The sequence below is a fragment of the Bidens hawaiensis genome, unplaced genomic scaffold (assembly GCF_021521415.1).
Source record: "Bidens hawaiensis isolate Kalapana, Puna unplaced genomic scaffold, B.hawaiensis_p1.1 tig00002922_1, whole genome shotgun sequence".
Lineage (NCBI taxonomy): Eukaryota > Viridiplantae > Streptophyta > Magnoliopsida > Asterales > Asteraceae > Bidens > Bidens hawaiensis.
Genome location: NW_027491156.1, coordinates 327,501 through 432,837, shown reverse-complemented (window position 1 = coordinate 432,837; position 105,337 = coordinate 327,501). Strand labels below are relative to the sequence as shown.

General features: G+C 34.2%; 10 protein-coding genes across 10 annotated transcripts; 5 read left to right on the top strand and 5 right to left on the bottom strand.

Annotated features, from left to right (window-relative positions):
* Positions 1–6,603: 6,603 nt before the first annotated feature.
* LOC143621591 (uncharacterized) lies at positions 6,604–7,362 on the bottom strand. The gene has a single exon (XM_077092958.1). The coding sequence runs from the start codon at positions 7,360–7,362 to the stop codon at positions 6,604–6,606; it is 759 nt and encodes a 252-aa protein (XP_076949073.1).
* Positions 7,363–8,749: 1,387 nt separating this feature from the next.
* Positions 8,750–11,023, bottom strand: LOC143621621 (serine carboxypeptidase 1-like). The gene is made up of 8 exons (XM_077092982.1): positions 10,670–11,023; positions 10,476–10,583; positions 10,108–10,382; positions 9,771–10,010; positions 9,574–9,692; positions 9,383–9,478; positions 9,050–9,155; positions 8,750–8,958 (listed from the first exon to the last, which is right to left on the bottom strand). The coding sequence occupies exons 1-8, from the start codon at positions 11,019–11,021 to the stop codon at positions 8,815–8,817; spliced, it is 1,440 nt and encodes a 479-aa protein (XP_076949097.1). The 5' UTR covers positions 11,022–11,023; the 3' UTR covers positions 8,750–8,814.
* A 1,903-nt stretch (positions 11,024–12,926) lies between these two features.
* LOC143621620 (serine carboxypeptidase 1-like) lies at positions 12,927–16,226 on the bottom strand. The gene is made up of 8 exons (XM_077092980.1): positions 15,663–16,226; positions 15,477–15,584; positions 14,870–15,141; positions 14,385–14,624; positions 14,009–14,127; positions 13,797–13,892; positions 13,193–13,298; positions 12,927–13,101 (listed from the first exon to the last, which is right to left on the bottom strand). The coding sequence occupies exons 1-8, from the start codon at positions 16,021–16,023 to the stop codon at positions 12,958–12,960; spliced, it is 1,446 nt and encodes a 481-aa protein (XP_076949095.1). The 5' UTR covers positions 16,024–16,226; the 3' UTR covers positions 12,927–12,957.
* An 11,744-nt stretch (positions 16,227–27,970) lies between these two features.
* Positions 27,971–33,433, bottom strand: LOC143621590 (serine carboxypeptidase 1-like). Its single transcript, XM_077092957.1, has 10 exons — positions 33,401–33,433; positions 32,652–32,807; positions 30,456–30,780; positions 30,269–30,376; positions 29,606–29,877; positions 29,123–29,362; positions 28,907–29,025; positions 28,715–28,810; positions 28,197–28,302; positions 27,971–28,114 (listed from the first exon to the last, which is right to left on the bottom strand). The coding sequence occupies exons 1-10, from the start codon at positions 33,431–33,433 to the stop codon at positions 27,971–27,973; spliced, it is 1,599 nt and encodes a 532-aa protein (XP_076949072.1).
* A 2,582-nt stretch (positions 33,434–36,015) lies between these two features.
* LOC143621589 (uncharacterized) lies at positions 36,016–37,572 on the top strand. Its single transcript, XM_077092956.1, has 3 exons — positions 36,016–36,378; positions 36,446–36,695; positions 36,785–37,572. Exons 1-3 carry the CDS (start codon positions 36,034–36,036, stop codon positions 37,570–37,572), a joined length of 1,383 nt encoding a protein of 460 aa, XP_076949071.1. The 5' UTR covers positions 36,016–36,033.
* Positions 37,573–44,631: 7,059 nt separating this feature from the next.
* LOC143621634 (presequence protease 1, chloroplastic/mitochondrial-like) lies at positions 44,632–54,852 on the top strand. Its single transcript, XM_077092995.1, has 18 exons — positions 44,632–44,923; positions 45,686–45,869; positions 48,920–49,094; positions 49,184–49,316; positions 49,763–49,833; positions 50,598–50,681; positions 50,785–50,875; positions 50,962–51,482; positions 51,571–51,735; positions 51,807–52,025; positions 52,107–52,234; positions 52,664–52,853; positions 52,945–53,028; positions 53,105–53,202; positions 53,305–53,569; positions 53,645–53,988; positions 54,460–54,531; positions 54,628–54,852. The coding sequence occupies exons 1-18, from the start codon at positions 44,632–44,634 to the stop codon at positions 54,767–54,769; spliced, it is 3,258 nt and encodes a 1,085-aa protein (XP_076949110.1). The 3' UTR covers positions 54,770–54,852.
* Positions 54,853–65,578: 10,726 nt separating this feature from the next.
* LOC143621588 (cyclin-dependent kinase inhibitor 7-like) lies at positions 65,579–66,477 on the top strand. The gene is made up of 4 exons (XM_077092955.1): positions 65,579–65,833; positions 65,923–65,975; positions 66,154–66,327; positions 66,408–66,477. The coding sequence occupies exons 1-4, from the start codon at positions 65,579–65,581 to the stop codon at positions 66,475–66,477; spliced, it is 552 nt and encodes a 183-aa protein (XP_076949070.1).
* A 7,523-nt stretch (positions 66,478–74,000) lies between these two features.
* LOC143621619 (uncharacterized) lies at positions 74,001–75,901 on the top strand. The gene is made up of 4 exons (XM_077092979.1): positions 74,001–74,155; positions 75,339–75,456; positions 75,548–75,743; positions 75,873–75,901. The coding sequence occupies exons 1-4, from the start codon at positions 74,004–74,006 to the stop codon at positions 75,899–75,901; spliced, it is 495 nt and encodes a 164-aa protein (XP_076949094.1). The 5' UTR covers positions 74,001–74,003.
* Positions 75,902–80,980: 5,079 nt separating this feature from the next.
* On the top strand, positions 80,981–83,775 carry LOC143621618 (B3 domain-containing protein At5g42700-like). Its single transcript, XM_077092978.1, has 5 exons — positions 80,981–81,032; positions 81,115–81,274; positions 82,876–83,182; positions 83,260–83,376; positions 83,570–83,775. The coding sequence occupies exons 1-5, from the start codon at positions 81,004–81,006 to the stop codon at positions 83,698–83,700; spliced, it is 744 nt and encodes a 247-aa protein (XP_076949093.1). The 5' UTR covers positions 80,981–81,003; the 3' UTR covers positions 83,701–83,775.
* Positions 83,776–91,714: 7,939 nt separating this feature from the next.
* LOC143621587 (uncharacterized) lies at positions 91,715–96,954 on the bottom strand. The gene is made up of 6 exons (XM_077092953.1): positions 95,487–96,954; positions 94,065–94,946; positions 92,842–93,665; positions 92,069–92,492; positions 91,890–91,966; positions 91,715–91,840 (listed from the first exon to the last, which is right to left on the bottom strand). The coding sequence occupies exons 1-6, from the start codon at positions 96,952–96,954 to the stop codon at positions 91,715–91,717; spliced, it is 3,801 nt and encodes a 1,266-aa protein (XP_076949068.1).
* Between the last annotated feature and the right edge of the window lie 8,383 nt (positions 96,955–105,337).

The following is a 105,337-nucleotide window of genomic DNA, read 5'->3' as shown; positions in this document are numbered from 1 at the left end:
GAAGCTTATGAATTGCCTTGACAGTGTGACTAATGCCATTCTAGAAGGCAATAAAGTACTTGATAAAATTTGTCATCGCGAGTATACAGGTGATGAAATTTATAAAGAATTGGAGCAGATGGGTTTAGAACCCGATGATATACCTAAGGCTTTGATTTATTTGGCGACCAATCAAGCAAAAGCAAGGGCATTGTTTACTTGTCCTCATCATATACGGATGGATATACTGAAAGCTATGATGGGTGCAGGTAATTAAGTGAGTTCAGAAGGCGGTGAATGGGTTAATCTTATGCATTTTCTAGTTGCAGTTTTTTCTTTTTGGTAAGTTCGAACAAATATGACATTTTCAATCAATCGAGTGTATTGATTTGATGTTTTGATATGATCCGGGTATACCATCTGTGGTTGGTATATTCAACGATTTCAGGTAATCGTAATCTTAATCTTGTTTGTTTATTTAATTTTGAATCATGTTTGCAAGATGGAGTCATCTAAGTCGCAATGTAATGTTTCAAACCACAAATCTATGCGGGCAATTGTTTGATTCAGAAAAGTGAATATAAGATGATAAAGTCATAAAACATAAAATTAAGCTCCAATCAACTCAGATGCAAATATGCAATGCAATTATTTTTTGAATACTAGATTACTGTTATATATCCTTAATTTACTATCTGTGGCATTATACTTAGCAGTATGTTGACTACAATATCTCAATATTCCTATATATTTTGTTTTAATAAAACTATTGACAGAAAGCAAGTGTGGTTATCAAAAGGACCTATCAACTTTTCTAATGCAGTGTCGTTAGGTGCTCCAACAAGCAGTGAAGGGACAGATGATGGCTCTACATTTGGATGTTACTGATAAAACTAGTCATTTTAAAATAGTACTAATGTGAAAAGAACTTAATAAGCATGACATTCTCATTCTCATATGTTTAAACAACCTAGACAAATGCATAGTTATTGTATGCAGTGCTGAGGGAATCGTTAAAATTTTTTCTGCCAAAGACGAAAAAAAATTGGGCCTTAATAAAATATTTTTTTATTGGGTTTAAACAATTAAACTTTTAATGGGTTCATTGGATTATGATATGGGTTGTGTAAAATTTTTTTATATATATAAAAATGAACTTAAAGGAATTGTGTAATTGGGTTTTAACATAAAAATACATATTTTTTCAAAAATATATATGTATAATTTCTTTTAAGTTTGGGCCTACCGGGTGATCATGCCAGGAACCGTCTCCCCTTTTCAAAGCCGGCACTGAAATGGTCTCTTTTTCCATCCAAAAAAATTATGTCATTATGCTCTTATAGACATAATAATGAAGAGATTTGTAAAATGGATTCATTTCTTTGATTCACATAGTTATTAAAATTTTGCAGTCACATTTAGATTAACAGTCTTAATCTTGTCAAAGAGACCCATAAGAGAAACTTATATTGTGTGCGTGCATTTACATCAGGATCATGCAGCAACTGACATTGATTGACATCCATGATCAAAAGGTAAGGTAGGGGCCTGGTTTAGACTTTAGAATAGAAGTCCAATTGTTTGACTTATTTGGCCAAATAAATCGGCCAGACAATATAATATCCCCTGGACCCCTTCCGTCAAACAATCCTTTGTACGTTTTATCCCACTTGTTGAGTATAAGATACTACTAATTTTATAAATTTAATTATGTAACAAAAAATAGTTTTAATTGCCTTACAAAGAATGTATTTGCTTTTCCTGAAACTCAAAAGGTCAAAAGTAACCAAAATTTTGTAACACGGGGGAAAATAAATAGGGGTAAAGAGGTAAAAGCAAGCACAATAATGCTAATGCACATATTTCGTGTGGGTCTGTCTTCTTTAACGATTGATGGGCACCTTCGCATTTTTCTAATTGTATATTCTCCTAGGAAAAAAAGAAAGGTATAGAAACGAATGGCTCGTAGTTAAGTTTCGTGTGGAGGGCTTGAGTTGTATGATTAGGACCATGTACCAAAGGTTTCTTTTAGCAAATGTAGGCAATTGATTGTATTTAATTAAGTGGTAAGGGTTAAAAGGTGGAAAAGTAGTTACATGGTATGTTTTTAAAATTTAAGAAGTAAACAATTCTCTATAGTTTATTAATCGAATGTATCTTTAATTACTTGCTATCATACCATGTTTAATCAAAAGACTTAATTCTGGTGTCGTGACTCGTGATTGACTAAGTTCTTTCATATCCAAGACTAGAGATAAAAAGTTACGGTGCTCTTTCCCCTCGTTCGTATATATCCCACTTGGAGCCCCGTTGAAAGAGAGAAGAGAGAGCCTTGCATGTCCTGCATTGTGGACGACATTCAAAGAGTGGTGCGAGGGGGAAGTTGCGGATAGGAGAGAGAAGGGGTAGTGGTGCTGTGGTGGTCCGGACAAGTCCGACCATTGTGAGCGCCTATTAAACCAATGAAAAATTTTTATTTCAAACACTACCAGAAGTATTTTATTACAACTTGGTACCGGTAAAAATGTAAATATCAAAATTGGGTAAATGTTAGTTGAAGCAAGTACTTGGTGAAAGTTTTCGTCCTTGTGGGTTTCTTGTGTCCATTTAATATCTTCCTGAATCTTAAGGACATAAATCTTGTTACACAAAGGTAAAACATTTTTCGATGAGCAGACCTAACGTTGGTAGGTTGTAATTATATGTATCAAAAGTCACAAAAGTTTTTGCCATTAAAAAATATGCAAAAAGCTATGGACATGGAGAATGGTTTTGTAGCACTTTCTCTTTAGTATCGACTATAATAATTAGTGGCCCCGTCTAAAACAATGTTTTCCTCTCTTTTTTTTTACTTGTTTTTCAACATATCCTTTTAAAAAAATCTTTAAAATATCTCTTTTATAGAGAGAGATTCCCAAAAATTAAGAGTTACGGAAATATCCCTTCCAGAGACGTAGGAGGGACGTGTTTTAAGGCAAGACGATGCGTTTGCATGACCAATAAGCAGGCGTCACATGTTATCAATAACTCAAGGGACAACTTATTTGTTCAACAAAATTCATCGGGACGACCTGTTTGTTCACAAAACTCGTCTATAGGACTTGTTTACAAACTCGTTTGGACAACATGTTTGTTCACCAAACTCGTCTGGGATGACCTGTTTGATTGGAGAGCAAACACGTCGGGCGAGTAGGAAAAACGGCGGCGATGACGTGTTTGAAGAGGACATTTTTGGAACTCTTGGTTTGTAAGGAAACAAACGAAATCTCTAGACATTTTAAGATTTTTTTTCTTTTTGATCTAAGTGATATCAATAGCACTTTGTACGTAATATGCACAAAACAATTTACTTCTAGTAAAGGTTTGCTGACCAAAAGCTAATTTGGCATCCCGAAGTGCAAGATTAGCATGAATGGAACTAGAGTGGGTTTCAGAGGTTATATGATCCTAAAGGTGTCAAGTGTGTCAACTTACTCAACCTCGGCGATTATCATATGCTTATTTGTGTTAATTGTTATACAACCAACCATATCCAGCACACACCTAAAATCATATAACTCGGACACCCACATATCTTAACAAGTTAATTGGGTTTGTGAGTTGTAAAAAATACGCTACACAAGTTAGTGGATCCACGTATCACCTTAAACAAGTTGACGAGTTAACATATTTAATTAAACGAAATAAAGATTCACACCTCAATATAACCCGTTTAATTCAAGGGTTAAGTTTTCTAATAATAATATAGTTTAATTATCAAGTTGAGTAGTTGAAAATTTGTTATTCCACAAACTTTGAACAAGTTGACTTGCCAAATTTGGATGATTGCCGTTAGGGACGTGTTAAAATTAATGTCATCATTTAATGACCAACCACCGTCGGTGATGAGACCGAAAGTGTATAGTCAGATGTGAGTTGACTCGTTGACGTACGTTGACGGGTTAGGAGTTAGGACCCCGGCCTCCAAACCAATCACACCATGGAAACAAGTAATTAAAAATAGCTAATAGAAAATAGGGTTGATAATTGTGCCGAATATACCGAGAAAAAAATAAATGAAAACACAAATTGAATACGTACAGATTATAGCGTAACAGTACCGGTACCAACGCTGTTCAGTCGGTATCAGTTTGGTACATTACCGGTGCATGATGAAAATTGTTATCCTTGCATCAGTGACGAATGTAGACCAAAATCTCAAAATTAACGTTTAAACTTTTTTTCCCCCGTATTTCATGCAATATCAATGGATTTTTTTACCATATTTAATAAAATAACCGCATATTTTTGTCGTATTTCATACAATAACTGAAATTTTTTCTTACCGTATTTCATACAATAATTTTTTTTAGCTTGGTGTTGGACCAATATCATTGTTTTGTCGGAATTTTCGTTTAGAAAGATAGCTAATAAGATTTTGCCGTTTCATCTCCTAAGTTTCCTAATTTTAGTAAACCCATAATCAATTTCAATTTACACATAAACCCTAAATCTCTAATCAATTCCAATTTAGATATAAACCACAAATTTCCTAATCAATTCCAATTTTCAGTTTACATTATTCATATCCAATAAACCATAATCAATTATTCAAATATTCAATTGCTCATAAACAATTCCAAATTGACAATTTATATAAACAAAATAACAATTACAGTTTTAGATAAGAGTAGAAGATCACCTAAATTGAACAAGTAGAAGTCGAACTGTAGAAGAGGAACCGAGGGAGCATCGGACGTCGGCTACTCGGCTGTAGGGTGGAGGTCCAATGACCAAAGGAGGGCAACAAAAGTTCGGGAAGCGTAGGGTGGAAGCAGCGGCTGAATGAAACTTTGTTTGTTGAATGTTGATGTCCGATCTAAACCAAGCGTCCAAGAATCATGAAACAACAAATAATTTTTGGTTTGAGCATTAATTTGATTGGACTTTAATTGATTTTAGCTTTTAATTTGGATGGACTTTATACGAATATGGGTAACATCATATTTTTTCAGAGGTAACGAAATACGACCAAAAGATTAAGAAAACTGTACTGCCGATGAAAAATTAAGGGGTAGCATTTACAAGCTAGGTCCGCCCTGCCTTGCATGGAAATACTAATCACTCACCATCATCTTTCTTGCATGGAAATACTAATCACTCACCATCATCTTTCGCTCAACATTTTTAAAATTATTTTAAACATAAATGCTATTATTGTTTTTAAAGCAATCATCCAGCATAATCTGATAGTTGAGATGCGTAATTGTATTTCACTGAAATTACATATCCAAACACATGCGGAAGTCATTTATGATACTCAAAACTAATTTATTTTTAATTTAGCTCCGTGTTTAAAAGGTTATATCATAATGTTATATCAACACTGACGTTTACATTGCTATTTGTATGTAGTATCAATAAGCAAACATGTTTATTTGATCAGACGAAAATAACACTTTAATATGTAAATGATAAAAGTAGAGAAGAAATTCATGAATACTTTATTTGTATTTGAAATATTTAACTAATCAACATTAGCGTAATGTACTCAATATATATTCTTTACGACTTTTATCATATATATATATATATATATATAAAGCCAAATACATAGAACATGGCAGCTGGTTTTGTAGCAATTCAACGTTCATATTTGACCAGTATAAACTGTATAATATCATGGTCCCTATCAACGATGTGGAATAAACATTGACCATCCAATGAAAAAAACACTAACAAAACAGCGTGGGTCGCTGTTCAACGTTTACACACAACATGTGGTTTTCATATAGAATGTTCGCACACGCATAACTTGTTCCGGCCTCCAAAGAAAATCCGGGTTTATAAGTCCTCTTAGCCAGCCAAACCATTTAAATCGGAACAAATCAACTGGTTCAACTTAATAGAAATTCGTACGGTTCAATTTTGTCTGTTTATCACTATGTCTAGCGGGTTAAAACTTTGTGTTAGATGTCAAGCTAGCACTAGCAGAACTTAAATCATTTGATTCTTTTATTTTTAAAATATGTAGCAATGAATGTGTGTTATATTCGTTAACCACACTCACTATTTTCAACATTTTAATACTAACTAATGATTTAGAAAATAAAAATTAAGCTCGCTAAGCCTAGCCAGTTTAGTCCGAGCTTTACCCAAACATTGCTAAATGTTTGAGCTGGGATTATCATTTACTTATTTACATTAAGGAGGGGACGGGAAGCGTTGTTTGTCAATCTAGTGCTGAATTGAGCGATAACCTTAAGAGGCTCATGGGGCCAATAAAAGGTGTAACCAAATACACTCTACATCTAACCAATTTAGAAGTAGCCTTTTAATATAATCATTGCTTACCAAACAGCCACTATTTACAAAAATATCAAGTTTGTTTAGCGATCCAAAATTTATCGAAATAAATTAGAAAAAAAAAGGATTTCCTAAAATAAAAAAAAATAAAAACCCCAAGAAGCATTATGTGTTTTCTGCAAGATTAAGGTTATTATTTTACAAATCTTTAATCAATGCACATTATAGAAACATAATTACCATGATTAAAAAATAAAAACACAGGATCTAATTATACCACTCCGTATGTATGTGATAACAAACCTGACGATGAATTTGACGCATGAATCTTCACCAGATTCATCGTTTCATAACAGAATTAATCCCTCGAGATATCTCATGAACACTCCCAGCATTTTGATTAAACCTTAAACAACCCATTAACCCAGATTTGTATGCCGGACCACCACCGTCGCTGCTTCTAAAGCTAAACGACTGGTTCTTCTTCCTCGTTGTCGCACTACCCTCACTCGCGCTCCGAAACAATAACAAGTTCTTCAAGTTCCACTTATTATACCACGTCAAGTTAGAAGCTTCATCTTTACCGTTTTTCCGGGTATTTAAAACATCAGAGATTCTAAACGGAGATAATGATCGAGAAACCTTGTGTCGGGTGTTGTTTGTAGCTCGGTCTCGTCCCTGCGTGTGTTGTGACATTTGTGGTTGCTCACAAGAGGTTTGTTTTAATGCCTCTGAGAAAGGATCAAAATCCTTGTGTTTATTCCGGGGAGATAAGCGTAATTTTGGTGATTTCGGTGATTTGGGTGAATGTGAATCGTTTGACACATGCAAACGTGGTGGTGGTTTTAAGGGTTTTATTTTTCCGCAGTCGAAGAGCTCGTCGGCTGCAGAGATAGAGTGGCGTTCGAGGTAGCCGAATGCGAAATCTGAGTCGTTTTCGTATTCGTGTTCGTTTTGTTTGGGGATTCCGGGTTTTTCTTCCCAGGTGAAGGGGATGGTGGACTGGGGACTTGACGGGGCGGTGGCGTATGGTGTGGTCGAGGTGCTGTCGAAGTTGAAGCCAGCGGCGGGTGATGGTGAGATCACTTGTACTTCCATGAGAGGAGAAGTGATCAATGAGTATTTAGTGAAATGTTTCACAAGTAAATATGTAGAATTGTAGAAAGAATTAAGAAGTAAGAAATGGACACCAAGTTATGACTACAAGTCTACAACTAAGGTGTGAAAAGATATACTTTTTTTTTGCTTTTTGAATAATGATTATTATGATGAAGAATATGGAAATACCTAAACCACCAGCTACGTTATATAGGATTTTGATATGTTTAAAATGTTGAATGGATTGAAAGATTCTAAAATGTTTGAAATATTCTAAGACCGCCACGTCATCAAGATGGAACGGTTTTAGAGTTTATAGTTGCATAGTTTTGTTGGTCATGCGATTGTGATTCTTTGAGAAAAATTGTTACCGATACGTGTCTTGTTGAGTTGTAGATCCGACATTCTTTAAGTTGAGGTGATTGGTTGAATAACTAACTTGGTATGTGTTTGGTGACAAATATTTTGGTCGATTCATAAAATGATTTATTGACTGATGTATTTTTAAATGAATTTTATTAAGGTTTTATCAATGTTTTTTAATAAAAGTCAAGAAAAAAATATTAGTCATTGATACTTGACATTAGTTTTTTTCATATAGTACAAAAATTGTATGGTATATGAATTTTTTTAGGACTTAAATGCGCTGATACATTGACAAAATTATATATTGTATGAATATACAATTTTTTCATATAATATATAATTTTGTCAATGTATCAGCGCGTAATTTTTTCATATAATATATTTTCGTGTTATAAGTATATTTTGAAATGATATTGAAACTGATTATCCCTTTATTTATTTTTTCTATCATGAATGACGTACAATTGAACTTAATATAATTGTCAAAATTTCTTTAGATAGCTTAAAAGCTTTGATAGATAGCTTAAAAGCTCTGATTCAAATGTTATACTTTTCTATTGTCCAATAAAAATATTATAACATATAAATTATCAAGAGATAAATACCACAAACACGATTTATGCAAAATTTTAATAAAGAATTTAATTTTTTTATGACGTATGAACTTTGAAGTTGTATCATTGGATTCAATTAGGTGTCATTAGGACTCTTTGAAGCAAGATCCACAAGACATGGTTACAACAATTACTTTTGAAATGGCCTTTACACCTTTACTCATGAATGCACTCATTCTCCTTTGTGATTATGGCCGGTGCTCATGCTTTCACTCACTTTTTTACTTATATTATTATTATTTTTTTTATTTTATAGATGTAACGTTATTAGATCTTATTAAATTTACAAGCAAATATTTTTGTTTAATAAAATAATAACATGCATTTGGGAATGCTAACAGGGTAAATCAAAAGCAAGATCCACAATATATTGGAATTCTGTTCATATTCGCGAATTAAGTTTAACAACACATCGAGAGTAAATCAAAATCACACTCGCATTCCTTTTTTGAGCACGAAACTAGAAGCAAAATTACAGAGATACTGGAGGCTTTCCATCCAAAAAAGATGAGAAAACTGCTAGAGCACGTTCAGGCTGATAGCTTGGTACAAAGTGTCCAGCTCCTCTAACGGTCAGAAATGTTAAGTTTTCATATTCAACCACATACCCACCGACCTAATGATGGACAAAATAGTAAAATATAAGCAAATAAACAAATTAAGCACGATGCCTATGCTAGATGAAGTTGTAATTATTAATTTCTGACCTCGCCATTTAAGTACCATGGGTACCATGGTGTCTTAGTCTTTGTATTCAATTTCTTTATTGCATATTGGGTTGTTGTCACGGCCACTCTACTATCGATATCTCCACTACATTTTATAGGATGGTCATATATATTAAAACACATATAAAAGAATAATAACATATTTATTTTTTTGTTTTCCAGTCAAACAAATATTTCATTTAACTGAAATTTGTCACATGTTTGGCATGACAACTAATCAGTGAATTAATTATCTTGTCGTTTTTACATGTAATATAATATAAACATATGTAATAAAATATTTAATATGAAAATCATATGATGGTTGCTTACCTGTAAATCCAAAAACGAATGCCACTCTCCATCAATCGTTGGATGGTCGGTAACATAGTAAATGGTTGATCAGCCCACTTTTTAAATATGCCGTCACTACGTAAAGAAAAAAAACTAGTAAGAACCTTTTTCGATCTATAAACACTTTTCAAAACGTCGTATTAACTCGAAATTCGACAAAATGTTCTTACTTGCAATCTTCCCAATGCCCTGGGAGGCCGGTGAGATTCGCATGGAGCGCCTTTTGGACTCGAGGGATGTTCAAGTAACTTTCAATATAGTCTTGCGTGCATGGATCAAAACCTGTCGTCTACAAAAATTTTAGTCCAAATACGTTCCCAAAGAGTTTTATTAAAATAACAAAGACTATAACATAAAGTTAAGTTACCTTTGTAGATGTTCCATTCAAACACAAGGGAGCATAAATCTCGAAAGGAAAGACATTCCAGACGAGGTAATCCTCTTCGTGAATATAAGCTTTACATATATCTGATAAAACCGAATTCCATGAAAAATCACAATTCTTAATGATCCCGTCATGGATTTCATCAGAAACCATTGAACGAAACCACAAAAAATCATGTTTTCCCTTTTGTTGAGTTTCATAATCAATAAGAGCGTTTCCAATCTTACAAAAAACACCAAGTTTACAACCATAAGTTTATAAAAATATGTTACAAACGTTGGTTTTTAAAAAATATTTATGTTATATTTAACATGCTTACCATAATCCCTTTGAGGTTGATAACGGTGTTATTATCATTCCCGTTGCTTCGAAGGATTAATTGCGCGAGTTGAGGTATGTAATGGCCAGCGTAATTTTCTCCAGTGATGTAAAAATCTCTAGTTTTGTATTCAGGAAACCTCTCTAACCAGTTGATTAAAAATATGTATGAATCTTTTGTTGTTCGCATGTCACCGGGGGCTTTATAGTCGGAGGATTTGTTGGAGTATGAAAATCCAACGCCAGCAGGAGATTCCAAGAATAGCATATTAGCCTCTGCAATTGTTTTCCGTTACAAATTATTGTTTACCTTATTTTAAAAAAACAAATATAGAATCAAATTTTGAATAATAAGGGATAATAGATTACCTTTAATCCAAGAATTTATGTTAATCGATAGAGTTTTGCGGTCTTTATTAACTCGAAATGGGCCAACTTCCATCATTGTTCCACCACCGATTGAAGAACATCCGGGTCCTATAATAAATTTAGTAGTTATGAGAAAGAAAATTATATGAAATTAAAAGATACATAAAAAAAATTAAGATTTGGCTTTTTCGTACCTCCATTAAGCCATAGCACAAGGGGTTTTTCAGAAGATTCGTGTTTTGACTCTGAAAAATAGTAAAACAGAGCTCTGCCATTATGTGAATCAACTGTTACATAACCTGAATATTGGTTAAGTTTGAAATTTTTTGGTTGTCCTGGTAACCTTGAAATCTTGTCATTCTTCTTCAACCCATGTTGTGAGCTTACATGAACAACAAAGTCTGAAGTGGATAAATTTGGACTGTCGTACGTCTGTTTAAGATGTTGTAACTCTTGGAATTTCGAAAGGAGGTCAAATTGATTTCTAACACATTGAACCAAGATCAAAAGAGCAAATTGAATTGAAAACACTAAAGTGGTCTTCATAGTTGATGTTAGATTGTTTATACTTGAGTGAGAACACTTGTATTTGATGTTAATGTTAATTTAAATGTGCTAAAATTCATGTTATAGAAGATTCTTGATGCTATCTAATGACGAAACACATGACTAAGTTTGACCGGAGTGTATCATGTGACTACTAAGATTTTAAGTGATTGTGACAATTCAAATAAATAGAAAAATTTTAACTTTATGCATAATTAATATCTTTTTTATTAAATTGCTTTGGAAGAAAAGGTAAAATATTTTTTGCAATGTAGCTCAAATGTATATCCATGGGTTCTAGAGGTCACAATGAGTTGGCAGGCTGTTGTTGACGCGCTGAAATTGATTTTTATTATAATCCATATATTAAAGCATCAAAACTAGCATGACCCTAACAACCCGTCTATCTAAAGAGGTTTATGTGCTGTAGATGAGACGAAATCGAGTGAAAAACTAGTTCATGTCATAATATAGTGTAGTTCAAACATTATATTTTACTAAACAGTAAATAGTAAATACACTAAATATAGTGTCTAGCTTAAATAATAACTGAATTTCTATAAACTATTATATATTAACCAGTAAATGCACTATAATATTATATTTAGTGTATTCTTCTTTTTTGGGCTTTTCCATATATTGGGCTATTGCATATTAAATCACACTTGATCTTCTTGTGCCAGACTGGGCTTAGTCCATAAAATCAGACTTTCTCTTTCTTGGGAATTGGGATATAATAGTTTTATTTTGAGATGTAAAAAAATTGGTTCGGAAGTGGTTAGCCGGAAACTGAACCAAACTGCCGGTTCTTATAGCGGTTTAGGTATTTTTCAATAAAATCGGTTAAAACCGGTTTAAAACCGACCCAAACCTGTCTGGATCAGTTTGGCTACTTCTATCCTTATAGCAGTTTCTAAACCGAACAGGTTTGACCCAAACCGGTTTGAAATATGCAAAAACCAAACCGGTTCAGTTTGTAAAAAACCGATTTTGTACACCTCTAGTTTTATAATGCTCCTCACTCGCCATAATAAACATTAGTTTGAAATTCGAGATGAGTTTTACATAAATTAACTTTCGATCAAAAACCATGAAGCATCAATTTGAAATTAAGTTAAAAATTAACGGAGTTAAGTTGTTTTTTTAATAAGGGTCTGATAAAAACAAATAGTGTGAAAGATATGACTGGTGACATCAATTTTCAAAGATGATATATTTCCTATAAAATTATGTTATTCCCCGGGATCTCATCTATGTAATTTATATTCTATTTCACTAAAGCATCACATTCACTTATGGTAGTAAAGACAGATTACTTACGGCGTTGGTAATTAAATTTATTTTAAAAAAACATAGCTATTTATGGTGTACATAGATACGTATATATGCTCAAAGAAGCGATAAATATTTACAATTTTATATAACAAGCTTTGAAGTTATATAATAGAAAAAGAAGATGAATACATAATTATAAACTAAAGTTGATTTTCACCCTTTTTTTTTGTTTTGGCAACAGAATATGTACAAAATAAACGTAGCTACGTGCTATAAAGGTATAGAAGATTCGCATAGATATATGCCCTGAAAGCCTTTTTTAGATGTTATATTTTTCTGAATTCTAATGAATTATGTATTGAAAGATGCACTACGAACGTCTTTTTTACAAAGAATAATAAGGGTGATTTATGGTATACATGATTTTTTACTTGCATTGTTAGATTCAATTAGGTGTTAGTGTGTTACACATAGAATTGTCAATTGTGTCTTTAGTACTCTAAAGACTTAACTAAAGTTAAGCATTTTGGTTTAGAAAAATAAAAGGCAAACCCGCTAATGTATTGCATTTTTCTAACGAAACTATGTTTTACTTGTCAAAAGACTGCCCATCAGAAGAGCGTTTGAAACTCTTTTTATGAGCATGAAGCAAGAACCACAATTACATAGAAGCGGGAGGCTTTCCATCCAAAAATGATTTAAAAAGTGCGTAACCACGAGCAGGTTGATAGCTTGGTATGAAGTGCCCAGCTCCTCTGACGGTTAGAAACGTTATGCTTTCATATTCAACCACATATCCTGCGACCTACTCATATGTAAAAGTTATATAGCATGAGCATTTAACGATTAGAACACTATACAAGATTGTTAAAAATTGTAAAATATTAGTATCTAACCTCGCCATTCAAGGACCATGGGTACCATGGTGTCTTGATTTTTGCTTTAAGTTTCTGTAATGCGTATTTGGTTGTAGTCACCGGTACGCTACTATCAGTATCCCCGCTGTATTTTATACGATAGTCATATTAAAGGAGAATACCATAAAACATAATAACATATTTCTAATTTTCTACTAATAAAAATAAAACTGATATATATATATTATAATCTGAAATATGTAGACACCCCCTAATTCTAGGCTTGGCGAGTGGCCTTCAGCCCACCTCAAACGACCCATTAGGGCTAAGCCTGTACTAATTCTATGATATTTACGTAACACTCATACGCGTTTATCTCGTGTGTATACACAATGACTTAACCGTTGTCATTGGCCCCATGGACCTTCTAGCATGATGTCGCAACCTTTATTCCAGCCCAGAAACATAACAATTACACTTTCTCTTAAGTCCTAGCCACCTCATTGGGTTTTCATTAGCAACAAAATGTGTCACATGCGACATGTGTTTTGGATACTTATTTTCATGTCATGGTGTCGATATAACATTATATAAATAAAAATATACATATACCAATACGAAAATCTTTGTATATGATGTATACCTATGAATCCAAAAGCGGATGCCACTCCCCATGAGTCGTTGGATGCTTGGTAAAACAGAAAACGGCTGATCGGTCCAGTTATTATATAGTTGGTCACTGTGAGCACAAAAACAATAGTAAGAACCCATATATTTTAATCTATAGTTATTTCCTTAAAAAAAAAAAAAACAGAAAACTTTATGTGTACTTAGGATTTGAGAAATCGTTCTTACTTGCAGTCTTTCCAAATTCCCGGAAGGCCAGTGAAACCTGCATGGAGCGATTTTCGTACTTGAGGGAGATTCAAGTAACTTTCGATATACTTGTCGGTGCACGGATCAAACTCGGCTGTCTGCTTAGTTAAGATCAAATAGACACGTAAAGATTTAGCTGCTTAAGTTTATACCCCCGTGTATTTTACGGATTTTGTTTAAACTTGGCCTTTCACGGATTTTAAAAACGACGTGTTTTGATTCAAACTTGGCCGATTTCAACGGGTTTTCCCCAAACTTGTTTGGAATTATAGTAATAATAATAATAATAATAATAGTAGTAGTAGTAGTAAAAACAACAACAACAATAAAAGAACATAACTTGAGTTAAGGTTACCTTAGCAGCTGTTCCATTTAAACATAAGGGAGCATAGATATCGTAAGGATAGAGCTGCCCGATCATTTTATACTCTTCATCAGCATAAGCCTGGCATGCTTTGGTTGTGGTTCCGTTCCATGAAAAGTCGCAGTTTTTAACGATTCCATCATGGATTTCATCGGAAATCATTGAACGATACCACCAGAAATCATGGGTTCCTTTTTCTTGAATTTCATCATCAACATACGCATTTCCAATCTAGTAACCATGTAAGAAGTTATAAAAATAAGATTTTTTTTCTAATAGTAAACAAGTTTCCTGAACGTCTTAGTGTTAACTTTCTCTTAAATGTAACACTAGTTAAAGTTGTGTTATGACCACATAAGTTATAAACAAAATTTCTCTATGTTATAACCATAAAGTTATAAAACCAACTTTCCTAAATATTTTACTAAATAACTTTTCCTTTTAAGTTAATACTGATTAAAGTTGATCACACTTACCGCAATTCCTTTCAAGTTGATGACGGTATGTTTACTGTTTTTGTTTTGTTGAAGGATTAACTCGGCGAGTTGAGGTATGTAATGGCCTGCGTAGCTTTCTCCGGTGATGTAAAAATCTCTAGTTTTGTATTCAGGAAACCTCTCCAACCAGTTGATTAAAAATGTATATGAATCCTTTGTAGTTTGTATATCTCCGGTTTTGTAGTCGGAGGATGTGTTGGAGTATGAAAATCCAACGCCAGCAGGAGATTCCAAGAATAAAATATTAGCCGCTGCATTAGTTTTAGTCATGGTCACTTTGTAAGGTTTACAGTAATAATTATTTTTGCAATAATATATGCACACATTAATTGTGAATTTAATTTTTGTTTAGCTTGTCGTCTACATTCAGGCAATTTGTTCTTTTGTAGATGAGAAGTCAAATATTGAATATTTGTATAATGAAAATGATTAAAAGAAAGAATGTTGGTTTTTTTTAAAGCAATGTGTTAATGGTTTATACAACACAAAAGAGTACATTAAAACCTAAAAGAAGCCCAACTATACCTTTCTTATAAAAATGCAAAATATACAATCAAATTTTGGTAAGTAACAAGAAGTAGTTTACCTTTATTCCAAGAATAATTGTTTACTGATAGAGTTTTACCATCTTTATTAACTCGATACGGACCAAGTTCCATCATTGCCCCGCCTCCAAGTGAAGAACATCCGGGTCCTAAGATAAATTTAATAGTTAATATAAAATAAAAAGATACAATCGAAACTCCATAAATTAATTTGGAGAATTCCGTACCTCCATTAAGCCATAACACAAGAGGTTTTTTAGAAGCTTGGGTTGTTGACTCCACAAAATAATAAAATAGTGCTTTACCATGATTTGGGTCAATTGTTACATAACCTGAATACTGATTAAATATGGGTAGTCTTGGTTGTCCGGGTAATCTTGAAATTTTATCAGCAGCCTTCAACCCATCTTGTGAGTCTACGCGAACAATAAAATCATCATCTGTCAAGTTGGGACTGTCATACGTCTTATGTTTAAGACGTTGAACCTTTAAAAATTTTGACAGGGTGTCAATTTGATTCCCACCGCAATGAGCCAAAACCAAGAGACAAAGTTGAATTAAAAACACTAAAGCGATCTTCATAGTCATGTTCGATTTTCTTATACTTGACTGTGAGCACTTGTGATGAAACTTCAACAATCTATAACCTGAATTTATAGAATTTTAAATAAAACAATAAATAAGTAAAATAAAAATGATTGTATCATATTATAGATGGAATTCAGTTAAATGGTAATATTATTCCTTTGTGTACAGATGGATTAGATGGAATTCAGTTAAATGGTAATATTTTTCCTCTGTACAGATGGATTTCAATTAAATGCTGAAATTAATTATAGAAAATACAAGTAAATTAAAATAACATGACTATAAATTATATAGTATTTTTTTCAAAAAAAAAGTATAGTTGGAAATAAATCATTTACTAAATAAGTTTGGTTGAAAAGTTATTTATTAAAATGGGTAAATAACTTTATTAATCAAACATAATTACTAGTCATTATTATTAACTTTGTTTTTGTATTTTCATGTGATGCCTTTTCACTAAATATATTTTTTTATTTTCGAATTATAATAACTTTTTATAGAATTCAACGACCGTATTAAGAGAAATCAGTTCGGCTATAAAGCAAAAAAGGTTATTTTGTGGTGTCTTGTTGACCATTTGCAAAAATGATATCACAATACAGAAGGTTACCTAGATTTGGCAGAAATAGCCCAAATTTTATAGAGATGTAAGCTTTTTAGATGTGAGGTATTGGGTTCAATATTAAGGGGAAAGTTGATCTAATTAGTAGTTTGTAGAGATAGGTATAACATTTACCGTTCAAGAACATATAATTTGGCGTGGACGGTGCGGCTCAATATGAATAAGGTAGGCTGGTAGGTGTCTAAAATATTACTCTTCACGGGATATAAGTATGAAGAATATAAGAATTGATCAACCACATTTTGTCTACTACAATTAGACGTATAAATACAAGAACGAAAAGCTAACTCTAAGGAATACAAGCTAATTTTAAGGAATATATTTAATTACAAATATATGTAAGACTATAATGTGGGAGACAATCACTCAAATGATTTTGACTGATTAGTGTGATGGACTTGATTTTCTTTCTTTGATCATCTTATATTATACCGTTTTCCTTAATAATAAGCGGGTTAAACACTAAGTATAGAACATTTAAGCTTTAATTTTTAAAGTTACACCAATGAAATTACAGTACGACCCATCACTTCTTCATAGGATCAATTTCGTGTTTAGAAGATACATTGCACCATCATTTTTCAGAAATATTACGTAAAATAATAAACTTAATTAATTAATTGCTGATTATTAACTATTACCGTTTGGGTCTTTGCTTGAGTAAAGAAAGCTTTCTACGAAGCCGGATAAAATATAGAATTCTACAATAGAACAATGAACATTAACTTTATTTACCAAAAATACGATTTAATTAATTAACATAAAAGATTTTTATGGACCTATGTATTTAATTTTAGGGATAAGTAAATTCGATAGATTTACCAAAAATATGATTTAATTAATTAACATAAAAGATGTTTATGGAACTATGTATTTAATTTTAGGGATACGTAAATTCTATAGATTGGTACTATCATCGGTGCATAATCGTATCAAGTTGAGTTTTCGGTATCGCTATTTCTCGAATTTTGCATAAAATAACGGTACCGAACCGAACATTACGGTACCGATACCAAAATTTGCGATTTTGATACCGGTACCATAAGATCTCATCCCTATTAAATTTAGTCCCGTAAATAAAGAAATAGCTTATAACTAATAGTTTTCCATATTCTATAATCATTCACCGATTATCAATTAACTTCATTTACCAACAATATGATTAAATAGATAAATTTATACTTTATTTATCTTTGAAAATGATTTTTAACACACTGAAGAGTCTTACGATTTGGACCATAGCCCCCACTTAGTGATTGATTTATAAAAACAGGTTCCTCTTCTCAAATAAAACATCCATACATAAGAAGTATTAATTTCAGGTTAAGGTTAATTTCAAAATATTAAAGAAGTTCGATTTGTACCTGGCTTCTGTGAAGGTGGCCGGGTAACCCGAATGAAACACCAGCAACAGTAAAGTGTTATAAAATGAGCCTAATAACTAATGAATATGAAAAAAATACATGTGTGCAAATGAGATACAAGAAGGAATTTATAGGAGTAGCAAAGGTAATTATTCCATAACTCCAACAACCATTTAGATAATATGATAATCTCTACGTCAAATATATCTCTAATGAAGTTTATCTATACAATTGTTGATAATCAAATTAATATATTAAATAACACTAATCAAATAAACCAAAAATGGAATGTAATATTATGGCACGACAACTTCCCGAATAATAATATATACCACCAAAATATATAATTAACTGTTAAAACACACTTCATTTTCATGCTATAATAAATAAATAATGGATTCGATCAAAAATGAGGTAACTCACGACCTCAATCTTTTCTCACGTTTTTACAAAAACGGCCACATCCAAAGACCCATCGGCACCCCATTGTCCCTCAGTCCAACGATCCTAAAACTGGGCTAAACCTGGAGCCAATATTGAACACAACATTTGGGTTCGGGCTGGTTTGGAAGAGTTTGGGATGGGTTTGAAGATTGTGGGTATGGCGTTGGTTCACCCGTATTTTGAGTTTGATGAGGTTGAGTAAATTATGGATGTATATTTGTCCGGGTTTGGGTCAGGTTGATCACACATAGGTTAGATACATGGTTGTCTCTGAGGATGCGGGGCCCCGCAAAGGCCCTGTGCAAAGAAAAAAATTGGGCCCTTTTTTTTTAAACGACCAACTAAGTAACTCCAGGTACTCCGTACGCGGCCTCCATTGGCTAAAGGTAGCCCGAGCCGGCTACGAGTCCGGACGGACGGAGCCCCTAGCGGTCCACCAATTGAGGGATTCCTCGGATAAAACCCAACCCCCACTCCCGCTAAGCCGCACGACAGCGATGAGCCGGTAAAACCGAGTGAGATCAGGACTTGAACCCTGACAAGCCAGTGTATCCCTCATATCTCCCATATAAATTGGGCCCTTTACATTTAAGTTTTTAAAAAGAAACAAAAAAAAATGCTAGGATTAGTCTATTTGGACAAAAAGACTAATACTTTTTGCTTTTTGAGTTGCACGAAATTGGAGTTTTATAAATTTAGTTATGGGTTTTTGCTTTAAAAACTATGTATTATATATATATACTAGATTTTATCCTTCGTATTACGGGGGTTGTTTTACATTATTCTTTTTTAATATATATATATATAAATATCTAATAAATTTGCGGGTTTCACCATACGCATTTTAGTTTATACAAGGTAACACGTTCTTCAATGTTGTCACACCCCGACCAAAGGCGGCGGAACATGCCGAGGTGTAACGATTGTCCATAAGCACGTGACACTAATTAAAGTGATAGTATTTAATAAACTCATTTCATTTCACAACATCGAAAATGTCACATAACAATTATCCATAAAATAATCATAAACAAGATATCACAAAATATGGCAAATTTGATATTGTTCATTTTTACTATATATCCTAAGGTCTTTGATGTCGTTTTCTTCACAATCATAAATCAACCAAGATGCAAACCTGCAACATTTCATAAAATAAAGTTTGTTAAAACAAAGGTTGGTGAGCAATTCATAAGTTTAATCATATTAGTATATAATAAAGATAGCCATAAAACTTGCATACGAAACGATAAATAAAAGTGATAATTTGGATAAATATATATCGCTAAACACATTAGCGACACCTAGCTATAAGAGGATGCCAAATAGTCTAGGATTTTATAGTTATCGTTAATTGCATTACGTTAACGACACCTTGCTATAAGGGGATGCCAAATAGTCTAGGATTTTATAGTTCCACCAACTAAAAGCGATAAAAACATAGGCATATAAGCATAGAACACCAAATCGAGCAATTATTTAGGTAAAGTATACAACTACGTTTGTGGTTTAAGATTCAAATATAAAGCATTTTGTTGAATAAGTATGAAATGTCACCCCCAAAATAAAAGATGGAAAATGGGGTATGAAGTACTCACATTCAAGTAGTAAACTGGAAAGATGATAATTTGGAGATTTGTCAGAACGACGAGTTTAACGCACAATGCCTAAAAAGAAAAGAAGTCTTGAATTTAGAAAGGTTGTCTAGAAGGTTTTTAAACAAAATAAATGTTGAGAAATGTAAATAATTAAAGTTCAAGGTTTTAAAATGTAACTATTTAAGAATTTATAACAATAACCCTTTAAAAATGTAAGTTTGCTCGAAACCGGGTTAAAGTATCTAACCTTAATATTTACTCAACCTATGTTAAGTAATAAGGTGGGTAAAATGCAAGAATGCAAATCCCTTTGGAATAAAGATACTAAAACGGTTTTTTTTATCGAGTGTTCGGGTTGTCGGTTCGGGTCTTGATAACTGGTCAAACCCAAAGTCAACTTTCCAAAATATTGAATGTTATGAGATAACTCAATAAAATTTAATAAGACTTAACCAAGTATGTAGTTCAATTGTTTTAGAACTAACAACGCACGTTAAGCGAGTGTTCGGTTTTGTCGGTCCAAACTTTGTTATGAGATCAAGTTGGATCCAACATTTCCAAGTACTTAAGAAAATATTTAAAAATCAATTTGTAACTATTTTTAAAGAAATATACAAGTCTTGATGGCTAAAAAGACACACTTGTGTGTCTTAAGCGAGTAAGAATCGGTTTGGTTCGGTTTCCATCTCACAACAAGTTTATAGATGGTTTCCACATGTCCAAACACTAAAGAACTTGTATAATAATGTACAAATAAAAAGTACTTTAAGTTTTACAACCAAAAGTTAACAATAAAGTTTTTAAACAAAAGTTCGGTTTTCGGTTCGGATCGTGTTTCGGGTTAAGACCGAGGTAAGATTCTACAAACCCATAACCATAGAATTTGTAAAAATGATTTTAGAAACTTAGATCTAACAATAAGTATGTTTAAACAATTATTTAACAAAACTAGTAACAAAGTTTGGTTTACGGTTTAGAGCTATTTACGGTTAAACGGAAGCATAGACTCTTAAAAACCCATAACCATGGAACTTGTAAACATGACCAACAAACTAAAATAAGCAAGATTAATATGTATGAACAAGTTATATAGATGTATATATATCAAGGACACGAAGTCCTCCATGAAGCCTTGTCTTATGAGGTTCGAAACCTCACCGACCAGAATTGGAGAAGTAACTACCAAAGGTAAACAAGGGGTGTATATTATATATATGTTGCACAACCATAAACAAGTATTAATAAGGCTACATAAACTAATTAAGACGAAAGACTAAAAACCTTCAAGAACACTTAAGAAGATAACCTTAAATCTTTTATGTTTGAGAGAGTTTTTTTTTTTTTTTTTTGGAGTTGTAGCAAGAGAAAATGAAGATGAAAGGTGATGTATATATAGGGTAATTTTGGTGGTCAAATATGGGTGTGAGACACAAGAGTTTTCATGCAAAATGGATCAAAACAAAAACACAAAACAACAAAAAAAATAAATAAATAATAAATAAAAATAAATAAATAAATAAAAATGGAGATTTGTTTGTTGATAAACTGTAAATATAGGGTAATCCTGTGTAGGTGGTATTTTGAAGTGTGTATGTATAATTTATATAAATATTTTGAAATTAAAAATAAAATAAAAAAATAGAGATTTGTTTGTTGATAAACTGTAAATAAGATGTAAATAGGTTTATGTGTAGGATATGCTGTATAACGTGTAAGATGTTTTGCTTAATGTGTAGGATATGTTTTATGATGTGTAGGATATTAGTTTACATACACAAAATTAGTTTTGTCTACACTATATTAGATATGTCAACGCTACATTAATTATGACTACACAATATTAAAAGTGTGCATATACTACATTAGATATTTCTATACTACACTACACTAATTATAACTACACAACATTTTAAAGTGCGCTTACAACACATTACGTAGCTACATCTACATTACTTAGAAAATAATAATAATAATAATAATAATAATAATAATAATAACAACAACATTAATTAGTCATTTACAGAATAAAATGATTTTAGATCAAATAGATTATAATGGTTCAATTTTATATGAAACAAAAAATAATAATAATAGTTTGTAACTTACCATTTGCTAGTAACTTATCATTAATTATTAAACCATTAATGAGTATGAGTTACAAAATAAAATACTTTATGTTTCACTAATATATCCTTGCATATAAATAATCAAAACATAAAACAGAAATTATGTGATTGGTTAGAATCTCTTCTCGCGTTTTCTCGCAATAAGAAACACTTCTGAAATGAACAATGTGATTGGTCATTAACGAAAGTGGCATTTTTGCAATTAATAAGAATTTATTATAAGGATTATTTTAATTAAAAAGGGTAATGTGGTAACTTGTTTAACACAATTAAAATAAAAGAATAGTATAACTCCAATGTTCCTTGTTAAAAGCCTCAACCGTTAATTTTCATTAAATTGATAATTAATTGAATTCAATTCATTTGTGATTTATTTAATTTTCTTTTACTTTATCTATTATTATGATAGTCTTTTTTCTTGTTTTTTTAGTGTTCTTTTTTCCAGACTAGCTTGCATATTGCATATATGTATAGTGTTTGTGATATAAAAATTTGTGTAGGATCCATATATATAATGTGTATATGATAGATACACGTACAATGTTTATGATATAAAAATTTATGTAGGATCCATATATTATTGTTTAATGTAATAAAAATAAAGTTTATTTTGTAGTATGTAGTTTCATATATGTACTGTGTAGGTGGTATTTTAATTGTGTATGTCTAATTTTTATCTTTATAGGTTCATTTATGTACTATGTGCTGTGTAAGTTCGTATATGTACTGTGTAGGTTTGTATATATACTGTGTATATGGTATTTCAAATTGTGTATGTACAAATTTTTATTATATGTATGTTCATTTATATACAGTGTATGTTTATATATGTACTGTGTATGTGTAATTTTTTGTATCGTATGTAGGTTCATTTATGTACTGCATACGTTCGTATATATACTTTGTCGGTGGTATTTCTAATTGTGTGTGTGTGCATTTATATTCAGGTGTAGGTTCATTTATGTACTATGTAGGTTCATTTAATTACTCTGTGTAATTATCAGCGCTATGAATTTTGAAACTATTATATGGACAAATATATGAAATTCAAATTAGGAGAATAAAAAAATAATATGGATTAATCGACAACATTGAATTTGACTAAAAAATCAAGAATTCAACATTGGTTGATTTAACTATATATTAAAAAATATAAAAAAATTGTAACTTCTCCATAAATTATGACCTACCAAATATGAAAAAACACATGATCTTTTACTATAACACCCTTGCCATTAAATAAATGATAAAGTAAAAGAAAAAAAATATGATTGGTCGAATTCATTTATCGCACTTCTCGCAATAAGAAACACTTCTGAAATGAACCTAATCCTATATATATATATATATAGGATTAGGTTCATTTCAGAAATGATTTTTATAGCGAGAAATGATCTCAACCATTAGATTATTAATCAGTGGTTGAAACATTATTGCATTTATTGTAATTAATAAAATTTGAAAGATATTAAAATAAATATGAAAAGGTTAGTTTAGGTAAAATAAAATAATTAATTATTTAATTTATCTCATCTATCCCTAAATAAAAGCTCAAAGCATAGATATCCAAAAGTTATAATTTGTAAGTTATAATTTATTTATTTCATTATATGTTAGTGTAAGATCTAATTTTGTTTTTTTTTCACCAATAAACAACTTTTAATTTATAAGATTTAAGTAAAATAGTATCTTCATCATTGATTACTCTTTTGAAAAAAAAAAATAAATTGAATATTTGTTAGACGGAAAAGAAATATGTACGAAGAAATTGAAAATGTGTAGGAAAAAAAATAAGTTGTGTATGAGAAAATTAAAGATGTGTAGGCATAAATTAAATATGCGTAGGAAAAAATTGAAGATGTAGGAATAAATTAAATATGCGTAGGAAAAAATTGAAGATGTGTAGGACGAAAAAAAAGTGTACGACGAATGTAGATGTGTAGGAAAAAATATATTGTGTATGAGAAAATTAAATGTGTGTAGAAAAAAATTAAGATGTGTATGAGAAAATTAATGTTGTGTAGGAAGAAATTGAATATGCGTAGAAAACAATTGAAGATAATGTAGTTGTTTAGAAAAAAAATATGGAATAAAATGTGTGTAGGAAAAAAAATTAAGATGTGTATGAGAAAATTAATGATCTATAGGAAGAAATTGAATATGCGTAGGAAACAATTGAAGATGTGTAGGACGAAAAGCATAGGTGCGAATAAATTGAAAATGGGTAGGAAAAAAAATTAAGACATGTATGAAAAAATTAAATATATGTATGAAAATTTTGAAGAGGTGTAGGAAAAAATTATAGTTGTGTAGGGTGAACTCAAGAGATAGGGTAAAAAAGATAAATTTATTGTATTATAGATTTATTGATTTTTTAAATCTTTAGTTATTGTGATTAGATTAATATATTAGTTAGAAATGTAACTCATGTGGTTTAATTATATATATTAATTAGATAGAGAATACATTTATATTACTTTAATACCCTTTTCATATTTTTAATGATGGAAGATTGAAAATTAGATGAGTGGCCTAGAATGACTTCCCGCACTTCTCACTGTAACTTGACTTCTCACAAGATCCATCCCCTATATATATATATAGGGGAAGTATAAAATGAAAACCCACTTGAGTTGTGAAAACCCTATGTAACATCGTTTTTTTTGTTACACACGTAATATGTGTTATTACAATTAATACAAAATATCGAAAAATCAAAAAAACATTTTTTTGCTATTTTTTAATATTTTTTTACTAATTTGTATATATGTTTTCAGGAGAGAGAAAATGTTATGTATATGTTTACATTTTTTATTAACTTTAATTGTGGAGCATAAGATTTAAACTTTAATTAAAAACATGTTGTTGAGAATGAGTTTCTAGAGTTTTCACAACTCAAGTGGGTTTTTATTTTAACCTAACCCTATATATATATATATATATATGTGGGATGGATCATGCGAGAAGTGATATTATAACGAGAAGTGCGAGAAGTCAATCTCAACCATTGATTATCTTTGATTTGTTCAATGCATTAATTACTCTAATTACTCCTAAAATATTTTCCACATTAAATCTTATAGAAGGTTACAAATTTGAATTTTCTATTACCTACATATAAAATGTATATGTAGGTGAATTATATAAAATTGATCACCTATACAAGTAACATAATAATCTAAACATAGCCCATATTCAATCATGCAAATTGTTAGTTATTTTTATTTTTATAAAAATGTAACTCGTATTTATTAACATAACTTATTTTCTCCTACACTAATTTTGTTTCTTTTATTTTTCACCAACACATAGCTAATATTTACCTACATATATATCGTATTCACCTACACAGCTTGCTAGTTTATTTTATTTTCACCTACATATAAATAATATTCATCTACACATAACTCGTATTTGCCTACACATAAAAGATAGATTATAAAATAATTAAAATTATAAAAAAAATATTACATTGCAAATATTTTACAAGTTTAGGTTAACACTATTAATTGTATGTGATATCATGAACAAGGTTTATTTGTGTAGGTTAATATTCTGATATGTGTAGGTAAATACAAATTGGTAGGCTATAACTTGAAGCAAATTTGTATACGTAGGTTATTATTGTGATTTGTGTAGGTTAACATGAACTAGTTATGTGCATGTATATATAAATATTGTGATCTGTGTAGATGATAACATGAATTAGTTTTTGTATGTGTAAGTTAATATTATGATTTGTGTAGGTATTTGTTTTTATGATGGTTAATATATTTATATTTTTTATAGTATGTGTATGATGGTTTTGTTTTATGAATTGTTTAAAGATTAAATCAAATTAAAAAGTAAAAATAAATGTATAATCATTTGTAACTTAAGATTAATTAGTATTAATTACCAAAAGAAACTCCTAAACTTTTTACTAATATACTTCTACAATTAAATAATTCAAAATTCAAAAGAAAACTTATGATTGGCCAGAATCTCTTCACGCACTTCTCACACTAAAAACACTTTTGAAATGAACCCAATCATATATATATATAAAAGATAAAAGATCTTAATACAAACAAAGAAATTGTCCCAAGCAATAAAAAGAAAAGAAAATAATGTTGTAGTCCATAAAATATGCAATACAAGTTCTGAAAAAAATGGAAAAATGTGTGGAGTTACCAGGTATTGAACCTAAGTTCAACATTATATAAACAATGGAGCATAGCATGTGAGCCACAAGACATATTTAATAAGTTTTTGTTTGTATCTAATTTATGTATTGCCAAGCCCGAATTCTTTTATTTTGGGCTCCAAAAGTTTTGAGGCCCTGTGCTGTTGTACGAGTTGCACAACCTTTGGTCCGGCCCCGATTAGATACATCAAGCATGGTGTAGCCAATCCATTTGAGCAGAGACTTGTTCTACTATAGCTTCTAGGGCTTTGCCCATGTTTGCAGCTAAGAGACACACTGCATGAATAAAACTCGGAACTAAAATGAAAACGACAAAATAAAACCTGAATGCACAATAATAAATACTTAATCAAACAACATTAATAGTAAATTTTCAAAGAAGGAAAACAAAACATTGTTAAAAAAAGAAAAAAAAAAGGTCATGACCCAAACAACAAAGAGAAATTAGCATCTCACAAGCCTTAAAAAAATTTAGCTTTTGTAAGTTAAAGAGAAAGAAATTTATTTCTCAAAAAGCAATTAGCATTTCATAGACATATGAAATTTAGAATCTTAAAAAATGTGTCTTTAGTATACCTATATATACATGGTCCGGACCATAAATTGTGCCGCTACGTAATTGTTACTTGTGTTCATTTTAATATATTGAAATCTTTTCCTTTGATAACACTTTGGCTTGAGCCAAATCACCTTCATAGCAAAAGTTACCATACTTTCGAAACTCAAATAAATATCGACAAAACCCGACCTGGTTTTGGATGGTGATCCAATCCCCAAATGGAGCAGCTCCTCCTATTCATGAATACATTGACATTATAAACTACAACAATTCTGCAAATTATGACCGTTTAATTATTCACAACAAACTTCAGAAGTCATTTTAGATAGCTAAATCACTTCTGGTTGTTTACGCAGGCTCATTAGAAGAATTAAAACAATTTTTTCAAGTAATGGTGGAAGCTGACCCGTTTGTTTCTCAACACAAATTCTATGCTGGAGATGTAGATCGGGTCAAGTCTTTGATCCAGTCTGACGTGGAAACGAATAAGAAGCATTCGAAGAACGTCGCGGGTTGAGTGAAGGTGGAAGACTTGAAATGTATCTTGGTATTCACCAAACTTTTTTTTGTTTACAGTTTATTTTGCTCTGCCACATATCCGGGCAAACATTTAAACCTGGCATGTCAAGGATGCTATAAAGGACTCGCAACGCGTGGGGACTAACTAGTTATAAATTTAAGTTGATTTTCACTTTTTTGGTCACAGAAGTTGTACAAATAAACGTAGCCACGCAGTGTAAAGGTTACGATTCACATAGATACCCTCAAAGTTTTTATTTAAATGCTATATTTTTTTATATTCTAATAAGTCATGTATCGAGAGATGCACTGCGATCGTTTTTTTACAAAGAATATTAAGGTTTTTTTTATGGTATACATGATTTTTTATTCGCATAGTTAGATTCCATTGGGTGTTTTACATAGAATTGTGTCATTAGTACTTTAACTAAAGTTAGGCATCGTGTCACGGAACTATTTTTCAACTTGTCAAATGTTCATCAAAAGCACGCTTGAGATTCTTTCTATAAGTACGAAACAAAAACTATAACTAGATAGAAACAGGAGGCTTTCCATTCAAAAATGATGAAAAAAGTGCGAGAGCACGAGCTGGTTGATAGCTTGGTATGAAGTGCCCGGCTCCTCTGATGGTTACAAACGTTAAGCCTTCATATTCAACCACATATCCCCCAACCTAATCCCAGGAAAAATAATAAAGCATGACGATTCAAATACTATACAAAATTGTTTAAATTTGTAAAATATTAGTTTCTAACCTCGCCATACAAGTACCATGGGTACCATGGTTTCTTGATTGTTGCATTAAGTTTCTTTAATGCGTATTTAGTTGTTGTCACCGGCACGCTACTATCAATATCCCCACTGCATTTTATTTTATAGGATTATCTTATTAAAAGTGAAATACAAAAAATAACGTCGGATTCCTAATTTTCTATCAACCACATACTAATTCTATCTATATACTCAACTTACATACTTTTGTGATATTTACATAATACTCATAGGCCTTTATCTCACGTGTATATACCAGTTAGTGTCACTGGGGCGTTAGCCCATGGACCTTCTAGCATTATGCACAACCTTTATTCCAGGCTAGAAAAAAAGTCCTAACCACCTCATTGGGTTTTCTTAGCAATAAAATGTCACGTATTTGAAATGACATACGTGACACGTCTTTTGGATACTTATTTTCATGTCATGAAGTCGATATAATATCATCATATAAATTAAGATATACATATACCAATATTAAAATCTTTGTATGCGCATATACCTATAAATCCAAAGGCGGATGCCGCTCCCCATGAGTCGTTGGATGCTTGGTAACATAGAAAACGGCTGATCGGTCCAGTCATCATACAGCTGGTCACTATGAACACAAAAACAATGGTACGGATCCGTTTTGTTTAATAATTTTTTTTTAAAAGCCCTCATATGTACTCAAGATTTGAGAAACCATTCTTACTTGCAATCTTCCCAGGTCCCAGGAATGCCAGTGAAATATGCGTGAAGCGACTTACGGACTTGAGGGAGGTTCAAGTAACTTTCGATATACTTGCCGCTGCATGGATCAAACTCGTTTGTCTGCTTAAGATCAAATATACAAGCAAAGATTAAACTACATAAGTTTGTTTCCATGTATTTTATGAAATTTATAACCCAAACCATAAGTTAAGGTTACCTTAGTAGATGTTCCATTTGCACATAAGGGAGCATAAATATCGTAAGGATATAGGTGCTCGATCATTTTATGCTCTTCATCAATATAAGCTTGACACGCACCAGACTTGGTTCCGTTCAAGGAAAAGTCACAATTTTTAATGATTCCATCATGGATTCCATCAGAAATCATCGAACGGTACCACCAGAAATCATGGGTTCCCGTTTCTTGAGTTTCATCGTCAATATACGCATTTCCAATCTAGAAACACGTTAGGTTTTTGACCATATAAGTTACAAATGAAATAGAAAATTTTATATTATAGTAAACATGTTTCTTAAATGTCTTACTAGTTAAAACTTTTATATGAAGTTAATATTAATAAAAGTTATGACCATACAAGTAATAAAAAATAGGAAATTTTATTTGATAGCAACCAAGTTTCTTAAACGTCTTATTGTTTAAAGTTGATACCAATTAAAGTTGTGTCATGATCATGCTTACCGCGGTTCCTTTCAAGTTGATGATGGTATGATTTTTGTTTTTGTTTTGTTGAAGGATTAACTCGGCGAGTTGAGGTATGTAATGGCCAGCGTAACTTTCTCCGGTGATGTAAAAATTTCTAGTTTTGTATTCAGGAAACCTCTCCAACCAGTTGATTAAAAATGTATACGAATCCTTTGCAGTTTGTGTATCTCCAGTTTTGTAGTCGAAGGATGTGTTGGAGTATGAAAATCCAACGCCAGCAGGAGATTCCAAGAATAGAATATTAGCCACTGCATTAATTTGATTTTTGCAACAGTATAAGAACATTAATTGCGAATTTATTTATAATTTTAATTTGCCTTCCACAGTAGTATTTATAAACAAAGACCGGAGCGAGCAACCCCCCCCCCCCCCCCTCCTCCTGATGAGAGACCATCAACAGCACAACTACATTAAAAGGAAATTAACCCAATTGAACCAATATAATTAATTGCGCTTTGATCTAATTTTTTTTAGATGATAAGTCAAATATTACAACATTTATTTATATAATTAAAATAATAAAAAAAAATGTAAGCCTTTTAAAGTTAATGCTTTATACAACACAAAAGAGTACAGTATTACTTCCTCAACAAAAAGCAAATGTATACAATCGAATTTTGGTAACAAGAAGTACTTTACCTTTAGTCCAAGAATAATTGTTTTCCAATAGAGTTTTACCATCTTTATTAACTCGATACGGACCAAGTTCCATCATTGCTCCGCCTCCGAGCGAAGAACATCCTGGTCCTAAGATAAATTTAATAGTTAATACATAATGAAAGGATATAATCAAAACTCCATAAATTAAGTCTGGAGAATTCCATACCTCCATTCAGCCATAACACAAGAGGTTTTGTAGAAGCTTCGATTCTTGTCTCTACAAAATAATAGAATAGTGCTCTACCATGATTTGAGTCAACTGTTACATAACCTGAATACTGATTAAATATGGGTGTTCTTGGTTGTCCAGGCAATTTTGAAATTTTATCAGCCGCCTTCAACCCATCTTGTGATTGTACGCGAACAACAAAATCATCAGCTATCAAGTTTGTATTGTCATACGTCTTATGTTTAAGACGTTGAACCTCTCGAAATTTTGAGAGGGGATCAATTTGGTTCGTAACACATTGAGCCAATACCAAGAGACAAAGCTAAACCAAACACACTAAAGCGATCTTCATAGTCACGTTGGATTTTTTTCGACTTGTCAGAAAGCACTTATAATTGGTTGTGAATTGTGATGAAACTTCAACAATATGTAACCTGAATTTATAGAATTTCATATAATACAATGCATAATACAATATAAATGATAGTGTTATATTACATTTGGATTTCAATTAAATGGTAATATTATTCCTTTAAGAAAATGACGCTGAATTTAGTTGTAGAAAATTCATGAAAATTGAAATATCATATAAACTATAGTATTTTTTTTAAGAAAAAGTTAACTATACAAAGAGAAAAAAACATGAGAAGTGCGAGATGAATTACCTCAAAAAAATCCTCTAAAAAATCAAGAAAAATTATTAAAAAATCAAAACGACGAGAACAAAATACAAAACTAAAATATTTCCCACTTCATTCTCGCTAAAAAAAAACAAAAACAAAAAAAAAAAGACACAATGAGGAGAAAAAAAATAAAAACACAGTAATAAATAAAAAAAATATCATATATCGCAAAATACAACAAAATGCAAAATAAAATATAACACAATTTAAAGTAATACGACACAATTATCAAGAAAAAAATCACAATTAATGACAAAAATAAACAAAAAAAATAATTATAAATAAACACATAATAATATTTTTTCTCAACATTTTTTTAAGAATGGAGAAGACGGGAGGAACACTTTTGTTTTTTGTTTTTTTACTTTTTTCATATTTATTTTAAATTTTAAGTTACGATTTTTTATATTTTTTGTGAGGGTTTTTTTTTATAGGCACAAATCTTTCTCATTTTTGTTCCATTTTTTAAAATAACTTGACTTTTTTTTCTTTTCAAAATGGTATAGTTGAAAATTTATTTACTAAGGGTCAATACATTTATTATTTGCTGTATTAGTCTAACATAATTACTAGTCATTAATACTAGGGGAAAACAGAAAAAATAACCTTAAGGGGGTCTCTCACATGTTTGTTGTTCAATGTGTGTGTATATATATATATATATAAAATATCCAATACAATAATATTTTAACGTAAATTAGGTACGCGACTTAATTCGTCGCTGATTTCAAAAAATACGTTGTGGCAAAATCGTAAATTATTTCAATTCAACTTCTACCTAATCAACCGTATGCAATCACACTGGTGGCAGAATTTTAACGAACGCGATCGTGAATCAATTTGTCTTTCTAAATCGTCGATAAAAATCGGACCTGTATTCCAAAATTGCGTACCCAAATCAAAAACAAAATCTAATTGAAATAAAGTGAACATATTAGTTTGTTCGTGAATCTGTTTCGCTTTTTACATCGGTTTGTGAAATCAGTAATAAGCTTTTTTGATTTTGGTGTCAACTAGAGCATGGTATCAATTGAGTGTAATAACCAGAAGCTCTGTAATTAGAAATTAATGTTTGTTAGTTAATGCTCATAATTCAAAGCATAATTGTTTCTTTTCTTTTGGAATCAAAAATTGATTTCGACAGTTGGATTCAAGCCAACAGGAAAGACCATGGGCACATGTGCAAAGAACTCAATTAAATTTAAATCAAAACTCTAGTTTTTTAATTGAACGTATTAGTTAGAGAGTATTAATTGAGGGTAATTAAACGTATTATTTGAGCGTATTACTTGAACATATTAGTAAAAGAGTATTAATTGAGGGCAATTGAACATATTACTTGAACGTTAATACGTTCAACATAATACTTGAACGTTAATACGTTCAAGTAATATTATGAGCGTATTACTTGAACGTAATAAGAATGGTAAACTAGATTTCAAATTTTCAATACAATAACATCAGCCATATCAATTCTGTTGGTATGCTATATATACTCTGCTAGAGTCACCAGCGGAGCCACTGCCGCTTCCGATTCAAACTCCTCCGGCTGTTGTTTAGCCTCCGCTAGCAACTGCTCCGCAAACTTCTCCACCAACAGATCTTCGCCTGCAGGTTTCCGTAATTCCTCCGACGACTTAGTAACGTCAAGTATATCACCCACCACCTGACCAACGACCCAATACACCTCGCGAATTTCCTCAATTTCTCCACTTGGATCTCACTCCCACCGCCGAACGTATTACTTGAATGTAATAATTTAAGTTGCCGAACATTTAATTGATTTGTTACACTCAGAATATTTTTGCCGATTGTAATTTTAAGTTACCCAAATCGATCATATCTAGCCAATTTTCAGGTTCTAATTACGGTTAATTTGATATGCAATTCGTATCACGCTCGATGAGTTAGTTGAATCGATAACTAGATCGTGATAAGAGATTTGCGTTACTTACATTTTATGTCACCACGTGAAATTGAAATCAACGCCTAGAAGTGTCGCGTACGTAATGAACGATAATGTATTAGTGTACATTAACCGCCCCCGTTATATATATACTAGTCTATATATGCCCGTGTGACACACAGATTGAGAAATACAAACATCGAAGAAACTGTATTTGTAACTACTTTTGGATCATAAATATTGAAGAAATATACCTTTGGACTTTCCGAACACATGAAATTTCAGTCATGACTTTATCTACATATTATGAACTTAGCAAAAATTGCATCCGGTAACCTTTAGTTTACGAATACCGAAATGTCCATTTGACTTCTAAAAGATGACATTTTGTTCATTTGAAATGTGTTTTCCCAAACTATCCGCAACTAAACCAATTAATTTTCCGGATTCACTAAATAGTCATTTTGTAATGCTTTTATGGACTCGTGCAGAAATGATATCCTAATTCAAAAAACTAAATGCTGCCTACTTGGTATAATTTGGCGTCGACATTTCTGTCACACAAGCGTTAAACACAACGTATAAAACATTTAAGCTTTATTTTTTAAAGTTAACTGCTAATGAAATTACAATATGCATGACCATCAATTCTTCTCATTTGTTGGAGGATCGATTTCGTATTTAGGAAATACGTAATTTGAGCGTAATTAATTAATTAATTAATTGTTAATGCAATAGTTTTCATGGGTTGTGTTATTTATAGAGAGGGATAAAAATGAGAAAGATGAGAAGACTTTGTGGTCTAAAAAAAGTCTCAAAATAAATAAAAAAAAAAATCATAACTCAAAATATAAATAAAAAACAAAAAAATAAAAAAAAAAACTAATATCCCCCCCCCCGGCCTTTCTCGTTCAAAAAGAAAAAAAAAACATAATATTGAGGAAAAAATATCAGTGTGTATTTTTATTTAGAGTTAATGGTCATTTTCGTCCCTGTGGTTTGCGACTTTCGCCACTTCAGTCCAAAGTTTGATTTTTTGTCAATTTAGTCCTAGTAGTTTTCATTTTTAGCCTGTTATATCCTCCCGTCTAACGGCATCCAAGTATGCCGTTAGTTCTTTATCACCTGAGGGCTAGAAGTGTCTTTTTAGATATTACCTCAGGGACTGAATAGTCTTTTTAGATATTACAATTAATTATTATATTAACTGAATACACAAGAACTTAGATACGATATTCACATACAACCAGTGATAAAGTGAAGAACTAGGGAAGAAGAACCAGCGATTAAGTGAAGAACAACATGGAAATGTGGGATACCAGAGCTTCTGGTGATGATTTCGATCCAGACGTTGAATACGGTATGTATTAACCCCTTAACCCTAACCCTAACTATTATCTATTAATCAAAGAAACCCTTGAATTCCAAACCCTAACCCCTAACCCCTAACTATTATCTATTAATCGGTTTCAGGGAATTTTCCAGACCATTTTACTATTAAATTCCACCATGGGGGAGAGTTCGAGAAATCTCCAGAAACTACATACAAGGGGGGGTTTGGTTACTTTTGTTGATAGAGTGAATGCTGATCTGTTTTCAGTGATTATTGTGAATGATATGGTACAACAATTAGGCTACAGCGAAGAGGAAGTTCTTACTGACCAGAAATTCTATTTTAGAATTCCCGGAGGGGACTTAGATTCAGGTTTAAGACCCTTGTCCAATGATGTTGATGCTCTTAGCCTCATAGGATATATTAGTGTGCATAGGGTAATTGAGGTGTATGTGGAACATTCACACATTATATCAAAGGTAAAAGAGGCTTCAATGTTAAGTTGTTTTAATGTGGAAATAGATGATGAATTAGAATCTGATGAACCTACAGATGATGATGTAGTTGAATTAAATGACATAGATTTACATAATGTTAGGGTGCCTGAATCTGATGAAGATGTAGAGGGGTTTGATAGTGATAGTGAGGCAGAAGGTTCTGATTATGATTCAGACTTCATATTTAATGAAAACAGTATGGATGACCCAAATCAGGATATGGAATTATTTAGAACAGCCGTGGATGATATATCTGATGAAGGTGAAGATGTTGAAGATAAAGGAGATGAGTTAGATGATTTAGATCTACATGATATTGATAGTCTTAGTGATCCTGATAATGATACTATGTTGCAAAGAGCTATTAGGATGAACAAGAAAAAAAAGAGAAAATCACACTCAAAAGAAACTGATGAAGAATATTGTCATTTTTACTTGGGTCAAACTTTTGGTGGTAAAGACGAGATAAAGCAAATGGTGAAGACTCATGCAATTCATTCAAGGAGACAACTTCATGTTGTGAAGAATGACAATATTAGGTATCGTGTAGTGTGTTTTGGGAGAAACTTAAATATGGGTAGTTGTGAAAATAATGATAACCATACAAATGAGGTGGAAGAGAATCTCATGCCAAGAAGGAAAAGAAAATGTAAAAAAAATTGTGGGGCTCAAGAGGGTAGTTCCAGCCATAAATCCAAACCTAAAAGGAATAAGATTCCTCCTCCCACTTGCCCATGGGTCCTACATGTGTCTTTTGATGGGGCTGAAAGAATATGGTGTGTGACAACATTAGATACTGAGCATCAATGTTTACAAACTAGAACTGTAAGCTTATGCACGGTTGGGTGGTTGGCAAAGGAACTGGAGGAAGATCTTGAAGATGACCCAAATGAAAGTATGAGGAAATTGCAAAAAAATATTCAAAGGAGGTTGCAAGTTCAAGTCACCCCTAACCAGATTTACAAGGCTAAAAGAGTTGCTAAAAAGAATGTTGTGCATGATTTTAGTGGTCAGTATGCTATTCTTAGAGAATATTGTCAAGAGGTGGTTAGATGCAATCTAGGTATGTATTTTTAAGTATCTTAAACTGTTTACTTATGTATTTTAGTGTAGTTTTGCTAAAATATTTACTTATGTATCTTAAAACTGTTTACTTATGCTAGGTACAACTATCAAGATTGATGTTGAAAGTGAATGTAATCCTAGCAGCCCAACTAGACAGTTTAAGAGGATTTATGTATGTTTAGCTCCATTGAGGGAAGGCTTTAAATTATGTGGGAGAGAATTATTGGGGCTAGATGGTTGTTTCATGAAGGGGATATACCCAGGCCAAATCTTAACTGCTGTTGGAGTTGATAGCAACAATGGTATTTATCCTGTTGCATATGCAATAGTTGAATCAGAAAATACCAATTCATGGACATGGTTTTTGGAGATTTTAGCTAATGATCTGGATTTGACATCTAACTCTAATTTCACTTTTATGAGTGACAGGCAGAAGGTAATTATTTAACACTTGATTATGTTTTATATCATATTACTTACAAATATTTTTGTTTTAAAATTAGGGCTTAATACCTGCAATACAAAAAGTTTTCCCAAATGTTGAACATAGATATTGTGCAAGACATATTGAAGAAAATATGAAACAAAAGTGGAAGGGTCAAGCTGCAAAGAATCTGTACTGGAAGTGTGTATATGCAACAACTCCTCAGACATTTAATAAAGCAATGAAACAGGTGTTTACAGAAAATAAGGAGTTATATGATTGGTTGAAGGAAATTCCACCAAGGCATTGGTCACTATCACATTTTACTGGTATTTTTATGTTATTAATTACATTCTTGTTCATTACATTATTGTTAATTACATCCTTGTCAGTTGAATTACTTATGCTTATACTATAGGTAGGGCACTAAGTGATTTGCAATTAAACAACATGTGTGAGGTGTTCAATAGGCAGTTGACACCTGGAAGGGACCTCCCTATCATTAGTTGCCTAGAGTTCATTAGGGAATACCTAATGAAAAGAATTGTGAAAGTGCATATGAAGATAGCAAAATGTAAAGGTCCATTAACACCCAATGTTACAGTTTCATTTAAAAAAATCAAGAAGGATGCCACTAAGTGTAATGTCATTTGGAATGGGGCTACAAAGTATCAAGTTAGTGGTCCAAATCAAGAGCAATATGTTGTGACAGTTGACCAAAGGTCTTGCACATGTAGAATGTGGGACTTGACTGGGATTCCATGCAAGCATGCAGTGGCATGTATTTTTGATATGGGTGAACATGGATTGGATGATGGTGTGCCAGAGAAATGGGTTGACAAAGTGTATTGGTTGGAGACATGGAAGAATGTTTATGCACACACCATAGATCCAATCAATGGCCAAGAAGAATGGGCACCATCCCCTTGGCCCACTAAATTGACTGCTCCTAAGCACCATGTGCAGATTGGTAGACCAAAAAAGAATAGAAAGAAATCTGCTGTGGAAATTGAATTACTGAGTCAAAAGGTTGGTAAAGCCAAGAAATTGCCAAGGAAGGGTCGTACAGTTACATGTGATATTTGCAAGCAACCAGGACACAACAAGAGATCTTGCAAGAAGAGGAAAACAGGAGATATAAGAGAAGCAGGAGGTTTAGGAACACAAGTTGATGCAACTGATGCAGCAGGTTGTTCAGGGGTTTAAACTGCTTTTGGTATTGTAATATTAGGATGTTAAACTGCTTTTGGTATTGTAATATTTTGGTACTATGTTTAATTATGTTAAAACTTGTAATCTTTTGGTATTAGGATGTTTTTGGTACTTTTTACTTTATGTTAAAAACTGTAATCTTTTGTATTGGTTAGTTGACCTTACAAATGTCAACTGGAATGGCTAATGGTATATTGTTTGAATTGCATAGTTGATTGTAGTTAAAGGGCATTTTGGTAATTTGTATTGGTTTTTATTTGTTTGTCTGTTTTTTTCCTGTTTGTTTGATCTGAACAAGCAGGCTGATAAAAGGCATTTTAGTAATCTGCATAATTTTGGTACTTTGCATACAAAAACATACAATCTGCATAATTTTGGTAATTTGCAAATAATCTGTTAATCTTACAAAAGTCATTTGACCTTAACATACAAAAGCAATATAAACTGTTAATCCATTAATCTTTAATTTCATGAGTTTTTGTATTTGGTATAATATGTTAATCTTTATCATCTTTAATTTCATATGTTTTTGAATTATGTTAATTTTGACTTTTACAAAAGTCAACTACAGTGGTACCATTGACCTGTCAAACATTTTACACAAAACCAACCAATTAGCTTGTCAAACATTTTACAAAACACTTAATCAAACATTGAGTTGTTTAATCTAACCATATGTTCAAACAAAGACCATACATTTTCATATCATAAAATTAGTACTACAAAAGACAATACAGTGGTACGATAACCATACAACAAAGAGATCTTAGCAAGACAACTTCAACATTAAGTGGAAACATACATAAAGGAAAAAAACAACCAAAACAAAAGTCAATGCAAACTTCATTCTTTTGGTCTTCAATTCCATTTTAGTACATGTTTGACATATTGGAGGATTCATCCAAACAACAAAGCCACAACTCCTTGGCTGCAATTAACAAAAATTAGGGGAAAAAAACCTAATTTCAAATGTTTGTTCAATACAATTGTATAACTTACCTGTTTGCTGCAACAATAGAACCGTCTTCCTGGGTTACTCTCCGTATATGAGGTACGAATCACAGTAGGCCAACCACATGAGCAGAAAACCATGATTGATGATCTAGAGTTTTGATGGAACAATTTGGTTGATAATCTAGGGCTTCGTTCTGCTTTTGGTCTTATAAGGAAAAGAAAACTGATTTAAATTAAACATAATCTAAAACTAAAAAGAAAAAGACAATAATACCCTTAAACTAACGGCATACTTGGATGCCGTTAGACGAGAGGATATAACAGGCTAAAAATGAAAACTACTAGGACTAAATTGACAAAAAATCAAACTTTGGACTGAAATGGCGAAAGTCGCAAACCACAGGGACGAAAATGGCCATTAACTCTTTTATTTATCATTGTAATTTTTTATATATCTTCGTCATTGATTGTGTTTGTTTTCCTTGAAATTGTGTATTTTTTCTTTGATATTGTGTTATATTTTACGATCTACTATGTCTTCTTTTATTATCATTTATCACCGTGTTTTTATGTTTATTTTCGTCATTGTGAACAAAATATCTTTCATTCCTCCCTTTAATATATTCTTTTTTTTAGTTCAAAAGCAATATCTTTTATTATTTTTCTTGAATATTTTTTAGGGGTTTTTTACCACAATTCTTTCTCACACTTTTTTATTTTTGTCTCTATTTGTATTTTAATATTTTTATATTATTACAACAGTAGCCAAATAAACCAAAATTCTAATAATAATATATACCACCAAAATATAAAATTACTTTATGAAAAAGTTAGTTATAAAACCCCAACTGATCCCCAGTCGTCCAGTCTTCGACTAATGTAATATATTTAGTTTCTTTATAAATGTAATGATTTATGAAATTTGAAATATACCGTTGCGGCACATGACTTACTTTTATCTACATTTCTATCCGTTGCAATGTGCGGGTTTCGTCCTCTATTAAGTTTTATCCTTAAACTTTATATGTAGTTTGGATCTCTAAATATTATATTACATTTCAAATGCACTTAATTATTTGGATCAATTTTATGAAAAAACTTTAAAAAAAATCTACTTGTTGAACTGGTATATCAGCAATGACTATTCATTTATGTATTTTATTTGTGTTTTTACATATTTTATTTATATTTTATATTTTTTTATGATAATAACAATAATAATAACTATATTGAAGCAATACATGTTAAGAAATACTAGTTATAAATGTACCATTATTGACATTTTCTTTTAATAAGAATTATATTAATCCAATATAAGCTTACCATTATTGACATTTTCTTTTAATAAGAATTATATTAATCCAATATAAGCTAAGGAGTAAAAGCATCTATCTATTGATAAATAGTTTTCAAATCACCTATTTTAAAAAATACTTTTTTCACCTACTTCATTTTGATAAAAAAAAACTCATAAATAAATAATGGATTCCACCAAACATATCAAATTTCTTTCTCACGTGTTACAAAAACGGCCACATCTAGAAACCAGTCGGCAACCCCGTTGTCCCTCCGTCCGACGATCCTAAAACCCGGTTAAACTCGGAGCCAATATTGAACATAATATTGCGGTTCGGACTAGTTTGGAAGAGGCCGGGTTGGGTTTGAAGATTTTGGGCATGGTGGTGTTTCACCTGCATTTTGTGTTTGACGAGGTGAGTAAATTATGGATGTATATTTGTCAGGGTTTGGGTCGGGTTGTTGACCCGATGTTTAACCCGACAGTGGAAGCAGGTTTTTTTTGGAAAAGATAACGTGTGGGAATGTGCAGATGGGGAGGATAAGTATAGAGGGAAGGGATGGAGGTACTACGATATACTGAAGAGGAGTGCGTGGAGGGGTGACGCGGATGCTACTGACTTACTGTTTACATATATTTTAAACGGTTTTAGTGTGATTGTTTGTCGGGGACTAAGAAAGCTTATCACACGCATACAACCCACACTACCCGAGTTCGAATCTTAAAACAACGGTGTTGTCACCTATTAGTGGCATACACTTGTCGGAATTGAACCGGGACTCCCGGAAGGTTCCCACAAAATTCTTGCCACATGCGTGTTTGAACCATGGTACATCCCTATTGTCTCACGTTTAACCCAACTAGTGAGGAAGTGTACAAGCTAATTACTTTGTTAGCTTCATTTTCAATCAGAATGTGTAAATATTTTACAAATATGTGAAGTTGTAACCCAACTAGTGAGGAAGTGTACAAGCTAATTACTTTATTAGCTTCATTTTCAATCAGAATGTGTAAATATTTTACAAATATGTGAAGTTGTATTATGTGTCTGAACTAATTTGTGTTTCCCGCATGTTGTAAATTCGTATTTAAAAAAAGTAATGATGAAAAAAATTAAGCAAGCATACAGTTAAGTAAATATTGCTAAAGTTAAAAGTTGATCTTCAGTTATAATCAATTAGATAAAAAAATAAATGAAAAAATAATGGTTAAAAAAATAACTTTATTAAACTTCAAGAGCCTTATGTATGATAATTATATTAAAATTTAGGGATAAAACATAAATTGGTTAATATAGAACAAATTATAAAACTTTAGAGGTTATATAATAACCCTATTAAACGTAATTGAGGTATAGGGGATGCAAGTACCAAAAAAATTAAAAGACAAAAAACCAAAAACAGTAAAATAAAAATTATAAGCCAATAAAGAATGAGAAGTGTTCACCCCTAGTAAATTTGTATAAAGTTATAATTGTTACTACAAAATAGTTTCTGAGTATGAGTGCTGTTCGAGATTATAATATAAAAGTTAAGCCGAGCTCATACTCAAGATAAACTAAACTTTAAAGTGTGAGATTTCACCCGTACATGATAGGATTGTTGGGAATTTATGAGCCATTTAAAAAAATATTTGGCAACGGAAGCAAAACTCATAACGTTTTAAAACATGTTGAAACTTCCCACCATGAATCCAAATGCAAGATGATGAAACCAAAAATAAAATCAACCATAGTAAGTTTAGAACTACAACTTTTGTAGAGAAGTGGTTGTCTAAACACTTAGAAAGGGTGGATAAAGAGATTAAAATAGAAGTTCCTATAAAGTGTATCCACACCAAGCAACAGAGCTCCAAGGAATACGCTAGCCAACTAACCCGTAATATTTGTCAAGACATAGTTTGCAAACTTCAAGAACTCGTTCTTTATTTGCCTTTAGATTCTTGTATATTTGTAATGAAACAACACTTAAAATATACTAGACTTTTAGTAGTGTATAGGCTTATTCAAGGTCTTCGTTTTCTTTGTTGAAGTCCACGGAATTATGGACATATTTTTGACAATATAGCCGCCACAATAAACAAAGAAAAGGTTAGTGAAAAAGTCTTGAAAAAACCAATATACGAAGACCACCAAGTATGGGATATATTTTGTGTATTGTCTAAAACAATCATAACCATGTAATATGGAAGTATGGCGTGTATAAAGTGGTCAAAATATCACCTTTTTTTTCTGCTCAAAATCTCGACCGAATGCAACAATAATAAGACCATCATCAATAGGTGTTTTGGATGCCTACATGGCACTTGGCCTCACAAAAACATCCTCTTTCTCCTCCTAGCTCTCTCCTCTCTCATCCATTTCACTTACAAACACACTCTTCATCCATTCTTCACTAAAGTGAGGTACACAATCAACATCTTCTATTATGGATGCTCTAAGATGAGGTATGGCCTTGGTGATTTAATAAATCATCCTATACAATATACGCATGCGACATGTCTAGTTAGGTGAAACCTTTCTAGTTTCATTTAAACCAAATTAGCTACCTACAGAGTTGTCATCTTATATCAATTATATATGCAAATATATGCATGACCAACTTTGTATTAAACAAATTTAGTTAGTTAGAATAAATGATCCACGTCTGCGTAAATTCTAGCAAAAGTTTACACACACACACGATCTGACTAGATACAAAGAAAATTTATCTTGACTTGATTATAAGGTTTAAACATTTTAAACGTGTCCTTGATAATTGCTTAGTGTGTGATCCTTTAGAATCACATACCATCAGCAATGTCATTATATGTTTTTGCCTTATGCACATCTCCAACGATGATGAATGGTAAATTCGTCAAATTAAAAACGTAAAATTCCCATAACAAAGACACATAGGCTAGATACATCAAAGAATGGTTTTGACCCATTGTGTACACGCGCTGCATAACACATAATAGGTTAGATACATCAAAGCATGATGTAACCAATCCATCTAAGTAGAGAAAATTTTTTGTTAGTAAGAAAATGCGCTTAACCAAAAGAGTCTCTGTCACTTGTTCATTTCTAGAACATGAGAACAAATTAGAATTTTGTTTTTCATTTATCACCCATTATAAAATTATGAATAAAGTACTAAAATTGTCCATGATGTTTTATCAATTATACGATTTTTGTCTAAAAAAATTATTTTTTTGCAACTGTACCATCGAAGTTTCCCACTTATTACCAATTACATCCAAATCACTGATTTTTAGCGTTAACTCAAGGCTATATTGGTCTTTTTAACTATTTATTTTATTAAATTTTTAACTCAATAATCCAATTTGTTTTAATCAAATAAAAATAGAATACTTAAAAAAAAACCCAATTCATCCTTAACAATCGTCTTCTTTCACCACCAAATCCATCTCTATCTACTATTTACAATGCTTATCTTTCTCTCTGAAATATTAAACTTCTTACCTCAATCATATCGTCGGAAGATAAACATATGACGGTTACTCCAGATTAAGTCGTTCGCTGCCGCTCGTCGGACTTCAAAACCACTGTTGCCACCTCTCGTCGGACTTCGAACCACTGTTGCTGCCGATGAATCTTTCACGCCACAATTTTCCATTCGATTAACTCGTTCCCGATTTTCTGGCAACACAATCCGGCATCCTGAACGGTTTCGGCGACTTCCAAACCGGTCGAAAACCTCAAATTGATTAAACCTGTTGGTATGGAGGGTAGCACACAAAAGTATTTTGGCCACTTGTACATGTAGTTATAAATTTTGTACATTAGGTAAAAAGACCAAATTGTCCTTTGTGTTAACGGAAAAAATGGATGGAGTTAAAGATTTGAACGGTATTGGCAAAGATTGGTAAACCTCAATGACTCAATTGCAAAAAAGAACTTTTTGGACAAAATTTGTAAAATTGACCAAACCACAAGGACGATTTTAACAATTTACTCCAAATTATACGGTGAAGAGAGGCCCATAAAGCTACAATTTAATAAACATTGACCATAAAAGTTTTAATGAAATTTTTATCTTATTCTTTAAGTAATTTAAAAGACCATTATTTCAACAGTTTAACTAATCTAACACATTCATATATTTTTGAGTGATTACACTATCATTCTTTGTCTTAAGAATTAAGATTATGGTACAAGAGAATATTAAAAGTAAGAGCGATTTTGTTGGGATCCAAAATAGGTTAGGTTAAATTTGACATTGACTTTATTAACCAAATCCAAACTGCTTTTAACTCAAGCAAGTCTGATAAAAATATGATTTATACGCCTTTAACTCAAGCAAGTCTGATAAAAATACGATTTATATGCCTTTAACTCCACCCTAGTTTTGATTAAAAGCATCTACAGTTGAAGTTTATACCCCTCGTTAGGTGAAAGCGGACGACTGATCATGCGAACCTCAAGTCCGTTGGGCTGCTTGGCCTGGCAATCAACTTGACGAGCGCGTGGCCCCCACTCTCTCTCTATGCCTCACACACATGCGTGTTTTAAGTGAAACTTAAAATCTGATATAACGACTGATGTGTCGAAATGTAGAGGTTTGGTGTTGAAGATACTAAGAACAAACATGAGACACAAAAACTAAATATTCTTCTGAAAACCACAACCAAACGCAACTCAAATGCAAACATAGACCGATATTTTAGTTTCTTATATCAAACGGACCTCACCAAAACCATAAAAAAATAAACAAACAAACAAACAAACAGAAAAAAAGAAACCACACAAGAAATCCTTCCAGAAAACGTTTTCTCCAAGCCACCGCTCAACACAACACCATATGAGCTACACCAACCCTGTCGCTGCAACCTCACCTCCATTACCAATGGACCGAGCCGTCCTTCGTTCTCTATCTTCACGCGCAGCCTCTATTCGAACCTTCTCGCGTTCTTCTCATCGTCTCGCCTCCACTCGCCACCACCGCCTTATCCCCAATCTCCACCGTCGTTCTCCTCTCCGCCACCATTTTGGCCGTACATCCACCGTTCTACCGTCTCTTCTCAACTTTAGTACTCGGTTTTCAGCTTTGACCACCAGAGCTATTGCTACCTCATCCACTCAATTTTCTCCAGGTATGTTGTTTAGGCTTTTGTTCTGTTTGCGTAGAGCTAGGGTTCTGTTAACAGTTTTTTGATTGAAAATTGATGTGGAGTTTAGTACAAGCTTATTTATTGATTAATTTTGGTGGATTAGATTGTTCTAGCTGCTTGTTGTCATGTTTATTTCGGCTTTTGTTACGTTCACTAAGAGCTAGGGGTTTTTTTAGCTGATTTATGGTTGAAAATTGATGTATATTATGATGTTTGAATTTGGAAATGAATTTTTAGGAGTGATTATTAGCTTATAATTATTGATTAGTTTGGTGGATTAGGTTGTTCTAGTTTTCATGTTTATTTCGCCTTTTGTTCCGTTCACGCCACGAAGAGCTAGGGCTTTTGTTCAACAGGTTTGTGATTGAAAATTGATGTATAGGTTGTTACAAATTAGGTGTAGTTTGTGTTGTTGGAATTTGGAAATGAAGTTTTAGGGTTGGATATGAGCTTATTTGTTGACTAGCTTGCTGGATTTGGTTCTAGCTGCTTGTTTTCATGTTTATTGCGGATTTTGTTCCATTCATGAAGAGCTAGGGTTATTTAACAGTTTTGTGATTGAAAATTGATGTATAGGTTGTTACAAATTAGGTGTAGTTTGTGATGTTTGAATTTGGAAATGAAGTTTTTGGAGTGGACATGAGCTTATTTGTTGACTAGCTTGCTGGATTAGATTGTTCTAGCTGCTTGTTTTCACTGTTAGGGGTGAGTATTAGAAATTTAGGGTTTATTGCTTGGTTGCAGATGCTACCGGTTCTCATGAAGAGGTTGCTGAGAAGCTTGGATTTGAAAAGGTTTCGGAGCAGTTTATTGCTGAGTGTAAGTCGACGGCTATTTTGTATAAGCATAAGAAGACAGGTTGTGAAGTAATGTCTGTGTTGAATGACGATGAGAACAAGGTCTTTGGTGTAGTTTTCAGAACTCCTCCGTAAGTTCGTTTTTCAGAATCTGGAAATTGTTGTCTGATTGTTCATGTGTTTATGCAATATGCGTTGTTAATACAAGCAGCTGAATAGTTCATAAAGCATAATCTATTAGATCATTACTTCATTAGTGTGTTATTTGTTCTATCTTTAGATATTTGTTCATATACGGAGCTGTATTAGATTTAAGAGTTGCAACATAAAGCACTTCTTGTTGGGTTATGAAGGCCTTTGGGCCGGTTTTATTAGAAGGCCCGGTTTTGGCTCCTAATTATGTTTAACCCTAATCTTGTTTATTATATATATCCCATCATGTAATTGTAATCTTGGTTCTGAGCTAATAAGAAAACCTAGTTGCAGCCCGTGGACGTAGGTCCCCTCGCGGGGACCGAACCACGTTAAATTCTTGTGTCGTTTATATTTTCGTTTATGTGTGTTTATCGTTGTGCATGTGTGTGCTGTTTCGCTTCCGCGCGCCGCTTTGTTCCTAACAAGTGGTATCAGAGCTTTGGCTCGTTGTTTACACACGGTTTTGCACGGGTATCGATCGGAAAAAAAAAAGGTAGAAGAGGCTGGTTTGAGAAGGGCTGCTACAGTGCCGCCGCTACAGTGCCGCGGTGAACAGTATCCGGCATGAACAGTGTTTCCGGCCGTGAACAGTGATTCCGGCGGTGAACAGTATTGTCAGAGATCTTCGTTTTTCTGGTTAACAGGGCTGTTCGGGGCTGTTTTTCAGGGCTGTTTGGGACGGTTTTCCGGGTGATTTTGCAATTAGAATTCCTGTTTTGGACTTCTTGGAGTTGCAGGTTTCACTCGGGCGTTGCAGGTGAAGCACCGGGTCGGGTGTTTCGGGTTTTAGGGTTTTTCTTTGGAGGTTGCTCGGCTTCAGGGAACCGGGTTTTGTGAAGACCATTTAGGTTCGGGTTCAGATTTGTTTGCAAGAGATTAGTCTGAGGTAACTTTATATAGTTTATTTACAGTTAGTTGATTTATCGGTTATTGCAAGAGCAAATCGGTTTATTTGGCAGTGTTCTGTTGAACAATCGTCAAGTTTAGGCCCGTGCCCTTGTTGTGTCTGTTCACTGTTTTCGATTTGTTCTCGTTTGTTATTGTTATAACTGAAGACGAGGTGGTTATGATCGGAATGTTTGACGGTTTGGATTTTGGTTGATTGGTTTGTCATGTGAACTTGGATATAGTACTGGTGATGGATAAACTTGGAGAAAATGGAACCAGCGGGTGTGCTGGTGACGGCATAAGTGAAAAAAAAAAAATGAGGTTAGTGGCAAGTCATGTTAACTATTGCTCGTTTGGATGATCTTTCGGTTAGGGTTTGAGTTAACTGATCGTGTGTACGGTCATAGAACCCTTGGTACCGCTTGATTTCATGAAAGTTCTACTGTTGTTATAGCTGTTTGCCTGTTAGCTGGTTCGGAACTGTGATTATTACTTCTTGTTCGTTTGGAATTGTGAAGTTATATCTTGTTTGGTGGTGATCAGTGGTACACCATTTGAGAGGTTCATAATCTCGTGTTGGGTAAAGTTATTTGCCGGGATAGTACGAGTGGGGTTCATCTCATGGAGTGTTGGTGTGGCATGGGTTGGGATAACAGGAACAGTGGGAGCTGGGCATAGTCGACTTGGTAGGTTGCGTAGAGGTGAGACATTTTAAGAGTCGATGTCGAAAGGTTTGGAATTCTGCTTTTGAGAATGTATCTGGGGTTGATGCATTGAGACTCAGTGAAGGCGGTGAAGACTCTTGGGTTCAAGATTCTAGTTTGCTTTATTTCTTGTTACTCACTTCAATGAAGCATTTGTTGAATCTTTTAGTTAAAGACTTTTGGAAGATACGGTCTCTGTATCGTCGGAAGAAGTGAACCAACTTCCGAGTTATAAGGTCTTGGCTCGCTGAATCGGGTAGAGCTAAGGGGTTTCAGTTTGCAGACATGAAGCCTGGAGCCACAGTGATGTTAGCTTGAGCGTATTCGGAGGTCTGAACATGTTCGGGGTTTTGGTAACAGTGGGAGCACGCGGTGTGTTCTAGGTTTGTTTCCAAAGGGACGTTGAGTTCGGAAGACTGGGAAATCCGAATGTGAAAATCTCTCCTGGTATAGTCTGCTGATTTTTGGAGAGTGATTATCCTCTGGAAGTCTTTGGAGCCGGTAGTGTGAGTAAGTGAGGGCCGGTTAAGATTGAGGATGAGCCATTGGCGGGTTTTGTCATGGCTGGGTCTGTGATGACCGGATTGGAGCTCTCGGGAGCTTCAATGGGCCTTTCAGGTAACTGATGGGAAGGGGCGCTGCAACTGGTGTGGATTGGTAGAAATCTTAGTTTGTTCCTAGAGAACTGGAGGCTTGGAGAACTTCTTTTGTTGAAGTTTTAGCTTGTTCTTGGAACTGGAGGCTTGGTTGATTTCTATTACTGAAGATTACTAGAGTTACTGGATGAATGAGATTGTTATATTTACTTGGATGGCAGGCTGGAATTTATCGCAAGGCCTTCAAGTGGGAGATTGTTGGGTTATGAAGGCCTTTGGGCCGGTTTTATTAGAAGGCCCGGTTTTGGCTCCTAATTATGTTTAACCCTAATCTTGTTTATTATATATATCCCATCATGTAATTGTAATCTTGGTTCTGAACTAATAAGAAAACCTAGTTGCAGCCCGTGGACGTAGGTCCCCTCGCGGGGACCGAACCACGTTAAATTCTTGTGTCGTTTATATTTTCGTTTATGTGTGTTTATCGTTGTGCATGTGTGTGCTGTTTCGCTTCCGCGCGCCGCTTTGTTCCTAACACTTCTGCCATATATTCTGTCCCTTCAAAAGTTAAAAGAGTACAATATGCATTATTTTAGTAAAAAAAGAAGGTAAATATGCTGTTTCGTTTCCATGTATGATTCATAAACTTGAGGACATTACACCATCAATAATGGAATATAATTTGGCAAACCATACTTCGATTATGCAACTTTGGAACATTTATATTAATACGTAGACGGGGCTAAATTGTTTATTGCATTACTATGTTATACTAATTGCCACTTCACCTAACTGCAGGAAAGATTCAACCGGAATTCCTCACATATTGGAACACAGTGTCCTATGTGGTTCAAGAAAGTACCCTTTGAAAGAACCATTTGTTGAGCTACTGAAGGGGAGTTTGCATACTTTTCTGAATGCATTCACATATCCTGATAGGACATGCTATCCTGTTGCATCTACAAATACTAAGGTTAAAATAATGTAGCAATTTATTGGAAATAGGCATAATTTAATGTTCTACTAGATCTAGTTTCATAATTTATTTTTTATTTTGTTTAGGATTTCTATAACTTGGTTGATGTATATCTGGATGCTGTGTTCTTTCCCAAATGTGTGGACGACATTCAGACTTTCCAACAAGAGGGTTGGCATTATGAGCTGAACAACCCTTCAGAAGAAATAACTTATAAAGGTCAATATGATTTTTTCCTTTTCTATGTTAACAATTCTTGTAACGTATCGAGGTTTGTAGAGCTATGTTCTTAGTACTATTTTATATGCTACTATCTTTAGCATATTGATATTGATGCAGAATTCTCTATTTATTAGAATTATGATTTCTAGTATCTTTTATTATTTGTTTAAAATTCAAGTTTCCTAATATTTATCTTTCTTGTTTAGTAAGATAGTTGTTTAGTATAAACAGGGTTAAATGTTATTTAGTTTTTTAAGTTTTTGATTAAGTTTTATATTAAAAGAACATTGTTCTTGAACCATTGGTTCGATTTTATCGTCTTTGTTAATCATGAGTCTCTCGAGCCATTGATCGCTTCCGAAACTGCATCAGATATGGTATCCTAAGAATTTGAAAATGGCATCCATATCTGTGGTCTTAATCTTTTATAATGCTACTTTCAGGTGTTGTGTTCAATGAGATGAAAGGTGTTTACTCCCAGCCCGATAACATATTAGGCCGTGCATCTCAGCAGGTAAATCTGATATTTATTGGAACACGTTTTCTCGGTTATAGGCCTGAGTTATAACTCATGAAAACATAATATACGACACACCTTATAACCTTTTTTGTATCAAACCCGCACCAGGTCCGTTTCTTGCAAGCCGCCTCATGTATCTCCAATTCTGTTCTGTTTTTTGCATTTATATGTTCTGTAACGGTCAAAAAATTGAAATAAAGCTGGGCTTTCTATGGAAGACAGTTTTTCACTCCAGATAAATACATATTCAGAAATGCTAGAGTTTTAATTGAAGCACACAAAATTTTGTGTAAATTATATAATTTCTAATTTGCAGTTTGTAGTGGTTAACCGATTATACTTGCAAAGAAGTTTGTACTTGTGAACACTTCTTCATGTCACTAGCCAGGTTAATTGTTCAGGGATGAAATATATATATGCCACCCAGGTATTTAATAGATTACATCTATGAGTCACGGGAACATTCTGTGTGCAAAATAAAGTAGAACTGATGCATAAGTATATAGAGTTTCCTCTATTAATTTCGTGCAAAGCTCAGGAGCTTTGATAAAATCAGGTTATTTTTTCTCTGTAAAACTTTGTGCTACTTAAAGTTTGTGACTAATTCATGGTTTGTGCTTCTTGAATACGCTGTTGCCAAAACTTTATTATACATGCTATTGCCAAATCAAACCTTTACCTTTATTATGCATTTAGTATTTTACTAAAACATTTACATCTCAAACATTACGGCTGATGTCGCTTTATAATTTATGCAGGCTGTTTTTCCAGACAATGCTTATGGTGTTGACAGTGGAGGCGATCCCCAAGTTATACCTAAACTCACATTTGAAGAGTTCAAGGTGTATATTCATTCTGGGTGCTTTTGTGAACTATAGCTGACAGTTATCCGTCCATTACTATCATTTTGAGTACTTAATTTTCGCTAAAATATAAAATACACAGGATTTCCATCGCAAGTATTACCATCCAAGCAATGCCAGGATCTGGTTTTATGGAGACGATGATGCAAATGAGCGCCTGCGTATCTTAAGTGGTATGTTTTCAATTATTTTATGTGAAAACAACAGTATGAATCCTTATCTTGGTTTACCAATAAGCAATAACCTTGTCTTTAAACAGAATATCTGGATATGTTTGATGCAAGTCCAGCTCGCAATGAGTCAAAAATCGAAACACAAAAACTGTTTTCAAAGCCAGTTAGAGTTGTTGAGAAATATCCAGCTGCTGAAGGTGGTGATTTGAAGAAAAACCACATGGTATGCCTTAACTGGTTGCTTTCTGAGGAGCCTTTGGATTCAGAAACCGAACTTGCACTCGGATTTCTTAATCATTTATTGTTGGGAACCCCTGCGTCTCCACTAAGGAAAATTCTGCTTGAAAGTGGTTTGGGAGATACCATTGTTGGTGGTGGAATTGAAGACGAACTTCTTCAACCTCAGTTTAGCATTGGATTAAAGGGTGTTTCTGAAGAAAATATTCAAAAAATTGAAACTTTGATCATGAACACGCTTGAAAATCTTGTAAATGAGGGTTTTAACATGGAGGCTGTGGAAGCGTCCATGAACACAATTGAGTTTGCTCTTAGAGAAAATAACACTGGATCATTCCCTCGTGGGCTTGCCTTGATGCTTCGTGCTGTTGTAAGTTGGGCTTTACCAGGGGTACTTTCTGTTGTTTGTAGAACTCGAATCTTTATCTTTAATTTTGATATTTTTTTTTGGTTTACAGGGGAAGTGGATTTATGATATGGATCCATTTGAACCACTGAAATACCAAGAACCTTTAGCGGCATTGAAAGCTAGAATTGAAAAGGAAGGATCAAAAGCAGTATTCGCTCCTTTGATAGAGAAATATATATTAAAGAATCCTCACCGTGTAACGATTGAAATGCAGGTACTGTTTTTATTATTTTATGATCTTTCTTTATTAAAGTATTGATTGATTTGTATGTACTGTTCCAACAGCCTGATCCAGAGAAAGCTTCTCAAGATGAGGCAGTAGAGAGAGAAAACTTGGAGAAACTTAAAAAAAGTTTGACTGAGGAAGATCTTGCTGAGTTGGCTCGTTTGACACATGAGCTAAAACTGAAGCAAGAAACTCCTGACCCTCCAGAAGCTCTTAAAACTGTTCCAAGCCTCTCGTTGCAGGACATTTCCAAAAAACCTACTCAAATACCTATTGAGGTAACTTTATGTTGTGATTCATTTGCCCAAGATGGCAACAAACTTGAAAATATTTTAACCAACTGTTTTTGACAATTTTAGGTTGGAGATATCAATGGAGTAAAAGTCTTGCAGCATGATCTGTTTACAAATGATGTTCTTTACACTGAAGTAGTATTTGATATGAGTTCACTGAAGCAAGAACTTCTTCCTCTGGTTCCGCTCTTTTGGTAAGATGTTACAACATAAGGGTTTATAACTCAAATTTGCTCTCACCTTTTTTAACACTATTAGCTGTTAGACTGTCTTGGGTACAGGCTACAGCCTAATATTTTTACAGCAACTTACAAGTTATGGTCTGGATCTGTCATTTCCACTATAAGAATACCCTCTGGGAAATTTGCATGTTTTTATTTTCTCCACCCAAAACACAATGAGGATGATTTCAGACAAAGAAAGTAGTTACTTTGAAATTTATATGATAGCTATGCACAAACATAATAGGCAGCAGCCAGTGAGCCAAATAAGGAAGAAAAAGTTAACTTAGATGGTTATATAGTGAAAAAAAACACATGCATCTTTATTTCTTCTGTCTTTTTGAAGTTCCTATTCATGTTACATGTATACTCATGTTAGTATGCTACTATATTGGTCAACAGTCAATCGTTGCTGGAGATGGGTACAAAGGACCTAGACTTTGTGCAGCTAAATCAGTTAATTGGAAGGAAGACAGGTGGAATATCCTTATTCCCTTTCACTTCATCGAAGCGAGGATCAGATGCTCCTATCAGTCATATTATTGTTCGAGGCAAAGCCATGTCATCACGCACGGAAGATCTATTTAACCTGGTATGTGCATCCTATATTTTACAGTGTGTTCTTTATTTGTTTATAGAGGTTCTCTCAGATAAGCTTATAAGTTATAACTCTACTATTTTAGGTCAACTGCATTCTCCAAGATGTCCAGTTTGCAGATCAAAAGCGCTTCAAGCAATTTGTATCCCAAAGCAAAGCTAGAATGGAGGTATTAATTGAGGTTTTGACATTTCAATTATCACGACGGCTATTTCAAGTGGTCTAATATTTCAAAATTTTTGTAGAACCGATTAAGGGGCAGTGGTCATGGTGTTGCAGCTGCAAGAATGGATGCAAAGCTAAACAGTGCAGGGTGGATCAGTGAACAAATGGGTGGTATCAGGTTGGATTTTAATATTATACAAGTTTATTCACACCTCTTTATTTATCTAATTTTCTTAGTTAAATCAATCACCCATGGGATTAACATTTAATATACTTGCAGTTACTTGGAATTTTTAAAAAACCTTGAAGAGAGAGTTGAAAACGACTGGGATGGAATTTCCGCGTCCCTTGAGGAGATCCGCAGAACCCTTCTCTCAAAGAAAGGCTGCCTTGTGAATCTCACCTCGGATGGGAAAAACCTTAAAGACTCAGAAAAAGTTGTTGGGAAGTTTCTAGATCTACTTCCAAGTACCTCACTAGTCACACCTGCTTCTTGGAATGCACGACTTCCATCAACAAACGAAGCAATCGTGATTCCTACTCAGGTTAACTTATACTTCTATACATTCTAAAGCAATCTCCTGTTTCATTATTATATCAATTTGTTATTATGATTACAGGTTAATTATGTTGGAAAAGCTGCAAACCTGTATGACATTGGCTATGAACTAAAGGGGAGTGCATATGTTATATCCAAACACACAAGTAACACTTGGTTGTGGGACCGTGTGCGAGTTAGTGGCGGGGCTTATGGAGGCTTTTGTGATTTTGACACGCATTCTGGAGTATTTTCATTTTTATCTTATCGGGATCCCAACTTGCTTAAGACACTCGATATTTATGATGGAACCGGTGATTTCTTACGCCAAATGGAAATGGATAACGACACTCTTACAAAAGCAATCATTGGGACAATTGGTGATGTCGATTCATACCAATTACCTGATGCTAAAGGATATAGCAGGTTAGTAACTATCATTTTTTTTGAAGTTAAATACGGTCTTAATCTTCTTTTAGTCCGTTAGTTTCATTTTCGTATACATTAAAGTCCACCTCATTCACCCCATCCAGCTTTCCTGTTAGACTTCTTTTAGAAAGACTAAATATCCTTGGATTATTTGTAATATTACAATAAAAGTTAACAGAAAGTTTTTCCAAAGAAATTATTATTTTGACTAAGCAACACAAATAATCGAAGGGTATTTTGCTCTTTTAATAAAAAGTTTAACAGGAAACCTGGATAAGGTTAGTGGGCTGCACTTTTAACTGATATGAAAATGAAACTACTGGACTAAAAGAGTAAAATTTAAGTATTTAACTAACAGACTAAAAGAGTTATTTGGGTCAAACCACAAAGACGAAAATTGTATTTAACTCAATTTATTTTTTAAATTTGGTCACCTTAATAATAATCTATATAAAATTGTTTTTGCAGTTTACTACGATACTTGCTGAATATTACCGAAGACGAGAGACAAGTAAGACGCGAGGAGATTCTATCAACAAGGTACACTTCATAATTACTTTTTAAAAACTTTATATAGACTTAGTTGCATATTGTGATATTATATGCCAGAATATAACACTCTTTTGTTTTTGATAGCTTAAATGACTTCAAGGAATTTGCAAATGCAATTGATGCAATCAAAGATAAAGGTGTTGTGGTAGCTGTTGCATCTCCGGATGACGTGGAGGCTGCGAACAAGGAACGAGCCAACTTCTTTGAAGTCAAGAAAGTCCTCTAAACGTAAGCAAACCGCATGCATCGTTTTCTGGTAGGAACTATATTTTTAATTAGATTAAACACAAGCATGTCAAATTTGCATACTTTAATTTTGATTTTGACTTCCGTTAAAAGAAAGGAAAAAATGAAAATTGATATATTTTTAGAAGGAACATGACAATATGACATGCACTTTAGTTGTGGGTAGCCTTAAGTAGGTAGTGTGGGGATGGTGATAATGAAGAAACATGAGGCAAAGGTATTATACCTTGTTTTCAGATTCCTTAATTGGGTCAACACAAGCAGTCCCCATGTTTGCAATTGGCTAATCTCAACTGCATCTGTACTTTCTGGTCCATCCTTTATCTTATTATTATACCTTCTTTCTTTCCAATGCTAGTTTATAAGTTACCTATGTATCTTATTACAGAACTGAATACCCACAAGTACATTTACACTTTAAGCTTGCTACATCACTTTCCAATCTGCATCTTGTGATTGTACTGTACAAGTACATAAAGCTTGTAGTGACAAATTTTAAAATTCATTTTAATCTGACACTTCTCAGCAACTAAAGTACTAGGATGCCCTTCATTTCTAGTAGGCAAAATGTACAAATGATTAGGTAAACGTGTAGCCTAATCATGAAATATTCATAGAACCAGTTTGTGGGGTGGTTATTTTTTCAAAAAGTTAGGCCAAAATAATTATTTATGTAGAAACAAACTTCAAAATGGCCATATTACATGATTTCGTGTCTTCGGGTTGGTGACAAAGTCTTTTAAACACCTAAATGTTTAGGGTCGAGTTCCAGAATGTAAAAAGAAATTTGCCTTTACAAAACACATGCATCCTCTTCTTTTTTGGTTTTTTTTGTATGGGCACCTTAGTTGACCTATGGAGTACTTTTTAATATAAGTTATTACATTAAATAAAATTAGTTTTTAACTAAATGAATGTGTAGTCATTTATTTGGCCCTTTACTATAAAAGATGGGTTGTTTGTTCTTTAAGAGCAGTTATAAGTAGTTAAGGAGGCATTAATTGGTTGTGTAACTGTATATGATTGGAGAGCTGAACACAGAACACCCACCATGTATTGCCTACATCACTATTAAATGCATCTTGTAGTTGTACCATACAAGTGAACAGGTTTGTAGGGGTGCCCTTGATTTTAGGGGTAGTTTTTGTGAAGCTAAAACAAAAGGTGGGTAGTTTGGTGTTTAAAAAGGGTTATAATGAAGCTTAAAGTCGTCATCATCATGAATCCCATAGTTAGTTGTGAGGAATCCTATGCACTTATCCCATGTAGCCCCATTACTTTATTTCCATAAATATATGTGGTAATCATGCACATCCACATGCAAGATTCCCTCCAACAAACTTCCCTATCTTCTTTCTTTATTCATGGATTGATAGATAATAAACCCATTGGGGTGTGGGGGGCGCGAGAGGGGGCGCCAGCCAATAATATTGTGACGTGTGGCAGAGAGAGAAACTTGATAAGATGGGTATTGGTTGTGGTGCTCGCGCCCCGGGACATGGTGTGGAGGGTCGTGAGAGGGGGCGCGAGCGGTTTTTTTTTTATTTTTTTATAAATGTATTAAAAAAACGTATTATTAAAAAAACTCATAAATTATTTAAAAAAACACACATTAATTAAAAAAACACATTAATATCTAAAAAAAAATTTAAAGTACTAAAAAAAAACATTATTCTTATTCTTCGGCTTAGTCTTCTTCGATCAACCTTTTCCGGATACGTTCCTTTTGTTTTTCCATCAGCATTTGGTCGACCGGATTTAGGTTACTGAAGTCTCTTGTAAGGAATTCCAAATCTCTCATTCTTTTTTTTTTCCTTTTTGTCATTAGAGACCACCTCCATGGTTTTGTTGAATTTATTGAGGGATTCAACAAGATCGTTGATGTTTACGGCTTCCCCCTCAGCCGGTTTTTTGCCCCTGGCGTCCCTTCCCAATGGCCGCCTCCTCGGCGGTGAAGACGTTTCCTCCCCCGCAACGTTTAGGTCGAATCCAACCCGGCAATCCGACCCGGCGGAAGTGCTGTACGCTCCAGACGAACTAGTTTTAGTCCGTTTCGACCCTACTTCCGCATCAACGTCCGGCGCCACCAGCTCAACCCACTTAGAACACCTTCTCAACCGCTCCCACACCTTTACATCGTCCCACGTCTTCACCGTCCCATACCTCCGCAGGCACTCCTGCCTCCACTCTTCGACAGTGAAATTATAAACCGCCAAATCGTCACTGCCACTTGGTCTCATACGACCGGCGTTCCTGTTGAACAGATTAGTAAACAAGCCGACAAATTTTCTGATTTCGGTCCACCGACCCGAAATCATATCGGCGTTCCGCTCTGTACTCCCAACGAGCGAATAGAACGTCTCCCTAACCTTTGTCCAAAAGACCTTGCTCTTTTGGTAGTCCGCTGCATAATGCATAAATAAATTTGTAAGTTATTTAACTTGTTTATTTAACTTTTTTATTAAAAATCATTTTTAAAAACGTTAAAACAATTACCGCAACGCCGATCCTCAGAAATGACTATCCAAGCCCGACACAGGGCTTCCTTCTCATCCGATGACCACGGAGTGGTTTTCCGTTTCGTCCTTCCAGTCGAGGCCGAACCCGACCCGTCCGTTGCAACTTGTTTTTTCCGGTGGACGCGTCTTCTTTGTCCCGCAACTTCACCTTCTGCTTCTTGTGTCTCCGGAACTACAAAGTTAGGAGACGGTTGTATGTTGGATGGTTGAAAGCCGGATGGTTGTTGCGACCCCGAATAAAACATCGCTTGGTCCGGTGCCGACCATAAATCGTCGTAACTGTAATCTGAATCTAGGTTTGGGTACCAATTTCCAGCCATGTTTTAAAAAAAAAGGTTTGGAAGATGGGGTGATTTTGGGTTTTGGGTATGGTATGTGATATTGGTATGTGATATTGGTGTTGGTTTGGGTTTGATATAGGTTAATAGAGAGAAAAGATTGTATGTTAATATTGTTGTGGGTTTGTGTTGGATATAGGTTAATATATAGAGAAAAATTGTATGGAAAAAATTTTTTTTTTTTATATAAAAAACGAGCCCAAACGGCTCTATTCACGCAACCCAAGAAACCTTCACGCCATTCTCAGCCGCTAGCCCATCCGCGCCTGCCTCTTTTTCCGCGCTCGCGCCCCTCTCGCGCCTCGGTGGTGTGGTGCTCGCGCCCCGGGGCGCGAGCGGCTGTCCTCTTGCGCCCTTTCTCGCGCTCCACACCCCTCAGCCTTAAGGATTGTTGAAAAATCCGGCAGAGAAATTATATTAAAATGTAACTTACTTTTACTTTGAACGGTCTGTATTTGCGGTAAAAATTTAAAATTCGACGGTTATATGTCGCAATAAGATAATTCATGATCGGTTTATGACAGCTCTTGGTAAAATTTCAATCAATAACAAAGCTATTGTATGACTTAGAAAGAGTGAGATGCATATGCAAATCGTCTCTCTATAATTCTATCCGGGAGGATAAACAACTTCTTTCAAGATCTTCCGACTTTAAGTGCATTCTAAGTATGAAAAGTATATTAGAAGATAGTATGTTTTCCCTTTTGTACAACAAATATACTTTTGTCCTTAGTACTTTTGGCAAACGTTTTCATCCTGATACTCAACCCCTATCCAAAGCTTCATGACCACCCTATAAAAGTGGTGATGACATGCAGTCTATTACTGATAGAAAACAAGAAGTGCCGAAAATATAGCAAACAAATACTAAAAATTTGTGTTGGTGCATTTTGTGACCGTCGCTATGCAATTCTGGTCAGCGGAAACGAAGTATGAAATTAGAACAACTTCACCATAGGCGAAGTTATAACAACTTCGCCATAGGCGAAGTTGTAACAACTTCTGCCATAGGCGAAGTTAGAACAACTTCGCCTACAGGCCCAAGCCCAAGCCCGCGAAGTTGTTTTGTCTATATATATGTGTGTCTTGTTTAGGTTTGTGTATCCAGAAAATTAGAGTATTGTGTGTCCAGTTCAAGTAGCTAGAGAGAAACCGAGAGGGAGAGTCGTGTGGGACGGCCCGAGGTAGAGCTCACCTCGGGTCGGCCGTCATTTGTTTTTGTGTTTGGTATGTAATGTGTTTCGGTTATTATATAAATGATCTGCAGATGTGTTTATCCCATTCGTGTGTTTGTTCGTGTATGTGTTTGTGTGTAATTGTGTTCTTCGTCTTCTACACCATTAAACGAGTCTAGGAGGATTCCGCACTCCTAGACCTCGTGCGGATCTCGTATCGATCGGCGACGCCCCGCCGGAACCTACAAGTGGTATCAGAGCCTTAGGCTCTTATGCTATGGTTCGAGATCTGCGTTTTGGTGTTTCTGGCACGTTTCTGATGCGTTTTTGGCCGAACAGCCGCCGCAGGCGAAGTTATGGGGTTCAGGCGAAGTTGTCGCTTAAATTTTAGGGTTTATGCGAAGATATAAGGTTAAGCGAAGTTATGTACAGGCGAAGTTATGGACAGGCGAAGTTAAAAAACAAAAAAAAAATTGTTTGGAGTTTTCGTCTGTATGGCCAGGTGTACACGATTATTGTGAGACCGAAGACGTTCCGTCAACGAGTGAAACTTGTTATCTCTTGGTCTTACGTGTGAACAAATACGTGTCAACTCTGGATATGGAGTTGAGGTTGTGAATGGGATATTGATTGAAACTGGATATTGACACATATTTGGGTGTTTGTGGGCAATGAAATTGTTGTTCGAGGTTGACCAACTGAAGAAAGTCAAATTGAACTGAAGGTTTTTGTCATTACTGGATTGCGGTCAGAGCATATTATTTATGTTATTTTCAAGGCGTTCGAGAATTGGATCCTGAAACGTGATGCTTATTTATTAAAGTGAAAATTCCGGAACAAGTTGGATTTAATCGGGAATTAAATGGTTTATGTTCTTGATCGTTATCCCTGGTGATTGAAGATGCTTCAGATTAATTAATGGTCATGTGTGTTAGATTCTGTCAAGGTGGTTTTGTGATGAAATTGATCACTTATGTTGAGTAGTTGAAGATTAAACCTTATCGTATGCCGACGTGTTGGTGAAGTTAGAAGAACTTCACGTGTTGTGAAGTCAGAAGGACTCACGTGATTGGTTGAGATGATTAATTAGGCACGGGGATGCATGCATTTCAAAGACCTCAATCTATATAGTCGGAGAAGCTTACACTGAAGGGGAGTTCGGATATGGAAGACGCTGGGTGATTGGTAGATTTGTGAAGCTACAAGACAGTTTCAGACACGGCTGGTTGAAGAGCAAACAGAAGATCATCAGTTAAGAGAGAGTCTGTTGGTGCATGTTTTGTAACAGATGATCTTTTGTGTTTGTTAGAATTGAGAGCAACGGTCAAAGGGGAGTTTGTTGGTGCATTTTGTGACCGTCGCTATGCAATTCTGGTCAGCGGAAACGAAGTACGAAATTAGAACAACTTCACCATAGGCGAAGTTATAACAACTTCGCCATAGGCGAAGTTGTAACTTCTGCCATAGGCGAAGTTAGAACAACTTCGCCTACAGGCCCAAGCCCAAGCCCGCGAAGTTGTTTTGTCTATATATATGTGTGTCTTGTTTAGGTTTGTGTATCCAGAAAATTAGAGTATTGTGTGTCCAGTTCAAGTAGCTAGAGAGAAACCGAGAGGGAGAGTCGTGTGGGACGGCCCGAGGTAGAGCTCACATCGGGTCGGCCGTCATTTGTTTTCGTATTTGGTATGTAATGTGTTTCGGTTATTATATAAATGATCTGCAGATGTGTTTATCCCATTCGTGTGTTTGTTCGTGTATGTGTTTGTGTGTAATTGTGTTCTTCGTCTTCTACACCATTAAACGAGTCTAGGAGGATTCCGCACTCCTAGACCTCGTGCGGATCTCGTATCGATCAGCGACGCCCCGCGGGAACCTACAATTTGAAGTTAGATTCACTCTAAAAAGTTGTTATAATATTGAAGTTGGATGGTTCAGAAATCAGAATTAGTTCGAACATGTTTGTGAATGGTTAAGAATTTAAAAAGTTTACAGTTAGTTATCAAAGTAGTGCATGCAATAAGACATTATATACAACTCGTTATATAAATTGCATCCAGGGCGGGTCTAACAGTTTTGGAGGTCCTAAGCGAACTAAAATGTCATGGACCCTTTAAAAATATTTATGTTATAAACCCTTCTACTTTGCCCGAGCTTGAAATCGACAACAATAAGAAGAAATAGCAATGATAAACTAGTTTAATGCAAAAGCCTAATAACAAGCGTAACGCATTCTGTATTATCATTATCATTCGAGTGAATAGCAAAAATAACAATGATAATAGCAAGTAAATTAGCTAATTTGTATTGTGCGATATTATGATAAATGGAAACTGAAATTAGCTAAATACCTAATGTCCTAACAATGATAAATATCAATTTAGCAATCATGTATGATTTACTGTCTGGGTCGTGGGCATTATTTTATTGATTCAAATCCATTTGTTTTAGGGTTTTTTACACATTTAAGATAAAGACTATTTCTTCCTGTCCAAATCCAACACATATATATAACTTTTGTTTGAAAAATTGGGGCCCTATTTTTTTTTTTTTTGGCCCTAAGCCTTCTACAACCACTCATAATTTCTGTATACCCTTTAGTAAAAATAGTGGTTTTGTTTTCTTCCTTGCCATGGCCATCCTCTTCTGACTCATCCGAGGGCAGTGAACTTTTCATGCGTGCGGTAGAAGCTAGCGTGAACTTCATATGTCACCAAGTTGAGAGTTCTCAACGTTGAGTTAAGAGACACGTTGGATTACGTAGAAGTAAAAAATTGAAATACAAGCAAGACGATTTATGGGCATTTAAGTGATTTGGAACGAGTTATTAAGTAAGTGCCTAAGGTTGCTATCTATAAGGCATATGGTCTTTTTTATTTCTAATGTATTTTTTTGAATAATTCGATTAGCAATAATTTGAGTATCATAAGTGCAGGGGAAAAATCTTGTTATCAAAAGGTACTTGAAAACAATTAATATGCATTTTTTCTAAAGAGAATGGAGGTCCACTGTATCAACCCCCACAAATACATATGCATTTGATTGTTTGCATAAAACTAGAGTACAGTTATTACAGATTAGCAAAAATCTTTAAATAATATAAACGAGCAACCGAAACACAACAATAAAGATTAACGAGTCAGTAATTGTACATGTAGCACTATACCGATGCAAGTCATGGGCACCTATGTGAATTAGTCATACATTAATTGTTATTATTATCATTTGTGTCATATAGAAATATCGTCTTCAAGAGCTGGTGCTTTTTTTTAACGGCCAATTTCAACCGATTATCTCAATTTCGCTCTAGGAAGGAAAAAACCCACTAATAGCCCACAAATTAAATTTAAGCTTATGGGTGTCTTAGTCTAACCACTTGGAGTTGAGATTATTGGCTTTTATATAATTTTTAACCTTTTATATAATAACTGTTTTATATTATGTATTGAAAGTTTGTTGTTATAAAATGTAAAATATCTATGTTTTAAGAAGGCTAATTGGATTTTAATAATTTCAATTTAATGCAGTTGGCCGATAATAATCCATCTTTGAAAATAGTTGTCACCGGTCCCAACTTTCACACTATTTGTTTTCATTGGACATCCGTTAAAAAAAACTTAACGACGCTAAGTTTTTTTTTTCCAGATTTCAAACTGATATTTTAGGGCTTTTAATCGGAATAAATATACGAGCCGATAAGTGTAAAACTAACCTAAAAACGATGGTCCAAACGACTAAAGGATGCTTTAATTCCGGTGTTTAAACTTTTAATTAACAAATATCAAACTGTTTGAAGCACCATTTCGCGTTAAGTTTTACAACAATCGATTTGTATTCTCATTCCGATTAAAAGCCCTAAAACATCAATGTGAAATTTGGAAAAAAACTTAGCGTCGTTAAGTTTTTATAATGGATGCCCAATAAAAACAAATAGTGTGAAAATTGAGACAAGTGACAGCTTTTTTTAAAGTTGAAATTATTACCGACCAACTACATTAAGTTGGGATTTTTAAAATCCAAATTTTCTTTTAATGAAAACTCCACCTTCTATGGCGTCAATAACCGGCCAATTATATGAGATAGTTAAATCATATAAACCACACACAAATAAGGTTTGTTAGGCCAAGAGGCCCAAGACTTCTCCACATGTAAATACATGCATGTTTATGCAAAAACAAAACAAAGTGAAAGTGGCATTTTTTAAAATTTTCTTTGAACGGCCGGCTGAATCACTAACGGATCACTGATCCACCCTCTCATTTATACACTATTCTATAAAGCTAAAACATATATATAGTTTGGAAATTTGCTAAAATACACAATAAAAATTTTATGTCCTAACAAAATACATTATTTTACAAGAACAAAATATATGAATCCTCCCAAATTGTTTGATTAAAAGACAACTTAAAAATTTTAAATCGGTTAAAAATTACTATATTAATCATCGAAATCGTATAATAATTGCTATATGAAAAAAAATAAACGAAAACCGAAAACTTACCAGTTCACAATTATTTTCAATAAACAAAATGTAATATTTTATAAGGCCAATGAAAGTATTGTTTCGAATAATCAAATAGAGGTTTTTTTCCATCGATCGATCCCACAATCCTAAAGCATTCTCATGGAGGCCCCTCAACAACAGGTTGTTGATATGTCACAGTAGCTAAGTACTAGAGCTTGTTTTTTCTTACATTGACACATATATTGTTGAACAAAAGACCAATGGACCAATCATTACTCGTTTGTGAAATGTGATTATAATTCACTTGCAAGTCTAGAGATATAGACATTAATGCTCATGTTTCCATCATCATGCTGTTTAGTACATATCAATGGCTATATTTATAAACAAATTATATATATATATATATTATAACACATTAAAAATGAAACATGACGCTCTCTGATTAAACTTGACAGTACAAAGCTCCAGGTTAACACTGACAATTAAGTGTAACGTCAGAGTATAACGAGGTACGTATCAACAAATACTTGCGTGTTAGATTATACATTTGATAAATTTTATTTCTTTTCATATACGAGCCATATCCGAGCAAGACAAAGACGCGAGTAATTTTTTGAAGTGACGTATCAACAACTCCTTACGAGTCAATAATGTGGTGCATGTTACCAATTCAAGTTAACAACCTTCAGAACCATACGTAAAATCCTAAATATAATAATATAACGTGAAAACTTTTATTATTCTCGTAATAGTAACTTGTCATATAGTAGTCATAAGTTACTTATAAATGGTCAAGATAATAATATTCTTATGTCGTTGATAATGATTCTAAATTGTAAAGAGATCTTTTAGATACATAAATGGTCGAACATGCATATCTTGTAAGGGCATATGCATATGTTCTAACTAGATATATAATTATTGGTCTTAATTCATCAACATGTTAGGCTACTTTGTCAAGTTTCATTTTGTACATATTAGAATCAGGGGTGGCAGGGTGGTCGACGGCCACAGGCCCGACACCTCCCTAGGCCTGAATTTTTTTTTTTTGAAAAAAAATTGTATGTATTTTTTTAAAGACAATATGTATACTTAATGTTTAAACCTAATTATATAATCACTAGCTTGGTCTAGTGGCAAATGGGTATTACTTATAATCAAAAGGTTGTGGATTCTAACCTTACTTGAGACATCTTAATTTTTTTTTATACAAAAGTTTTGTACACAACCCAAATTATAGCCAAGTAAGCTCATATAAAAATTAAACTGTTTAAACATTACAAAATACTTATTTTACTTAAGGCCCAAAAAAATTTTCGTCTTCGGCCCAAAATTTTTTTTGCCTTTTCAGAGCCGGCCCTGATTAGAATCTTAAATCAACTATATGGGTGAAGGTTACGGGACCCGGGGTGTCCCCAGTCACCTCCGTTTTTTCGCTTATTAGTGTAAATTTTCGCAATATTGTCCGAAAATTTTTATAGGTATTGAATACGGACACCTATAAAATATATTTTTATAACTTCGGTCACTCCTAAAATTAAGCCCATGATTCGCCAGTAAATATGTCCAAATAACCCAGATATATAACATTTATTTTAAATCAATGAGATAAGAAGTTTATTTAAGTGTGTTCAACATGTACTCTTAAAGTTTTCAATTCAGTATTTGTTTTTTTTTCACATAATAAAAAAGTATCACTACTCATAAATTTTGTTGATGCAAATTTATCACTCACTCATTTAAAGACATTTTTAATCCTTCACTTGTGGCCTAGTGGTAGAAGGCTTTAGTTCTCCAATGAAAACTCAAATTCAAATATCATTTGTGTCACTTTTGGATAGATATTGGCAATGCTGGATTTGATATAGGCCTCGTGCAAAAGTTGTTAGTTCGAACCCAGAGCCCACCCGGGTTTTGTCCCCCCTATGTTACGCCAGAGATTTCTGCGATTGTGGTGGCACAATAACTATCAAGTGGCAGTTAGTGGTATGGTTTTCTGGGAAACACCCAAGCCAAATTCTGAAGCAAGCATTGGCCCGATTAAGATAACATAGTCTCGAAGCGGAGCAACGGAGCTCTCCAAAAACATTTTAAAAACAAAATAAAATAAAACAGAGTTTATTAATGTATGGAAAATATTGTTGTTTATAGCATCAAAATTTTCGTAACGAATAACAAACTCAATAAGTTTCACCGTTGGATCAATAGTATATATCCAACAATCTTCGCTCTCTCTCCTCAACGGACTACTCTTGGTCTTTAGAGAGAGAACTAACTGTGTGAGAGATGATGGATACCAACACCAACACCACAGCATCAAACGGTTTCAATTCACACACCGGCGTACGCCGGAGCCGAGACACAGACGTCTCAAGCTCCAATTCCAGCAAAAGAAGAAAATTTGATTCACGTGTTAAGCAAAATGCTCTAGTAATTCAGCTGCAAAACGACTCGGAGGATAATGTTTCTTCAGCTGAATCTGGTGATCATGCTGTTACTGTTACGTCTCCATGTTTTAAGCATGATTTGAACTTAGATCTGAAGGTATAATTCAAATTCAAATTCAAATAAAATTCTATATGAATTTAGTTAATTGTTATTAATTAATTAATTGTATGAACGTTTAATTGCAGTCCGAGCTTCGTTTCGTAACGGAAACCTCCATGTCCAGCAATTACGGTTTCAGGTTATTAATTTATAATAATTTATAAATTTCTATTTAATCGTCTTTAATTAGCGGATTGATGTGTATGAATTAATGTGAATTTACTTATCTCTTTCACTTTCCATAACCAACAGATTCTTAATTTCATATTATAAAAAGTAAAAAGCCTTCTTCATGTTTGTGTTACTAAAATTTACAGCAGAGAAACGAGTTCTTCAAGCGAGATTTGCTTGAATTCAGACGAAATGGAGTCATCTTCAACACTCAAACCGAATCCACCAAGTCGCAAACAGCCGAATAATCCTACAGCAGCGGAGATCGAGGCGTTTTTCGCAGTCATGGAATCGAAAGAACATAAACGGTTCGCAGATAAGTAAGTATCGATTTTTTTAATTCGCTTCGTGTTCATCCTAATTGCATAATCTAATTACAACACTGTTGTTTTGATCTCAGATACAATTATGATATCGTGAATGACGTGCCAATGGACGGTAGGTACCAGTGGGTTCTATTGAAGCCGTAATTGTGGAAATCAAGCAGGTCATCAACATGAACATTGAACCCTAATAATAATAATAATAATTTCCTACTGTCACTAATTTTTGAGATTCATTCCAGTTTGTTTTAATTAGTTAAGGCAGTTACAGGAAATTATAAATCCTGTTTATTATTTTTATTTTTATTATTATGTATATGTATAGGCATATCATCAAAATTATTCCTAACTATTATCTTTGATTTCATCCTTAATTTGTGTCATACAACGTTTTAGAAGCTTCCCCAGCAACTATCACTGTTGAGTATTCATCCCTCCTCCTCTGTGGCCTGTCAGTAATTTTGTGGGGTATGTCCTTATGCTAAGCTAAACATAGGGATTTGAACCCTCTATATTAATTACTGTGTCAGAAGATACAATATATTCATCACTAATTTGTCTTTTTTCTTTATCCATCCAAATTTGTTACTATTTAACCCAAAGCAATTCTCACCCCCATTATTCTTTGTTGTTGGTCAATTAAATAAGATCTATAAAATTCATGTGTAGGCATTTTGTAAAATAATTTACCATAACTAATATAAACTCCTATGGTCTTCTGGTTCAATAATATATGGTGACGGTTGAGTTTTGGCCGCTTGGGATATTTATGGCCTCATGTTTGAAATCTGACTCATTTGGTTTTTCTACGGTGATAGGTTTTCTTCTTGATAGTGTTACTATCACGTGAATCAGGTCTAGAATGTTAAAATCAGTAGCAACGGTTGACATTTAGGATAGTTCCAGATGTTAAAAAAGACTGATAATAACTAATAAATGTATAATTTGAGTAGAACCCAGTTAACGTTTCTTGTAGCGTTTACTAATATTTTGATAATATGATCCATCAATTGTGTGTATGAAAAGTTATAATCATACAATATATTATTCCATTCTAGGGAAGGTAGGGTCCATTCAACAAGCTTTTGGATCTAGATCTTAATCATACATTGGGCATGTTGTTCTTTCTACTACCTTCAAAAGTTGAATCAGATCAATGTATGTTGTGGTCAAAGATATATATGAGCTGGTCATATTGGTGTGATCAAGCTTTCAGGGTCACACTTTTTTGCATTTTGAGTTAGTTATCCTTTTAGAATGCTACTTTATGCTACACATGGTTTTGTGGAAGTACCCAAAGTTATTATTCTTTTTTTTAGTTTCTTTGTTTGACTTAAATGTAATATTAAAAAAAACAAAAAGAAAAGGTTCGTTAGAATTTTCCACCACAGGATAAAAGTCGATGCAAAAGTGAAAATGATAGTTATTAGATTGGCTTGGATTGATTGTTCCGATCGAACCCGGATGCGTAAAGATTTTTATTAAACTATAATAAACCATCTCTGTTTGAACTGGTCGGTCGAAAATTTATTGTTAGTATTATTTACCCCCGGTCTTCAATTATCCGTAGGTCCAAACTTTTTCTTTAATTGTAACAAGCAAGGTAGTTATTACATCGAAATAGAAGGCAAACGGGCAACATGCTGCGCAGCTACCTCTTTTTAAGTTGCAAAACTCAATCTTTAAAAACATTAAAAATCCATATTTTGTTTGAAAAATGTTATGAATTTTGATATTATACAGTTTTTGAAACTTTTTGTCCGACAATGAATTGATAAAATTAAAATATTGAACTGCCACTTCTCCTAGGATTCTTTGAGTGATCATTTCATCAACTATTCCACCTTATCTTTAGAGATTATTTAATTCTATTTCCACAACTAGCTATTTCCAAGAAGGTGAAACCAAAAGTAATTTGGTCGGAGGATACTGCTAAACACTAAAATCGAAACTTAATTGATGACTAAATTTGAATATTTTTTATATGGTTTCGGCTAAATACGACATTTACAAAAGAGTTTTAATCGAACTGATAGATAACAAACCATTTGAAATTGAGACGAATTATTAAGCCACTTATTGCATTAAAAAAAAATAAAGAAAACTTGGCATCATTAACAATGGCAATCGAGAATTTTAATATGCATTAAGTCCCAAATATGTATTAAACATTTTAACTTGACCCAACTTACATATAAATGCTCAGTGTTTAGTTAACTATACCAATTTACACAATTTGCCAATAACGAAAACTGAAACTTTTTGGCTATAAGCTAAAAGACGAAATAAACGAAAGCTAACCTCAGATCATGCCCGGATGAAATTTGTATGTACATAATTAATTTTCTATATGTTGCGTCAAAGCATGGTGAAGAGGGAGAGAATGAGTAGAGTTCTTACCAGTCATATATTTTCATCTGTAATTTCCAAGTATAGATGGTATTGTTCATTTCGTATCTTCAGCTATTGGTATGGACCAAAAATGTTAACGAAAGTTACAAAATAGCAGAGAACATATCTACATGAGGAAATCCAATATATGTTCGTTTTACATGACTTCATGTACAATTATTAAATGTTAAGGACCAACGGTGCAAAAACTGTAAAGTACATAAACTAACCAAAAAATTAACTCGGATATAAATATACAATATTGAATCAATAATATTAAAATGAATCAAATTGTTTAGTATTTTATGAATAACAAGTCAAATGAGAGTAAAACATGCTAAAAGAAAGTTACAAAATATAGGGGACCTATATCTATTAGAGGATATCCAAAACATGTTCGTTCCATATAAGTATGTTAGTGTTTTTTATGTCAGAATGAGAGGTAGAATGGAATGAACCATTATAAAGGAATGAAGAAAAATGTGTTTGGTTGGCTAAGGAAACGGAATTACTCATTACCTTGTCCACAGTGGCGGACCCAAGATTTTTTGTCAATGGGGTCCCAATTTTTCCGGTTTACAAAATTTTTGGGTCGGTCGTTATTCGGGTTGGGTCGAGAGGAGAAACATAATAAAACACGAAAATATGGTGTCATCGGAAACGAGTAAGTAGAAAGAATATAGATTAGAAACTAGATAGAACATACACTTTTAATTCATTTTTATTCTACCCGAAAAACATAAGCATAAGCTATATATATATGGTCTTACATGAATAACCAAGATATGAAAAACTAACTCTTACACAAATAAATAATTAATTATAATATACATACACAAGATAAATAATTTAAGTATATGTAAAACTCATGTTGTCATTATATATGTTGCATGGTGATAATGGTTATATGGGATAAACTAAAGTGATAATGGTTATATGGGATAAACTAAAGAAAAAACACAAATACCCTAACTAAATAACTAATATTGACTAGAATATTAAAAAAACAACAAAAACTGGGTATGGTGAGGCTTGAACCTGCAACCTCTTAAAGAAAAAACAAGGGACTTTCCAGTAGACTAGTTCAACCTTAATGGTATGGGTTCCAAGTATTAATTTTTATGGGGTCCTTACAAAATTTAATATATCGTCTATAAGTAATTTTTAAAAAACATTGGTGTCCCGGGACCCCGATGGGAACTATGTGGGTCCGCCCCTGCTTGTCCATTCCAATCCCTTTAAAACATCCAAATTCATTTCATTCACCCCCTATGTTTTTTTCTCATTCCATTCCCTCTTTCACCCTACTCATCTCCACCATCATCACCCAGTGGCAGAGCCACTCTATAGTCATCGGGTTCGGCCGAACCCGGTCCATTTTCGGTTTTATATATAACCTACAGTATCGAACCATTGAGCGAACCTATTCTTTTTCAACAAGCAAACCCAGCGCCATTCTAAAAAAAGTATCTGAACACATTAACTATGAAAATTTTAGTTAATTTTTTTTAGTAATGAATATTTTTTTATAAAATACAAAAAACATTAAAAATTGCTAACAAACATTATAAATGGGCCAATAATAACCCATATATAGATTATAAAAAATCCAAATTATTCATAGAATTGTCCAGTAAACTTCAGTTAGCATTTTTAAACATAATACCCAAGTGAAAATTAAATAAAAAACAAAAAAATCGGCTCAGCGACCGATAAATTATGTTTCTATCGACCAAATGACCATCGCCTCGTCACCATTGCTAGTTCGCCTCAAGGCTTCAATCATCTCCTTACCTGCCGCACTTCAACCAGATGACAACAACGGTCGGTCGATTGACTCTTTTCTTTGATGAGCCTTCAATCAATCAAGACCTCATGATGAATCTTTCTTTGATTTTGCGTAATTAGATAGGTGCCGACTATATATATATGATGTGTGCATTTGTTATATTGAAAATGACTTTGAGCCTGACCCGTTGCTGCCCTCACCACCCTCCCGTTACCATCGATCACCATCACCACCACCACCAACGCGCCTCCACCACCACCGTCGTTGCCACCGCCACCACCATATTCACCATCACCCGCCACCATCACCATCCACAACCACCAGCGCCATCCATTATCACCGCAACCTACCCATCACCTCCCGCTAACACTCACCACTGTCCCCGCCATTACCGCCAACCACCACCGTCACCGCCACATCACCTGTCACCGCCAACCACCGTCACTGACCCACCGCCAACTAACATCACCGATCGCCTCCCACTCTCGCCACTACCACCACCACCATCGGTAACCACCACCACGCACTACATGTACCACTACTTACCGTCAATTTTATTTTATTCCTTCTTTTTTTCTTGTCTGCCTAACAATATTAATTAACTAGGTTAGAGCCCGTGTCCACACGGTTGAAAAATATAATAAAAATAAAAAAATGTTATATGTAATACATTAATTACAAGTGAATTAACAATATCTCATTTATAAGTCAAGAAATTCAACACAATAACTACTTAAGTGGTGTTGGTAAGCATCTTTAGTTTGAAACATGAGATCTTGGATTCGAGACTTGTATCACACAATAATTTATTTTTCAAAATTTTACAAAATGTTATCTTCATATGAAGATTGTTGTATTTGAAGAGAAACTGGGTCATGGGTTACAACATAACTAAGCGGGTTAATGCTCCATATTATGTTTGGAAGATGTGATAAAATAGAAAACTGCTAACATGGCATCTATGTGGCATCCTATGTGGAAACCATAGAATGATGCCATGTGAAAAAATCATGTTGCTTTAATATATAGTTAGATTAGATTAGATTATTTATTCCATTCCTAGTTATACATGATAACCAAACAAGACAATAAAATGGTAATAATCCATTCCATTTCTTTGTTCATTTCAATTCATCATCCATTTCATTGTCCTATACCAAACAAACCCTATATGTATAAATAATCTATCCATTATATAGTTATATCATGATACAAATTTAGAATATTAAAATCATTAATACTAAAATGAATCAAATTGCGTTGTATTTAATTAACAAGAAGTCAAACGAGTGTAAAAATGGCATTATCTATATAAAATATAATCAAGTAAAGATTAACTTAATCTTAATGATTAAGTCAGTAATTAAATAGATAAAAGAAAAGTTGGCCAAAATGTATTTAGTTACTATTGTATAAAATTGCCCCTTTACATGTTTATAACCTTTATATTCTCTTCATTAAATTATTAAATTAGCCTAACCCACCAATCTAGATAAATACTTTAGTTTAATTTTCAAATATGAAATATGAATATTGAAAAGAATAAATTTGATAGATTAAAAAAATATGTAAAGTGAAAGGGGGACAAAGAGAAGATGTGGATGCACGTGGTGTGTGGTGTTTGAGATCGTAATGCATCGGATCCGATGCCAATTTTTATATAATAACTGCAAAACCGAGATCGGCAGCTAGAAAGTGAGAATGTTGCTATGCCTTCTCATCAAACCAACAAACCCTTCCCGTACATTTTTTTTATTGTATACATTTGATTAATCAATACTTTAATTGCTATAAATATTTGGTATGGCTTAAACAAAAACTTCACCAATGCGTAAAAACTAGAAAAACAATTGTCAAGCTTTAGTTAAATGCATGGGTAGTGGCCTACACAGAGAAAATTTCTGAGGCCTTTAGTTAGAAAAGAAAAAATCATGTTTTTGAACGATGACCTTACCTTTATGAAACAACCTCTAATCTTTATTTATCCACGGCAACTTGTCATGTCACAATAACAAATGCCTCACATGGTCTTAAACAAGCTTGTCATGCTTGGTTCCAACAACTAAGCAGCTTCCTCATATGTCTGGGTTCTCATGCAGTTAAGCTGATACCTCATTGTTTTTCAATGGGTTTCGTGCATCTTTTATTTATTGGTCTAAATGTTTTCTTCATTGCAATAATAAGGCTACTATTCGCATGTTTCATCAATTGACAAACTGTTGCTCTTAAATAAACAGGGAATTAGTTGAAAAACACGCAAGAAAATAGAGGATATGACACAAGGTCTAGTCAGTTTATAAGATGGTACAACGAAATTACGAAAATACCCTTAATTTTTTATGCAAATCTAGTGTTGTATATCTTTATTATTTTATAATTAAGACTTGGGTGCATCGTTTCCTGTTTTACACCGATTATAAGAATTTGCTTTTAAGGATATTGACAAACTAAGAAGTTACGTGGGTCCTATTTATGAGAATTTGCTTTAGCTACGAGAAGCACGCTTATGATGTTCTTACTTAGACGATTCTCATTCACAAACCAACCAAAACCCAATCTTTATTATAAAATTGATTTCTCTCTTTTTCATCTATCCAATCCAATCAAATTTAAATTTTTCATACTCATTAGCAACTCAACCTTCATTATATTTTACTTAATAAATATAATTTATTATTTTTTTAGTGGCTAGAAAAATAAAAATAATAGTTTTATGTAAAAAAATAAACAAAATATTTATTTTAAAAATATTTAAAAAAAAAACTATATTCATCAGACGTATTTAAATAAGTAATATTAACTTTATATTAAAAAATATTTTTTTAACTAACTCATTTTTTAATAAAATTTATACCTGTACGGTCACCAAAAAAAAGGCGAACAGAGTTGTGTTTTTAGATTTTTATAAAAACCTAATTATTAAAAGTTACTAGCAAAACTCAAGATTAGATATAAAACTAATTATTGTGAAAGAATAAAAATAAAGAAATTAAAAATATACTCACTACATATGGCACCAATATAGTTTGCCATCTTTTCAAGGTTTTTATAATATTTTTTATTTTAAATAGTGGGACAAACCATCATTGGTTTGCCAATGGGAGGGGTCTTAAGCCGGTTTACTTGACTCAAAACATGTGGGCACCCCTCCAGTGGTTTCGCAAGTAGGGATGTTCAGTATTCGTAAAACTCAAAATTAGTTTCGATTCGAACTTGAATTTGAAGGGTCAAATTCGAATTTGATTTAGTAATTGAAATTTAAGATTTTAAAATTTGTGAGCCACGCCCTCGTGTTTTTAAGAAGAGCCCATTGGGCTTGACAAACATAAACATATCAGATCCAGTGGGCTAATTACATGAACTTGTTTTATTATGTAAGGCCTTGGTTACACCGCTACAGCAATCAACGATCATCATCATCATCAAGTAGCACACAGTGGTCATCTTTCTTTCTCTCACAGTCACACAGAGATAGAGAGATTAATAATAAAGGATGGCAAGAGAAGTATCTGAAAGCTGTATGGACACGTTGTTAACTGAGATCGTATCCTCTTATTCCACCAGATTTTACGCCAACAAGCCCGAGCTTGCTGCTCGGCGGCTCGAAGCTATCGGCTACCAGGTCGGCCACCAGCTCGCCGAAAGGTATTCAATCCTCAAATTGTTCTAGTTTGCAACACTAAACATCAATTTCATTCGTCGATTTAATCGTATATGTGTTTTTCGATCTTAATGAAACAACACTACGTCTAGCTATTTTTCCTTCCAATTGATTTACCATAGCAGTTATACATACAGATAGAGAACTCTAGGTTTTTTAATTATTAGCTAAGCAGTTAGTGCAGAAAAATATCGGATATCGGCCAAGGAGCGATATCTGAGATATCGGTGGGATATCGGTAATTTTAATATCGTGTAAAATTCCTATCTATAGCAATTTAACACTAATAATTCAGTGTAGTCTTCTACCATTATCAGTTTAACCTTTTGCAACTTGCAAAACACTATCAGTCATAGTAAGTAAGAATTGATTAAGACTTAAAAAACTAACATTAAACACTAAAAGTTGAAAATCAAGACTTAAAACATTGATATCAGGAATATCGGTGATATATCGATCAAATATCTGTCCAATATCGGTCAATATCGCTGATATTATCGGTACCGATATTCTAACCGATATTTGACTAATATTTCACCAAGGGACCGATAACCGATGTATCGGTGATATCGAATGCATAGATTATTAGATGGACATAATAGTGAAGATGCATTTTCAAAGTTGACAAATGTTATGGTTCATGTGTATTTTTACCTTAGAATTTTAGTATTAGAGACTTTTGTTATCTTGCATTAAACACACTATTAAGCTATTTAACTAAACCCAATTTTAAACCTAGGTAGTGAACTGATTTTCGTTTCTGCACTGCATTGCAAGTTGATGAGTTCTGATTCATTTCTGACTAAAAATTAATTTTATCTGATTTTTAAGCATGTTTGTTTTTCTCTATCTTAAACTTATGTTCCTTTGATCGTAATTGAACAGCAGCACGTCTAAGCTATTGCTCCTTCTAATTAGGATGCTAAGTTATTGGATTTTGAGGCCAGAGATACATATTTAAAAATTGAAAAATTTTAGGGTTCGTCTGTCCCCTGCCTTAGAATTTTATGAAAAGAGACTTTCGGTGCATCTGTTGAAATTTAAAACTCTTAAAGTCATCTAAATCACTGTTCCCTTGCTTGAAACTCACTATTAAACTATTAAAATAAACACAATGTCTTCATTTCTGCGCTGGATTGAAAGTTACCGAGTTTTGATTCTGGTTAGGTATACAATGGACCGCCCACGGTTTACGGATCACCTAGAGGCGATTAAGTTCATATGCAAAGATTTCTGGTCTGAGCTTTTTAAAAAGCAGATAGACAATTTGAAGACTAACCATAGAGTAAGTATATTTCAGATCCCAAATTGTACAAATACAAGTTATTATGTTTTATTAGCAATGAATTCTTATTATTTATTTGTTTTTGTTGCAGGGTACGTTTATGTTGCAGGATAATAAGTTTCGCTGGCTGTCACGCGTGTCACCGGATCCAGCAGTAGAAAGTTCTGATGCTACTCAAGATACTACTAGCATGCATCTGTATTTTCCGTGTGGGATTATAAGAGGAGCACTTTCAACTTTAGGGATTCCTTGTGCTGTTTCGGCTGATGTCTCAAGCCTTCCTGCGTGTAAGGGTCATTAATCTTTCCGACTGAAAAATATTAGGAAGCCTTAAAAGAACATGGGCCCTATATGGTCAAATATACCTGCATTACTAACAAGATGGCTTTTTTTTTTTCTCGTGGACTGATGTGCAGGTTCATTTGTAATACGAATAAAGGTGTAGAATCTTACCCATATGAACACTTTTCCTGATCTTCAAAACAAGCACCATAGTTTCTGATTTTCGTCATGATTATGTAAACAAGTAATTTAGCTGTAATCAGAAATAGGTGAAATTTCCCAAATAAATGTGTTCATAATTCATAAGAGAGGTGGATTTGTGGGAACTCACAGAAAATAATTTCTTCTTGTCAGCTCGGATCCGGATGTATGTCACAAAAGTGTTTTCTGTATCAGTAGTTATCATAGTGGTGACCATTTTTGACGTGACTTGAAAACAATTAGGTTTTGGTTGGGATATTTATATCGTTTAAAAAATGGGTTGTATTTGGGTTCACCTATTTTATTAAATGAGTCGTGTTCGGTTGACTTTTTAACCTGTTTAAAAAACAGTTGACCCACTTAACTCGTTTAACCTATTGTTTTATAACACGAGAACCCGGTTAACATGTTTACTACTTGACAAGGTCAACTGAACATGTAAAAAAAATTGGTTAAACGGGTCATAGCAGCACTTGTTTTAGTAAAGTGGTTGTGTTCGGTTGACCTTTTTTACATGTTTACTTATGCAGGGCGACCCATTTAACCCGTTTATGACTCATTTAGACTGTTTGTGACTCGTTTAACCCATTTTAAGTTGTCAGGTTTAACACGCTTAGATAAATGGGTAAAACAGGCTGTGCCGGGTTACACAATTTTAAGTATGGGGTTTAGGGCTGCTGTTTTTTACCCGAATAAAAAATATGGATTGTGTTCGGATTGAACATTCGACCCACGAGCCCATAACTTGTCACCCCGACGTGATTGACACCACCTATATACTATTGGCAAAGTGGGTGGGTTGGGTAATGGGTCAAAGGGTTACTTTTAGTAAATGTCTAAAAAGATTGGGCGGCCCTGTTAACATTTTATGTTCAGTTATTCTAGTGTTAAAAACAATTGATTTTGAAATATAACACTTAAAAACTATTTTTTCTGCATTTGAAATTTGATTATGTTATAAAGAGTACTTCTTTTAGGTTAACACATTTTGTTTCATAAAACATTACCCAAACCGATCATTTGTTAATAAATGAGTTAAAAATATCACTTTTATTTTTATCACATTAGGCGGCAATTGGCGCCTTTTAATAACCATGCAAATGCCTTGAAATGCCATTTTGAGTCTTGCTATGCCGAAACCAGTTAAGACCCGCGGCCCAAACTAGGATCGTCCTGATTCATGAACCTGTAGTTTATGGTTCAGACTAAGATCCGCCATTTTATATAAATATAAATCATAGCGTTTGAGTCAATCTGGTCCAAAACTACACACATTATAAGTTATAACTGCTTTAAAACATCATAACAAAAGTTCTAGAATTGTAAAGAGTAAGGGAGAATAGATCTTACAAGATGCATAATGGTTTTGGCCTTTGGGTGAATCTTAACAAACCCGTCTCTTTGATTCTCTAAGAAACGGGTTGATTTGGGTTAAAAAAATACTTCCAGATTGGTTCACTTAAGTCAAACTCAAATTATACTTACGCAATTTGTGCTCAAATTACACATTATTTTTATTGAGCTTAAAACAAGTCCAAACGGGTTATCACCACCCACCGCCATTGTTTACCGCTAGCATCTACTCGCAGTTGTCAAAGCCACCATCAACAACACCATGATCGTGCCACCACCCCCACCTGCCACCACCTTCGCCATTGCGGAGCAAAACAAACGTGTTTTGAGAATTTGTGGAATCGATTCAATATGAAGCAGCTAGTGCTGAATTCGTGGGATATGTAGCATAAAACAATCGATCAATCATGAGAATGCGAATTGAACTGCATTACTTTTGGAATAAGAAGATTATGTAGGGTTTCTCTGATGGATTGCGAACTGGATCGAATATACCTGATGTCGGGTTTTAGAACGTATAGTTTATTCAGATTTTTTGGGTTGACCCGAAACCATTAAAGCAAGACCATCAACCGACCCAAACTACTACCACGATGGATCTACCGTTTCTTAATTCTAAACTTGTTGACAATTTTATCAAAACGGAATGAAAATAATAAATCTAGTATTGTTACAAGAAAATGAATATATAATTAGCATGTATAATTATTTAATTGCATGAGACAAATAACATGAATATAAAATGTTTTTTTATATTCTTAAAATTGACGCCTAAAAAACAAAGTCAAAGAGCAAATAGCCAAAAAAAAACTGATAAAAGTCATAGGACCACTAAAATACCTAACAGGTACGCAAACCTAACATCACGGCGCTTATAATAGGATTTAGTAGTGAATTTACGTCAATAAGAAAGACAACGCCGCTAGACCTTTTTAAATTGCAAAACACCATATTAAAACTTATTTTAAAAAGCAATAATAGGACAATATAGCGTCATCCACGATTGGATATCTACATGTCATTTTTAGGCTTGTAAAAGAACCAAATGAACACGAAAGCAAGCATGTTCGTGTTCGTTCGTTTAACTTTAACGGAACATAAACTCGAACACGAAAATATAATCGAACAAACTCTTGTGTCCATTTTTGTTTATTAAGAAAACGGCCATGTTCGTATTCGTTCGTTTAAAACTTAAAAGAACAATTCATGAACGTAATCGAATACAAATGAACAAAAACAAACAAAAGTAAATTAAGATAATATACCAAGCATAAACGAATACAAATGAACATAATTGAACACACCTAACCAAGTATATATATACATATAATTTAAAGAGCCTTATTTATGTTTATATTTATATAAATATAACTACTTACATATTTATTATTTTAAACGAACATACATAAACGTAAACGAACGAACATAAACGAACGTTGTGAACATATAAATGAACAACGAACAAAACATATGTTCATGTTTGTTCTTTTAATTAAATGAACAAATCATGTATGTTCGTTTATTAAATAAACGAATTTTCCACCGACCATGGTTGGCTCGTAGGACAATGAAAACAAGTTAGGGCTTTAGACCAACACTTAGTTAAGGCCTCCAAGTCCAAAAAAAACATTATATATAGATATATTATAATGAGTAAAATAAACTCAAAGTAATGTATTGGTGTTGTGGTAAGCTTGGTTGTTACTAAAGTATAGGTTTGAGTTCTAAACTTGTAATAAGCAACTTTTTTTCTTAACAATTGTCAAGAAAAAAGCCCCAAAATCTTGTTTCAATTTAGGCCTCCACATTCGTTGAGCCGGCCCTGCCACCGACCAGCTCATGAATGCTCTGTTCGTTTCAGGCCTGCTCGTTTTAACCCGAAGTGCTCTCAGCCGAACCCATTCTCACATAGGGCTAACAATTTAGACACAATACACGAATACACGACACGAACTTACACGACTTTAACAGGTATCATGCATTACCTTAACATGTTTCGTGTACTAAACAGGTAGACACGAGACGACCTGTTAATTTTCGGGCCTAAATAAGTAAAATACTCGTTTACCTGTTAAGTACCCGTTAGTACCTAATTAGATTTTTTTATAAATAAAAATATATAATAATATAATATGATATATACCTTAGATAGTTAACGCTAAATTTTATACCAAACAATTAAATTCGACGCATATCATTCCAATCTAACATCAAGCAGGCTGCGCACAAACCTTCTCTGATTCTCCCTCTTTGGATCTTGGGTAGTCCGTGGTTTCCCTCCACATCTCCTGTATTCACAGCCCTTCAATTCTCCTGTCTACCTCTCCATATCTCCGATTCTCCGGCAGTTTGGTCTCCTTGCACTTGCAGCGGCGCCAACGGTATTAACAGATTCGTGTCTTAGACTCTTAGTGTGTATACATGGTATTAACAGGTTCGTATTCGGGTTTGGGATTCAGATACACGATAAGTCTTCGTGTCGTGTATAGGTATACATATTTCATGTTCATATCTTATCGTGTACGAGAATCTGACCCTCAACTTGCGGAGCTTACATAGCAATAATGGTTTCAAATTGGTGTGTCCAAATCCTAAATCACCTGCCACATGACTGGACATCCCTGCTTAATACTTAAATCGTACCTGTCTTTTGTCTTTCGGCTAAACAACAAAAGTCGCACACCAAACGACACCAATTATCAATTTTATTCCTAACAAGCAATCCTCCACTACCTCCTTTCATATTCAAATGCTTGTTTTTCCTCTGCTTTTTTATGGATTCTTTTCAACGTTCAGATGAACCAAAACATATCTTTACACAAAACTAGGAAGACCACTTATAAACATCCGTGGGAAGCTAAATCTGAGGATAAACAGGTCACAAATCGCTTCTGTTTTACTTTAAACTATATTAACACTGTGTTTCCGAATTTCATTTAAAGGGGGGAAAGAAAGGAAAACGAGGGATGAAAAAATTTATTGTGTTCCCGAGTTTCATTTAAGGAAGGAAAGGGAAGGAAAATATAAAAAGGGTGTTACCGAGTTTCATTAAAGGAAAGAAAAGGAGGGGAGGGGTGAGAAAATAAGGAGTAAAATAAGAAAAATTGTATCATTCCAAATTGAAAAGATTAGGAAGGAAAGAAAATTAAAGAGAAAGAGGTAATGCCAAAAGAAAAGATAAGAAGAGAAAATTTTCTTTTTCTTCCCTTTCTTTTCATAAATGAACTCGGGAACACAGCGTAAAGGATACGGCCCACAACCGGCCCTAAGCCCGGCCCGTTTGAGATTTCTTGTTTACAAAGTTATAAACCCTTGTTTAGTTTCTATATATATCATGTTATGTATTTGGTAAACGTCAACCGTGGACGTTGGTCAGTTTAGAGTTTAAACCAAACCACGTTAAATCGTTGTGTTTGCTTATTTGCTTTCGGTTTAGACCAAACCACGTTAAATGGTTGTGCTCGCTTATTTGATTTCGTGTTTGTGTTCGGTTTCGTGTGTGCTTTAGTCCTAACATATGTGCCCATGCCCCCTTCAAATTCATCATTCGTTGATGTTTGCTTTTGATGTGGTTTATGCAATAGAATCTTAATTATTTATAGCAACTGTTTGGATCTTAACTATGCTTACAACCTTGAATGAATTAGAATTTTATATTTTATAATTTTACAACTTTTGAAGCCCTAATTTATTTATTTATTTTAACAGATTATGCCAAGCAAGCCCCAGAAATCTTCAGGGTTAGTGACATCATATGTATGATTATTCGAGTACTTTCTCTATAAACCTTAATGACTTGAGTAATTTTGTCATGTTATATAGCAAAGGTAAAAGAACACGGGTGTGTGATATTTACAACGATGCCGAGGATCAATATATGTGTTTGGAGAGAGCAGGAATACTATTGGAACGTTTAGATACCGCGTTACCTATGTTTGTCAAATGTATGCTCCCGACCAACGTTCTCTACAGTTTTTGGTTGGTAAGCAACGAGTACTTAAACTACAAATTAGGGGGGTGTTTGGCCTAGCTTTTTTAACAAAGCTTTTGGCTTTTTTTTTTTTTACAAAATAAGCTTAACTGGTGTTTGGTTTAGCCTTTTAATCTTATGCTTATAAGCTAATCTGAAGAAGCTTATATGAAGATGGTTTTTTAGCTTATTTGAAGAAAGGGGTAGCGGCGCAGCTTGTTGCCCGCTTGCCTTCTGTTTCGATGTAATCCAATAAACGATGAAAAAAGAATTTGAAGAAACTTATTTGTGTAAGGGTGTAAGTTACTCATTTACCCTCAAATGGTGGTGGATTAATAATTATTGAAGCAATTTATTAATGTAACAAATTAAAGAATGGTGGATTTAACAACTTATTATCAACTTGTTGAATATAAGCTAATCCAAACACTTAAAAAAAGCTTATCAAATAATAGAAAATAAGCTATAAGCTACTTTGAAATATAAGCATAAGCCAAAAAATCTAGGCTAAACACCCCCTTAGATACTAGAGTTATAAAATGGCCCCGCTGGGTAACCGGTCAAAATGGGTTATCTTGTACAGGTTGACCCTAAACACGTTTTTGTCATTAAAGAATTTCTTGGAAAAGATGATTAAAGAGGTTGTATGGGTTAACACTTTCCATCCATTGTGTCCATTTTGGCCTGTTTCATTTTTAGCTACTTTTTATTTTACCCGTTGAAGATATAACATTAGCGAATTGCCTGTTTTTATAAATAGTCGGGTCAAAAGTTACTACCTCTCTAGATCTGAGAGGTAGTAAAATGGGTAGTTATGTATGGTCTAAAACGGGTTGGGTCGACCCTACACATGTTTTTGTCGGTTGACCATTAACGAGCTTTTGTAAAAGTACGTTTAACGAGTTTCATGAAAATAAATTGATTAAAGATGTTGCGTGCATCAACACTTTCCACCCATTCAATCCATTTTGGCCCGTTTCATTTTTCGCTACTTTTTTATTATGCCCATTTAACTCGTGAATGATTTAGCATAACCTAAATTACCTATTGTATAAAGAAATGGGTCAAAACTCAAAAGTTGCCACCTCTATAGATCTTAGAGGCGGTAGAATGGGCCAGCTGGGTAACCGGTCAAAATGGGCAATCTTGTATGTGTTGATCCTAAACATTAATTCAATCCATTTTGACCCGTTTAACTTTTAGCTACTTTTTATTTACCCGTTTGACCCATTGAAGATGTAATATTACCCAAATTGGCTATTGTACAAATTAAAGGGTCAAGAGTTGGTATCTCTATGGATTCATGGATCCTAGAGGTGGTAAAACGAGTTAGGTAGCCAATCAAAATGGGTAATCTTGTATGGATTTGAAATGGGTCGGGTTGACCCTAAACAAGAATTTAATCCATGTAGACTCGTTAAAGTTTTAGCTACCTATAATCATACCCATTCAACCCGTTAAAGATATAATATTACCCAAATTGACTATTCATATGAAGTTTGACTATTGTATAAGTTAACGAGTCGAACCCCGTTGTATACCCTCTACAATATTTCAACAAGTTCAATTTCTATTCGTAATACTAATAATTAATCGAGTTTTCATGATCACAGATTCTTCCAAAGAAATTTTGTATCATGCACTTACCAGAACATGATACAACTGTTACTTTGGTGGATGAGTTTGGAAAGGAGTTTGAGACAAAGTACTTGAAGGCGAGGTGCGGCTTAAGTGGCGGTTGGAGAGGATTTTCAATTGCTCAAAAGTTACTACAGGGTGATATTTTGTTGTTTCATTTAATTGGAAGCAGCAAGCTACAGGTGCATATAGTAAGAAGATACGGTTTAGAAGCGGTAGAAGCAGCTGTTTGTCTAATGGAAATGCTCCCCCGGGTTAAAAGAACACGGTCGTTGACCTCGGGTAAATAACTATATAAACACTTTCAATTTTCCTTACGGATTTTGCAACTAACTTCCGTTATGATTAAATATTATTAGAGAAATCTAAGCGTGACAAGATAAAGAAAGGAAAGAGGACCAAGAGATGCCCGAAGAAGTGTATTACGGGCCCACCAAATTGGCGTCTCGCCCAATTGGATACCAATGTTGTTGAAGGTATTTAGCGACCGGTTTTACTTTTACTTTTCAGCTATAGTGGTAGTTTTGACCCGTTTACTTATAACTGAGTTGATTTGAGATTTGTTATATATGAAATGAGCTAAATGGGTTGACTCTACCAACAAAAATAATAACTTGTAGTGTATATCACATATTATACATGATGTCAACTAATGCAATCTACTTGTAGGGTCCACGAGTGACGAGTCGCAACCTGACCCTGACCAGCGTGGCTGCGATGCACCAAATTTGTTGTATGATAATGGAATCAATTGTGGGTCAGCTGCCCAAAGGATATGTAGTCCTAATGTTGCAAACTAAACACAAAGCTACATTCATGATAGAAAATTTTCCAGTTTTAATTGGAATTTTTTTTAATTTTTTGAAAAAGAAAGTGCAAGTACGAAGAAAGCAAAACAAAGGGTTGGATTTGAAAGTGTAGTAGCTTCTATAGCCATGTTTATGTAGGAACTTGGATTCAGTTTTGGCCTTTGTATCATGATGTAGTTAATAGAGTTAAACTTAGGTTCAAAGTTGAAACCGGTAGTTATGGACGTGGGGCCTCTCTTTTTGTGTGTAGTTATGCAAATACTGTAGTACTGGATTTTCGGTTAATAACTGAACTACTTATTTGTTAACGCGGTCAAAACCAATTATTTTAATAACTGGTTTTGATGTGTAAAATCTTTAACTTGTGTAATTGGGTAGGTTAACAACCTAAACGGTTAATCAGTGGCAGGTTATAATGAGAAATTTTTGATAAAAACGCTAGTCTTGTTTTTTTAACTCTTTTTAAAACTCGATTTTAAAAGGAAGTTAACTATGCAAGTAAAGAGTTAGATTGATATGGGTGACAAATTTATTGAGGTTGGATGTTAACTAATCAACTCTACGACATCTACTTGATTCTTATTCATGTGGATGTTAAATATAAGTGAACTTAAAGAGATTTTACTTGAGGATTGTTTGGTAGCCTCTAAATGATTCCATTAAAAGGTTACCTCAAAATCGGTTAGCACCAAAGTATGTTCGGTTTACAAAAAGGATGCCTGTGAAATAGTCATGAAGCTTCTTACTCGAATAGATTTATAAACATGTTGAATGAGGCATCTGAATCATGCAACTCTCTTAATAGTTTAGGCAGTGGTTTTCAAACAGCCCTTTGTATATAAGAACGTTTAGAGCAAAATGATGAGGAATGTTGTGAAACTAGCCTAATAGCAAAACAATAAGAGATAGACATGGGGAGAAAGAGAGGGATTTCATTCATTATGTATATTGAATACAATGAGATACAAGTGATATTTATAGGAGATGAATACTTGGGGAATAAGCTAATCTATATTAGGTATTGATAACCATAATATTAATATATTTATAACACTCCCCCTTGGTTATCAACTTAATACGCTTGGAGATGCTGCCTCATTAAAACCTTGCTAGGAAAACCCAGTGGGACAAAACCATAGCTAAGGGAAAAAGAGTGCAGCGCGTGTTGTCTCCCCCTGATTTATATATCCGTTAAAATGGTAAATATCGATCTTCTGTGAAAGCTACAAAACTTTTGTACTCAATCATTTGTGCCTTTGTCCCTTGACATGCGAATTGTTAAGTTGAACAATGTTGCATGATCTTCACGTGAAAACTTTTGTTGTGTCATCTCGTAACCATATACTATTGTATTGATACCCTGTTGTGTTTCTCTGCATGACAAGACTAACAAAACTTGTTTTGATGGGTTAGTAAAATATAAACGCATATCTTTCATACCTAAAATATATGTTTTAACCCATTCCGATGTCTCCTAGCTAGACACATGCCGATAAATATAAATAAAGAAAATAATAAGCATATATAGCTAACAATACGATATAATGCACTTATGCATTTAAATGTGGTATTTCCAAACTAATAATAGTTCATATTCGGGTAGGAAATGATATTAGAGTGCATTGTTGGACATCCTTTAACATACTCAAAGAATGAATCTTGTCTTTGGTAAAATGTCTCAACATCTTTTAGATGCACTTTGATGGATTGATAAACATATAATTACACATATACTCGAACTGCAGGTCAAGCAATAATCACATCATGTCAAGGTATTTCAAAAATTCTCCTTCTTAAAGTTCTACAGTTTCTCTCGATGATGTGTACATCATCACTGTAAACTGTGATTATATGAACTTTTAAAAGTAAAATTTTGATAAAAGTAAGGCTAATTACATTCAACTTATCTCCCTCTTTATCAAAATATTTCCACGTGCCACGCTGAATCCGACTATTTAGTCCATATGCAATATCTTAACCTTGTAGAACATTTATTGATGCTTTCATGTCGATGCTTAGGCGTTTTCAATCCATCACAAAATTCTTTCCATCTTAACCAATTATTGATGTGCATTCACTACTCGTGAGTTTTGCTACATGAACTTTCTCATTTGACACATCAATTTATATATTATATATCAAAACCCATATTATACCATTCTTTGTTTATTAAGATACGATAATCATTAGGTACAATTTCTTCTATGTATGCTTATTGGTGCAAAAGAATTACATCCTTAAGATGTTTCAATTAACCTTTTAAGCATTCACGTGTTAGGAACTCTTCAGGAATTCCAGCTATATTTAACATATAAAGTAATCATAACGTATTCAAATATGAATCTGTATACAACATGAGTCATAGTGTTCTCGAGAAGATAATTGACATGATTTGATAATTCAAATCCTTAATAGACTTTCATGTAAACATTCAATATCAACTGAATCATAATATTTATTAGACACATATAAATTCTCTCTTTGTATTTCCAGACTATTTAGGTATCAGAAAGTATTTGCTTCCACCATTGGAGAATGTGTCTCCTCATAATCAATCATGGATCTTTACAAAATCCTTGTGCCATTAATTTTGCCTTATATCACTTAATTGAATTTTCATAACTCACATAAAAGATCTGTTTGTATCTAACACATTTTTCAACTTTTGTTGTACGGACTGTTGGTCCAAAAAACTTTCCATCATTTAGAGAATTCAACTCTGCCATATTTGCGTCTTTCCAATTTGGCCAATCATTTTTCATAGGTAGATCTTAAATCATGATCCTCATCTATGACATTCGTCAATTTCGGGTCTTGTTTATATTCGTTTTTGTATTTGTTTATTATGTAAACCGACCTGATTTGTAAACCGAAGCTTATGTTATAATCAAAATGATGAATTTATGTTACAATATTGTTTCACACTTGTTGGGTCTTGAAAACATCCTACCTTTGTTTTTATTTTTATTTATTTATTTATTTATTTATTTTATTATTTTTTTTTTGTTGTTTTGTGTTTTTGTCTTGATCCATTTTGCATGAAAACTCTTGTGTCTCACACCCATATTTGACCACCAACATTACCCTATATATACACCACCTTTCCTCTTCATTTTCCCTTGCTACAACTCCAAAAAAAAAACAACTCTCTCAAACATCAAAGATTCAAGGTTATCTTCTTAAGTGTTCTTGAAGGTTTTTAGTCTTTCATCTTAATTAGTTTATGTAGCCTTATTAATACTTGTTTATGGTTGTGCAACATATATATAATATACACCCCTTGTTTACCTTTGGTACTTACTTCTCCGATTCCGGTCGGTGAGGTTTCGGACGTCATAAGGCAAGGCTTCATGGAGGACTTCGTGTCCTTGATATATATACATCTATATAACTTGTTCATACATATTAATCTTGCTTATTTTAGTTTGTTGGTCATGTTTACAAGTTCCATGGTTATGGGTTTTTAAGAGTCTATGCTTCGGTTTAACCGTAAATAGCTCTAAACCGTAAACCAAACTTTGTTACTAGTTTTGTTAAATAATTGTTTAAACATACTTATTGTTAGATCTAAGTTTCTAAAATCATTTTTACAAATTCCATGGTTATGGGTTTTTAAGAGTCTATGCTTCGGTTTAACCGTAAATAGCTCTAAACCGTAAACCGAACTTTGTTACTAGTTTTGTTAAATAATTGTTTAAACATACTTATTGTTAGATCTAAGTTTCTAAAATCATTTTTACAAATTCTATGGTTATGGGTTTGTAGAATCTTACCTCGGTCTTAACCCGAAACACGATCCGAACCGAAAACCGAACTTTTGTTTAAAGACTTTATTGTTAACTTTTGGTTGTAAAACTTAAAGTACTTTTTATTTGTACATTATTATACAAGTTCTTTAGTGTTTGGACATGTGGAAACCAAACCGATTCTTACTCGCTTAAGACACACAAGTGTGTTTTTTTTAGCCATCAAGACTTGTATATTTCTTTAAAAATAATTACAAATTGATTTTTAAATATTTTCTTAAGTACTTGAAAATGTTGGATCCAACTTGATCTCATAACAAAGTTTGGACCGACAAAACCGAACACTCGCTTAACGTGCGTTGTTAGTTCTAAAACAATGGAACTACATACTTGGTTAAGTCTTATTAAATTTTATTGAGTTATCTCATAACATTCAATATTTTGGAAAGTTGACTTTGGGTTTGACCAATTATCAAGACCCGAACCGACAACCCGAACATTCGATAAAAAAAACCGTTTTAGTATCTTTATTCCAAAGGGATTTGCATTCTTGCATTTTACCCACCTTATTACTTAACATAGGTTGAGTAAATATTAAGGTTAGATACTTTAACCCGGTTTCGAGCAAACTTACATTTTTAAAGGGTTATTATTATAAATTCTTAAATAGTTACATTTTAAACCTTGAACTTTAATTATTTACATTTCTCAACATTTATTTTGTTTAAAGACCTTCAAGACAACCTTTCTAAATTCAAGACTTCTTTTCTTTTTAGGCATTGTGCGTTAAATTCGTCGTTCCGACAAATCTCCAAATTATCATCTTTCAAGTTTACTACTTGAAGGTGAGTACTTCATACCCCATTTTCCATCTTTTATTTTGGAGGTGACATTTCATACTTATTCAACAAAATGTTTTATATTTGAATCTTAAACCACAAACGTAGTTGTATACTTTACCTAAATAATTGCTCGATTTGGTGTTCTATGCTTATATGCCTATGTGTTTATCGCTTTTGGTTGGTGGTACTATAAAATCCTAGACTATTTGGCATCCCCTTATAGCAAGGTGTCGTTAACGTAATGCAATTAACGATAACTATAAAATCCTAGACTATTTGGCATCCCCTTATAGCTAGGTGTCGCCAATGTGTTTAGCGATATCTATTTATCCAAATTACTACTTTTATTTATCGTTTCGTATGCAAGTTTTGTGGCTATCTTTATTCTATACTAATATGACTAAACTTATGAATTGCTCACCAACCTTTGTGTTGACAAACTTTATTTTATGAAATGTTGCAGGTTTGCATCTTGGTTGATTTATGATTGTGAAGAAAATGACAACAAAGACCTTAGGATATTAGTAAAAATGAACAATATCAAATTTGCCATATTTTGTGGTATCTTGTTTATGGTTATTTTATGGATAATTGTTATGTGACATTTTCGATGATGTGAAATGAAATGAGTTTATTAAATACTGTCACTTTAATTAGTGTCATGTGCTTATGGACAATCGTTACACCTCGGCATGTTCCGCCGCCTTTGATCGGGGTGTGACATCATCATTTTCAAGTTCTATCTTATATACAAAATTATAACGACGCCGACTTTATTTGATTCCATATATCTTGTAGACATGATAAAATACAATTTACTAAGAGCTCTTTGTTTTTAGGTACCTAAGGTTTTTTCAATAACCATCATGTCTAACTTCTCTTAAGAGACCTTTTTACTATACCTCGACTTGACCATCTTTATTACTTGCTCCAATTTTCGAGGAATCATTATTCTTGGAATTGACTAGTCTACCACGCTTCAGGCGTGCCTTAGACTCACTAATCATTACCAATGTATGGTTGTCGGTTCAGGACGTTTATATTAATTGGAGCATAAGCAGTTGTTATAGGTGTCTTAGCTAGACACTTTGTTTTGGTCAGTGAATCGTCTGGTAATTGATTCGTTAATCTTTATACATGAGTTATTCTTTGAACTTTTAGTTCATATAATTTAATTTGAGGATCAATGATAATTCATTCCAACTAAATTCGTTTTTCAACTGCTTTATATCTCCCCCTAATGTTGGGAATGTTGATTCACTAAAGTGAAAACCAATGAGTCATAAACACATATCTCATTAATGGCTCTAAGTATTTAATCATAGGTAATATTTAATATCGACATAAATTCCCAACTTCCTTTTTGGTCTCATCTTTGTGCGTTGTGGTGGATTAATTTTAGCATATAACACACATGAAATATTAGATGAGAAATACTTGGTTACTGACCAAAACCAATTGCAACGGGGAGGAAGTATCATAACTTGTTGGCTCGATGTGAATGCATGTAAAATGACAAATACCCAAATAAAACATGAACTTTTGCTCTCATGATCATTGACGTTGCAACCAATTGTAAATGTTTGATGATCATCTCAACAAAATCAATTCATCTATTAATAGTGATTTACCAAAATAAATATGAAAATCTAGAATATTGTGCTTGCTATCTCATTAGCTAAGCCAAAATCATACAAACTTCATGTTGTGAAATTGATAACCATTTTGACGATGCATCGATTTAAAACACTAAATGGTATCATGTTAGGATATGTGTATCCTTTTCTCATTCCATAACATTTAGGGATTCACACCCTTGTTTAGTTGGTAAATAAATAATTTCTCTTGAGAGCAATATGACATGTATAACTATTGGGAAGAATCTTTTGGTTCTTCAATAAATTTCACATTATTGACTCGGTGAGGTCTAACCGGTCATGCCATTAGATAATCATGATCCATAGACTTTAGGTTTATGATCGTATATGTATTATGCTTCCTTAATACATGACTATATTTATTAGGGAACATAGTATTATCTTCTCAAGTGATCATGCGATTTCACTTTTATATTGCCATAATTTGTTCTCATATATGATCAATATCCATGCCACTTCTGGTGGTCGATCTCATTATTATTATGACCATCATTATAATTCTGATGGTTGATCTCGTTATTAATATAATTATCGTTACAATTTTCCAATTATTTCATGATCGCAATGATTAATACATAGTCACGTTCACTTCAGGTGATAATATAAAACCAAACCATTTTCATAGTTTATTTATAATTTTCTCGGACACGAATACAAAATCAATTCAAACCTTTCGTGCGTTTTAATGATATGCTACTTCAGAAGCATATCTAAGGTTTAATATATGAAAATTTGTCTTATCTAGTTTTTCCTCATACTTAACCTTTTCTTCACATAGTATCTAGAGAAGTAATTACATCAATGAGTCATGTAAGATTTATCATGCTAATATTTTATAACCTATAATAATAAAATTTTGGGAGAATGACATGCATATTATGTGTCATATCTAAACATATTTATATTCTTTAACGAGAGTGTTAATAAACCAAAAGTTTGGTTTAGTTGATGTATAAATAATATACTATAGAATACAAATCACACATAAATTCAAAAATAGAGATATATTTAATCATCAACCAGCACGCTTATGTCATTATGTGTAATTCTTTCGGTAAATAATGTTTAATGTATTTGTTTTTATCATTCGTTGCAGAGAACGAAATAGTACTACAATCATCAAATAATGTGTAATTCATCAAATACTCATAGCAAAACATAAAAGAGTCATCGTATATGAATGCATATAGTGAAACATCGTATTAAGCAAAATTACCGTGAATCGTAAATTCATAACCACTAGCCATTATTCTTAAAAAGAATGCATGCTTAAATATATACTTTTATATCATAAAAAGAAAATAATTTAAAGCACATAGGCATATGAATAAAGTAAATAAAAGATCACAGTATTACTTTATAATTTTTTTTTTTTGGAAAAAAGCCGAAGCCTTGGCAAACTTTTATTCAAAAAAGAACAAACAAAACAAGGCATCACAACTAGCCGGGACATATCCCCAAACTAGTCAAGACCCTAAAAGAAAGAAAGCAAACAATCCTAACATTACTAGCCCGATATCTATACACGCATCTAAAATCGGGCTTAGCTCCTATACATTTTCTAAAAAATAAAAGATCAAAATACAAGTACACAATCCTATATACAAAAACCATCTTGGGCCTAAAATCAATCAACAGTAAGTCCTCTTTATTTCCAGCAGTGTACATTGGCCAATTTGTAAACCAATTTTGTCTTTCCTTGTTGCATATGACCTTCAAATCATTTTCACTTCTAAATTGCCAACAATACCCCTGCATTTTACAAAGCCCAAACAGAAGACTTCGATCCAACTTTTAACTTTTGCAAAAGCATCCCAACCTGATCTTTGACTTTCTGACCATATTGCCCCTGAATATGCAATTTCCAGTATTTCCACAAATACCCCTGCCCATATAATAGCTTATGAACACTCTTATAATGTCTATAATTTTGCCTCAAATGTTGCCATTGATCCATCATAACTATATAACCAAATTGCTCCTGCATATGAATTCTCCAAAAATTCCCGAACTGCATTCGAGAAAACTTATTGACATTATTATAAAGCCACACATACCCTTGTCCATATAACAACCTATTCTCACTTATATTCTGCTTATGACATTTCCTCACAGGTTGACTTTAACCCGATAATTGACTTCTCATTGTTGACTTTCAATTTCTTGACCTTCTTGACCACTTCAAATCCCCAGTCTTTACTCAACTTAATTGAACTAGTTGTTTCTTTAATTGTCATACCAAGAAGCTTGAGTCTAACTGTTTCTTTTATGATGTTGCATAAGTCATTATCATTCCTGCTCCTTCCTTCAAATAATCTCAAATTCCTTTCTTGCCAAATAAAATAAACTATAGCAGCCAACATAAGTCTTTGAATAATACTCTTGATAGACTTCCTCATGGGCAGCTTTGATAGATGTTCCACTCCAGCAGCCAAATTTGGTGGGATGTTTTGCAATTGACCAATGTTTTTAAGTTTCATCCAAACTTTCCTTGAGTAAGGACACTCAAAGAAAAGATGATTATGACTATCCCTTTGCTGTTTGCAAAAAGCACAATACTTATTGTAAAGAAGAGGATGTTTACTGACTGAATGATTAATACAATGGTGAACACTCCTATATATACAAGGAATAAACCCTAATGACATCAAATAATCGGCCCATGGGCTTTGTCTAACCATCTAACTATATACGGGCTAAAACCCGATATGAACTAACTAACATTCCTCCTCAAGTTGGAGCATATATGTTAATCATGCCCAACTTGTTATAAATAAAATCTATTTGAGGTTTCCGAAGAGGCTTAGTGAGAATATCCGCAAGCTGAAAGTTTGTCTTAATATGAATCGGTTGAATGGATGGAGGATCTGTTTGTGTGCCTACTACCCGGTCTCTGATAAGATGGCAATCAACCTCAATGTGTTTCGTCCTCTCGTGAAAAACTTGATTCTTGGCTATATAAATGGCTGATTGATTATCACAGTATAGCCGCATCAAGTCTTTAGAAACAACTCCAAGTTCTATTAGAAGACGACGAATCCATGTCATCTCCGATGTTACATCTGCCATAGCTCTATACTCCGATTCAGCGCTCGATCTAGAAACCGTGTGTTGTTTCTTACTTTTCCATGACACAAGATTTCCTCCGACAAACACACAATACCCAGTAGTAGATCGTCGTGAAATCGGACAACCTGCCCAGTCTGCGTCTGAGAAACCTGATATCCGACCATCTCCCTCTTCTGTGAAAGCTCCCACTCGACAATGACCTTGATTAGAATATAGGATGCCAAGGCCTGGTGTGGCCTTGAGATATCTTAAGACACGAAGAGCAGCATCCCAGTGACTGGTGCATGGTTCAGCCATGAATTGGCTCAAAACACTGACAGAAAAAGAAATATCCGGTCGCGTGACAGTTAAATAATTAAGTTTACCAACCAACCGTCTGTATCGCTCGGGATCCTTCATCGGATCCCCTTCTTTTGGGAGGAGCTTCTTTGTAGGAAGCATTGGGGTATCAACTGGTTTGCAACCCAGCAAGCCGCATTCAGTCAACATATCAAGGACATACTTCCGTTGAGAGAGAAGTATTCCTTGTGGAGAGCGAGATACCTCTATGCCGAGGAAGTACCGTAGCCGACCTAAGTCGCTAACCTGAAACTGAGTCTGAAGGAACTGTTTGAGTTCAGTGATCCCAGTAGTATTGTCACCTGTGATTATGATGTCATCCACATAAACAATTACAATAATCCTTTTCCCTTTGTGGTGTCTAAAAAAAACAGAGTGATCGTATGCACTACGAGTCATCCCGAACTGTCCCATAACACTCGAGAATCGACCAAACCATGCCCTGGGAGACTGTTTAAGACCATAAAGAGAACGACGTAGTCTGCAAACTTTCGATGCCTCCTCCTCAACAATAAACCCTGGTGGCTGCTCCATATACACCTCCTCCTCAAGAACACCATTAAGGAAGGCGTTCTTGACATCAAGCTGGTGGAGCGGCCAATGATTAATGGCAGCAAGAGCAATGCAAATACGGACAGATGGCATTTTAGCAACCGGCGAGAAAGTTTCATCATAATCAATGCCATATGCCTGAGAATAACCCTTGGCGACCAATCGCGCCTTTAAGCAATGTAAAGAGCCATCCGGGTGCAGTTTGACCGTGAATACCCAACGACAACCAACAACACGCTTCCCTACAGGAAGCGTTTCAAGATCCCATGTATGATTGGATCTAAGAGCCCCAATTTCCTCCTCCATAGCCCGCCTCCATCCTGGATGGGCAAGAGCTGTCATCACATTCCTGGGAATCGGGTAGGAATCAAGGGTAGTAGTGTAGGCATGAGATTCAGGAGACAGATGAGAATAGGCAACATAATCGTGAATCGGGTAACGGGTGCAACATCGAGGCTCTTTGCTAAAAGCAATAGATATATCAGGAAAAGGGGCACCTGGAGGATCATATGGCGTATTGGAGGTAGGAATAGGTTCGGGAGTGGGTGGGGGGAGGTTGGTCTCAGAAGCGGGAGGTGGAACTGAGGACAAATCATGGTCCGGTTGGGAATCAGGAGGCTGTGACGAGTGATTACGACGTTGACGACTATATGTGAAGAGTAGAGGTGGAGGGTCTGTCGGTGGACCCGTAGGAGCAGGATCAGAAGTAGTTAATACTGGGGAATCTGGTACACTGGGCATGGGAAATGTGGGGATGAAGATAGTGGTGGGTAGATCAAGGTCGGGGAAAGGGTCAGACACAGAAGTGGTAGGCTCGAGAAAGTAGGGACATGACTCATGAAAGGTGACATCGGCACTAGTAAAGTATCGGTGAAGAGATGGGCTATAGCACCGATACCCCTTTTGAACTCGGGAGTAACCAAGAAAGACACAAAGGATAGCTCGGGGGTCAAGTTTAGTGACCGTCGGACGATGATCATGAACATAAGCCACACAACCAAAAACTTTAGGTGCTAGAGGAAATGGAGTGCCTGTAGGAAAAAGGATAGAAAATGGTGTTTTACCATGAAGAACGGGTGTGGGCATGCGATTTATTAGATATGTGGCAGTGAGAACGGCGTCCCCCCAGAAGCGATGTGGAACATGAGATTGAAATATGAGTGTGCGAGCAACATCCAACAGGTGACGATTTTTGCGTTCAGAGACACCATTTTGTTGGGATGTATATGCACACGAGGATTCATGAACAATCCCATGGGTGTTTAAGTATGATGTGAAATCGGTGGAAAAATATTCTTTTGCATTATCAGATCGTAGAGTTTTTATTGTTATGTTAAATTGGTTTTGAACATAAGCATTAAATTCACGAAAGGTGGAAAACACCTCACTACGAGATTTCAATAAATAAACCCAAGTAGCACGAGAATAATCATCAATAAAGGTAACAAAATATTCAAAACCCAATGTAGATTTAGTAGGGCAAGGGCCCCATACATCAGAATGCAAAAGTTCAAAACAACCACTAACTCGACTAGACACTCTAGGGGGATAGGGACGCCTGGTGTGTTTACCAAGCTGACATGACCCACAATGAAAATTAAAAGACGAAAGTGGTAAATCTGGTCTCATTTGCCTCATAACCGCTGTAGAGGGATGACCTAACCGGCAGTGGTCCTCTTTGACTTTTGAAACGCAAGTGTTTGCTGTAGGACGTGGCGGGAAGGTTAAGCGGTAGAGGCCTCCTGATTCAAAACCTGTGCCAATCAGCCGGTTCGTCCCCAGCTCCTGAAAGATACAATGAGTAGGATAAAACTTAGCAGAGCAATTATTTTGTTTAGTAAGTTGGCTCACGGAACAAAGGCTATCGGGAAATTTAGGAACAAACAAAATAGAAGAGAGGTTTAGGTTTGACGAATTGGTGACGGATCCAATGCCAAGGACGGGGCAAGTAGATCCATCAACAAGTCGAACTGGCTGGTGGGAAACTTTGTGTAGGCTAGAAAGGATATCAGGGTTCCCAATCATGTGATGAGTAGCACCTGAATCAATAACCCAAGATGAAGTGAGACTAGGAAATGTACCTGAATTGGCCGTATTTGCGCGTGGAGCGGGGGCGGGTGTCTGAGAATTTAGAAGATGATGCAGTCGACAATAGTCTTCTTCACTAAACGTGTAGGCCGGAGTAGCGACCGGATCTGAAGCCTCACCGGTGGCAGCCATGCGAGCTTTGGGACGAGGAGGTGGCTGGCTTCTTGGGGGACGATTTGGGCAATCCCATTTAGTGTGACCAGGTTCCTTGCAATAGTGACAGACAAGACCATTACCTCGTCCAATACCCTTTTTGTGGGTCGTATAAGAGCCTCGACCAACACCTTTACCAGTAGAGGTATACATAGCTGATGTGTCTGTATGATTTGCATCGTGACCATACATCTCCCGTAACATATGATAAGTTGATTCAACAGAGGATGTAGCCGAAGGGTTACTCAACAGTAAGGGCCGAGCGCTCGAATACTTGGGTGATAAACCGGCAATGAAGGTCATGACATCCATCTTGGTGTTTCGCTCCTCCTGGACCTGTAAATCAGTAATGGGTGGATATGCAGCACGAAGTTCATCCCGGAGTTTAGAAAATCGTGTAAAGTGATCGGTGAATGTAGAATCGCCTTGTTCGGCTCTGCCATAGGCCTGGACCACAGAATATGCATGAGATAGAGACTCTTGAGCCGAAAAGGATGAAGAAAGGTGATCCCACATCTTCTTCACAGTGGAAAAGTTTTGGGCAATAGTGAGAATTTGTGGTTCCATGGCATTCCATAGTGCCATTTGTATTCCACTGTCATCGATACGCCACTCTCGGGTAATCAGATCTGGAGGTAGCTTAGTGAGATGGTCGTCTTTGTCCACACTAGTAAGGCCTTTTTGGACAAAGAGACTCCACGAACTCCAATTTTTGGAGTCAAGCTTGATGGGAATGCGTAGAACAGCAGAGTAGATGATTCCTGGAGCAATCTGAGTTTCTGAAGTCTTGTTGGCCATAGAAGCTGAAGATTTGAACACCGAGCAAGAACTAATACACGAGCCGGGGCAGAAACATAAAAGTGTCCGAATCAGAAAACTATCACCACAGGGAGGTTCGGAGGTGAAAAACAAGACGTCTAGAAAAAGTCCGGTGGCCGGAAAAGGGGAGCGGCGGAACAAGGGTGGCGCGTGGGGGCGCGTGTGGCGTCGGTTCGGCGGCGGGTTTTCGGGTTATCTAAAACGAGGGTGTCCGGGGACGATGGTGGTGGCGGTGATGGTTGGGGATGTGTCGGAAAAAGATCGTGACAGAACAGGAGGTGGTGGCTAGGGTTTGTGACTGAGCAGAAAAAAAAAGGTGGCAGCTAGGGTTTGTGCAGGGGGACCAGAACTCCTTTTTCAGACTAGGGTTTGGATCGAGAGCCGTAGCTCTGATACCATGTAAAGAAGAGGATGTTTACTGACTGAATGATTAATACAATGGTGAACACTCCTATATATACAAGGAATAAACCCAAATGACATCAAATAATCGGCCCATGGGCTTTGTCTAACCATCAAACTATATACGGGCTAAAACCCGATATGAACTAACTAACACTTATCATGAGCAAGAACTTCCCAAGCATACAATCTATCTTGAGTAGGAAGTCTCTCCTTAATAGCTTGCCATAAGAAAAAAGCTTGTCTAGGAATGGCTTGACTAAACCACATGACTTTAGCCCATGGCTTATTTGGAGAATCATTACTGAAAACTTTGAAAGCTTCACTTGTAGTGAAAGGTAGAAGCTTATCATCTTTACATTTCCAAAGAATACCATCTTTCTTCTCATTAATGAGGACAGGAGGGTTGCTAGCATATAGACAAGGAAATTTAACTCTCCACACTTCTGGCCATGCCCATCCTCCATTCAGAATAACCTCATTAACAGTGGTGTTCAAGTTCAACCAGCATTTGAGATATCTCTTGGAGTAATGAAAGAGCACAATGGACTTAGAGGATGTCAGTTATCATACCAAACATTAGTATCTTTACCATTACCCACCGAACTTATACAATGAAGCCAAATCTTCTCCCTACATTGCATCAGGTTTCTCCAACTCCAACATCTCCCTTCTTTGTTGCTAATACCCCAAAAACTTCTGCCTTTCAATCTATGAATCTTGATCCACCTTGTCCAAACTGTTTCAACACCACTAATAATATTCCAAACATGCTTTGCCATTAGAGAGGTGTTCCTTACTCTTAAAAGACTTGATACCCAATCCGCCTTGCTCTTTAGTCAAACAAACTTCATTCCAACTAACCCTAGTCTTTCCCACTGCACTATCTCCATTTGCCCATATAAATCTATTGCAGAGTTTCTCAATTTCATCAGTAATATTGAAAGGCAATAGAAACACTGAAGCCCAATAAACTTGCATAGAAGATAACACAGACTTGACCAGCTGAACTCTACCAGCAAAAGATAAACTTTTGTTCTTCCAATCAGCAAGTTTTTTCTTGACTCTATCCACAAGGCTGCTACAATCTTTACTATATAATCTTTTGGACACCAGAGGAATTCCCAAGTATCTTACAGGGAGCTTCCCAACTTTAAATGGTAAAATGTCTTTAATAATATTCTGAGTTAGAGAAGGAATATTACCAAAAAACATTGTACTTTTGCTCATGTTAGGGATAAGCCCAGACATCCCACTAAATTCATGCAAAGCTTGTCTTATAACTCCTACAGATAAACTATCAGGGTGAACAAATACCAAAAGATCATCAGCAAAGCATAAATGAGTCAGCTGCTGCTCCTTACACTTCCAATGGTATTTAAATTTTTGATCTTGCTGAATTCTTCTTTTCAAAACCAAATTCAAGGTTTCCATAACCAATGTAAACAGATAAGGAGACATAGGATCACCCTGTCTTAAGCCCCTCAATCCTTTAAAATAACCAAAAACATCCCCATTCACACAGATAGAGTAATGTGCCTCCCTTAAACATGTCATGATCCAGTGAACCATACAAGGAGGATAACCAAAACATCTTAAACACTTCTCTAAGAAATCATGATCAACATTATCATAGGCTTTTTGAAGGTCAATTTTTAAAGCCAGTCTTGGTGTACCTCTGTCCCTGTGATAATTTCTCATCAACTCTTGAGTTAAAAGAATGTTATCAGTTATTTGTCTTCCAGGAACAAAGGCACTTTGGCAGTTATCCACCACCAAGCTCAAAGAACCCTTGATTCTATTACAAATAATCTTTGTAATACATTTATAAATGACATTGCAGCAGGCTATAGGTCTGAAATCAACAGTAGTAACAGGGGAATTACACTTTGGCACTAAAGAGATATTTGTAGCATTTACCTCAGACAATAGCCTTCCATTATAGAAAAATTCCTGAACAGCCTTACACACTTCTTCACCCACTACACTCCATGAAGCTTTAAAGAACTTAGAAGAAAATCCATCTGGCCCAGGAGCTTTATCATCCACAATATCAAACATTGCCATTTTAACCTCTTCATCAGTAACAGGAACTATCATTTTCTCACCAACATCACTGGGAATCTTTTTACAAAAAAGACTCCCAGGGTCAATAATGTCATTAACCCTATCTTTTTTCCCCATAAAAGACTTAAAGTGTCTAACAAAGGCCTCCCCCACTTCACTATCTTCAAACACATTACCTGAGCCATCTTTAATCACTGCTATTCTATTTCTGCTTTGCTTCCCTTTTATCACTTTGTGAAAATAAGAAGTGTTTTGATCACCAACCTTGAGCCACTCAACTTTAGCTTTCTGTTTCAAATAAATTTCTTCCTCTTCCATAGCTTCTTTTAAGGCTTTCAAATAAGCAAGTTCTTCATGTCTAATCTCTTCATTATTAGGGTTTTTAACCATATTGCCCTGAATCCTACCCAGTTCTGTTCTCAAAAACATAACCTTGGCATGCAAATCACCCTGATCATTTCACAAAGCTCTTAACTTTTTCTTCAAGTCTTTGAGTTTCTGAGTAACTGAGAACATGTAACACCCTCTGATATTTCTATCCCAGCATTTTTTGACCAAAGGTAAGAACTGCTTGTGCTTTGCCAAATGATTTAAAAACTTAAATGACCTTGGCTTCCAATTATGAGTACTTTGAAAGGATAGCAGACCTGGAGAATGATCTGAAGTGTAGAAAGGCAAGAACTTGACATGAACAGTAGGATAAATGTCATTAAACTCAGCATTAGCCATAACTCTATCCAATTTCTTTAAAAGACCCCTAACCCTACCTGGAGATTTATTCCAGGTAAAAGAGAACCCAGTGAAAGGAATATCTTCAATCTCTGCAGCCTCACAACATTCTCTAAAATCAATCATGGCAGCATTAGGAACAGAAGACCCCTCTGACTTTTCATTTGGATTAAGAATAACATTGAAGTCACCCATAACCACCCAAGGCTCCTTATTCATTCTTCCAGCTAACTCTATCAAATTCTTCCATAAAGACCTTCTTCTAGGAGCCTTTACATGCCCATAAACAAATGAACAGAAAAAAAAGGATGCTGCTTGTTTATAGGCCTGATAAAACAGTTGATGAGCTGATCAATGTGGTTAATCAGCATTAGTTCAGCAACATTAGGATTCCACCCAACAATTATTCTGACCCAACCCTTACAATAAACTGAATTTGACATCCAACTCCAGTTACCAAAAACCTTACCACAAACACTTTGTAATTTTGAAGCTTTAACACGAGACTCCAAAATACAGCAAACATTTACCCCCTGCTCTTGAATTAAATCTTTGATATCATCCTGCCTAAGAGTCTTATTCATCCCCCTAACATTCCAACATACTATTTTAACAGCCATTGCTACCATCTTGTATTTCAAAATCACACAATTCTTGTGTATTCTGACCATGGGTATTTTCGTCCAATTTCATGAATTCACCGGTTTCATTTGTTTCAGACTCAACTTCATCCTCCCCACCATACTCCATATCACTTCCACTTTCTTCATTCCGTGTCACTAACATATTGACCACAAACTTTGCTGCCTTCATTAAACTCATTCATACTACACATTATTTCAAAAAACCTCCGTTGACACTTAGCCCATTCATTTCTCACTTCAGGAGGAGGGACTTCTTTGTTAATAATAAATTGCATAATAGCATTTTGTTGTGCTTTAGTAATGCCCCTATAGCAATCTTCAAGAGATGATGTGACTAACTTTTCAGCTGCAACACCACTAGCCTTTGTAATGTCAACAGAAACTTGTTCTAACACCTCAAAAGGATTTGATAACTCCACAATATTTGGATTAACATTCTTTCTTTGATCCCACTTTGGTTTACTATTCTTGACCCTATATTCTTGCCTATCATTCTCCCCAACATTCCTTACCCCATTCCTTTCCAAATTACTTGTATTAGAAATACCATTAGACATCCCACTCACTCCTTTCCCTTTATCCTGTTGCATTTTCTCATTATTAAACTGGTTACTCTGACCCTTATTACCCTTATTCTTGCTATTACCATTAGAATGACCATTTTGCCCCAGTTTGCCAGAAACATTATTTGTTGTATTATTCTTATTCACCCCATTCCCTGCTTGCATTCTTCCCTTATTTTGATCATTCTTTTGACCTTGTTGCCTCTGAACAGCTTGCCCCATCTTAGTCATACCACCTACACTTCTTCCACCCTTAATTTTCCTTTCAACCAATTGAAAACCATCTGCATCTAAGTTTCCTTTCTTTTTTGGAGACAATGTTGCAGCCTTTTTCTCTTCTTTTTTCAATCTAGCAACTCTTTCCTCCTCAGTCATCTCTCTTCTAGTACAATCATTATAGCCATGCCCATAAACTTTGCAAAAACTACAGTTTGATGGCAATTTTTGATATTCTAAATCAACATATATGCTTTGCCCTGGGTCATCCCCTTCCCCTGGATATATTACCCTTATTTTCTCAGGGAGAACATCAAGAACAGAGATTTCAGTTAAAACTCTAGCAAATCTGGCCACTGTCTCTTTCTTAGCACACTTTTCAGTAGTAATGGCATCAAAAATTAAAGGATTACCAATACAACTAATGATTTCACATATACTCTTAGTATTCCATAGTTCAATTGGCATATTCTTAATGGTAATCCAACTTGGAATTGTTTTGGGCTCAGGCTTATCAATGCTCACTCCCTTCTCCCATTCATTCAGACACAAAGGAATTTTTCCCACAATCCAAGGCCCAGCTTTTAACACTTCATTCTTACCTTCTTCAGTTGCTAATTTGAAGTAAAACACCCCACTCCCATTAGAAGATACATCATCAATACCATACTTCTTCCACATTCTACTCACATTATATCTAACCCATGCTATAGTACACTCAGTTCCAATAAAAGAACCATAAAGCATTCTTTTATAAGTTTCTCTAGCTTGATCCAACATTTCTTTTTTAACCACAACCACTTTCTCACCAGTTTCTAAAACCATAGGAGGACAATATGCTATCTGAGCTTTCACTTGGTCTTTCTCTTTACCAGTAGCAACATTAGCATAAGTGAGATTCCCCACATTACCCTTTGGTTCAGCCTATTTAGTTTCCATTTTAAGATCATCTATCACAACTTTACCATTTGCATCCCTTCTTGCCCTGAACACAATTTGCTTTTCCTCTATCTTTCCAAACACAGACTCTTTTAACAAATCATTTTCCAACTTCTTAGCAGCTCTATTGACAAAATTTCTAATTTTCTGTCTTCTTTTGATTATTTGCTGTATTGTAGCCTTCATTGTTTGTTTATGGTATTTCTTCTTTATAATTGGAACCAATTCTACTTGTTTTCCACCATTTTCAGTTTCATTAACCTTAGGAACTAAAGCTGTAACAGGCTTAACACACACCCTAGGAACCACTTCTTGATCCAACTCATCTTTACCAACTTTAAAAGTTCTGAATTTTGGCTTTTCTTTGGTCAAATTTCCAGATTTTTCTTTCACTTTATTTTTAGACTGATAAAATTTTGAACTGTTTCCTGCTTCCACCACTTCATACTTTGTATGACCCTTAATTCTGCTTTTCTTTCCAGGCTCTTTATTAGTCGTTCTACTCACATCATTCACAATAGCAGAATAAGACAAATCATCTAGTATTTTTTGTCTGTACAACAGTTTTCTTTTGAGCAGCCTAACAATATTACTCTCAGGCAGATCTTTATTAGCATTATAGCTTTCTTGTAGAACTTTAACATTCAATCTTTCAGATAAAGGAGTGAAATGAGGCATAAACTTGTTATCAGGAGAAGAAATAGTACTATTATCATCCAGTGTGAACAAGTGTTTGTAGAATAGATGAAAATTTCTTTCTTGCTCTGTTTGAGTAGATAAATGGGCAATCCATCCTTTAATTTGAGAAGAACACTTAACTGGATTCTGCCTTGTACCTTCAGCAAAATTAGCAGTAATCCCAATTCCATTATCTTCATTATTAGCTTGCCCGGAATTCTCAACTGAATTTTTAATTGCCGACATAACAACCTTCTCATCACCAGAGTTAGTTACAGAATCTGTTACAATAAAATTTGTACCCTGTGCATGACAATTTGTACCTTCAACAGATCCTGTTGTAGCCCCTTCAGACCTCCGACCCTGTTTATCAATGGCGGTTGCCTCCATATCTTCATAATCAACAGATTTAGAACTAAATTGCATAATAGAACTGAAATTAGCACCATACACCTCTTTAAGATACTCTAATTCTTCTTTCGTAGGTGAATCTCTGTGTAGAATGGCATCAATTGCTTCTCTAGTCATGAATTTGCCTGACATTTTACCCGATTTCTGACTTTTAACCTTCGAATCCCTAATTTCTGCTTTCGAATCTTCATTTTCTTGAATAGCAGACATAACTCGTTCAGCATGCTCAATAACATCATGATTATCACCATAATTTTCAAAAATATGCACTAAATTCTTCACAACATATGAACGATTGTTTGGATTTTTGAGATCTGGATAACCGCCATTCAATTTATTAATAAAATCAAACGAATACGGGTTACAACCCTTTGTCTCGGTATCCATGGAGTTCACAGACTCCATTACTGGCTTGTCCAGCCCAATACCTTCCATTCCTTGGCCCAAATCACCAAAACCTTCCTTGACTGGGCCATCCATATGTACTTGTTGATTTGGATCAGGTCCAGCAGTAAACAAACCATGGTCCAATTGCATATTATTGCTAGAACTTTGATTTTTAACAAAGTTTTCCTGACTATTAAAATCACAAACATGATTTTCTCCTGGATCCGGTTGAAAACCATCCAGATTAGATGAATTCACGATAGGAATTGATGATTCCATGGATCAAAGGAAGATCCACGGAAGCAAACAAACTAACAAACGATTAGAAAACGCTAAAAAACGGTTAGAAACCGTAGGAGACTAGAGAGAGAAAATTCAGGCTTAACTCTTCTTGAATTAGTTACAATTGGTTATAATTGGTTACCATGAAGCTACAATTCCGTTCATTTAAAACAAAAGAATAACAATAAAGCACATACACATATAACTTTAAAGCAAAAAACTTATAGCTTTTGCAATCAATAAAGGATATTTTATTATAGTACCAACCAAACGATTTACAATGAAGTGACAGGTAAGCGGGCAACAAGCTGCGCCGCAACCCCCTTTTGGATAGCAAACCCAATCCTACTAAAAACAAAGTTTTGCAATACATCATATTTTGTCACTAGAACACTTGATGCATTTAAGTTTTGTATAGATCATGTTTTTGTTTTCGTCTCTTTGCGATAATCTAGATTAAGAATTTTCAGTTTTCTCCATATATATGTCACTCAATTTATGAACATCAATATATATATATATAACTTAAACAATAATTTAAATTTTAAAGGTTTTAAAATAACAATGGTTATGATCGTGACAGAACAAATAAAACAAACAGAGTCATAACAATTGTTCCAATAACTTCCACGTTAGGAGTTTTTTTTTCTTTTAATTTAACTTATATATTTATAAATAACACAAAAATAGTCACTCCTTTTAAATCATAAAAAATAAAAAAAGACAATAAATTAAAATCATAATAAACAAGTTAATAACCTTAATTAGTTGTGGATCATAGTCATAATACAAATCATTATGTTTAACATAATTGTTTAACACACGGAATATACCAAAACTATCACAATCCTAGCGACGCATTTAAATGCAAATAAACATATAGATATCAATACAAATTGTAATTCTTACTCTAACATAATATTCTTAATGTAAGTGACTTGAGAGAATAAAATATAGCTATTAATCAATGTCCTTATTTCTTAAAAATAGTTCGTCTAGAAGACTAAAGTACCGTTAAAAAAGTAACTGTTAAAAATTTCATAA

Excerpts from the sequence above, each read along its gene's own strand:
- LOC143621591 (XM_077092958.1), bottom strand. The coding sequence starts at position 7,362 with ATGGAAGTACAAGTGATCTCACCATCACCCGCCGCTGGCTTCAACTTC.
- LOC143621621 (XM_077092982.1), bottom strand. The coding sequence starts at position 11,021 with ATGAAGACCACTTTAGTGTTTTCAATTCAATTTGCTCTTTTGATCTTG. Across the intron at positions 10,011-10,107 it reads TCAACCTCAAAGGGATTATG|ATTGGAAACGCTCTTATTGA; the intron begins GTAAGCATGTTA and ends GTTTTTTGTAAG. Across the intron at positions 9,479-9,573 it reads GGGCATTGGGAAGATTGCAA|TGACGGCATATTTAAAAAGT; the intron begins GTAAGAACATTT and ends TTCTTTACGTAG.
- LOC143621620 (XM_077092980.1), bottom strand. The coding sequence starts at position 16,023 with ATGACTATGAAGATCGCTTTAGTGTTTTTAATTCAACTTTGTCTCTTG. Across the intron at positions 13,893-14,008 it reads GGAATTTGGAAAGACTGCAA|TGACCAACTATATAATAACT; the intron begins GTAAGAACGATT and ends TTGTGCTCACAG. Across the intron at positions 13,299-13,796 it reads ATCCGCTTTTGGATTCATAG|CGGGGATACTGATAGTAGCG; the intron begins GTATACATCATA and ends TATAAAATACAG.
- LOC143621590 (XM_077092957.1), bottom strand. The coding sequence starts at position 33,433 with ATGTCATCTTTTAGAAGTCAAATGGACATTTCG. Across the intron at positions 28,303-28,714 it reads ATCCGCCTTTGGATTTATAG|TGGGGATATTGATAGTAGCG; the intron begins GTATATGCGCAT and ends AATAAAATGCAG. Across the intron at positions 28,115-28,196 it reads CATGGTACTTGTATGGCGAG|GTTGGGGGATATGTGGTTGA; the intron begins GTTAGAAACTAA and ends TCCTGGGATTAG.
- LOC143621589 (XM_077092956.1), top strand. The coding sequence starts at position 36,034 with ATGCTAGGTACAACTATCAAGATTGATGTTGAAAGTGAATGTAATCCT. Across the intron at positions 36,379-36,445 it reads TTATGAGTGACAGGCAGAAG|GGCTTAATACCTGCAATACA; the intron begins GTAATTATTTAA and ends TTTTAAAATTAG. Across the intron at positions 36,696-36,784 it reads GTCACTATCACATTTTACTG|GTAGGGCACTAAGTGATTTG; the intron begins GTATTTTTATGT and ends CTTATACTATAG.
- LOC143621634 (XM_077092995.1), top strand. The coding sequence starts at position 44,632 with ATGAGCTACACCAACCCTGTCGCTGCAACCTCACCTCCATTACCAATG. Across the intron at positions 44,924-45,685 it reads ATCCACTCAATTTTCTCCAG|ATGCTACCGGTTCTCATGAA; the intron begins GTATGTTGTTTA and ends GCTTGGTTGCAG. Across the intron at positions 51,736-51,806 it reads GTGTAACGATTGAAATGCAG|CCTGATCCAGAGAAAGCTTC; the intron begins GTACTGTTTTTA and ends CTGTTCCAACAG.
- LOC143621588 (XM_077092955.1), top strand. The coding sequence starts at position 65,579 with ATGGATACCAACACCAACACCACAGCATCAAACGGTTTCAATTCACAC. Across the intron at positions 65,834-65,922 it reads ATTTGAACTTAGATCTGAAG|TCCGAGCTTCGTTTCGTAAC; the intron begins GTATAATTCAAA and ends GTTTAATTGCAG. Across the intron at positions 66,328-66,407 it reads CATAAACGGTTCGCAGATAA|ATACAATTATGATATCGTGA; the intron begins GTAAGTATCGAT and ends TTTTGATCTCAG.
- LOC143621619 (XM_077092979.1), top strand. The coding sequence starts at position 74,004 with ATGGCAAGAGAAGTATCTGAAAGCTGTATGGACACGTTGTTAACTGAG. Across the intron at positions 74,156-75,338 it reads GGCCACCAGCTCGCCGAAAG|GTATACAATGGACCGCCCAC; the intron begins GTATTCAATCCT and ends GATTCTGGTTAG. Across the intron at positions 75,457-75,547 it reads ATTTGAAGACTAACCATAGA|GGTACGTTTATGTTGCAGGA; the intron begins GTAAGTATATTT and ends TTTTTGTTGCAG.
- LOC143621618 (XM_077092978.1), top strand. The coding sequence starts at position 81,004 with ATGCCAAGCAAGCCCCAGAAATCTTCAGG. Across the intron at positions 81,275-82,875 it reads TTCTCTACAGTTTTTGGTTG|ATTCTTCCAAAGAAATTTTG; the intron begins GTAAGCAACGAG and ends TCATGATCACAG. Across the intron at positions 83,377-83,569 it reads GGATACCAATGTTGTTGAAG|GGTCCACGAGTGACGAGTCG; the intron begins GTATTTAGCGAC and ends ATCTACTTGTAG.
- LOC143621587 (XM_077092953.1), bottom strand. The coding sequence starts at position 96,954 with ATGGCCAACAAGACTTCAGAAACTCAGATTGCTCCAGGAATCATCTAC. Across the intron at positions 93,666-94,064 it reads GGCGCGATTGGTCGCCAAGG|GTGACAATACTACTGGGATC; the intron begins GTTATTCTCAGG and ends TCATAATCACAG. Across the intron at positions 92,493-92,841 it reads GCCATCTTATCAGAGACCGG|CAAAGGGATAGTCATAATCA; the intron begins GTAGTAGGCACA and ends TTTTGCAAACAG.